At 44.0% G+C, this 137,653-nt stretch overlaps 5 protein-coding genes across 10 annotated transcripts; 3 read left to right on the forward strand and 2 right to left on the reverse strand.

Moving 5' to 3' along the window:
* Positions 1 to 16,554: 16,554 nt before the first annotated feature.
* On the reverse strand, positions 16,555 to 19,181 carry LOC108919140 (CD276 antigen homolog). Its single transcript, XM_018726928.2, has 4 exons — positions 19,128 to 19,181; positions 17,832 to 18,188; positions 17,445 to 17,735; positions 16,555 to 17,179 (listed from the first exon to the last, which is right to left on the reverse strand). Exons 1-4 carry the CDS (start codon positions 19,150 to 19,152, stop codon positions 17,076 to 17,078), a joined length of 777 nt encoding a protein of 258 aa, XP_018582444.1. The 5' UTR covers positions 19,153 to 19,181; the 3' UTR covers positions 16,555 to 17,075.
* A 4,316-nt stretch (positions 19,182 to 23,497) lies between these two features.
* On the forward strand, positions 23,498 to 31,335 carry rbm42 (RNA binding motif protein 42). The gene is made up of 11 exons (XM_018726923.2): positions 23,498 to 23,626; positions 24,414 to 24,486; positions 25,134 to 25,284; positions 25,506 to 25,575; positions 26,537 to 26,605; positions 26,966 to 27,138; positions 28,137 to 28,295; positions 28,499 to 28,639; positions 29,700 to 29,817; positions 30,112 to 30,306; positions 30,795 to 31,335. Exons 2-11 carry the CDS (start codon positions 24,431 to 24,433, stop codon positions 30,905 to 30,907), a joined length of 1,245 nt encoding a protein of 414 aa, XP_018582439.1. The 5' UTR covers positions 23,498 to 23,626; positions 24,414 to 24,430; the 3' UTR covers positions 30,908 to 31,335.
* Positions 31,336 to 32,117: 782 nt separating this feature from the next.
* On the forward strand, positions 32,118 to 72,412 carry arhgap33 (Rho GTPase activating protein 33). Of its 6 annotated transcripts, none has more exons than XM_018726912.2 (25): positions 32,118 to 32,331; positions 46,788 to 46,856; positions 49,890 to 49,924; positions 51,317 to 51,408; positions 52,038 to 52,122; positions 54,408 to 54,494; positions 54,704 to 54,841; positions 55,114 to 55,206; positions 55,298 to 55,420; positions 57,088 to 57,165; positions 57,284 to 57,362; positions 57,516 to 57,575; positions 59,291 to 59,440; positions 60,072 to 60,174; positions 60,840 to 60,984; positions 61,438 to 61,520; positions 61,654 to 61,761; positions 62,215 to 62,360; positions 64,675 to 64,831; positions 66,425 to 66,564; positions 66,864 to 66,938; positions 67,268 to 68,022; positions 68,555 to 68,735; positions 69,102 to 69,421; positions 69,599 to 72,412. In XM_018726912.2, exons 1-25 carry the CDS (start codon positions 32,313 to 32,315, stop codon positions 71,933 to 71,935), a joined length of 5,658 nt encoding a protein of 1,885 aa, XP_018582428.2. In that variant the 5' UTR covers positions 32,118 to 32,312; the 3' UTR covers positions 71,936 to 72,412. The 6 variants fall into 6 exon arrangements, with proteins under 6 accessions (XP_018582428.2, XP_018582427.2, XP_018582432.2 ...); XM_018726911.2 differs by having other exon boundaries at positions 32,119 to 32,331; positions 69,084 to 69,421; XM_018726913.2 differs by lacking the exon at positions 32,118 to 32,331 and adding an exon at positions 32,958 to 33,525 and having other exon boundaries at positions 69,084 to 69,421.
* A 2,366-nt stretch (positions 72,413 to 74,778) lies between these two features.
* Positions 74,779 to 79,940, reverse strand: upk1a (uroplakin 1a). Its single transcript, XM_018726929.2, has 7 exons — positions 79,686 to 79,940; positions 79,197 to 79,397; positions 78,376 to 78,450; positions 77,991 to 78,098; positions 75,806 to 75,982; positions 75,542 to 75,625; positions 74,779 to 75,311 (listed from the first exon to the last, which is right to left on the reverse strand). The coding sequence occupies exons 1-7, from the start codon at positions 79,749 to 79,751 to the stop codon at positions 75,267 to 75,269; spliced, it is 756 nt and encodes a 251-aa protein (XP_018582445.1). The 5' UTR covers positions 79,752 to 79,940; the 3' UTR covers positions 74,779 to 75,266.
* A 12,065-nt stretch (positions 79,941 to 92,005) lies between these two features.
* Positions 92,006 to 108,883, forward strand: ppox (protoporphyrinogen oxidase). The gene is made up of 13 exons (XM_018726922.2): positions 92,006 to 92,188; positions 94,319 to 94,427; positions 95,808 to 95,942; positions 96,144 to 96,259; positions 97,647 to 97,779; positions 97,904 to 98,048; positions 98,219 to 98,412; positions 99,798 to 99,858; positions 100,109 to 100,227; positions 100,801 to 100,914; positions 101,374 to 101,523; positions 104,263 to 104,305; positions 107,765 to 108,883. The coding sequence occupies exons 2-13, from the start codon at positions 94,341 to 94,343 to the stop codon at positions 107,896 to 107,898; spliced, it is 1,431 nt and encodes a 476-aa protein (XP_018582438.1). The 5' UTR covers positions 92,006 to 92,188; positions 94,319 to 94,340; the 3' UTR covers positions 107,899 to 108,883.
* The last annotated feature ends 28,770 nt before the right edge of the window (positions 108,884 to 137,653 follow it).

Below are 137,653 nucleotides of genomic sequence, written 5' to 3' on the forward strand. Positions count from 1 at the left end.
CTTTTCATCCTGGAGTAATTCAGAATAAATACCTTGATCAAGGGTGAGGTTCAAACTGGGAATATGTAGATTTCAAGACAACAACCCTAACAGCTGCACCATTTCCTGGCCATACAGGTATCTAAGCATGTGGTTTGCAGCTCAGTTTGGAATTATTTGTACTTTTCCAATATCTGAAATAGTAGGGAAGTTGTAAAATCTCACCCCAATCCACATATTGCAGTGAAGTCTATTTTTTTACTGAAAATATGAAATTTCAGTTGTTATTTCCCCTAGAAGTAGCTGAAACCCCTATCACTTGTCAATGGATCATCATATTGGTTTGCATAAGAGTATGATTAACCTGCAAGATAGTTCAGTCAGAACAGATTAAATCTTCTGTAAATAAAATTAAATATATTCCCAAGGCTGACTGTCAGGTATAAATTATTTTAAGTTTAATTACAATTACTAAATAACGTTTGATTGTAAAGTTTGTAACTATAATTTTATGCCTGTACTGTAGTTGTTAAGTTTCCTTGTCCATGAGGTATACTAAAGGAGTAAAAGAATAGCAGAATAGGAATTTTGGTTACCAGACCATTTAACCCAGGGACAGTGAAGATGTCATTATAGTTTGTGTAGAATAGCCTGCGTCTTTTAGAATATGCTATTGAGCTATCACGACACAAGGTGTTTTTACAGTTTACAAAATCCCATATTAAAAATTGATTTAAATTGGATTTTTATCAAGTGTATTTTGATTATTGCAAGGTTTTTTAACACCAAATGTATTCATGTACTATTTTCCTTGCATGGAAATATGGATGAAGCTAATGATGATAAACTATTCAATGGGTGCACGATTCCCCAGCCGCCAGCCATCCATAAGAACCTTTCCCTGTTTCAAAGAAAGTTCTGTTGGCCTTCCAAACAACACGACATCCAAGAGTTTCTGGAAGCATGGGAGGTATGTGCCCAGGCAAGGACCCCGAATCAGAAGCCCGCCAAGCTACTACATGGATAAGCTACATCTATTTTTTAGGAGGAGATAGTCTGTGTCGTGCAGTAGTTGCCTTTGTCTGAAAGGAACCTGTTAGTTCTAATTTTATCTAAACTTGCATCCAAAGCTTCCAGCTTAGACTTTATTGACCAGTGTATTTTACATTACTTATTCAAGTGAAATGAATCTCTCAGGGATGGACAGGCTCCTAGTGAAAGCAGCTCACTGAGACAGCATAGCATGCCACTATAAATATATATATATATACTGTACTACATATAAATGTGTGTGTGCATATGTATACAAATATGTGTGTGTGTATATGTATACACACACTGAAGTATTCAGACCCCTTCACTTTTTTCACATTATTTTATTTTGCAGCCTTGTGCTAAAATCGTTTAAATTAATTTTTTCCCCTCATCAATCTACTACATGCAATACACTATAATGACAAAGTGACAAATGGATTTTAGAAATTTTTGCAAATTTATTAAAAATAAAAAACCTGAAATATTACATTGACAAGTATTTAGCCCTTTTGGCTATGGTGCTTTAAATACAGCGTAGGTGCATCCCATTTTTACTGATCATCTTTGAGATATTTCTGCACCTTGTTTGGAGTCCAGCTGTGGTAAGTTCAATTGATGGGACAAGAGTTGGAAAGGCACACACCTGTCTATATAAGGTCTCACAGTTGACAATGTGTATCAAAATCCAAGCTGTGAGGGCAAAGAGATTGCCTACAGAGTTTAGTAACAGGACTGTGTTGAGGTACAGCTCTGGGGAAGGCTACAAAAAATTTCTGCAGTACTGAAAGTTCCCAAGAGCACAGTGGCCTCCATAATTCTTAAACAGAAGAAGTTAGGAAAAACCATGACTCTTTGTAGAGGAGGCTGCCTGGCCAAAACTGAGCAATAAGGGAGAAAGGCTTTGGTAAGAGAGGTGACCAAGAACCCAATGGTCACTCTGGCTGAGCTCCAGAGATCCTGTGTGGAGATGGGAGAAACTTCCAGAAGGACAACCATCACTGAAACACCACACAGATCTGGGCTTTATAGAAGACTGGCCAAATGGAAGCCTCTCCTCAGCAAAAAAAAAAAAAATGCAGAAAGGTACCTAAAGGACTCAGGGGACTGTGAGAAACAAGATTCGCTGGTCTGATAAGACCAAGATTGAACTGTTTGGCCTCAGTTATAAGCATCATGTCTGGAGGAAACCAGGCACCACTCATCTGTGCAATACCATCCCAACAGTGAAGCATGGTTGTGGCAGCATCATGCTGTGAGGTTGTTTTTCAGCAGCACAGACTGGGGGACCTTTCAGGGTTGAGAAAAAGCTAGAATGGGTCAAAGTATACAGATTTCCTTAAAGAAAACCTGCTCCAGAGTGCTCTGGATCTCAGACTGGATTGAAGGTTCACCTTCCGACAAGACAATGACCCTTAGCACAAACAAAGACAACATAGGAGTGGCTTAGGGGCAACTTTGTGAATGTCCTTAAGTGGCTTAGCCAGAACCCAAACGTGAACTCAATCAAACATCTCTGGGAACCGGAAAAAATCTGTCCACCGATGGTCCCCATCCAACCTCACAGAGCGTGAAAGGATCTGCAGAGAAGAATGGCAGAAAATCCCCGAAATCCAGGTGTGCAAAGCTTGTTGTGTCATACTCAAGTAGACTCGCGGCTGTAATTGCTGCTGAAGGTGCTTCAACTAAGTAAAGGATCTGAATGCTTATCTCAGTGTGATTTCAGTTTATTTTTAATAAACTTGCAAACATTTCTAAAATCCTGTTTTTGATTTGTCATTATGGGGTATTGAGTGTAGATCAAGCGGGGGAAAAAATGAATTGAAACAATTTCAGCATAAGGCTGCAACACTTTAAAAAGTGAAGGAGTGTGAATACTTCCACAGTAGATATATGTGAAGTGATAGACAGATGGGGTTATGTGAAAAATTAACATATATAAATCCCAAGAATATTTAGAATGATCAGCATAACATTAGCATATAAAAGTTCCCATAATCACTTATCTGTAATTATTTCTTTCCAAGAAGTCACATCTTTAAATTTTAATGTGTCCCACTACATATTAGTTTTTGCATGACCTCAGTTTGTCTTACTAAAGCAGTTATTTAACTTCATTCACCAAGCTTTTTTACCTATGCAAAATTTTCTTGTTTTTGCATGAAAGAGACACACAATGTAATAAAAGGAGCATTTCAAATGCAACTCTAATATCAATGAAACAGGAAATCAGGAAAAAGTTTAAATTGAATTAAAATAAATTAAAATAACGATCAGAATAAGTTAAGAGCAAAGTTAAGAACAGTTTCGGTCAAGCATGTTCCTCTGTTGGTGCTGTCTATACTACTTTTTAAACCTCAGTTGTTAAAGAACACCAACATGAATTGCATAATGATGCAATTTTTGTTTTTTTTTTGTCATTGGTTGATGTTTCGGGTGTAAATGCAGAAACAAGAAATATATTTTTTAAAATCTGTTTGACTGCAGCCTTTCAGCGTCACGGTTAGCCACCTCTGTGCTATGCAACATGGTACAGCTTAAACAACAGCTCATCTACTTGCTTAAAAATTATAATTTTATCTCCATTTTGCTTTCATACTAATGATTCGGAGACAGAATTGACTCACAGAATAAAAATGTTTAAAAAAATCAAATTTCATACTCATTACTGAAGAAATACCTGTTTATGCAGCCTTCACTGAATAAGTCGTTTTCTCACTCTTTCCCATGCCAAGGCACAATGCAGGAGAACAGAATTATGATCCATCTTAAATAGTGTCTCTGTGGGACACGATATGGTCACTGTGTCAACATGCGTGGCAGGCAGCCAGCAATGTCATGCCTATCTGCTTCAGACAGTGAAGTACCTGTGTGTGGCAACACTTTCTTAACCTTTTCCCTTAACTTTGACCTTGTGTGGAAAATATCAAAAGTTTTAGTCTGCTCCAGTCTGTAGTAAAAGAGACACTGAACTGCAACAAAAATTATGTGCAATTGAATAAAACACAGCCAATGGCTCATAGCATCACACCAAAATTTATTAACACACACACACACACACACACACACACAAAATCATTAGTCTAAATGCTCATTTGACACTTTTAATGATTTAATAATTACAACCTCAAACGTTACTGGAAGCTTTCCTGGAATGTTTCCAACATTTTACAGGTTCAAGTTAGAATAACAACAATAGTGCAAAATAATTAACATGGATTACAAAACTATAATATAAACTGTGAAAAATGTGGTTTGGGTAAAACATCTGCAAATATTTATTAATTCATTCATTTAGCACCTAATAATTTTGAGTGTCAACAGCACAACAGTGACAGTTCCTCCATTTGTCTGGATAAGTGACACATTGTTACCATATTAATTTTTTTTTGTTTCACCAACACCAAGTGAAAAAACTCAGATAAATAATGGAGTTAAACTTTTAAACCTCTGTCAAAGTTATTTTTAGAAAATCCTTGACCTATTATAAAACTAGGTGAAATTTCAAAATGCTATTTGAGCATGAGTTCAAAATAGTAAAAGGCAGAAAGTAATTTGAGACTGTGAAAATATTATTATATTACTTCCCTTACTAAAATTATTTTCAGACATTTCCTCATGTCCACCAAACCAAGTCAATAGGGATGTAGCTTATATAGATCCTGCTAAAAAGAAAACGTTTTAAATAACTGATGACAAGATTATGTACATATTTACAAATTAATGGGAAAACAGTGACTTTATCCCAGTCTTGGCATGTTAATCAGAAAATAAATAGTATGTTGAGCTTGTACTCATAAAATTGTCTTACACAAGCATTACTGTAGCATCACAGCACTTTCTGTCCATGGAAATAATGTAAAAAATAACCACCTGCTACATTAGTGAAGATATGGCATTTGTTTGTAAGTTTATAAGTTTATTCATAGGTTTTGGCATTTTTGGAAACTACCCAGAAAAAAAAGCCTGGCTAAAGAAACTGTCTCATAGGTTGTGCTCATGGTTTTTAAAAAAAAAAAAAAAAAAAAAAAAAAAAAAAAAAAAAAAAAAACTTTTCTTTTCATAGCCTTTTCAAACTAGAGTAGTTTCATTTAAAGAATAGTTTTATTTCTTCACAAAATAGATGTATGATTTCTTTTGCTTGCTGTACATTACATCAGCTCAAATGGAATAGAAAGGGATCATTTTTTTGTTGACCTGTCGACATCCAAATATTTCTGAAAAGAATAGCATCACAAATCATTGCTTGTTAAAGTGTAACTCTTTCCATTTTATAATTCTGAGCACTGCAGCAAACTTCAATAATTAATTTTTATGAGTGCATTTGAAGTCAATACCATTTAATATTCCTGCACTATTTACTCATAGCTCACCACCGTAATCCTTATGATACACAGCGCTCCTCCTTGTTTTGTATAACTTGTCTTTTCTTCAGAATCTAATCCTATTTGCTGACATCGCTAGGGTTAATACCACACATTTATATGTCAACATATGTATATTTACAAAAAAAATATATAATTTACTTTAACATGGCCATGCATCAGTGGGGCAAACCTACTTTATCTACACTGGATTTTTGTACCATGTTTTCAAATGCCTTGTGAGACTATTAATATAAATATTTGCTGGAAGCAAATTCAAAAAAATAATTTAACATAACTGTCAAAAACAGCATAAATGGCAAATGTGTTTCTCAGAACAAAAAAATGCATTGGCTATAACTGGCTACAACTGTAATTCTGCACACATCCGATGCTAATATAACTGCAAACACAAATTCTATTCCATACACATCAGCTCTTTTCAAAGTGAAAGATCTTGTTAGTGTTGTGAATTTGATAAAGCCCAATGTGCGGCTGTGTCATGCAGCTGTAACTAAAGTGCATCCTGAAAACGATTTCATTAATAAATACAAATTGTATCTGTTGTTCCTTTACTTTTTGTAAGGACCTTGTTCACCTTTGAACTATGAATTAGGGTTTGTGATTGCTGCAGAAATGTGTGGTGCAAGTGGTAAGGCTGCGTCTGCAAGGACACATTACAACCGCACCTGGTCTGCTGCTGCGTAAAGAGAAGATAGCAACACCGTGTGAAGGAAACCTTCCCGCGGGAAAGAAGGAACTAACCCCCACAGGAGGAACACACCAAGGAAGAAGTCATAAAAGACTAAAGTCATAAAGACTGAACTAACGGCCATTATTAACCTTACTCCGTGGTGTATAAGTATCTGTATTCTGCCTGCCCTCGGTGTGACTCTCCCAGGAGGCTCACCCGTGTGCACGTACTGCATTAAAGGCTTCTGTAACAGAGAAAAAGTTGATGTTCTTTCCTACCACAACATATTAACCTATAAAAATTAAAATAAACTGTAACACACACACACACACACACACACACACACACACACACACACACACACACGCTACGGGGTTGTAGCGAGCTAGAGCCTAACCCGGCAACACAGGGCGTAAGGCTGGAGGGGGAGGGGACACACCGAGGACAGGATGCCAAGGCACCCCAAGTGGGACTCAAACCCCAGACCCACCAGAAAGCAGGACCCGGCTAAACCCGCTGCACCCCCGTAAACTGTAACCATTCAGTTTCATTATATGGAAATGTCAATAAATATACACATACTGTATGTATGTATGCTCCTGAAAAACTTTGCAAATCATAAAAAACCAATTAAAATTTTTAAAAAGTTACAAAGCTTCACTGTTAATCCTTATTTTTCAAAGGAAACATTTCCTAAGTGCATCTGACTGGACCTTTATCACTGCTTGTCAACACTTTCAGAGTTATGGTTAAACCAGAATAAACACCAAAAACCATGTGAAATACCTGCAAGCAAGAGCCTACATTGCAAACTTTGAGAGAGGGGGGCACCGAGTCTGGGTTATGTGCAACTCTTGTCCTGATTGGCTCATAGATAGATGCCTATGTGGGCATTACCGTTTGTATGTATGTATTTATACTTTTAATTGTTACTTTTTTTGTGTTTAATTGTTTTTTTTTTAACTTAATATTTTCAGTTTTTGGGGGTGCAGTGGGTTGGACCGGGTCCTGCTCTCTGGTGGGTCTGGGGGTCGAGTCCCGCTTGGGGTGCCTTGTGGCGGACTGATGTCCCGTCCTGGGTGTGTCCCCTCCCCTTCCAGCCTTGCGCCCTGTGTTGCCAGGTAGGCCCCAGTTCCCCGCGACCCCGTATGGGACAGGCGGTTCTGAAAATGTGTGTGTGTGTGTGTGTGTGTGTGTGTGTGTGTGTGTGTATTTTCAGTTTTTTTCCTTAATCCTTAATGAACTTTCTGCAAAAATAAAACAGTAATACTTTTAGGGTGCTCCCTGTTGTTCTCAAAATCTGCTGTTTACATGTATTCATTCAGCTGATACTTTTCTACAAAGTTACTTACAATGTTACGGTTACAATTATTTACCCATTTTACAGCTGGGTAACTTTACTAGAGCAATTTTTAAGATAAGTAGCTTATTCAAGGGTACTATGGGCAGAGGTAGAGATCAAACCTGGGATGTTTGGATGCAAAAGCAGCAGTTCTAACCAGTATGTTACCGGTTGTCCCAAGTGTCTAGTGTCTGTTGTTCTACAGATGGACAAATTATAAGGCTAAATTTTCTTAGGCTCCAGTTCACCACGACCCCGCTTGGGATAAGCGGTTTCAGACAGCGTGTGTGTTTAATGTGAATGTTGAATTATCGGTATAGAGAATCATCTTAATTTAATACAGAATCCACATTACATCACATGGTCAAATCTTTCAAAAAAAAAAAAAAAAAAAAAAAAAAGAGAAACAGTTAAAGCTGCAGTGAAACAACTGTGCAGACTTTGTCACTGTTGGAACTGATCTTTTCCAGACTACTCCAGGATTTTTGGAGTCTTAGCAATGAGGCGCAAAGGATACTCAGTTTCCCCACTGGCCCTTACGTACACCCACACTTTCCCTTATCTGCTTGTACCATAAAATATACAATCCACATCAGTTTCCTTTTCCAGAAACTTCCACGGCAGACAAAGAAAAGACACCAAGTAAGTAACACTAAAACACATAAAAGCAAATAATATAGTGAATAACATAAAAAGTAAAGAAAAATTAAAACCTAATGATGTGATGAAGAGAAAACAATAAAACTATTAAAAAAGTAAGTCCAACACCACCACCAACTCTAATACCCCCTTCTGTTAAGGAATGAATTGAAAAAAATGAAATAATTCCTCTCATTTGGCTCCAGGATTAATCCTAGATTATTTAAATAACCTGACACTTTGTTTTGAAGTTCTGAATTTCCACCCATTGGAAATCTATTTTTCACAACGTGGGTGCAGTCAGGTATCATGTGTTACCAAAACAAGTGACATCCTGAATCAGCTAGAATCATCCTGGTCACCTCGTTTGCAACACCTTTCAGCATTTGTTCTTTTTTACCACAGTACCTTCACTGCAACTTTGATGGGTGGTTTCTGATCGTCCAAAAATATCTTTATATGCATTCCTTTAAATCTAGTTGCTAACAGGCACATTAAACAGGAATTGCCACAGTTTAAATGAGTGCCAAGTGAATATCTTGAAATTTACAATTTGCATTTAGAAATCCTATTCTAAATGTAACAGTTGTTGGACATGTATTACAGCCAAAGACCTGTAATATTTTGGTATGTGGGCATGTTTCTCTCTTTCTTCACATGTGAAGCTGGGAAGACTAATCGACATCCAACTGTTATTGTCCAGCAGAAACGGAAAATGACTGAAAAGTCACATGGCCACCAGACCAGAGAAACTGGTGACACCAGAAAAATTTTGGTCTTGGTGTTGTTATTGAGATAACTTGTATGTATGTGCATACGAGGGGTAACAGTTGTATAATGAGTGTTAAAGGCCTCAACTGTGTATTTTGCATTTACATTACATTTATTAATCCAAAGCGACTACCAAAAAACTCAACGTAGTCCATCAGCCCACACAGCACATTCACCAAGGTAACTTTTCTACTTGCAATAGGTCACTCATTCATACTGTGGAACATACAGTGGAACACCCACAGTCACTCACACACTATAAAAATCACAATTTCATGCTTCTGATTTCCACTGTTGTTCCAGTATCGCCATTCCTTTTATCACATTTTCTGCAGTTTCTCAATTTATAAAACTATAATTTTCCAGCATTTTCTTGCCTAAAAATGTAGAAAATAAGTCAACAAAAAATGTCATCTTCCCTTAATCAAGATGGTGATGATGGTTCCCAGCAGCATTAATAGAGAAAAGAGAGCTGCCAGTTTACTCCTGGATGCAGCCTGAGTCACACAGCTTCCTGAGGGGAAAAATCAAAAAACAAATTCCCCTGTCTAAAACTGTGTCTCAACGGCACTCAGACAACTCTTTTACACTGAGCTGTACTTGGACTTCAGTGCTCAAAATTATCCTAAATTATTACACCCCTGCCCCCGAAAGTATCATTCCAGCTTTTTAATACATATTGTTGTACATTTCAAGGACTTAAAATGACTTTCACTGGTCTTTAAGCTTTTTTGCATGGTATTCAGATTCTCCCGGTTATCTGTTACCACACTGCCTACCTGAAGATGGGAGGACAGTGAGAGAACGAGAGACCGTCTGGTTGAGAACTTCCAGCGTCATCTCAACTGTTAGGGTCTTTGTGTCATTCAGTGGCAGACTTAGCTCATTCTGCACCTCCAAGCATCCCCATCTGTCAGACTCCACACGGGTTTGGCTATGATTGGTGATGTCACTTTCCGTTTCATCTCTCCAAAGAAGCACTGGTTGAGGAAAGCCACGGGATGTGGTGACGTTGATATTCACACTACCACATCCAACGTAGATGGAGAGCTGAGGTTCTTCATAAGGAGCTGGAAAGAAGCACAGAGGGAGTAAGCGAGACAACTGGAACAGAGTAAAACTGTCTTTGCTAATGTTACCATTCTGATCACAGAAAGGGACATTACCTGCCACCAGGAGGAACACAAGCATCTTGGTGTTTCCATTCACACTAAACACCTCACATTTGTACCAGCCTTGGTCGCTCTTCTGTACACTCTTCAGGTGTAAAGAGCCATTTCCCTTCAGTAACTGGTCATGGAATAAGTGAGTGCGACCCCTGTAAGCAGCGCTCTGGGAATGTTCTTGGTCTTGACTGTCATGGTAACTGTGCACCACCACTGTACCGTTACACTGCCAGCTCACAACAACATCATGGAGATTCTCCCTGTCACTGCAGGGAAATGAACAGGGGAGGATAACGTCACTGCCGGGTGCTCCCACAACTTGCTGTTCCCATTCCTCCTTGGCAGAAACTCCAAGTACTGTCACAGAAATCAAGCACAAAAGGGAGGTTTAAAATGACACGCAGACAAGAACAGAAATGGTAATCTTAGTTTGTACAGAAGTAAGGAATATTTGCTTATTTGTTTTTCCCCACTAGTGATTCTCAGCTAAGTGAAGGGAGGAAATCCTTCTGCTGTTCAGTTCAACAAGTGGCACAACTGGAATTCATTCTAAGAAGGGAACAAGTTGAAAAAAAAGTGAACAACCTGCTTTATTGTACCTTACAGTATTTTTCATTGTACTGATGTAAAACTTTACTTATAGAATGATTACCTATTGTCACTCATGTGATTCATTCATTTCAGTGCCTATACATATGGACAATGGGTAGTATTCACATTTATTCATTTAGCTGACACTTTTCTCCAAAGTGATGATGACAACTCACAATGTTAAGGTTACAATTATTTACCTATTTATACAGCTGGGTAGTTTTACTGGAACAACTGAGAGTAAGTACCTTGCTCATGGATACTACAGCTGGAGGTGAGGCTTGACCCTATAACCTTTGGGTCCAAAGGCAGTTGTTCTAACCGCTACGCTACTATTTATAACTATATTCACCTAATGCTTTCTGCCAAAGCAACTTACAATTATTTACTGGAGGAATTTAGAGCAATTACCTTGCTCAAGGGTACTACTGTGCTGTGAAAAAGTATTTTCCCCCTTCATGATTTTTTTTTTTTTTTTTGCATATTTGTCACAGTTAAATGATTGAGATCATCTAACAAATTTTAATATTACACAAAGATAACCCAAGTAAATACAAAATGCAGTTTTTAAATGATGATTTCATTTATTAAGGGGAAAAAAGCTGTCCAAACCTACCTAGATCTATGTGAAAAAGTAATTTCCCCCCCTTGTTAAATCATGAATGAACTGATTAACCACATTTTTTGGAAAGCTGAGTTAAATTTCACTTGCCACACGCAGGCCTGATTACTGCCAGACCTGTTGAATCAAGAAATCACTTAAACAGAACCTGTCTGACAAAGTGAAGCATGCTAAAAGATCTCTAAAAGCAACACATCATGCTGCGATCTAAAGAAATTCAAGAACAGATGAGAAACAAAGTAACTGACATGTATCAGTCTGGAAAGAGTTACAAAGCCATTTCTAAGGCTTTGGGACTCCGGCGAACCACGGTGAGAGCCATTATCCATAAATGGAGAAAACTTGGAACAGTGGTGAACCTTCCCAGGAGTGGCCGGCCTACCAAAATTACTCCACGAGTGCAACGACAACTCATCCAGGAGCTCATAAAAGAACCCAGAACAACATCTAAAGAACTGCAGGCCTCACTTGCCTTAGTTAAGGTCAGTGTTCATGATTCAACAACAAGAAACAGACTGGGCAAAAATGGCATCCATGGGAGAGTTCCAAGGCGAAAGCCACTGCTGACCAAAAAAAACACAAGGGCTCGTCTCACATTTGCCAAAAAACATCTTGATTATCCCCAAGACTTTTGGGCAAATATTCTGTGGACTGATGAGACAAAAGTTGAACTTTTTGGAAGGTGTGCGTCCCGTTACATCTGCCATAAAACTAACACAGCATTTCATAAAAAGAACATTATACCAACAGTCAAACATGGTGGTGGTAGTGTGATGGTCTGGGGCTGCTTTGCTGCTGCAGGACCTGGATGACTTGCCATAATTGATGGAACCATGAATTCCCCGCTCTACCAGAAAACCCTGAAGGAGAATGTTCGGCCATCAGTTCGTGACCTCAAGCGCACTTGGGTTATGCAGCAGGAAAATGATCCAAAACACACCAGCAAGTCCACCTCTGAATGGCTCAGAAAAAACAAAATTAAGGTTTTGGAGTGGCCTGGTAAAAGGCCGGACTTAAATCCAATTGAGATGCTGTGGCATGACATTAAACAGGCCGTTCATGCTCAAACCCTCCAGTGTGGGCTCAATTAAAACAATTCTGCAAAGAGTGGGCCAAAATTCCTCCACAGCGATGTGAAAGACTCATTTCCAGTTATCGCAAATGCTTGATTGTAGTTGTTGCTGTCAAGGGTGGCACAACCAGTTATTAGGTTTGGGGGCAATTACTTTTTCACATAAGGCCAGGTAGGTTTGAACAACTTTTTTCCCTTAATAAATGAAATCGTCATTTAAAAACTGCATTTTGTATTTACTTGGGTTATCTTTGTGTAATATTAAAATTTGTTTGATCTCCATTTAACTGTGCCAAAGATGCAAAAAAATAAATCAGGGAGGGGGCAAATACTTTTTCACAGCACTGTATAGCTGGAGATGGGCTTCAAACCTGCTCTAACCACAATACTACTAACAGAGCATAGTATACCTATAAATAATTGCGATAAACCATATTTTTTACTTACCAAAAATTACAAAAATAAAATGCATAGTCCAATTTGTCATGGGGGGGTCACCTGAAAGAAAAAAATACAGAAAACAAGTATCTGTGATATACCTTCCTGAAAATATAGATGTACATACATGTATACGTGCCAGATGAATATCCATTGATAATTTATCTTGGGCCACTCTAAAACCACTTATGTTAGGAAGCTGCCCCCTTTATTATTATTATTAGTTCATTTAGGTAACTTTCTTCAAAGCAACTTACAATGTCTTGACTGCAGACAAAACTATTTATAATAATTCACCCATTTTAAAAGCTGGGCAATTTTGTGTGGAGTATAGCAGTCTTGTTATACCAAGTCATGCTTTGCCTGGCACATACACACATACAGAAGTGTTTTCCACATCGTAGATAGTCATCAGTCTGCATCCACGTCCTGTCCTGTGTATTTATTCATTGTCTTCATTGTATTAATTCATTGTACTCCTGTTCTGTGTTGCACCATGGTCTCCAGAGAAACGACATTTCATTCCACTGTATACAAGCTATATAGAGGAATGACAATAAAAGCAAGTTGAACTTGATTTGGAAGTGTGTGAATTAATCTGTACATTTATTGCAGGTCTGACACTGCTCTTGCCTTCAGAGTCAACTGACAGAAACGTATTGTGTGAAACTCCACCAGAGTGTGGGCACATCTTCAAAGAACATATCGTTGCTATGGCGCTCAGCACTCAATAGAATGTATGTAAACATTACGGCTGAGATGTTGCAGCTCTAATCAGCTGCTGTCCCGCTTTATTTCTGTTTCTTCCTATCCTGTGAATCACAGAGTATTTCAGCGCTAAGCACACAGATGTCTCCTCCTACGAACCTTTCCGAGCTGTGATTTTTCAATATCTGAACCAGTTTACCTCTACTTGCAAACAGCTGTTCTCATAAGAGCTCTGATGGCCCACGTGGTAGAGTGCTATCCTGAAACATAGGATATTGTCATTACTGTTACACTCCATATTCCCACTGCACAGCCATTTGCACAAGAAAACAAGATCTGCGTACAATTCTGGAAAGAACCTTTCCTTAACCTTAACTTAAGAAAGAAAGATGCACAAAATCTCATTTTCAACACACAAAATAAATATTTTTTCTCGAAACCCTCTGGTGTATCATTGCAATATACATTTACCACTACCAAGATTTACTTTTGGTGTATTATCAGCGCCGGGGATCGGATGGGGCGACACACACACACTGACAGCGGTCATTATGAACATTATTTTTTTGGAACAGCGGCACACAACTAGGTATCGGTGCGAACACAAGGAGGAAGCAAATAACGCTGGGTCCGAGGATCCCTCCGCAACCGGCTGCGTCTCAAGCCAGCGTCCCAGCCTGCTTAGCGCTCCTCATCTTTCTTAGCCTTGGCTTGCAAACACACGACACACACACACAGTCTTCTTATCCGGCGAGTTCCACAGCAATTGAACACTTAAAAAAAAAATAAAATAACAAAAAAAATTAACTCTAATTAAAAACTTAATTCTTCACATTTTTAGTTACAACTGTCAATTCAGCTATTTACAATAAACCTTTTCCCGCTCAAACTCGCGGGTCCTAGCAGCTTACAGCCATCTTCAGCAGTGAGACTGAGAACCCTCCATTAAAATGAATTGAACTCAACTAAGTTGAATTAACATCATGAATAAGTGATGAAGACGTAATTAAATAAACAGTCATTGTACATAATCGATACACTCACGCACTATCTATTATATTATGAAAGCTACCTACCCAACTACGTGCTCTCCAGCACCACCTGCCTGAAGTCTCATTCACGCCCGCCAAAAATATCATCACGTGCTTCCGCCGGTTATACCAATAGGGACCATAGACACCTGGAAACAAGATTAAAATACTGTTGGCATTTCATCGCAGTTGTGATGAATCGGTGTCTTTGCTGCAGTTTCTTGCAATGTCACTATGTCTCGTTCTTGTTCTGTATACGATGTATTTTTTTGTCATTGTTTATATTGTTAACAAAGTTAAAGAAAACACAAAACCAGATATCTCACTATTAGGACGCTGTTTATGACGTCACTTTACTCACTGCCAATGAGGTGTCTACTCTGTACGTCTCGCAACGTCATTTTAAAGCGTCCGTTTTGAATGGAGCACCAAAAACAGAGCTTAACATGTTAATCTGTGTATTTTGAAAGCAAACCCCATACTGGAAAGCCCGTCAGTAACTTTTAAAAAGTAAGGCGTCTGGACAATGATAACTGTAGCTAATAAGCAATGCTGATTATATCCTGATTTCTGGTGGTTGTGTGTGTGCGACCAGGCACCACCACCAGCAGTGTTGTACTACTTCGCCAGATGAATTCCGACATCATTTACAATTTTTTTTCTTTCACCGAACAACAGAACATGGTCTTTATGATTAACTTAATCCTAGCTCGGCCTGCTGTTAGCGTTTCTGTTCTATTACTTTACCGTTTTTGCGAGTTAACACGGGGTAGTAGTGGATGTTAACCAGAATTACTCACTATGTTTTCTAACCTCATCAAGCCATAAAAAATAAATGCCAGTAAGCTATGTATGCCATATTTCCTTATGATACTCATTCTTTTGTTTTTTGGTTGAACAATTACCTCTGAGCACATAAACAGACTTAAGAGTCTTGTCTTATGAGGCACAAAGGAACACAGTTTCCTCATTGCCTCTTATATACACTCACACTCTCCCTAATCAGTTTGTATCATGAAATACACAATCCATATCAGTCTCCTTTTGCAGAAACTTCCATGGCAGACAAAGAAAAGGGAAAACACCAAGTATGTAAAAATGGGGTACGTCAGCCATGACAGCCCCAAAACATCCAGGGGTTTAAGCAGTTCCGGGCGAATCTCATCCACCCCCGGTGCTTTGGCACTGTGTTTCCAACTACCTCAGTGACTTCCACCAGGGAGATGGACTCTCATACCCTGGAAGGCTCTGGCCCTGACTCCTGTAAGGGCGGCATATCTCTCGGGTTTAGGAGTTCCTCAAAGTGCTCCTTCCACCTCCTGACAATATCCTAATTTGAGGTCAGAGTTTCTCCACCTTTGCTGAGCACAGCTTGTGAGACAGCAGCACTACTTGCTGTGCTACCTTGCCACCACTTGTTAAAATAGTTACAGAAAAACACATCCTCTTTTAATGACATCTACATTTAACTGAAAAAGTGTTTGCAAATCTATTTCAAGACTCTAGACTCATGTCTATGTAATTGCCACGATACAATTAATAATCTAAATAACAAAAAAAGTTCCTCCTATGAAAACCTATTTAATAACCATTCATGTGGAGTTCTACATCAGAAGCACAGTGTAAACCTGAAGTTTGTATATTATCATACAGTCTGAGTCACTGTACACATCAACAACCCAGACACAAAAACACATAAACAATGATGACAATGACAACACTTTACTGGCACATGGTCTGTACTAGAACTGAAACAGTAACACTGACGTTAAATGTACAGTAAAAATGGAAATTTTTGCAGGATCACTTTTAGAAATAACTACAGTTTAACATACTGAATATTTATATGAAACAACTGAAACTGATTAAGTAGTCTTTAAATTGTGCTGTTAATTTAATTCCATAATCTCCTGATCTTTCTCTTCAAAATTGTATTTTGCAGTTAGTTGCTCATTTGCAGTAACAGTGACTGAACTCCAGAAATGTGTCCGTGTTCCACACTGTGTGAATGAGAAACAATCTTATTCACATCTAAAATACATAAAGTTACAAGTTTTAGCAGCAGAAGGATAAATTTTCTCCAAAGCAACATTGTAAGTCCCTTTGGAGAAAAGCATCAGCTAAATAAATAAATGTAAAGGTCGTATAAATTCCTTTTATATTTCTATTAGAAAAGAAGTAGAGGTGCGTCAATGAGAACTTCTACAGTGATTCCATAATCAGTTTCTTCTGCCCATTGCAGCGATGCACACTCCACCCATCTTGGTTTGTCCTGTGTTCAATTTAATATTAGCAGCATTGTATTGTTCACAGCATACGTCCTTTCTTGACATTTATGTATTTACAAAGTTCTCAGACACGTTTGTGTTGCAAAAGCTAACGAATACATTATGTGTTTGATTAATTCAGCTTCCTGATCCTTGGAGAACTGCCTCCTGTCAAGGTGTTATGGGAGCCTTCATCACTGGAAGGAAAATTGCTTAATTTAAAAACGCCTATGAATGCCACTGTTGTTCCAGTATCGCCATTCCTTTTATCACATTGTCTGCAGTTTCTCAATTTATAAAACTATAATTTTCCAGCATTTTCTTGCCTAAAAATGTAGAAAATAAGTCAACAAAAAATGTTATCTTCCCTTAATCAAGATGGTGATGATGGTTCCCAGCAGCATTAATAAAGAGAAGAGAGCTGCCAGTCTGCTCCTGAATGCAGTCTGAGTCACACAGCCTCCTGAGGGGAAAAATCAAAAAACAAATTCCCCTGTCTAAAACTGTGTCTCAATGGCACTCAGACAACTCTTTTACACTGAGCTGTACTTGGACTTCAGTGCTCAAAATTATCCTAAATTATTACACCCCTGCCCCCGAAAGTATCATTCCAGCTTTTTAATACATATTGTTGTACATTTCAAGGACTTAAAATGACTTTCACTGGTCTTTAAGCTTTTTTGCATGGTATTCAGATTCTCCCGGTTATCTGTTACCCCACTGCCTACCTGAAGATGGGAGGACAGTGAGAGAACGAGAGACCGTCTGGTTGAGAACTTCCAGCGTCATCTCAACTGTTAGGGTCTTTGTGTCATTCAGTGGCAGACTGAGCTCATTCTGCACCTCCAAGCATCCCCATCTGTCAGACTCCACACGGGTTTGGCTATGATTGGTGATGTCACTTTCCGTTTCATCTCTCCAAAGAAGCACTGGTTGAGGAAAGCCACGGGATGTGGTGACGTTGATATTCACACTACCACATCCAACGTAGATGGAGAGCTGAGGTTCTTCATAAGGAGCTGGAAAGAAGCACAGAGGGAGTAAGCGAGACAACTGGAACAGAGTAAAACTGTCTTTGCTAATGTTACCATTCTGATCACAGAAAGGGACATTACCTGCCACCAGGAGGAACACAAGCATCTTGGTGTTTCCATTCACACTAAACACCTCACATTTGTACCAGCCTTGGTCGCTCTTCTGTACACTCTTCAGGTGTAAAGAGCCATTTCCCTTCAGTAACTGGTCATGGAATAAGTGAGTGCGACCCCTGTAAGCAGCGCTCTGGGAATGTTCTTGGTCTTGACTGTCATGGTAACTGTGCACCACCACTGTACCGTTACACTGCCAGCTCACAACAACATCATGGAGATTCTCCCTGTCACTGCAGGGAAATGAACAGGGGAGGATAACGTCACTGCCGGGTGCTCCCACAACTTGCTGTTCCCATTCCTCCTTGGCAGAAACTCCAAGTACTGTCACAGAAATCAAGCACAAAAGGGAGGTTTAAAATGACAGGCAGACAAGAACAGAAATGGTAATCTTAGTTTGTACAGAAGTAAGGAATATTTGCTTATTTGAGTGTCACAGAGTGAGTGTGTTTCACTGATGCATGGATGAGTAACCCCTTGTAAGTAGTGTATCTAGCAATGTAGTCACCTTGGTGAATAAGGTGTGTGGGCTAGTAACACTACATAGTATCCATTGTAAGTTGCTTTGAACAAAAGTGTCTGCTAAGTGAATAAATGTAAATGTAAATGTATTTGCTTTTCCCACTTGTGATTCTCAGCTAAGTGAAGGGAGGAAGTCCTTCTGCTGTTCAGTTCAACAAGTGGCACAACTGGCATTCATTCTACCAAGGGAAAAAGTTGAACAAAAAAATTAAACAACCTGCTTTATTGTACCAGACAGTATGTTTCATTGTATTGATGTAAAACTTTACTTATGGAATAATTACCTATTGTCACCCATGTGATTCATTCATTTCAGTGTCTATACATATGGACAACGGGTAGTATTTTAAAAACAGCTACTATTTATAACTACATTCACCTGATGCTTTCTGCCAAAGCAACTTACAGTTATTTACTGGAGGAATTTAGGGCAAGTACCTTGCTCAAGGGTACTATATCTGGAGATGGACTTCAAACCTGCTCTAACCATGATACTACCAACAGAGCATAGTATACTTATAAATAATAAAATTCACCTTGGTGAATAAGATGTGTGGGCTAGTAACACTACGTAGTATCCATTGTAAGCCGCTTTGGAGAAAAGCATCTACTAAGTGAATAAATGTAAATGTGTTGCCGGGTAGGCTCCGGTTCCCCGTGACCCCATATGGGACAAGCGGTTCAGAAAATGTGTGTGTGTGTGTAAATAAATAACTGCGATAAACCATATTTTTCACTTACCAAAAATTACAAAAATAAAATGCATAGTCCAACTTAATCATGGAGGGGATCACCTGAAAGAAAAAAAAAGTAATCTGTGATATACCTTCCTGAAAATATTACATGTACATACAGATACACATGGCAGAAAATTTATCTTGGGCCACTAAAACCACTTATGCTATTAAGCTGCTCCGATAACTGATGTTGCAGCTCTATTCAGATGCTGTCCCACTGTATTTCTTTTTCTTCCTGTCCTGTGAATCACGGAGTATTTTAGCGCAAAGCACACAGATGTCTCTTCTTATGAACTTTTCTAAGCCCTGATGATTTTCAATATCGGAACCATTTTGCTCAGCACTGGTAAGAAAAGCCCTATAATTGAACTCAACTGATTTGAATTAATTTGAACAGTTCTGTGTATCTTGAATGTGTAATTAAATAATTAGTCATTTTACACAACTGATACGGTCACACACAGAGAGGCAGACAGACACATTATCTATTGTAACAACTTACCCAACACGTGCGCTGGAGTCACCTTCTACAGCAAATGTCAACACGTGGTTCCGTTCACAGGGACAATACCCCTAGTGACCAGAGGGGGCGCCACTCACTACCAGACTCGTGTTCACAATCTGTGATTAAGTTAAGTATAAAAGGACCAAAGAATGCAGGCATTTTTGTAGCGAACTGTAGTTACTGCTTTTGCAAGTCTTGTTCCATATGTGGTTATGGCCCACTCCCATCTGTTCTTGCCTTCCGTGCTCCAGTACTGGTCCAGTGTTCTGGTCATAAGGTCTTTTTGCCGTGTTCATTGTTTGGCTTCCAGTCTGTACCATACTGTTCACCCTGTGCACTTATTAATACACTTAATATGCTCCGCAAGGGGGGTCGTTATACTTTTCGTCCGTGTTCGACGTTAACTGTGTCGGACTCACGAACAACCAAAGCCAGCCAGGCCCAGGGCAAGTAAACAAAGTACATAAATACAAATAAATTACAAGATGCTCCAATTACTATGAATATTACATTAAAACCTTATAAAGTAACAGTAATGTACCGTCTTATAGCCTTCATATTACACTCGACAGTTTATGTAGTGTTTAAATTAAGAAAAATAGAAAAGATAGCTTTTGCTAACAAATTTGTACGTGTGTATATGATATTTGGGTAAGATAATGATTAAATTGATAATATACCTGTTTTTCTGTGCTTCTGTCAAAATGTAAGAATCCAAACACTACATATTCATAAAGCAAAGCAAAATCATTAGTTTATCAATACTGAGCTTAGACATCTGTCCATAGTTTTTGGTGTAATAACAGTTCCAGAAAAGGTGAGTGACAGTCTGTGGGTGCATGGAACAAAAAGATCTGTCCCATCCTTGAATTTCGTGACAAAATGCTTTCCAGGGTAGGATTTGCACACAGTCTGAAAAGAGATTTCCTTAACCTTGTTTGTTAAAATGTATCTGTAAGTCAGCAGTGAAACTTTCTCCTATGAGATGTTAAATTTTTTCCAATAAGTCATATAAGTTAACGTGGCAACTTAAATCTGAAACCAAGAACAAGCAGCTCTTATTATTTCTGACGGACTGTGAAAAACAGCTCTTGTTCCACAAGGAGTATCAACCGGATTTGCAATAGACACAACGGTAGGGTAAGAGACCTCTATGAGTAGAGTTACACAGCCATTAGGAATGTCCTCCATTACCCATGAAATAACCTCCTCCTCCAAAACATGTTTAGATTTGGCCAAAGAGCTGCCATATTTTGTTAAATATTTGCCAATTTCAAACTTTAATTGCTCCCAGTTGCACCTAAACATTCTTCCCACCTGAACTTTTGCCCAGTAATACTGTAAGTGATGACATCTTCAGCTTCAACTCTCTATCCTCATGATTAAGTAGAGAGCTGTTCAATTCCCAGCAAAAAGCACCCCTACTGTAAGTTATTACAGTTTGTGGTCAGTTAATGGTATTGTCAAAACATTAACTGTAATACTATTTTCATCTAATGCTTTAGAAGCAAGCCAGAAGTCTATTCAAGATTGTCTGGAGCTATGTCTGTTGCTTCAAGTGTATAACCTATCATTCAGAAATTTCCCCCTCCTTATATCGATAACATTGTTTGTGCATGAGAAGTTCTAAAGTAGACTTTAAGCAGGAGGCTTGACCTGGGGGCCATCTATCGTTAGCCTCATCCAAAACAACATTAAAGTCTCCCCCTATCAACAAGTAAGCATCTGGATAGCTAGTGTACAAGTCTAATTTCCAAAGGATGTCTGCCATCAAAGTTATACTATTATATTTGATAACTAAATAAATTAAATTACCATGAAGATCAGTCACAGTGCAGAACATTACCTTCAAAATAATTTTTTAGGCAAGAAACTTCTGCAGAGTGCTCTGATGCATGGGACACTCAGACATCCCAATGCCATTGTGATTTCCCAATATGACTATCACTAGCAATGGAGCATGTCTCTTGGGGGTGAAAAATTAATCAAGTTTACAGAATAAAGAATACAGAATGCCTATGTTACTTGGGTTGTTTTCCAGAGACCAGACATAGAGGGGAAAAGCTTTGACTAGCTTTTGTTTTAAAAGAAAGCAAAAAGATGTGTTGGGGGGTTAGCTGCAAGCACACAGGTGCATGAACATCAGTGTCGCCATACATAATCTTTCAAATGTGCGCATACATCTGTGATGGATAACACCTAGTTACCCCAAAGGAGTTTTCAGTAGTGTTTGAAGCTATACCTCGGGGTGTCACCACGCTGTTGAGAAGCCAACAAAATTCTGCAATTACCGTTACTGCAGAAATGGATCAATGCATCACTTCTGTGGGGCATCGCTAAAGACCAAGCTTCTCGCTCAGTTTTAAAAACAATCAGGGCTTTTTACCAAAGAGATATTATTACAGTCTTACGTGTGGTCTCATACTGGAATGGAACTGTTGACAACAGCCCTCAGAAGAAGGTGTGGTTATTAGTTGTTGTTTCTCGTATTGCCTGTAGATGACAGTTGTGTTATGGTAGGTACAAGAAGGATCTCTAAGGAGTATGGAGATAGATTTAGAGAGTACTGAAAACACATGTCGTAAAGCAGCGTGGATATTAAAGAGGCTACACGCCAGTCAACGAGAATCACTCTCAGCACGTTTATTGAGTAAACACAACAGAAGGTATGCATTTTACAGACACTTTTCTCCAAAGCAATTTATGACATTAATCTACTTACAGTTTTTGCCCATTCATACAGCTAGGAGATTTTACTGGAGCAATTTTAGGGTATGTTCACTACAGGTGGAGATGATGAGATTCGAACCCATGACCTTTGGGTCCAACTGCTGCAGCTTGGACCACTACCAGTAGAGCTGCCAACCCCTGCAGAAGAAAATAAGGGACACTTTTGGGTTCTTTATAGGAAAATAAGGGACACTCTGAATTTCTTTGTACCTAATGTATATGTGTAAAATTAAGTCTCTGCTTGACTGAATTAAATGCTAAAATGAATCTGAGATACATTTAATTTGCTTTTAGCTCAATGACATACATGTCAGTTGTAAAAAATAAATTAATTTTATTACATGCATCATTTCCAACAATTAAAATCTTTATTCAATACACACACACACACACACACACACACACACACACACTGACACTTGCTGAAGCCGCTTGCCCCAAGCGGGGTCAGGGTGAGCCGGAGCCTAACCCGGCAATGCAGGGCGTAAAGCTGGAGGGGGAGGGGACACACCCAGGACGGGACGCCAGTCTGTCACTATCACAGCAGGGCACCAAGCGGGACTCGCAATCCAGACCCACTAGAGAGCAGGACCCGGTCAAGCCCGCTGCGCTCCTCTGTTCAGTATAAATCCTAACTGTTATTCCAATAAAATTTAAAATAAAATAATAAAAATCAATAAGTCCAACTAATATAAGGACTGCATGACAGGACCTATACATAGTATACCCCAAGGCTTAACCATAAATAATTAAAAGAAACTTACCCGTTAACTCCGGCATCCGAAAACCACCTCGCCGGGTGTGACGGGTAAATGATGAATCTTAGTCAAATTGACAATACTAGCTACCAGGAATATAGCTTGGGCGGAACGCCAGAATACCGTGCTTCTGCGTTAGCATCTCACCGCAGTTGTGATGACTCGGGTTGTTTCCTGTTTCCTCCTTTTCTCTTAGCTGTAACGCCTGGCAATATCATTATGTCTCGTTGTTTGTTCTATACACGATGTAACTTTTTGTCATTGTTTATGTTGTTAATAAAGTTAGCGCTAAACCCTCAATTTTAGGGCGCAGTTTGTGACGTCACTTTGCTCGGTGCCAATGAGGTGTCTACTCTGTACGTCTCGGCAACGTCATTTTAAGGCGTCCGTTTTGAATGGAGCATGAAAGTTCACCAAAGATATGGAATATTAGAGCCTTAATATGTTAATCTGTGTATTTTGAACGCAAACCCCATTAATTGTGGAAGTTAAGTCAAGATTCTTTAGAAGGTAAGGTATTTGGACAATGAAGTGTAGCTAATATAACTAAGCAATGGCGATTTATGATTGGTGCTCGTGCTAGTAGTAGTCTCCTAGGTTCGCTAGATGCATGTGTACTAATATACTGATCATTTTTTTCCACCTAACAGAACATGTTCTTTAGCTTAATCCTAACTCGACCTCCTAACGTTTATGTTCTAGTTTATCACTTTTACCGTTCATTCATTGTATTGCGACAGTAGGGTGACGTTTTTACTTTAGTAACAATGAATTTACCTTACTGTTTTTTTTTTCCCCATTTTAGGTTACTACTTGTCCAGTTGTACAGGCACATGAAATTAATCTTAGCTTCTGATTAATGTCAAGATATACTAAAGTCTGTTTTTTAGACTTATTGTTAAAGGTGTGCATTTGGTATATAATCATGCACTAGAATTACTTATATATTGTGTTTTATAAGGTAATCGAGGCATAAAAAAGTAACTGACAATAATATAAGCCATGTATTCCATGTTTCTTTGTGATACTCATCCTTTTGTTTTGTCGGAACGATTACCTCTGAGTTCACGAACAGGCCTTCTCTGGACAGTCTCCATCTCACTTTTACAGCTTTATATACATGAGCATGAACTGGTGATAATTAGCTATATACAAGATATTTGAATTGGTTCATTTTTCAATGATTAAATTAAAAAAAAAAAATTATAATGTTCAGTGTGATATTATACACCAGCAAAGGACAAGTGCTCAGTTTTTAATGTACTTTAGATTAAAATTCACCCATTTTCACATTCAGGAAACAGCACGGGAGCAATGGCGGTGAAGTCGGGAGAGGAACGATTGAAGGAAATGGAGGCTGAGATGGCTTTGTGAGTTGGAATTATGCGGAATTTTCTTTTTCTTGCCTGGTACTATTTGTGCTCATCTTATTTTTGCTTGTGGTGTAAATATGGCATCAGCTGGATTTGCTCACACATATTCTGCTTTGGTAGCTCTACGTACATGACTATTCATTCCACTGTATACAAGCTATGTTTAGGAATGAAAATAAAAACAATCTGAACTTGAACTATACCCTTCATACCTCACTCCCACATTTCTTCACTATCGTTAACCAGATCCTTGTCAGGGTCACGATGGTCCAGAGCTTATTCCAGAATCACTGGGCACTAGGCTACAAGGGGTACACTGTGAACGGAACGCCAGATTATCACGGGGTAACCATACACATAAACATGCACATATTCAGTCATGTATTTACACATTACAGGTAATTTAATGACGTGTTCACCTGAAACAAATGTCTTTGGACTGTTGGAGGAAACCCTTTTGCTCACACAGGAGAACATGTCAACACCACACAGGCTGAGTTGGAGTCAAAGCTACACACAGACTGCCCAAATGCTGTGAGGCGACAGCACTACCCTTTGTACCACCTACCCTTAGTAACCTTATCTTGGAAATTTACTAGTACCGCCAGTGTGTGATCTTAGCGGTTCTCCTGTTTTCTCCTCAGGTTTGAGCAGGAAGTATTGGGTGGTCCGGTCTCTGGAGGAAGCCCAGCGGTGGTTGAAGCTGTGCCAGTGGCTCTGGCTGTCCAAGCTGTTCCTGCTGTGTCAGCTGTACCTGTAGTTCGCCCCATAATTGGCACCAACACATACCAGCAGGTACTCAGATGGCTGCCCACTGGGTGGAGTGTTAAGATTCCTTGCGATGTAGACAAACATGGGGTGGCCTTGCAACTTTATCGATAACCATGAGACTTATAGATTTTTACATCAGATTTTGAAAGTTACTCTCTTAGACTTAGTGTCTTCTCAGCTTTGTTTTCAATCCTCAGCCTCCATTTCATTCAATGCGATTCACTTAATTCCATTGACTACTTCAGGTCCAACAGAGCCTGGAGGCGAGGGCAGCTACCTTTGTAGGACCTGCATCCCCTGCTTTCGTGGGCCCAGGTAGGTGGGGGTTGTGCATTATTATTTTCTTTGGCTTATGCCTTTCTCCAAAGCATATTATAGTGTGAGGACTGAACAATAATAGTAATGCAGAGATATGAAATGAAGCGAGAGAAATGTACAGTAAAAAATATTGTGTGATGCAACAGAGCACAGGCTACATGTATCCAATGTGTTGTGAGAAGAGCTGGGTCTTTAGAAAACACTAAAACACCAGGAGTTTTCGAGAAGGTCTGATTCTGAGTGGAAGGGTTGGGGAAATGTAGAGAGCTATGTTTAGAGTCTTGAGCTTAGTCCAAGCAGCACTGTAGTGTGGTTGAAGCACAGGAGTGATGCGTACATAGGAGAAACATTACACAGTAGATGTGCAGTATTATTCTGAATGAATTAGAGAGGATAAGGAGCAGAAGCAAGAAGAGGTGCTGTCAGAGAGTGATGGTACTCCAGCCCCAGAAAGAACTAGAGCTTGAGCAAGAAGTTCTTGCTCAAGATTTTACAGAAGTTGTACTGGAAGAGCAGGCCACAGTCCAGTGAAAATCAGTGAGAATTATCCAGGAACATGCCAAGGTTCTTCACAGTATTGAGGATGAGAGGGTGACATTTTGTCCAGCAGTTTTTTAGAGGAAGAGCTTTGCGAGTTATATAAGGATGTACCCAACATCGCCCAGAGAATAGCCAACAGTAGGAAGAAGGTAACAGATTTTTAAAGGATGAGTTTGAGGTGATGGTCTTTCAACCAGTTAGAGATAATGGTTGATGACAGATAAGAACTCTGGTCTGAATTCTAGGAACTGACATGAAGATTTAGTTGTTATATGGTCACCTTTATGCATATGGTATGCATAATGTCGGATAATTTTGCAGCTCCTACTAACCCCTATTTTCTTGAGTCGCTCTAGCAAAGGTCAGTTGGCATTTGAAAAAGCACCGCAGCAGTGAATGACTGTCTGTCTCTTTCAAGCTGTGCCTCCAGTCAGGCCGCCGCCAGTGATGAGACCTGCATTTGTCCCACACATCCTGCAAAGAGCAGGTAACTAACAAACTGATGACCAGTTGTTTACCAGCACCATTGACTTTAGCTGATGTGGACATAAACCAGTGGATGCTGGGAACTGTATATGAGTCGTCTGTGCAAGCACACACAAGTCTATTGGAGATATGGGATTCTGTTGATAAAAGTACACTTTTTATTTGTCATGATAATCATCCCAGTCAGTTTAATATATGTATATTTCTCTTTTCCTTATTCAGCAGAAAGCGGGCTCATTAAACACTTTATTAGTCTGTTTTGTGCCTGCAGTGATTTTCTTTTTCACTCTGTGATCTCCAGTGCACAGTCTGGTGGATTTATTTTATGTTTATCACTTTCTGGATTGTGTGTGTCTTCAAGGTGGTCAGCGAATGCCCGTGATGCGGGGACCCCCTCCGCAGGGCATGATGGCCCCACCCTTACCCCGACCACCACCTCCTCCCCCAATGATGATGGCACCCCCCATGCCGGGCCCCCCCCAGCAACCCATGGGGCCTATAGGTCCAATGGGACCCATAGGCCCAATGCCACAGGTTTGTCCTCATTTAGACACAAGTGGAGTTTTTTGATCTGAGAGATGTTAATAGTCATTGCTCAGTTAACATCAGGGTTAGAGACCAAAGTACTGCAGGTAGCCGCACTTTTTGATTAAATGCCCCCTCCTGTGACTGGTACAGTTTGAGTTGAACGGTTGGGAAATGGAAGTATGCTATTTTACGATAAATGTGTTGAAATTGCACATTAAAATAAGCACCACAGTTGCAAAATTAATTTTGGGAAAAAAGAAACTAAAATATCTGTGACACACAGGACCTCCCAGATTATTAGCTACATCAGACCTTGGTCTCTTATTTACAGTATTTAACGGACTGATAGTGGATATGAGTCTGCAGTACAAACCAGAGTTGATGCAGTTGCTGCCAAAATGTCCATTTTATATTTTCTTGTGTGTGTCTTGTAATACCGGTTTTATGTTTTTAAATAAGTCCACCCTGTACTACTGCATGTCTAGTCACTCTGAACTAGGGTATGGTGGGCATTCCACAATATTTTAAAATAATTAGACACGATTTCCAACCTTTGTCCATGATGTCATACAATGCAGAATGTAGACAAACTGCAGCAGAAAATATAAATATACACGTGTATATTTATATAAATATACACGTGTATATTTATTTTAATTGGATTTCTATTCTCCCCTGGAAAAAAAAAACTGGCAAGACTTCTTTAAAGTTAGGTGCTGGTTTGGTCAAAATCATGAGTTTTAATGAAATTGTACTTATAAAACCAATTCCTAAAGTGAACATGGTCCACAAAATTACTAGGCACATTAAAGTGCAGTCTTTAACAGTGTCATTGTATTTAATATTTGAATGTCCCTGATCTGATCCTAATCCTTTTTATAATACCGTATCTTCTATTTATTTTTATGATTTCACCCATTTCTATCCACCTCCTCTCACTTCTTTTTTTGTTTCTGCTTTTGTCATCTTACTTTTTTCTTTTCACTTTGACTTTCTGCCTGCAGGTTGGAGGGATGAACCCTATGGTATCAGTTCCACCACGCCCAGTGGTTCAAACACAGCCCAAACTCACTCCCGCCATCATTCAGGCTGCCCCAACTGTCTACACAGCGCCCCCAGCACCCAAGAAAATTGACAACCGTGCCCAGAAACAAGCTCGTTTGGTAACTACTACTATGAATATTTTTTGCCTAAAATATTTACAGGGAAATAAGGGCAAAAAACTACCTTTTGTAGTTATATACAGTCTTTCAATTAATAGAAGTATATAAACGCCACTCAGGAAGCAGTTATTAGATGTCCGTCTAGCCAGCCACCCCTAAAAAAAAATTTATTTATTTTTTTTGTCCTTTCTTCACATCTTCAGGAGGAACTGGCCACCTCTGTCGCAGAGCAGCAAGCCATAGTAGGAGCAGCTGGTCTCCTGGATGCCAAGAAGGAGACTTCCACAACAGATGATGCCATCATTGGCCCCAGCATGCCCGAGCCTGAGCCGGCCCACCCTGAGGTACGGTGCCACTAAAGGCTGGGGTGGTATACCTACATAGGCTAGCAAAAATCATTCCTTCTTCGTTGTAGGTTTAGACACTGCACATGACACACTGGCCATTTCCTCAGTTGGACATGTTCCACTTATACATCCACTTTGAGTACTTCCTGAATTCTCAGTTGAAATCCAGTTCAGTCTGTGTGGAGTGTGCATGTTCGCCACATGTTCATGTGGGTTTTCTCCATTTGGTCTGGTTCCCTCTCAGTCCAAAGACACATATTTTGGGTAGATTGATGACTTAGTTGCCCATAGAGAAAGCGAGAAAGACTGTTCTGATGACTGAGTAACTGCAGGTAGTACAATGTGTATAGCATTCTAAGTCAAAGGGACTGCTGATAGTGTAGTGGTTAGAGCGACTGCCTTTGGACCCCAAGGTGGCAGGTTTGAACCTTGCCTCCGGCTGTAGTACCCTTGAGCAAGGTACCTACCCTGAATTGCTCCAGTAAAAATTACCCAGCTGTGTAAATGGGTAACCTTAACATTGTAAGTCGCTTTGGAGAAAAGCGTCAAATAAATGTAAATGTAAGTCACTTTGCACAAAGGTGTCAGCTAAATACCAGTTAATATATCATTAAACCTGTTTTTCCTCTTAATTTTTTAACCTTTATATTGCTTCAATTTTAGTGCTAGAAATATCTGAAATGTATTTGCATTTTTTATTTTTTAATTATGAAAAAATATTAATTCCTAGTTCCTGTCACTCATATTTGCCTTCCAAACAGCATGTTTTAAGGGGGTTTTCAAGTTTGTTTCAAGACTTATTGCAGCACTTCTTAATCTGGGGTCTATGGACCCTTTGGGGCTTTGTTGATGGGCTTCAGGGGTTCTTTGAGGCACAACATTGCTTTGAAAATAACACTGTCAAATGAAATACAAGTTAAAAATAAAACTGCAATATTTTGTCCTAATTTATTTCATTACATATTTCTGGGAGGGGCCCTTGGATTTCATCAGATTCTTAAAGGGACCTAAACACACTGTTAAAACTCTCTGCTTTACTGTTGTGCTCCTCGCTCAGCCAGTAGATGGTGCTGCTGAAGACAAGAAAAAGGGGAAGCAGGAGAAGGTGAAGAAATGCATCCGCACTGCAGCTGGCGTCTGCTGGGAGGACCAGAGCCTGCTGGAGTGGGATTCAGGTACCCACTCCTTGGGTGACCTTGGTGAACCAGTCATTTTGGACACACTGGCAGAAATCTTGTTACACAAGGAGAGCATGGTTTACCCCATCTTGTATATTGCTTTGGGGGACTTATTGTCATTTTAATTTACAGTGAATCACTTATTGTAGATGTGGAGCTGCATACTTCAAAGCACCTGCCCACTTGAGGAAAAAAGCACAGTGTAGAGACACAGACGATGTCAGAGGAACTCTCTTGTTCCACTTTCTGCTCTTTTGCCACCTTAAATCATGTTCTCCTCTTTGGTGGCAGATGATTTTCGGATCTTCTGCGGAGACTTGGGCAATGAGGTAAACGATGACATTCTGGCGCGAGCCTTCAGCCGGTACCCCTCCTTTCTTAAGGCCAAGGTGGTGCGGGATAAGCGCACTGGCAAGACAAAGGGTTACGGCTTTGTCAGCTTCAAGGACCCAAACGACTACGTGCGCGCAATGCGCGAAATGAATGGTGAGCACACTTTCTATACAGCTTATGGTTTATTGATGGCCGTTTACTCCATTAAACGACCAGACAGACATTGCATTGTCTTTGTCTGCTCTAATCTTCTTGTAAATGTCTACATTTTTAACTGGAACTTATTTATCTGGTAGTTTGTAAAACATTGCTTGTACCCGGGTCACACACAGCAGTATTCAAATTTCAAAAACACAATTCTGCAGTGACATGCAATATATTGTGTGTTTTGTTTAGTCTTTATCTAAGGTGCCATTGTGGTTAATATAAGGTTTTGTACCATCATTACATTATTTGCAGAGTAAAACTTCTAAAAACTGCTTTGTCTGGAAGCAGAATTTCATCCAAAGTGTGTTCCACTGGTGACTGTCAATTGTTTCAACCCAGATTGGTCAGTCTGTCCCCAGTTAGCCAGACAGAACTGCTGCACAAGTACATGTCATGAAGTGACTGACCATCCTTGTGCGTCGCTCTCTCTTTAGGCAAATATGTAGGAAGCCGGCCCATCAAGCTGAGGAAAAGCACATGGAAAGACAGGAACCTCGAAGTGGTACGCAAGAAACAGAAGGAGAAAAAGAAGCTTGGTCTTAGATAAACATTTTCACTGGTATAAGAGAGTCTCTCAGAATGCTCTGTGTGTGTGTGTGTGTGTGTGTGTGTGTGTGTGTGTGTGTGTGTGTGTGTGTGTTTTGCATGCCTGTTTTTGTGTGTCAGTGGCAGACACTGCACAGTGCTGGAGGGCTTTTCTTCTGTATTAGAGTGTAAGTGTCAAGAGAGATGGATGGCAGATAAATTCAGAAACTATTGACAGAGTAAATGTTGCCACATCTGGTTTAGTGAGTAATATGATAGATGTGTTCAGTTTAATTGAATGAGGCCCTGAGCACCAGCGTTACTTAAGTGACAGTTACTCTGCCATAAAGCTCCCCTGGCTTTGCATGAGAGAACTGATTATTTCTCATCTGAGCTAGCTTTTCAATATTTGAATTTCCTTCTTAGAAATTTGTAACAGGCAATATGTCAAGGCAAATAAAATATTTTTAAAATACTTTTCATTGTTGTGGAAAATGTTGTGACGTCTGAAAAATCACGTACAAACATCTTTTATCACTTTTTCACTTTGTAATCTAGTTATGGATCCCTTCCATTTGTAGATATGAAATTCCGGAAAAGGTCGATAGGGGGCGCGCTAAGAATATAAATTGATAACTGACAAAAGTATCGCACTGATGATTTCTGATACGCTGCTGTATCAACCACATGTCGATTCTTTTATTTTTTTTTTGTAAATTACACTCGAGGTAGGATCATATTTTACTTCATGTTAGTGACATCCATGAAAGCTGCCGTATGGGTAGTAGATGAAAGGCACTGAACTACAGTACAACTGCGCTCTTAGACTTATGCTTTACATAGTGGAGCGATTATTTTTAGCATTCCTTGTGAAGAGCAGTTAATGTGAAAAGCCTTTATTTTCAGCGTCAAGAGCACGGAAACCTTTTTCTGTCGAACACACACTGTGTGGTGTATCTCCAAGGAAGGAATATTTTAAGCCAAATGATTTTGAGTGGTTGAAAGACATAGGAGTTTGCAATTAAGATCCCTGAGTGTAACTAAAATATAATTTGAAAATGCATCTGGCTGTAGTACAGTATGAGTATCAGTTTTACAATAAACTGCTCAGAGTCGCTTTTCACTAGAATGAATAAAGGCGCTCAATGGGCCGCTGTGCACAAGTGGAGGGACTCATGAGGTCTTACCTAGATAGGTATGTGTGTGTGTTGTATTTCTATACTTTGGCCTGCAGGTATGGCTCTGTGTCTGAGAATTTAGACATCGGGGGTGTCCTCGCGCAGTTCCCTTTTTCTGAGCGACAGCGCGTCCACGCTCCGGGTAGAGGTACCGCTGGAGCTCTGTACAAGGAGAAGTGACCACGGAGCACTTCTGCACAGCACCTCGGCTCCATCCTCCTGCCCACACACAGCGCTGCGCGCCGGAACATGAATCGCAGCAACACGGGTGAGAGCGATCAACCGTCCGCCTGTCCGCGACACTCAAAGCTACTCGTCTCGAAATTACAGAGAGAGACGTGTCGTTCTGAGTCGTTTCCATGTGTGAGCCGCCGCCGCCGCCCCGCGCGTTTCATGCTTAGTTTTGGGAAACATGTCGTCCGAGCGCATCCGTTCTTCTGTGCTGCCTGCACTACTTCTGTGCGCGTTCACACAGCCTGTCGAATATCATGCGGAGGGTTTTAGGAAGGGATTACAACGTAACGTACATACGTTATATATCTTCAGGCGCTCGTAAGGTTTCCTTCTCCCCCAGCCACGCGCCCGGTGTGTATAGGTACTGCACCTTTTGTCCGGGAGCTGCGGGGGCTAGTGAACCGCACCATTCGCACCGAAACGGGGGTGAGCTGTAAAATGTCATTTTAAAAATGGTGCAATTGCGAAGGCGCTCTGTTGTAGAACATACATTTAAAATAACTTTGACACAGAGCGTTTCTTGCCATATCTTCGCTTGCACGCATATCTCTCTGCGTGATGAACGGATCCCGGTCCCCCCCCCCACCACCATGGGAGCCGTTTGGAGGCGGCCGCGTACATCGAACGCTCCGTTGATTGGGGCGAAAGGGAGGGGCTTCGCGCTCACATGGCCGCGTGCGGTCGCTGAGAGCCGCGGGCGGACTGCCTTGTACGTCGCTCCTATCGGGTTTGTTGGGGGTGAGTGCGGCTCTTTGTCGCCTGGTTTCTCCGCGGTTTAGCTGCGCTGCTGACGCTTAGCAGCGCTGGAGTTGTGAAAGGCTGAGAGCAGAACGTCAGGCAGAGGCTGTGGGGTTTCATCGCCTCCCCTCCCTCTCTCCCAGCCCCTACCCTCCTCTTCCTCATCTTCGTCGTCCTCCTCCTCCCTCCGTCCTCGCGGGGGCTCCTCTTGTTCCCACTGCTGTCGCGTGTCCGCCTCGACTCACCCACACACGTCGTGTCCGCACCTTCAGCAGCATGTAAGGCTGCGCCGCACAGCGCACGGGGTGTGTCTAGTGTGATTCCGATTCCGAGTGGTCGTACTGGTGGAAGGGGAGAGGAGAGGAGAGGAGAGGGGCGCCTTGTTCTGCGCGGAGAAGGGAGGACACTTCAAAGAGAGGGGCTTCGATCTGACCAGAGTCCCGTCTCCCCGACCCCGAATCCCACCCTGCAACCGCTCTTCGGCATGGTGGTGAGTTCTACATCATTTATTCTTTTAATCATCAAACTCGAAAGATAGAAAGCGGATGCCGGGCAAAAAAGCAGAATGTGGTGTGCGCGTACCGAATTAACTCTTTGTGGGCAGCAGACGCGCGGCGCGACTGAGTGCCGCGCGCCTCTAGTCGATGCTGCTGTTGCCATTGGTTACAGACAGCCTGCGCGAGGCAGCCGAAGACTGCCAGGATCATGCCCTCATCCTTTCTTTATTGGTTTTGTGTGCATCCGTTTTCAATTTTTTTTTTCTGCGAAGCACTGTGTGACTGTATACTGCATTGAAGTATACGCCGTATACTTCGGCTTCTTCCGAAGCTGTATACGCCGGCGCCCCTCCCTCTTGTGTGTGTTTGTAATATAAAGAATGGATGTAAGCAAGACTGATAAAATTAAGTTACAGTGGTTCCGTTGTCATGACGTATATGACAAACTATTCACTCGTTCTCAATCATGTGTGCCACGTATTTTTGTAACTACCTTGAAAGGCTTTCATTTTTCAGAATTCCCGTGTGTTGCATATCATATTCCCGTCCCACTTCAGCTCTGTTCGGGTCTCTCCATTGCTTGTAATACATTTCCTGCATTTAGCCTTCGTTATGTCCTGTCAAACAAGAGGAAGAGCTCTAGCTGCTATTATTTAAATGTAGTTTATTTGTCATGGTAGCTGCGTGGCGAGCGAGTGAGGAAGACAAGTGCCCGCCTTTCTGCTGTTATTTAATTAACTGAGTTTTAATGCCGGTTTTCATTTTCTCTCCTCTTATTTGCGGTGTAATAAAAACCGAGGCCTTTGTGTTCTCTTTAATCCGAAGCCATTGCAAATGCGTAGCGACGGCTGCGTTAGAATTAACTTTAGCCGCGACAGTCAATGAGTGAGGCAGTTTTCGTGCTGCACAGAGTGTAAATAAATACAGTGAGTGTTTACCTCATCAGCTGGACTCACTGCTTTATGTCACTAAGTATTTAAAAACGGCACTTTGAGTTTGCTGCCACTGTTCCCCGGCTTAAAATAGAGCACGGAAGGTGTTCGTTATGGAAAGTGTCGTGAGCGGTGTGACAGCATATCCGTGTGTGAAACAGACACGCTGAGGTAACTTGTGTAAGGAGTGTGTGCCTCGCTCAGTTCTGCTTAACGGTTTTATTTCGCCTTTACTTTGTGTTAGAGCACAGTTAACCCTAATGCTGACGTCAGTCGTCGTCAGACCTATGTTTTGCTGTAACACCAGACCAGGTGAATGTGTCCTGTCTGTTTTCTGTGGAAGAACAGTGTAGTCACACACAATCTCTGTCCAAATACACCTTTTTAATGTTTCTTATATAATTGTAGCGCTCTGGGTTCGGATGGGGCAAAGAAGGACGCACAGGACAGGTAGTGCTCATGACTAATGCTTATTGGAACGCCGAAACACAGGGAAACGCTCTCGGTCCGAAGACCCCGTTTCCTCAAGGACCTGCGGCGCCTCAAGCCAGACTTCCCAGCCTGCTTAGTGCCACCCGAACTTTCTTTTCAGCCTTGCTGATAGTCACTCACCTATATTCCCTATACATCCCCACTATGGTAAAACACAACTCCATTTTATTTCTAATTCAGCCATTTACAATAAACACATGGTATTGTGGGTCCTTACAATATATATTTAAATAATGGACCTTGAATGAGTCTAACAGTGATTCAGTACCTTTCGCGGAGCCACAGCCTTCTCTTCTTTCATTCAGGAGCCACTTTTTTACCGCCATTCCTGTTGTTGTTGGAGAATCTTCTAAAAACTTGCGTTTATTGTTATGTTTTGCGAACATTCAGTGTTTTCTGTTTTGTATGGCTAAAGTAATTAATGCTCTGCTTGTTCTACAGCCATACCAGCCAAGGATTTGGCCTCCACAGACATGTTGGTTTCTTACCGTATTTGCAGTATGTGGTGTTTGTCACGTTCCCACTGTTTTGAGCTATTTCAAGGGAGAGACAAAGTACCGCAGGTGAAGGCATGAAGAAGCGAACACACCAGCATCGTGTTTTTAGTTTTAGGGCACCCCAGCGCGGTAAATGGGTAGGAGGTGCAAGAACCTTACCGTCCCAAAGGTGTGACTGTGATAGCTGTCTTGTGGAAAGCAAACAGCCCGCTGTGACGAGCTGAAAACCACTTTTAACTGTGCGTTCTTGTTATTTCGCTTTGTAATTTCAGCCTGTATAACTTTCGCAATTGTTCTCTTCTCCAAAGGGGAACAAGCAGCTGACTGAGCCAATGACATCTCACATTCATTCTTATATTTCTTCTGTTATATCTTCTTGTTTTTCTTTGTTTCCCGTTTGTCTCTTATTCTGTCAAAACACCCGGGTTCAAATCACATCTTCTGCTGTGAGCAAGGTGCAGCTGTGAGAAAAAGTTTGTGAAGCCTTCAAAATGATCTGGACTTCTGCATGAATGGCTGTGCAATTTTGATCAACAGCTACAGAAAGCATTTCACTAAGGCTACTGCCAATAGAGTCCACTAGTTACTGGGGATCATACTTTTTCTATCGGTTAGAAACTGATTAAACCATTTGTTCAGTAAAGATATGGCAGTGTAAAATGTTTAGTATGTATAATCTTTATGTAAAACAATTTGGTATTGCTTAGATAAAAATCAATGTACATTTTAGGAGCCATTCATCCAGAATTCAACACATTTTCCACACTTCCTGACAACTAGACTTAGTGTGAATTGATACAGTAAAAATTATCCAGCTGTATGAATGGGAAAATTTGTTTGTAGCTTGGTATACAGAACTAATTGTTTTGGAGAAATGACTTAAATTAATAACCACATGAATATATAAGGCACACAGATTATATTCATTCATTTATTTTTTTCCTCATCTCTTGTCACTTTGTTTATACATTTTCCAATTAGTGTACACATCGTACTGTAGGTACAGTGTGTCCTGCTCCTTCTCCATAGCGTTCCTGTGTCCTGGCCTGTGGGTGGTCGAGGTGTTTCATTATTTGCCCAGCATCAGTGCCACCCACAGTTGTCTGTACATGATCCTGCTATGACTGTGCCCAAACAGGCTATAAGACACATAATAGACTTCCAGTTGTCACCTATCCCTTGTGCAGTGTGACACCTGCTATACAGAGCACAGCTGGCTCTCATTGAACCCTCCATGGCCGGAGTGTGTTGCAGTTTAATGATTTTACTCTGTAGTGTAGCAAGGATGCATTTGGTGTTTTGGGTCTACATGTTAACTGTTAAGATGCTGCAGAAGTCTCAGTTTGTGTGATTACTATAATACTTGTCTTTTTGGGAGAGTAGGTTTTATTTTTCATTTAGAATAATTTTGCAACCTTTCAAGTCCTCATCATTGGAGGCATGAAGAAAGAAATTGCAGTTTTCCCATTATTGCTTACAGTTTGGTGGTAAATGTTGGCAGTGCACTTTGTTCAGCTCTTATCCTGTGTGTTTGCCATTTACAGGCAGTGTCCATTCTTTCCTCTCAATTTGCTGAAATCAGGATTGACCCCAGGAGTGACTCCTGCTGCACTAAACCTTCACCACCTTTGCCACCACCAGAGTGGCACTAAGTAAGAGGATAGATGTGAAATGTCTCCCCCAGCCGTTTCTCCTCAAGCACAGAGCGCATCAGAATAAAGCAGCAAAGGGAAAGCATGCCATACGTGTCAGCATCGGCAGCGTTACATAACCTTGCTTCTTCTGCTCGCATTCAGTCTGCTGGATAAAGAAATCTCAAACCCCATGGCACAGGAGAGCAGCGGTGGACAGAGAAGCTCGCAGTTCACTCTGTGGCTCACTCCTCTGCTTCCTGTTTGCTCTTAGTCCGTGTCTGTGCGGCCTTTCTCTCTGTGATCCTGGGTTTGATAGCTGGTAGGCGCATGTCCCTCATCTTGTAGGTGGGGGGTATAGGTATTCTGTATGTTTTGAGAAGACACACCTATATGTACAGCATCTCTTTCTAGCTTCTGTTGTACACAGCTAATTTGTTTTTATGGTAACTCTCACCCGCAAATATAGAATGTGAAGTATATTTAGCGCATCTGAAAAGTTGAGGGTAAGTAGATGCCTTTTTTTCTTGTGGTTTTAGCAGAAGTGTACGTGCTACATGCCCAAGAATAACAAAGGCCTGTGCCACGCGTTTCCAACTGCACGTCCCCCGTCATGCGGTGGAAAACCTGCCCGTCAGCAGCTCATCTTTCTGTTTTTGGCTCATTTTTCCACATTTTCTCATTACTACATCTCTGTACCACGTTCACGTTGATCTTTCATTGCAGTGCTGGTGTGCAGAAGGAGAGAAACGTTGCAAATCAATTTCTGTGCTGCTACCTTTTGGAAGCTAATTAGGTCATGAATGTTCTCAAGTAGGCTGGAGTCAGTAGGCTGTTTGGCACTGCGCTACACTCTCCAAAAGACAGCCTGCTCTTCATATCTGCATAAATACAAGGAAGATGCGTGTAGGTGTCAAGATGTGTTTGCAGAGATGTCTTCACAGAGGGGTGAACTGCAGGAGGGTAAAGCTGGGTTACGTGTGGCTTCAGTGGTGCTTGCCTCCGTCGTCCCAAAATAGCTGCAGCCTCTATCATTGTGACCATGGTTAGTGCGCCTCTGATCTCAGTGTGGCTTTTATACTCTGTGAACACGAATGATTATTAGCGCATTATGAGCTCTGCCTTCTGTGGCCTTAGGGGTTATTTAAAAAAGTAGTGACGAATAGGAGGTGAAGTACGGTGTCTGTCAAAAGTTTGTAGTTTAGACACACGTACACATAGAGGGTTTTTTTCTTTATTTTTTGCTCTGGTCATTGCATATTTTAGATCCTTCAGAGTAGCCATCTGTTGTCTTGATGACAGCTTTTACACACTTATTAGTCTCTCAACCAGCTTTGTGAGCAACCACCTGAGATGGTTCTCCAACAGCCTTGGAGAAGTTCTCAGATCAGATGAGCACTTGTTGGCTGCTCCTCTTTCACTCTGGTCCACCTTATCCCAGATCATCACTGTTGGGTTTAGGTTGGGTGATGGTTTCAAAATGTTTTCCAAATGAAAACCACTTGTGGGGGGTGGGGGGGCATTACAGAAAAAAAATTTCCTTTTGAGAGAAATTCATGCATACAGTGTAATGTAAACCCCTTGTGTTCCTTAGTTTTACCACAAAATTGTTATTCAATGAGATGCAGTGTCTCATCTGAAACAATAGGTGTGTAATTACCAATTCGATATGTTGGTTCAGAGAAAATTATGCGTGTTGTAAGAAAACTGTAGGTAAGGTGCAAAAATAAGTGAATGCCAAGTTGCACTGGTTAAACCAAGTAGGTAAGATCATGTGTGTAAATCAGTTTCATAGTTCATTAGTTAATTTTAACATTTAAATTTGATGTTTATTGTACAAGATATTGTGTAAGTATTCTTGAATAGTGAAATATTCATTCTGCTTCACTATTTATATTTGTCTTCGGCTTAAATTCTTGAAATTGGTTTCTAAGCCTTTAGCTCAAAATGTCTTCAAGATTACCTGAATCAGGGGTGTCCAGAGTTTTGACTTGTACTATATTCTATGTACAAACGGGCAAATCATTGTACATATCTAAGCACTGAACGTGAATTTAGACTCAGTTAAATAAGTTATCGGTAATAATAAATGGTGAACTACTTCTTTGTGACGTTTGCTGTGCAGTGAAATGTTGGTAGGAAGGGGTCTCACCAGGGTTGGAGTGGTGGTGCTACTAGGGTGGTAGCTTAAACTGAGACCAAACTGAAGAGTGATAATGGGAGTTTATGCCCACCATGTCCTGTAAACAAGTAAACAGCAGCGGTGTTTCAGGTGACAAGCCAAAAACGACCAAAAGGAAGCGTGATTTGACTCTTCTGCTGTACTCTTCAATTTGTGTCCCATTGACTTTTCTGTGTACTGTCGTAATTGCGTTTGTATAAATCATTCACACTGAAAGTAATGGAGCAGATTACTGATGTTGCCTAAGAAATGTTTTGTATTCTAATTAAATGATTTGCAGTATTACTTCAAACTACAGGTGTCCATATGTCTTTTTACGTGGCCTTTCCCCTGAGTGGGCTCCATTGCTTTGTACCTCCTTATATGGAGCATAGTGTTTCCCAGGGAGGAGTCAGGTCCTAATCCTGCATTCTTCAAGGAATCTTGTCAAGCCATCTTCGTTACCCATTTGACCCTTTCCCAAGACACCTCCGGCCTCCTCCTCTAGCTGTGGTCCCTGTTGACCGGGATCCGGAAATGACATGCACTCCTTGTTAGAGGCTCACGTTGGAACCACAGCCTGCCATCATACCCTGTCACTGCACATCTCTTCAGCTCTGCCGGTCACACCTCTGCCGGGTGTCCTGGTACCCTGGTCCCATTGCTGGTCCAAGAGCAGCAATCAAACCCAGGATCCGCTCCGTGACTGCAGCCTAACTGCGGAAGCCCTTTGTTTCGGCAGCAGACATATCAAACAAGTGCCTTATCCAGAGCACCGCCTGGATTCTCCTTGAAGACGACACTCCCAATAAAGCCCTGGGGTCGCCAGCTCAGATCTCCATCTGCAGCGTTTCTCTTCCTGCTTCCTCCATCATCGCCAGTGCCCTGGGCCACCTGTCACGTGGGTGGCTGGGGAACGTGCTTTGGGTGTCAGCAAAGCCCACGGGAACCTTTGCTTTGCAACCACTTCCAGATGCGCCTGGGGCCAAGGGAACACTGTTCTACATGTTGACGGGAACAGGCAAAATGGGTGATATAATGAACAATGTTTCATTTTCCTTCCTTTTTAAAAAAAAATCTACAAATCCTGTCGAAGCACCATAGTGCATTTTGCTCATTTCAAGCATCATGTATAATAGGGTTCTCTTGGTTCTGCCTGACATCATGTCCCCTCTGTGTCCGGCATCCCCCCCACCCCCATCGCTGCCACCACATTTTAACTCGCGTGTTCCAGCTGGGATGAGGGAAGAGTGTTTAGTATGCTGCTGAAGACTCTGTCCCTTTCCCGCTGCTCCGGAGAAAAAGACAGAGCGCAGCGGTGGGAGCGGGGGGTGTGGGGAAAGGCTAACTGTAGGAGCACAGTTTCCTAGGGACTCTCCACTGGAATGCCAGTGATGGAACTGACCTTGCTCTTGCACGGCCCAGCCCACCGGGGTTCCTCCTCCTTCCCATGCCGAACCCAGAGCAAAAGGGGAGGTGGTGATTGGGGGGGGTCTATAGCAGCAGTTTTAAAGAGCACATAAACAAGTGTGAGGAGTGGGGTGCTCTGTGAACGGGTTTCTATTGTGGCTCGGCTTCAGTGGGGGTTGGGCGACGGGGGTCGGCTCTGCGTTGCGAGAAGGGCAGGACCCGCTTTGTTCCTCAGAAGCAGGAGCCAGGGATGTGTGTGTGTGACTACTTCATGTGTTCGTTGAACTTCAGTCAACACCGCCGATTTCCGCCACTTCCTGCCCTCTGCTCCGTTTTCAGTGATGTCACCTGTACACACTTGAGCCACACACTTGGTGTTGTTACTTGCACTGATTTACACATTTCTACAGGTTGGTGGATGTTAGCAGAGCAGGTCAGGGTAAGTACCTTGGTCAAGTGTACTGTGGCAGGAGGTGAGTTTCAAACCTGGGATCTCTGGGTGCAGCGGCAGCAGCTCCAAGCATGACACCACCTGCTGGCCGTTTACCAGACACTTCTGTAAGGAGCAGTGTACAATGATGACTGTGTGGTATTTCATTTTTGTCAAAGTGCTTTTTTTTTTTTTTTTTTTTTTTTTTTTTTTTAAACTCACCTGCCCATGTACACATCAGAGCAGTGTAATGCACACGTTCACTGAGACCGGCACGGCTGAACTTAGATTTGGACCAACCCCGATTTGAACCCAAGTCCAAGTGCGCAGCTCAGGCCTACGAGAAGGCAGCGCCACCTAATGCGCCGTCATGCCGGCCCACTTTGTGCAGCACATGTTGAGGTTGTGTTTAGCATTTTCTTTTAAGGTGGCAGGAGCCAGTTGGCTCTGTGCAAAGCTCTTGTTTTTTGCAGGATCTTTTTTGCTGCTTCCCCACAACTGCGTGACTCCCCTGCCACTCCCCTAGGACCCTGCAGCGATGATGCCCCCTTGGACACGGCTGTGATATATTTTTTTATATATATATATAATTTATTTTTTTCTCTGCATCTAGAACAACACCCACCCTGTCTCAGTTGCTTACTCCTCCGTCACATGCGACCACTTGTTGCCCTGCCACGCAGCCACACTGGCCCATTCACGACACGTTAGCGGGGTCGGCAACGAGCCGATAATAAGGCAGGATTTGTTATGGCATTTCTGCGCTCGCCGGTCCCCACGGCCCGTTTCGCACCCTCATTCACGTGGGGAGAAAGGGAGGCTGACACATCCATTGCACCGACTTTCTTTGTGAGGGAGGGAGGAAGCAGCGTGTGTGAAAGGGCGCTCTTTGAACCATTCTTCCCTACTGAGAAAGCGGGGAAGGCAGAAGGGGCCAGTAGCGTGGGGTATGCCCACTGGCCCCAGGTTCATTTCTAGGCGACAAGAGGAGCCAGGGCCCGCCTCACAGCTAGAGCAAACAAGTGTGTGTTTTACCTCTTCCCAAGCATCTGTGCCACATCGTGCCCTTTTATTGCTGGAATTGGAGTTGGAACTGATCTTTTCCAGTCAATCTACAATTCTTTGGTCTGTCAATAGTGAGGCGCAAGTAAAATACATGGTTTACTACGGTTCCGTAGAATCGTTCCAGATGCAAATTACTGCACGTGGTCACACTTATCAGAGACCCTTTTGTACTGCAGTGCCAAGGAGAAGGGAGAGCACTAAGGACAGAGGAAGCATATAGTGAATAATACAATAAAAGTGATTAAAGAATAATTAGAAGAAAATTGTACAGAAAGAGTGAATGGTTGTGAAATTGCAAGAAAGTTAAGTACAATGGGGCAGGTGGTTTCACCGTGGTTAGTGCTGCTGCCTTTGGTCGCCAAGATCACAGGTTTGAATCTTACCTCTAGCAAGGTACTTACCCTAAATTATTCCAGTAAAATTACCCAGCTGTATAAATGAGTAAATAATTGTAGGTAGTCAAACATTGTGTCTTTGGAGAAAGGCGCCAGTGGAATGAGTAAATGTTAACGTACACTCCAGCAGAACAAAGTCATTATGGAGGGGAAAACGCTGCTGTCCACAAGACAGGAGGGAGGTTCCCTCCAGAGCTGCCCTTGTTGAGTTTGTCGAGATGTGGGGGACACGGGGTGTCGTGGCCGAGCCGGGGAGCTCGAGCTCGCAGTGACCCCAGCAGACTGACGCAAGGCTCATTCTCAGCCTTTGGGGTGGGGGAGGGGTGCACTGCGAAACTAAGACAATAGGACACGGCCCTTCTGCCTGAGCGGTCCACAATCCTATTGTCGTCTTTCGGGGTCAGACCCCGGACACCTGCTGGGAGGGCGAGTGGTGTGGGTGGGGGGCGGCAATAATCATCATAAAAGCCACAGGATTTGGTTACAAGGGATTGACAATGGGATTTGTGGGAATGAGCGACAGAGTTCCTGGGTTTGGGGTGTAGAGTGGACATGGCTGTGAGTGTGTCAGTGGAGGAGGGGGGACTCTCACACCCCTGCTAAATGACAACAAACACATGGTTCTGTTTCCGGAAAGCATGTGAGGAAGGCAATGCGATGGAAGCTTCTGGATCCAGAGACCTTGTGTCTCTGATGGAGGCACCGGGCAAAGCAAGAAAAGGATTGTGGCATGGTGGGGGAGGAGAAGAGCCATGGTAGTGTGTGTGTGTGTGTGTGTGTGTGTGTGTGTGTGTGTGTGTGTGTGTGTGTGTGTGTGTGTGTGTGTGTGTGTGTGTGTGAGAGAGAGACCCACTTAATGCAGAACACCTACAGGAGAGTGGGAGTGGCGGCCCACACGCTGTCCCTCTTTCCTCGGGTACAAATTCTGTCCTGCAGGACATGTCCCGCAGTGCCAAGGTCATTGCACAAAGCTGCGTGGACTCAGCACAGTGTGACTGTGACCTGTGAGTTGGTGCTGTCGTGGCTGGAGCCATTGCCTCGCAGCCAAAGGACCAGGGTTTGAATCCCTGTGAGCATGGTCCTTACCACGAACTGCCGCAGTAAAAGTTACCCTGCTGTATAAACGTGTAAGCTATCTTAAGTGACTGTATAAAGGCTCTGGACCGAGACATTCCTTAAATGCACATTTTGATATGCGTTGATCCATGTTCCGCTCGGTGGAATTGTGGTGTGAACGACTTCATGGCTCACAGAGACATACGCTTTGCGCGAGCGCAGTCCTGCGATCCGCAGCAGCCGGTGTGGCCTCTAGTCTCGTGTGTCCTTGTCCTGGAGCATGTTGTGTCTGATACCGCCGTACAACGACAGACGCCGATTGTTAGGTATGCTCTCGCTGAAAGGATTTCCCTCCATTTTTGCACACATTATGTGAAATACAATTATTGGCAGCATCTTGGGACCAAGTGATTGCTCTCTCTTGCTGACTATGTGTATGTGAAGGCTGCCAGATGACAGCTGAGCTGCACAACTCTCCACAGCTCTCCCAGAGCACAGAAAGCTTCGTCCCTGATCTCCCCAAACACGAAAACATCTCGCCTCCCTGGGGCTCTCGCACGGTCTAGAGCCAAGGAACCCTGCAAACACAAGCTGTCTTGCTGTGTTGTCTCCTGAGGTGCATGGGTACACTTGCACGCAGTACTCTCACAAGCAGACTTACATACATACATGTGGGGTAGATCATGGTCAGGGTTCATGGCAATGCGATGGCTCAGCGGGTAGTGCTGATGCTTCCCAGTTCCTATTGCGGGTTCAAATGTGAGTTTGAATTAATGGAGTTAGCACGTGGGTTTGGTGAATCCAAATTCCTCGGTGTTGTTGGTATGGCTCCGGTGTGGTGGAATGACCTTCCACTCTCACTCGGAACTGCTGAATCTCTGTCCACATTTGAAAAGGGTCTTAAAACACACCTCTTCCAGACTTGCTTCGCTCATGTTCTCTTAAGTTTATATAAGGTGTAAATGTTCATGCTGTATAACTTTGAGATCATGCCTGTTAAACAATGGATAAACCTTCATGCAGCTACTCCACTAATGTACTGTAAATGTTTATATGTATCTCAAGAAAAAATTAATTACTAAGAAGATCAGGAGCCATCAATATTCTGAAAGTTTTATGCAGCTACTCGTGTGATGTTCATATGGTGGAAAGAACAAACTAAGAATCATGGGTCTGCATCTAAGTGTCTCTTTCTGCTAATGTAATGCACACGTTGTATTTTCTATGAGATGTACATCGTTTGGAGAAAAGTGTCTGCTAAATGAATACGTGTAAATGTACCCTGAAATAGTACGGTAAAAAAAAAAATACTCTGCAGAATCAGTAAGTAAATAATTATTAGTGCAGTTGCTCCCCTCAAGGCGCGAGCGTTTGGTTTGAGAATTCGAAGTTATGAATGCTTTCATCTGATATCGTTAATTCAGTTTACGTTTCAGTTCAGTTTATGGTCTGCGTTTTTTTTTTTTTTTCTTCTTTTTTCTCCCCCCCCCCTTCCTTCCTTTGCGTGTACAAGGACCAAATTTGGATTTTGTGCACTACACGTCATCAGAACCTCTACTGGGTCTCCTTTACAGTTATAAATTCTCAATTTGCCAGCTAGTTTTACCCTGTCAGAATTTTCCGAACGATGTTAACTTTTTTGATCAGCGTCCATTCATTTTCATTTTTTTTTATTTTTTTTTTTATTTATTTTATTTTAAACATTAAAGTGCTGCAAACACATGAGCATCGTATGTATTTGTTTTGTTTCTTAAGCATGTGGTTTGTAATAGCTGCGAAAGAGCTGAACGAGCTCAGGCCATGCACTGTTATAGACTAATTAATGAAAGGAAACTGCCTTATTATGTAATTAATATTTATTAGTCAACTACAGCTGGTAGTGTAGTGACAGAGCTGCTGAGTTTGGACCCAAAGTCACAGGTTCGAATCCCTCTCCAGCTGACGCAAGGTAGTTAACCCTAAATTACTCTAGTAAAATTGCCTAGCTGTATAAATGGGTCAGTAATTGTTGGGAGCTTAACATTGTTAAGTCCCTTTGGAAAAAGGTGTTAGCTACATGAATAAGTGTCAGTAGTTGTGCCCACTTTATTGGGATTTGGTGATATATTGGCATAAATGTTTCAGTTTTGGGTTTCAGGAATGCATAGAAAATTTTACCATAGATGCTAGTGGAAATTACTTCTTCAGTTTACTAGAATTCACTTTGCAAAGGGTTTTTCATGAACAAATTACCTTCATAAGGTAGGAAGATAGTATCCTAATATACAATCCTGCCATTGTAAGCCACCTTGGAAAAGGGTATCATAAATTTTAAAACAAAAATAGCAAATGTCGTGCACAGGCTCAGCTTCTCAAAGGCTTTCCACCTACTGAATGTGTAATTTTTAGCTCCTGGGAGTCCGTATTCAGGTGTGCTCACAAAACCGGCTGTTTTTTATTTTGGAAAAAAGCAAAAGGCTAAAGTGAAATGTTTCTTGTGTCCTGTTGTCCTCCGTTTCTGTTGTGCTGCTCATCAGATTAGCCTTTCGGCTAAAACACCCTGCTCCGTGCAAAAGTCTTTTTTTTTCACCTTTTTTAGGATGCAGCCAGGGCCAACAGGCCCTATTTTCTGTTCCTTAATCGAAGGCACTATTTAAAAAAATAAATAAATAAATAAATAAACAGAACTTCCTCTTTTGCTCTTGCAAAGTTTTCTGTGTTTTTTTTTTTTTGTCTGCACAAAAAACAAGGCACTATTTATAATTCGGTATGGAAAACTGGGAAAACAAGCATCAGTGAGGGATGGGATGAAGGCAAAAGCTGTGTTATGTCTGAAAATGCAGCTTTTCTCCTCCATTACTGGGGTTTTTTTTTTTTTTTTTTTTTTTTTTAACTCGTTTAAAGCGACACAGTTGCTTAAAGGCCGCTGGGTGTCAATTCGGACATCTTCGTGCCAGTTAATTTATTCCATGTCGCTTGAGCTGTCGGTACAAGTGAGCGTTCTCCTTGCCACGGACCTCCACGTGATGTTTCTCCGCCCGAGAGGCCTAGGCCCCAGGTCCGTGTGGGGGTTCTCCGTGCCGGGCGGATCTGTTGGATATGAGTGTGGAGGGGTCAAGGTGGGGTTGTTTTGCTGGTGTCTTGAGGAGCACCAACTAAGTCAGGGGGAGTATTAAAAACCCTTTGTTTTCCTTTTCCGGTTTCAAGTGTGGGGACCCAAGTGGGTTCGGAAATGCGCCGTATTTGTTCGAGCAATGAGCCTGACAGACATGTCTGGTAAGTGTCCTTGCCACACCCCTGTGTGTGTTTCTCATCTGTGTGTGTGTGTGTGTGTGTGTGTGTGTGTCCCCGTAAAGTGTTCATTCGTCTTGTGCATGTGCGCATGCACTGCGTTGGTGTGTTTTGTGGTGGCAGCACACCCCGTCCACCTGGTGCTATGGCCAGCTGCTCCCAGCCTGGAACTGCACAGCTGGCGTTTGGAGTTTCCTAGGAGCCACGTGCTTGGAATACCAGGCATTTCCAGCCGCTCCGTGAGTCGGCGGGGGGAGATCCAAAAATCCAAGCTATGTGGGTGGATTTCCACCGCACGGGTTGTTCATGAAAGGGCCCATGGTGTTTAAAAAGTGTCACTCCTGTTGTAAGAGTACTGTGTGGCATGTTGGAGCCTCCTTGTGCATTTTTCTTTTCTAAATGCAGTACAGGGTGTAAGATTGCAGTTAAATGGGGGTCCGCTGAGAGCACGCCACCCCAGAATGGTCACCCAACCAGTTCAAACCCAGGTTTCTCAAGACGTCCAAGGAGCGGCCCGTGCGGCTGCACGGCATTTATTTTGCAGAGGCGAAAACTGCGAGACTGTCCCACAACAAGGTGTAGTTTCACATGTGGGTGGTGCCATTGGGTCCAGTATAGATGGACTACAGATAATCTGTAGACTTCTTCTGAACGCCTCTAAGGTACTCGCATTGTGTGGAAGGCAGGCAAGCCACATGCAGCCCGTCCTCCTGGCCAGAGAACAGCTGAAATGCCAGAACAGCCCCTGGCAGTGACCCAGAGCTCAGATCAGGCATCGCCTTCTGAAATATTCAGTATGGGGTGTGTGTGTTTGAGCGCGAGTGTGAGTTGGGAGTTAGCGTTTTGTTACCTGTCCTGCAGGTGAACTGAGTATTGACACAGGCTCTGCTGAGAGAACAGTGGTGAACATGTGTGATGACAGAGGGAGCTGGACGGTGGAACGCAAGTGTACCCTCCTCAGGAAAGCCGTGGCGTGCCGGAGTGTGTGAAGGGACTGCCTGAAAGGAAAGAGATGTTCAGGAGGAAGACGCTAATGAAGGTATTCAAAGGAGGACGGGAAAGGAGGGACAAGGCAGCCAGGTGCTGACTTGCAGTTTTGGATAGCCAGTGATGATGGAAGGCTTCTGGCTCCTTCTGGCTTCTGCTGGGGATTAAAGTCCCTCTGTGGTGGGGGAGGAAATGACAAGCTGGGGGAGTTGACACTGGGGGATGTGGTGTGGTCCAGCAAGGGGGTCATTGTGCTCCGATCCACTTACGGGCACCCTTTGTGTCACCGCTCCACCTGAAACTCGAACCTGTGGCTGGACGGAGGTGTGCAGTTACCAGGCAGGCTTGGTCATTGTCCCCGATTGTTTACCTTAGGCTCGCCAGCGGTTTACAGCGGTAAGAGTTTAATCCCTGTGTTGCCTGTCTGTGCCACCGCCTCTTGCCACGTTGGATGCCACTTTATCGTTGGAAATCTGGCTTTGTAATTTGTTTGAGATGCAGTTTTGGTGGCCGGAAAGAACAAGCCAAAAGTCCAACGTGTGGTTTTAGTGAAGCCTCGCGATCCTCCCGCTTTCGCTCACATGACTAAGAGTCAGATCAATAGGGAGGAGCCACCAGGTGTTGAACTATCTAGGCATGCACCCCTTATTTCAGCAAATTTACTCTGACAAGCCAACCAGGTGTGGGTTGCTCTGATATCACAAAGTGTTCGGTATCAGATGCTCCATTTCAAGAGCGAAAACCGAGCGTACAGCTGTATTGGGAGCCATAAACATCTCCCACGCCTGAAACGCCTCCAGCTTCTTTGGAGGAAGGAGCCCGTGAAGTGAGCGATCAGCTGACTGCAGCCCCAGAGAAGCTCCATGTCAGCCATCGACGGCAGAAAGACGTGCTGTTGAGCCAAATCCGTCTGTTTCACAGCTTGTGCTTCTGTTCCCCACCGGTTGTGTAGAGGACCTAATAAAGTTACAAAAGGAGCGATGTTGATGTCGTACCGGAGGGAAACCCGAGCATAATCTGGAGTAGTTCTGTGGATCTCGAAACTCGTGCGGGCTACAACTCCACATTTCAGGCAGAACCCGCATCCGAACGTGGCAAAGAGTAATTGACATCATGTCTCGCCATGAGAGAGGGCTGCCATCTCCTCATTTGTCTGTGAAATACTGCCCCGACCAGGAGTGTGTGAGTCTCCTACAGTCTTGTCACTCTTCATACGTAAATGAGACATATCTGTGCGAGCGTGAGGCTACCAGACGGATGGCGTCCACCGAGACTCGCTGATCCTGCCGCCCTGCTCATATCTGCACGTTGTCCGAGAGCATTTGTGAGCCACCCGCCGATACCCGAGACCCCACGCGTGCCAAGCGGTGTCGTGTTTTCAGATCGTGGTCGATCCATTGGCTCCATGTCATCCTCTTTGTTCAGAAGTGGGTGTGGCTATTTGTTCACCAGCAGCGTTTTACTGAGAGAGCGAGGCACTCCCAAAAACATCTACTGGAGGATTGAAGCACAGGGGTGCAGGAGCAGGACAAATATTTGCACTGAGTTTAGGCTGCTGTGACATATCCGTGAGATCTGCTGAGACGGATGCAGAGCCATTATGGAAATATGTGGCAATGGGCGTCATATCAACATTGTTTTTGCTGATGCAAATATGAGGAGAGATGAGTACATGTGCTGGGTTCCGCAGCGGAATTTGCCTTTGCCGTGCGATAGCCAAACTATGGCGAAACCTGAAAGGAGCCAGACGGCAGCTAAACCCGTGATGGTATCAGTCGAAGGGTTGACGACTCCTCGGTTTCGCCATATACGCAGGGGACCTGTGCGCATGTTTGCGCCTGCCCAATGGGTCATGCTAGTAGAGAAACCTGGGTTTGAGCCGGTACAGTGGGCCAGTGAACCGGGGCAGGGTGTGCGCCATTGCTCACGGCGGCCCCTTACAACTGTGAACGCAGCGGCACTCGCGTGCATCTACATGTCTTTTGGTTCTCCTACACAAATGTGCTTTTTACCTGTCGACCATTTCCCAAGGTAACTTGCCCAGAGCCATGCAGCTGAGATTGCAGGTAAGTGTCGGCGTGAGAGGAGTGCCATCGGATGACGTGACGCGATTTGAGCAGAGCCTGATCAATCGCAATGCTGTGGAACAGGGCTCTCCATTGGCAGGATCTAAAGGAGACGGAAGTCCAGGATGGGTCCATTTCCTGCCTTCCTGCTATGGAGAGCCCTGACGCCGAGTGTGTACGCACGGTTGGTCTAAGTGTCCGTCCGCACCCTGCAGCTACGGAGCTCAGCAGACGCTCGGAATATTTACCTCCCCAATTGTTTTCAAAGGGAGAGGAACTTCTGTGGTTACGGCACAGTTCGTGCGAAAGGCACACACACCTCAAGTTAGTGGCGAACAAACGACATACACTGGCTCCTTGAGCTACGAAAGGACAAAGGTACAAGTATTTCTCAGGGTGTTTGGTCATTTTCAAGTCACTGTTTAGAGTGAATGCCAAATTGCAGCGTAAGCCCACATTCATTCAATTTGATACCTCTGTGTTTACCGCTCATGCCCGGTGTTCGTGAGTCTTAGTGATCAGTGTCAAGTTGGTGAACTTTGGTCATCCTCAAGCGATGAATCGGGCAAAACTCATGAATAGGAGTTTGCAGAGGCAACTTATTTGAAGTCAGTAATTTTAATGTTTTAATGTAGCTCAGAGTTAATTATAGCTATATCCAGTACTTTAAAAGATAACAGACTGCAAATAAAACTGGGGATGTCTGCATTATTAAACTTATTTCTTTCAGCTTATTCGTAAAAATTACACACAGCCTTCCGGTCCCATTTGTGTTCCAACGCTGAGGAGCCAGTGTACAGTTCATAGTTATTTATATCAAGTATAGAACAAGGATATTTTAAGCCAGCCTGCTGTATGCATGTCGAAGATGCCATATTGTACTTGATTTTGAACTTTGTTCTTGTCCAGTCCTAATAACTGCTTTCATTGTTTCCAATCAAACTTGTGATGTGTAAAGAGATGTTTGTCCCTACGTATTCACCTGTAGCAACATAAGTCCAGCTGCAATCTGAAGGATCTGGACGGTTCTGTTGTCCAGAGTCGTGACCAGATTTACGTGTCTAACCTGCTCTAACACTGTGTCTTGTTTTACTCTACCCTTTTATGGTAAAAGAGGAAAGGTGTACTTAATGGCTGATAGAGCAGAAGTTCTTGAGAACTGGATTCATGATCCACAACGTCAAAGCTGTAATAAACTTTTCCAGAAGCACAATGTGGACAAGTATGTACATCCCAGTTGCAGCTTATCTGTAGCCTTCTGGAGATGCACCAAGCCAATAGAAGTCAGTGTAGAATAGTTATGTAATTCTCCAGCTCTGGGTCTCATGTTTCTTGCAACTTTTCTTCCTTTTTTCTCCCCTCCCACCTTCGTCCACCCCCACCTCCCTGCAGGCTCAGAGCACCGATAACCTGGACACTTCTGGGGAGCCCGCAACCCGCTCAGTTGGCACCACTGCCAACTTGAAGGGGAAAATGAGCAAGAGGTGAGAGTGTGTTTGTGCGGAAGCCCAGGGGATAGTCAGAAATCTTGCCTCCTTTTTGGTTTCCTGTCAAGTGTAAGAATAGATGCAGTCTGCCGGATGCACTGTTAGAGTTGCGCACCAGAGATGCTGCTCTCTCCTGGGCTCCTACACATATGCTGGCCATGCCCTGCCCCGCCTCCGATTTAAAATCGTAGCTTGACCTCTCAAACATGGCCGAACGCGCTCCCTCAAACCTGCTCCCAAAGTGCCAGTTACAGAGGTCCAAGCTGAACAGTGCAGCCTCGTGTCAGGTTCCTCCACACGCTCCTCACTTTCAGTTAACCCAGAACACCACAGAGGAAGCAGGTTGCTTTCGTATCCCTCTGCGTAACGACTAGACCTGATCTGTTGCTGCACATGGCTTTTAGCAAAATTTGCTCGTGCCTTCAGGCCTTGTGACTGCTCGGACGTGTGTCTGCTAGTTTGTTTGTCGGCTTCATGCCTAGGGATGTCACTTTTTTCCCTGCAGCTCGTTGTCGCCACAGGGAAACAGCCATTCGGATGTCAAACAACCTGTTCAGGGGTGTGCAATAGAAGCCAACTGTCTCCATTTCCCAAGAGCCTTTTCTCACAAACGTGTTCTTCTCTAGGCTGTCTGTTGTGAAAGGCCACTTCCCCAAGCTAGCGGACTGTGCTCACTTCCACTACGAAAATGTGGATTTCGGATCCATTGAGGTATGTGTGTGTGTGCGTGTGTGAGAGAAATGTTGCTTTACAAAATCCACCCCCTCCGAGTACAAAATTGGCAAATGATTGTAGAGTTACGTTGGATTCGTGTGACCAAGTAGCATAGTGGTTAGAACACCTGTCTTTGGAGTCTAAGGTCTCTGATTGGAATCCCCCCTCCTGCGGTAGTACCCTTGAGTAAGGTGTTTACCCTAAACTTGTGCAAAAAAAAGACAGTTGTTTTGAAAAAAGCTTCAGCTAAGTGAATGAAACTAAAGTTTATAATTATTGACTCGGTGGACATATAGTTTATTTTAGCATATTATTATTGCCAACTTTTTTTTGCATTATTTATAGTTTGAAATCATATGAAAGGCAGTTACTGTTAGCACTAGTTTGCCATATGCCTTTAGATGTTTGCCCCCCCAGTGGTGTCAGGAGTGGGATGAAAGCCTCACCATTGTCTTCAGTGGTGACTTGTAACCTTGAGTGTTTAAAGGGAAGCAGGAGCACCGTGCTGACCACTTGGGCTCTGCGGGGTGGAGAGGAGAGTCATAATGTCTCCCAGGCTTGAACTGCTCCTGTGTTCGTGCCTGCCCTTCACTGACATGCACACAGACACACATACACACACAGAGATTCTCCTCCAGTGCTCTTTCTGTGACCAGTGGGCTGGAAGAGCTGCAACACTCAGACCGTGTGCAGACACACACGCACATCCATACACAGCATCGGGTATCACTATTGAGGCAGTACCAGGCGTTTGCATGATTACATCGGTTTCTTCAATTACTCCAGTAGCCCTTTAAAAATGTATAAATGCAGATTTGCACATTTTGCACATAGTCTACTTCATACATTCACATTCATTGCTGTAGGCCAACCACGACAGTAATTTTTGTGTGTGCTCTGTTAGTCATGATGATAGCCGAGGTGACACATGAGGCCTTCCGCTGCAGCATCTTTGTGGTGGCAACCGTTGCCATGCTAATTATTGCTCTATGTGCGGCTTCCTTGTCTCCCAGCAGCGCCCTGGTTGCTGATGAGCACTGCTACACCTGTGTTTGGACCACACTTCCTTCTTAATACCTGAAGGGTGTGCGTCCTGTGTGCAATAGCAGACTTGCTCATTACCATTTAAACCCGGGAGAAAAAGACCTTTTCCCCGCTGATGTGTTCTCTGGAGCAGAAAGGAGCAATGCACAACTGAACCTAATCTCGTGCTGGCTCACTCGCTCTCTGCCCCCCTCCGTGCCCCTTATATTATTCGTATCCTGCACCTTGGCCTGGACAAATGTCCTCAGCACTGTGTTTAAGCTGCAAAGCTTTCTTTTGAAAACATGAGATGTACGTCCCTTTGGAGAAAAGCATCTGCTAAATGTACATGTAAATCTGACATTTTTATCTAAGGTCACTTACAGCGTAGATACACTGCACCAAACTGCCTAGAGTCATTCACACATCTGTACAGCAGAGCGATGAAATACACGTATATGAACGCACACACGCGCACACGCACACACACAAAACAGCCAGTTTAGTCACCAGTCCCCCTGAAATGTCTACAGACTGTGAGAGGAAACCAGAGCGTTCGGAGGAAAGCTGAAGAGAACATGCAAACCCCACGCAGAGTGAGCCACGTTCAAGCCCGTGTCTAAATGCACAACCTAGGGGCCTGTGAGGCACCAGCACTGCCTACTGAGCCACAGTGCTATCCCCCCCATGCTTTTACATGTGTCGTAAAATGTTTACCCTGAATCCCGTCAGAGCTGCCCACCTCTCATAGACTCCATCTGGAGACCAAGTGACCTGACAGCCGTCAGCGGTGCCCTCCTGCTCCTGCACCACGCACTAGTGGTGATCAACAGCGTGCTGGAGTCAAAGCTGCCAGAGGTTGCCCCGACCGGGCCGTGGCGCGAGTGTTGTGTCCGCCAGAGCGCTTCCTCTCCAATGCTGCTGCGATTTGAGGAACCGGGGGGGCCCGCAGGGAGGAAGTCATTATTCGTCTCACAAAGGAGCGAAAGCGTAATTAACCTGTTTATCAGCACCTGCCAAATCTACCGTGAGACGCAGACTGCGTAGCCGGGCGAGTGTGTGGCGAGTGACGAAAAACGGAAGTACAAATGTTTGGCAGCTTGCAGCTGAAAAGGGCTTGAAAATGGTCTCGCTGGCTGTGTGGCCACTTCGGGGTGGATAATTTTTTTGTGTGTGTGTGTGTGTGTGTGTCAGTCCATGTCTGTTGCCCTCTTCCTTCCTCCCACACCCTCGCCTTTAACCCAGCGACATGTCTGCAGTTGCAGTTTGCCAACGAGCAGAACGATGCCGGCTGGAGCTGTGGCTCTGCCAAGGACCTGGTCTTCCTCGTGCAGGTGTCCTGCCAGGTGAGTGCTATTTTTAAGCACCCAGTCCAGCCCCATTCTAGGCAACAAATAAATATTCGTGACACTTTGTGAAAACGAGGCGCTAACGAGCCCCTTCCATTCCCCCCCCTTTGCTCGCCCCTTGTTTCCAATACTCCTCCCCTCATCTCTCTCTCTCTCTCGCTCTCTTTCTCTCCCTTTTTCTCTCCTGTGCTCCCGCTCGGATGTAGGGCAAGTCGTGGATGGTGCGCCGCTCCTACGAGGAGTTCCGGACGCTGGACGCTCACTTGCACCAGTGCATCTACGACCGGCGCTACTCTCAACTCTCGCCGCTGCCGGCGCTCAGCGAGATCGGCGCCCGGCTAGAGGTGGGCAGCTCTTCCCCCCCCGTGGCAGCCAGCTAATTAGGCAGCTGAACTCATTTACAGCAAGAGGGTTTTCTCCTCGCACTTGATGTCCGTCTGCTGCCCTATTTGCCGCCTGTCATCCTGGTTACGCAACGGCGTCGAGGAGAGTATTGGAGGCACAAGGACCCAGCGTGGGCTGCGAGCTGCTCCCGTCCATCGTCGTTGAAAAGAACGAGTGAGGATGGGAAGGCAGCGCCTCGCACCCTGACCCACTTTGTCTCCCTGAACCGCAGGTACTCTCTCCTCTGCTGACCGAGTACCTGAGCCGCCTCTCCATGATCGTGGACAACAAGCTCAACTGTGGGCCAGTGCTCACATGGATGGAGGTGAGGGGTTGGACCAAGAGGGCCGAACTCTTTGTTCAAACAGCTGTAGCGTCGCCGATCTCTGCAGTTAAGGGCTGAATTTCCCACACAGATTGACAATCACGGCAACAGGTTCCTGCTGAAAGAGGAGGCATCGCTGAACGTTCCTGCCATCGCTGCAGCTCACGTGATCAAGCGCTATACAGCCCAGGCCAGTGATGAGATCTCCATCGAGGTAGGAGGAGGCCGTTAAGACCCTCCATCCATCCGTCGTAATGAATAACTGCTTGTCCATGTCGGGGCTGTGGTGGTCTAGAGTCTATCCTGAAAACACAGGGCATGTACAGGGAACACCCTGGGTGGGACACCAGTACATGACACGGGCGTCATGCACACTGATTCGTGCATATATTCCCACGCAGGGCAGTGTAGACGCTTCCGTCCACCTGAAACACATCTGTGGATGCGGGGAGGAAACCCACGTGAACATGGAGAACATGCCAATCTCACACAGACTAAACTGCATTCAAACTGCTGTCCAGATCCAGAGCCCAGGAGCTACCCGCTGAGCCACCTTTCAAAGCTTAACTCCTTATAACCAATTTCCTTTACACCATGTGGCACAGATCAGTCCATTACCATATTTACCATATTTCTCCAAAGCATCTTCCAACTTGAAGCCACTTGCAGCTGTTCGCTTATTTATACAGCCAGGCAATTTTAATGGAACAATGTAGAGTAAGTACAGTGATCACAAGTACTACAGCAGTAGGCGAGATTCGATCCAATGACCTTCGGAGGTAAAGGCGGCGGCTCTGCTTACTATGTTATCAGCTGCCCCTTGTCTTACCGCACAAATTGGTTTAATCACTACCTTCACTGTATCTTCTTGTTTCCTATCTGACTCGATTCTGCAGGCTTCTACTCATGTAATATGTGCAGGAAAAGAGTGTGGTATTGAGCTGACTCTTTCGATACTTGCGTATCTGCATCTAAAGATGGGGGACAGCTGGTAGTGTAGTCTTTAGAGCCGCTGCCCTTGGACCCAAAGGTCGCAGGTTCGAATCTCACCTCCAGTTGTAGTACCCCAAGCAAGATACTTAGCCTAAATTGCTCCAGTAGAAATTACACAGCTATACATGTGGGTGAAAAATTGTAGGTTTCTTAACATTGTGAGGAGTTCTGGAGAAAAAACTTCACCTAAATGAATAAATGTCAGTGTAACGCAAACATGCATTTTTTTAAAAAAAAAAAAAATTGTTATAGTCAGTGTCAGCAGTTCTCAGATCAGTGCCATGCGGCTAATGGTTCGAAAAGCAATGTTTCACAAATGTTCTGCACACGTCGCCCTAGCTGCCTGTCATATTCAAGTCCGTGTCTATTCCTGTACCTCTCCTCCCCCAACGTTCCATATACCGTGCATCTTTCTGGGCCATAGCACTGGAGAATGGGGTGACCTGTTCGCTCTCGCTACCCCTCTTTCTCTCCTTCTCTCTCCCTCCATCTCCTCATCTGAGAACTGCGGGGGGACAGACGAAGGAGGACCGTCCTTCTCTTCCTTTTCTTCCTGACTTCCCTTCGTCCTTATGTGGGTCACTGAGGAGTTAGGAAACCAGAATCAGGCAGCATAGTGCCTGCAGTCAGAAAGGTTAATGTGCTCACGTGTGTGTACTGTGTCGCAAGTGCATTTTTCAGAGCACAGTTGAGGCCTGTTTCACGTAATGTGTTTTGCGTACCGGAAGCAGGAGGCGTTCAGAGCGATGGCGGCTCTCTAAAGCCTATAGTTCTGGACATGATGGGTTTTTGTACACCGGTGAGGGTTATGCTCTCTCGCTCTCTTGCCCTGCTTTGTGCTTGATAGTCTCCATGATGGTGATGGTCACACGTGTGTGTTCCCTGCAGGTAGGAGACATCCTCTCAGTGATCGATATGCCGCCCAAGGAAGACACCAGCTGGTGGAGAGGAAAGCACGGGTTCCAGGTGCGCTTCTTTGGAAGCACCGCCCACCAGGATGTGTGGTGCATGAGGCGGCGGTGGTGCTGCGGCGCCCTCACACGTCACATGTCTCATGTTCCTTGTCCTTTTCTCACACGTGCAGGTGGGCTTCTTCCCCAGCGAATGTGTGGAGCTCATCAACGAGAAGGTGTCCCACTCGGTCAGCGCTGCGTCGGCTAAAGGTGATGGACAGTGTGCTTTCCCTGGCGCCGCTGTGATTTATCGTCTCTTCTGGCATATAGGACACTCTCCTCCGTGAACACCAAGCAGCAACGGCATGATTGGCTTTTGCAGCTTCCGTAGAGAGTGTGTCCTTGTCTGTCCTTCATTTGCAGATGGAGACTCCAGCAGCACGAAGCCAGGAGCTGTGGCCACACCCCCCTCCCCTACGTCAGGTAAACACAGTAGTCCAAGAATCAAATCCTGCTTTTGTGTATGCACAGCACATGTCCATTTTCTTTCCTGCGTAAAAGACAAAAAAAAAAAAAAGCTCGCGCCACGTTTCCCCTTTCGTCTTATTTTCATCCAAGTGTCCGTTTCTCTCGTCTTTACTGTGTCATTTTCCCACGCAAACGAGAAGTCGAGGAGTGATTTGTGTGTGTGTGTGTGATAACGACCAGAGAAGGTCTTTGTCCAACGGAAGGGCTAAGCATGAACTGTACGTAAGGGCCATCGCAGGCCCTCGTGCACAAGTACTTTGGGAAAGTAGTTATTCTTCAGAGCAGGAGACAGGTGTGCAAAAATGGGGTGTAGATTTAACATTGTGCTATGAGAAGTATGTGGTTTATTGATGCTGTAAGACACAGAGTGTGTGTGTGTGTGTGTGTGTGTGTGTGTCGTGCTCTGTCTCTATATATACACACACACACAACATATACATACGTGTGTGTGTATGTAAATAGACACACACACAACCTTCTAGTTTCGTTTTATGCAACAAGTGACAGTTTGGCTTGGAAGTAGTTGCCCTTGTCTGGTGCATCTTTTTTTGCACATTTTAGGCAACATTCTTCACCAGTGTCCTTTTTGTGCTGCTTTTTCTCTTTCTCCCTCTCAGTTCTTCAGCCTTGGTTCCTAAGACTCGCCGGTAATACTTTTCAATGGATTTACATGCATTAATATCTTGTCATTAATGCCGTTCTGGTTGCACCCAAACTCCATGTTTCATGTCGCCCTTAATGAAACCGGGCGCCGAGGCTGCATTTATACAACTTGCGGAACGCGGCCCCTGTGGTTCGGGGAGGTTTCTGTGTAACACGTAATAACTCTGCTATGTGCAAGTGTTCAAATACGGCAGCAAAACAAACTTGTTGTATAAATGAAGACCTTTCATTATCTCTGGGTTATAAGGAGGGGCCTCTTTCTACAGTCAGTTCTATAATTTGTTCTGGTTTTTTCTTTTTTCCCTCACTCTAATTCTCTAACATGTCCAAAAGTATTTATTTTCATGATTAACTGTCTTGTTGCTACCAGAATACAATGAAGTTTGTCCATCCTTTGGATGCTCCGCAGTTATATTTACTTTTATATATTTTTGTTGAGACTTCTGTCCAAAGAAACTCGCCCTGTGAAGCTGATGGCAAATATTTGATCCGTTTCTAGAGCTGGGTGATTTCTGCTATGCGTTCAGGCTAAGTACCTTGATCAAGCGCGTTACAGTAGGAGGTGGCATTCAAACCTGGGTGCTGCGGTAGTTAGGGGTTGGCTCTAACTAGTCCTCCACCTGCAGCCAGACCCCCTTGGTTGTTCCAGCTGTACATGCTGTGATTCTCTCTCCCCGAGCGTGTACTATGTCATTATGTGTCAAATAAGCGGAATTGTTAATGTGATGCACGGTAAAGACCATAGGGGCTGTGTCAATGCGTGCTGTTGGTCAAGCCACTGCAAAGTGTCAGTCAAACATGTAAAAGTTCAAAGCAGCAAGTCTTGTGAGCACTTGGAGCAAACTTTGTTTCCTGTAGTGAAGGAAATGATGCAAGTATGAGCAGGGTGATGACAGCTTGGTGTCGACATGAGCCACGTACATGCAGCAAGGCAGCAGTAGTGGCCCCCCCAAGGCCTCGGCGTGCCCTTGTTTGTTAGTCTCCTACTCTCTGTCGCCCCCTGTCAGTGTCCAAGAAGCATGGCAAGCTGATGGGCTTCCTCCGCACCTTCATGAAGTCGCGACCCACCAAGCAGAAGCTGAAGCAGAGGGGCATCCTCAAGGAGCGGGTGTTCGGCTGCGACTTGGGAGAGCACCTGCTGAACTCTGGGAATGATGGTACGGAACCCTCGCGTCGTTCCGCCCCGGAAGGGCTCGCCCGCCTCTTCAGATCTCAGATTTACGCACGGCTCGTGTGAGCCCTGTGCAGAGAAATTAGATGCTCTTTTTCACAGGAGACACTTTATTCCAGTGCAATTTGCAGATTAATAACTTAGTCGCTTAAGGTGCATAAAATAAAACTGGAGTCATTAACACCGACTGCCTTGACGGGGGCAGTCAGCCGCACAAGGGAGGTCTTGCCTCGAAGTGGAAATGCGATGATCAGCGTAATTAATGCTTTTTAAAAAGGGTTGCGAATCATTGTGTAATACAAGAGTAAATCCAAGATACATTTATTTTTGAGCAACAAATGATTACATTTTGTTTGCATTTTTTTGGCCTAGGTAGGTTTTAAGGCTGAATCCTGGAGCTCAAAATAAACTTGGATTCAGCGTAAGCTCGGATTTAGCTCATTCTATTTTGGAGACTCTTGTGATGTGAAGTATAACACTATAAGAACTGTGGATAATTGGGAAACTCTAATTAGGCAAAACATCTAATTTAAATCCCACAGACTTCCCAAAGAGCTCTAATTTTATAGTCCAGGTCGTGGAGCTGATTCACTCTGTTACTCTGTTCCCGATCCCAGTTCCACAGGTCCTGAAGAGCTGTTCCGAGTTCATCGAGAAGTATGGCGTCGTGGACGGGATCTACAGGCATTCCGGTGTCTCCTCCAACATCCAGAAGCTCAGGTCAGACCACTGACAGTTACAGCACTGACATCTCTGTTGAGACACGGTCACTCTGGGTGTTCAGCCACATATGTGTTGACTTTTGAACTGAATAAAAAAAAAACTTAAAATTAGTTACAATTATTTCTCCGTTTAGATTAAACTTATTTTCATCGTTGGAGTGCATGTCTTGTCCACTCGCTGCTCCTTTTCCTTTTCCTGCCTTAGGTAGTGCAGTCTTCAGCAGTGTCACACTGAAGGTTGCTAGTTCACATCCCACTCCTGCTGTAGCACTCTTGATCAACTGAACTGGTGCAGTAAAAATGCTGAGCTGTATAAATGGGACAATCTTTGTCAGTCACTCTGAATGAAAGGGGCAGTTTTATAAATTGACAGCAGGTGAAGTAGTGTTTGGAGCTGCCACCTTGCAATTTAAAGGTCCAGATTTGAATCACTGCTCCTTGATCAAGGTTCTTACCCTGAAATGATGTAATGAAAATGACCCTGCTGTATAAATGGGTAAACCAGTGTAAGAAGCTCGGTGTACCTAAACCTCGCATGAAGTGGCTTTGACGAAGAGCATCGGGCAGATAAAATAATAAAAACAGGGATTACAGTGGATCAAAGAGGATGTGGCCAAGATGAAGAGAAGGACCTGTGTCACATGATTCTCCTCCTTCCATCAGGCACGAGTTTGACAGTGAGAATGTGCCTGACCTGACCAAGGACGTGTACATGCAGGACATCCACTGCGTGGGTTCTCTGTGCAAGCTCTACTTCCGAGAGCTGCCCAACCCGCTGCTCACCTACCAGCTGTACGACAAGTTTGCAGTGAGTGTTGTGCTCAAGCCCACCCACTGTCAAGCCCCTTCTCACTCTCAAGCCCCTTCCTGCAGTACACAGACAACAGTCTCTTTGTCATATGTTAACATCCTAGGAAGTAGGATTGTAGTAAAATAGTACATTACAATAAGTAGCATGTGGACATTAGGGGCAGCAGGTGGTGTTGTGATTTGAGCTGCACCCTCTGGATCCAAAGGATGCAGGTTTCAGTTCCACCTCCTGCAGTTTCCCAGCTGTTTGAATGGGTAAAGACCTGTAAGTAGTTTTACACTCTGTCCCTTTGGAGAATAGTCTTTTAATATAAAATAAATGTAGATTTAAATCATCAGGGTCCAGGAATTCTATTTTGTTGTCCTGGCTGGCCAGCAGAGGGCGCCAGCGATGCGCTTCCCTGCAGCGTGGCGTCTCTTTTCACGTAGCCTGTCTCCTGGTGTGCTGCAGGACTGCATGGGGACCATGACGGAGGATGAGCGCATGGTGAAAGTCCACGATGTCATTCAGCAGCTCCCCCCACCCCACTACAGGTAGACTTGCACACACAGACACATTGTCCTGCACCGGGGGTCGAGTAGGAGCACCTGCCGGAGTACATGGGTGGCTACTGTGTGAGAACGCAGTCCCTAGTCACAGGCGCTGAGTTTTCCTCTTCGCTGTCAGGACCCTGGAATACCTCATGAGGCACCTGTCCCAGCTGGCCACCCACAGCACCAGAACCAACATGCACATCAAGAACCTGGCCATCGTGTGGGCACCCAACCTGCTCCGGTACCCAGCGCCTCCCAGCTGTGTGTGTGTGTGTGTGTGTGTGTGTGTGTGTGTGTGTGTGTGTGTGGGGGGTCTCCTCCAGGTACCTTGTTTTCCTCACACAGTCCAAAGGTGAACTTGTGACTCTAAATTGCCCATAGTATGTGTGGATGAATGAGTGTGTGTGATTGCCTTGCCACAGACTAGTGTCCCATCCAGAGCGTACCCTGACTCGCAGCCTACAATTCAGAGATGGGCTGAGGACACAAGGCCGCTGATGATGGATGGGTGGATACTGGTGTACCATCTGAGTGACACACCTGCACAAGGATATGTAGTTGATTGTATCTGAATGGCACGACAACGGTTTTTGGCTGTAGGTCCTGATTGTTTTTGTGTGTGTGTGTGTGTGTGTGTGTGTGTGTGTGTGTGTGTGTGTGTGTGTGTGTGTGTGTGTGTGTGTGTGTTCGGCAGGTCCAAGGAAATTGAGGCGGTGGGCCTGAGCGGTTCCGATCCGTTCAAGGAGGTGCGAATCCAGTCGGTGGTGGTGGAGTTCCTCCTGAGCAACGTGGAGGTTCTCTTCAGCGACTCGTTCACCTCTGTGGGCCGCTTCAACGCAGGTACACCGGGCAGGTCCACCCCACACACGCACTGCCAGGCAACACACGTATTTGCCTGTCACACTTGCAGAAACGAACAAAAATAGAATCTGGACCAAATCACTTCCTCGGCTCTGTACAAGTAGCTCGGATTTAATAAAGATAATAATGAGCTCTGATTATGGTTGTGCGCCGCTTGTCCCGGGGAGCCGCTTCTCCTTGTTCCCCCGAGAGCTCAGAACGACACTTCAAGAGATTCGGTTGAGACTGTAAGTGGAGTCAGGTGGTTCAGCGACCCTCCACTGGTTTCATTTTTTAATAAATGTGTCGCAGCTTCAGGATTATCTTCACATCACGTGAGAATTAAATCTTGAGCTTTTACGGCTAAATCCTCTAACTCCAAATTTTTATATCCCATTGTACACCAATAAATATTTTCCAGTATATTTTATATGATGCTAATTTATGAAGTATACTTATTTTATTTATATCACATTGTACTTTAATTCAATATTTTGAGCTTCCTTCCATTAATTTTCTTATAGCAGCTCCCCGAGTGTCAGTCTTTTTTGTGAATATGTAAGTACCACGGTGTTTCATGGTGCTTTAATTGCTACGGGAGCTGCTCCCAGCTATGTCACGAGTACCGTTACGCTTGAGCGTGTCATAAACTGTGATGTACGTACAAATGTCCCTTTGCATTGGTGACAAGTTATACAAAGGAACAGCAGAGATGAGCATGGTGGTGTGCAGCACGGGGTACTGCCAAGTAGCGCTGGACCTTTTGTCTCTACTGTTAGAAATGATCGACATTCAGAACTGATTCTGTAATGTGGTTTCTGAGCGACTTCCTGACCGCTTCTTCCCGCACTAACATCACACTTGACTTGGAGCGAGAGACCGACGGCCCGAAGACACTAAGTATGACTGTGTGTTTCTGTAGCGACGGACCGGACCGTGCATAAGATCTTCCGGAAGTCGGTGAAAGAGCGACTGGTGAGCCTGCCGGAGGCACGCGGCAAGGTCCAGCGGGACCCGGGTTTCGGCAGCTTCGCGGTCCCAGAACCCCTATTTGAGCAGCCGCCTACGGAGCTGGACCATCGTCGCCACTCCATGTTCTGAACTACTGAGGATGAGGATTCACCTTTAAAATGCTGTTTGTTCAAAGCTGTCGGGTCAGGACCCGAGGCCACGGTCACGCCTGCTCACTTTTTATTATGTTGCTATTAATAATATGCCAGTAGATGGACTGAGGAAAACCTCCAGTTTAAATGGATTGTGCCTTAATTTTCCACATAACCAGCATGTGGAATAGCAAGGAGTGTGTGAGAAGGCAGATGATGTACACACCTCTTTGATATCAAGTATGGTAAAGATGACTCCGAAGCTCAATGCAAACTGTACAACCTGCTTGGCTCCTCCGGTGTATGAACAGGACCAGAAAAGTGTGAATAAAGTCAGTTCACGCTCAGCGTGCATCTAGTTTGAGTGTTTGTCTTTGGGCCCGTTGTGTTTTTGTGTTTTGTTCCCAGCGCCAGTCCTCCTTTGTTTTAAGAGTGCACAGTGTGACGAGCATCTGCTTTCCACTGAGGGGACGTGCATCTCCGAAGGCTTCGCTTTCGGTTGAACTTGTGAGGAGCCCAGTGTGGCACAGCGTCCGGTGTGTCTGTATGTTGCGTAATGCAGGTTCTAAGAAACCCCAAGCAGGTAAAATAAATAAATAAATAAATTAAATAAATAAATATTTAAAAAATCCAGTTGCTTTCTACACTATCCCTTGTCCAACGCTGCTTTAAAAATGTGATCGAAGCGCGTTTGCGCAGTGTGTGTCGCTTCAGGACTTGACCACATGGAGCCCTCCTCGTGCTGGTCTACCCTTGGGTTGTGAGGTCCCCAAAGAAGCTCTGCTTCGTGCCACTTGATTTCACTGCTTGTACGCTGTCCTCGTGCTGTGCGTGCGCCGCTGGCCTGCTCTGTGCATCGCTGCCATCGTTCTTTCCTACCCACTGCGCCTACAATGGACTTATGGTCACGTTTGGAGTCTCGTGGTGATGAGCCCAGGATGAGTCGACGCCACCGATGAACAACCTCGCACTTTGACCTCTCGCGCTGTGGCTACTGCTCTCGTCCGCCTGCCGTTGTGTGTCGATGTCAGTCGTTCAGTGCTGAGCGGAGGAAGCGGAAAGGTGGACTTCCCCGCACCTGCCATTGTCCTTGCTGCAAACACTGGTGTCGACGTGGCCTTCCCTCGCCAAGCCCCGTGCTGCCCTTATCCGCTTGCGCCCATCTCTCTGCTGCCGTGAACGTCCATCTCTGTCTCTCTTTGTCCCTACAGACCGGCACTCCCTGTCCAGGCCCAAGTCCTTTGTGTCTGCCAAGCTGCTCTCCCTCGAGGAGGCTCAGGCCAGGACACAGGCTCCCCAGCTCCTGAAGGGGGCGCCACTCTCATTTCAGGGCAGGTTCCACACTGTGCTGGATTTGCCTGCCAACAGGTAAGAGGAAAGTCCAGCTTTAAAAAAACCTTAAATTTGCCTTTAATCCCAGTAGCGTATTCTGGACGTTCAATACCATATCAATACTGTTTCAACACACACACACACACACACACACACACACACACACACACACACACACACACACACACACATTCTCGGAACCGCTTGTCCCATACGGGGTCGCAGGGAACCGGAGCCTACCCGGCAACACAGGGCGTAAGGCCGGAGGGGACGCACTCAGGACAGGACGCCAGTCTGCCGCAAGGCACCCCAAGCGGGACTCGAACCCCAGACCCACTGGAGAGCAGGACCTGGTCCAACCCACTGCGCCACCGTGCCCCCACTGTATCAATACCATATCACCAAATGGGCTCAATGAAGAGATTTTTCTTGATTTTTCTATCTTAGTTTTTTGTGTTTGTTTGTCATGAATAGGCTTTCATTTCTGGTTTTCTCATTGTCATTCACATTTCACGCACTTGGACCTTTTGTTGGTGGGACCCCCAAGTGGGCAGATGAGGAGTTGCATATCAGTCTGGTTGGGGTGTAGCAGATGGTCAGGTCTTGTAGATACAGTATCTGGGAGCAGTTCTATTGATGCATTTCTAGGCCATAACCAGGGTCTTAAATTTGATCCGGGCAGCAAAGAAACAAGTAGAGGAGATACCGTACATGGGAACGCTTCGGCAAGTCAAACGCAACTCGGGCAGCAGCGTTCCGTATCAGCTATAGAGTTTGATGGCGGTTGCGGGAAGGCCAGATAAGAAAGAGTTGTAGTAGTAGTCTAGGTGTGATGTCACCATGGCCTGGACAAGTAGTTGCGCAGAGTCGGTTGAGGTTAGGATGGATGCTGCAGATGTTATGTAGGATGTATCTGCAGGTCTGGGTTGTGACTTCGATGTGCTGAGAGAAAAATCTACTAGAGTTAATCATCACTGCCAGATGCTTAGCCAAGGAGGTAGGCGAAATGAGTGAGTTGTCCAGTTTGATAGAAAGTTTTTGACAGATTGATGAACCAGATGGCAGGTGAAGGATGCCGGTTTCGGAGAGGTTGAGTTGTAGGTGGCGATCGGACATCCAGGCAGAGATGTCCTAGAGGCAGGCGGCAATATGTGATGAGATGTCTATAGCCCTGGGGGGGGGGGGAGAGAGAGGAAGAGCAAATGTGTATTCTTTAATAATTAACTCCTTTTCAATAAGTCTCAAACCTAGTGGTTCTATTATACTGGTTTGATTATGCATATAATCCACATGCTGTCTTGTTTTATGGTACCATTCAGGGACTGACTCGTGGTTTGACAAATTGTGACATCATAATGTATCACGTTTTAAGTATTGTACATACTGTATATGTGTCTCTTTACCTAATATACATGAACACTCGTTAAAGCACCTAACCAAAGCACATCCCTGGTTCATGCAGATGTAATTTTTTACTGATGCACAGTTTGAGAGTGCTGTCCCATCCCCATTCCTTTTTTTTTTTTCCTAATACTGCTCCTCGGAGCCAAGGATCCACGAGTCAACCAACAGGTTGCTCTTGCAGCCCCTCTGTTTCTCCCCAGTTCTGCCTCAATTTTTTTCTTCCAGGGGGAAGAGGGCGATGAAGGGACGGAAGTCAGCGGGAGGAAGCTGGAAGACGTTCTTCGCCATCGGGAAGCCGGCTGGATCAGGCCGCAGAAAGCCCATGCGGATCAGCTCCCTTTTCCAGCCAGCCACCTCGCACGCTGGTACAGCCCTTTGCGCACAGTGTGCCGACGGAGTAATGTTCCATTTAAGCATTTAAATTTAGTTGAACCTAATTAGTTTGATTTAGCGTCTGCATGAATAGATGTGGTCGTAGAAAGGATGTCCCGTGCACGCTTTTGAAATGTTTCTTTTAAAGTTGGAAGAGGAGATGAGACTGCTGTGCTCCGTTTAAATGAATCTGGTGCAGTGGCTCAACAGCGTTTTTATACTCCATTCAGCACGTTTTGGCCTCCAGCTTCTATGTTCCTCCACCTTTATTGCTTTTGGTGGACTGTGACAGGTTGTCGAGTGGACAGCGTTACTCTGCGGTCAGCAAAGAGCGAGGAGTCTCTGTCGTCCCAGCACAGCGGAGCAGGTAGGCTGCACTGTCCCCTGCCAGGTAGTTTAGGAAAGTCTCCTCATAATGCTTAAAAGCGGATGGAGGTGGCACAATGGTAACATGCTGCCTTGCATTCAAACAATCTGGGTTCAGATCCTCCCTCCAGCTGTAGTAGCCTTGACCAGGGTATTCATATCTATGCTGCTACTGTTGATGATGATGATGATGATGATGATGATGAACAGTGAACAGTATTAGTCATAGTGTGACAAAATGTAATAGTGCTGTTTGTGATTGTTTGCCTGTCCGTGCTTTTCTTTGACTGTCACCTTTTCCCCCTGTCCGTGTCTCTTTGTGTCCTCTAGGGCAGACTAAGCTCCAGCGGCTGCGGAGGCCCCGATCCAGTAGCGACGGTCTCTCTCTGGCCGCAGCCGCCGAGCCCCAACTGCTGCCTCAGCGCCCTCCCTCCCGCCTACCCAGCAGTCGCTCCTATGACAGCCTTCTCCCCGAGGAATCCCGAGCCCCAGAAGAAGAAGAGCCCGATGAAGAGGGTGACGACGAGGAGGATGATGACGAGGAAGGTGTCTATATGCTGCCCGATTTCTCACAGGACCCCACCTCATCCTGGATGGCGGAGGACGTCATTGACTTCAGCCCCACCTTCCTGGAAGACGGCCCAATTGGGCTGGGCAGCGTAGCAGCTAGTGGCCGGGAGTCCCCACCTGCAGCCACGCCTCCTCCGTACCGTTGCATTAGTCACCAGGGTGCGGCGCACTCCCGCTCCCAGAGCCAGAGGTCGATCACTGAGGATCCGGACTCTGTTCTCAACCAATCGGAAGCAGCGGCTCGCAGGAGCCTCATTCTGGCCGCAGCAGTGCCCTCCACCCAGGTCTTCTGCCAGCACAAGTCCTCTGGCACCAGCCCATCGGCCCACTCGGGGGAAGCGAGCAGCAGCCCATCCCACGGGCAGCCTGGGGCCACATCCTCATCCTCCTCCTCTCACCTACCCCAGGAACGGCGCTCGTTCACCCGCAAGGTTGTGAACGCGCTTTCTCCTAAAGCACCAAAGTCACCGCCACTGGACATCTCCGACCCCATTGCCATCAGTGTTCCTGCCAAGGTCGGGTTTTGATGGCATCTGTGTCTGTGCAAACGTTTAGGAATAAGCTTTTTTTTTTTTTTTTTTCCTTTTTTTTTAATATTAAAAAAAGTATAATGTGTCATTATCTTCAGAAATGGAAGCTGCACCCAACGCTTACTTATTTTAAGTCATGGGTATCCAAAGTGCGGCCGGCAAGAACCTTTGTAAAATCATCCATACATAATATACCTTCCATAAATTCTACTGAATTGTATGATAATACAGTTACTGTTATACACAACTGAACACACATCATACCAGAAGCGGTTGGACACTGGTGCTCCAAGTCATTCTAAGTAGTCTAGTCTGGAGGTGTGGGCGACCGGCCGGCTCACCGTGGCTCCAGGAGGGTTATTTTCTCCGGTTTAACACCTGTCGGGAGTTTCTGTTTTCCTCTTCTCCGTTGCTAGCAGGCCGTTTCTTCAACCATCGTAAAGTACACTGTTGATAATTGGATTTCTTAAATGCATGGAACTCTAAGTATAAACTAGTTGTATTTGTGGTCGTCCAGGTCTTGGAGATGATCGGGGGCCGTGCAGGTGAGCTGCAGCCTGGTGCTCCGGGTGCTGGGCCGTCTCATCCACCTCAGATGATATCAATGCTGCTAAGATCATGTGACTTCCAGCTCACGGAGAGCTGCCAGCAGGAAATACGCAGCAAACTGGGCCCTGAGATCAAGGTCAAGGGCCAAAGTGAGTGCATGAAACACTGCTGAATAAACATGACTATGCAGATGCAAGAGTTTTTGGGAATTTAAAGGAATTGAATCTTAAAACAGCTAGTAGCGTAGCGGTTAGAGCTGGTGCCTTGGGACCCAAAGGTCACAGGTTTGAATCTCACCTCCAGCTGTAGTACCCTTGAGCAAGGTACTTACCCATTTGTACAGCAATCTAGAGTAAGTAATTGTCAGTAGATTAAAATTGTAGGTTTCTTTGGAGAAAAGCATCAAGTAAAGGGAGGAAAAAAAGATACTTGCACTTACAAGTTAAAATGAAAAGAGATATTGATGTGAAATTTGTTTTTCCTCTCTCTACCTCAAGGTGTGATTTTGCCCACAGGCCATGGTCTGCCTTCACAGCAGCCACCACCACCTCCACCCAAGAACCCAGCGCGTCTCATGGCCCTGGCCTTGGCCGAGAGTGCCAACAAGGCCCTGCGGGAAGGGGCCACGCCCCCCTACCGGCCCCCTCAGTCCCAGGAGTCCCGTGTCCACAGGTCTCTGTCTGCTGACGCTGACGAAGCACTCTCCTCACCCTTAGAGGCCAACCAGCTGTACTCCACAGTGCGCCCTCTGGCTGCCTGGATGCCTGAGGCAGAGAACACCACTACTGACCTGCAGGAGGTGGAGCAACAGCAGGAAAGGAGGAGTCAGGACCAGGTAGGTGTGGCCAGTAGCCTTGGAAACATCCTGTTAGATTGCTATTGTTTTCTGAAAATGTTCTTTTACTTGTAAAAATGCTGAGATTCAGATATGCCTGTTTTTCAAGGTGAGTAAAACCTTCAGATCTTTCTAAGCAGTCATATCACCGAGTGATGCTTTTTCTTTTTTCTGTAGGATACTGGCACGCTATCTTCCCAGACATCAGCTTCAGAGTCTGGGGCCTCTAATTCTGAGGTGTCAGCTGGTAGTTCTTCAGGGGAAATGGACCCATCTCCCGGCTCCATCTACAAAAACCAGCAGCAGCAGCAGCAGCCGCCAGCACCACCCAAAGAGCAGCCGAAGAAAACCGGCCCGCTTCCAGAGGAGCAACCTCTTAGCACCGAAGCACAGTCTCAGAGGAAGCCCCCCACCTACTCACGCCAGTTCTCTGCCCCCCCTAGCCAGAATAAGGCCCCTGCCCAGCCTCAGCTCCTGCATTCTAAGTCTGAGTGCTCACCGCTGGCCCAAGTGCGTGCCTTCCAGCCCCCCCGGCCCAAGGTGCCCCCTAAACCACTGGAGCTGGCCCCCTTCCGAGTGCCCCTCTCCCGGGCTGATAATTATATGCGTCGTTCTCTTGACGCTGCTCGAATCCGTCGCATCATCACCCATTCTCAAGGCCCACCTGTTGCTCCGCTGTCCAGAGCCTACTCAGAACGCTTGAGCAGCACATCGGACATGTCCCGGTACCACATGTCTCGACCACCTAGCCACCCAGCCCCTGCTTCCGTCTCGGCCCAGCCTCCGCAACCCTCTCATTTTCGACCTGCCCCAGCCTCTGAGGACCAGAGCAAGATGGAAAATTTCTACTATGAAATTGGTGGACCTGAGCACCCACCAGCCCCCCCCAGCTATGCCCGCCACTGCTACCAGAATATGAGGCTCGACGCGGAGGGCAATTACCGACCTGCCAGTGTGGACGTAAGCCAGCAGCCACTTTCTAGAGTCCTCTATCAGCAGCATGGCCTGCATCCCAGGCACGTGGCTATGATGGGTCGAGCTCCCCAGCTGTGGTCCTCTGAAACTACCCGTGCCTGGTCAGCAGCTCACCCGTTTTCTTACTCCTTCTCCCACCACCATCACCACCAGGACAGTTCCCCACTCCACCAGTCGCTCCGCCAGATGTCCTCTTCGGTGCGGCTGCCCTCGGGCTCTGCTGCTGGTGTTCCCCTTTCAGTCCACCAGCGCAGCCTGCACAGGTCACAGCGCTCCCCCTCTGCAGACCTCACCACCTCCCAGCTCCACCCCTACTTTGAGAACGGGAAGGTGTGTTACAGGCACGTGGATGCCCCTCGGGCAGAGGATCAGCGGCCCCTCGTCCAGCTGCAGCCCCAGCTCTCTGCAACTCGGTGCTCTCCTCCTCCAGCAGCCCTGTGGCAGCCACCCAAACAACAGGACAATCCAGAGCCCATCTACGTCAACTTCCCCTTCTGCAGCCCTCCAGCAGCCGGCAGTGCCAAGAGCTGGATCACCACAGACCTTGATGGAGACACCCAGCAGTCCTCTGACCCCCTGGCTCTGCCTCCAGAACCTCCCCCTGAGGACAAGTGCGAGTCTTCACATGCTGACTCTGAGCCAGAGAATCCCAAAGGGCCCTTGTCAGGCGATTACGACAGTCAAGCTCAGAGAGACGGGGCCCAGGACAGCCCGAGTCCCGAAGCGACGCCAGCAGAAGGGCACTTTCGGAGCCGCTCGGACCCCCAGAGCACCACTACAGAACCGAACCAGAACCTGACAGGGAAGGAGATTGCGTCACTGTTAATCGAGAAGCTGGCAGAGGACGAGGCGGAGGGTCCCTGTGCCATCACCTCCTCGTCAGCCTCGTCGTCCCCCCCACCGGAGAACCCCCCAAACCCTTACCCCAGTCAGCAGCAGCCTACGTACAACGTCTATACACCAGGCCCTTCCCGCAGTCATTTTGAGGGCGAAATGGCAGGCTCCCAGTGCCCAGACCCCCTGCGAAGGTCCGCCTCCTCAGGCGGGCATTACCGTCAAGCCTTCGATGTCATGCCGTCAGGTGACCAAGTGCTCAAGTTCTACCGCATGCAGGATTTTACCCCAGTCCCCCAAGGAAATAACCCCAACCCCTACCCGGCCCGACATCATTACCAGGACCCGCTGTACCCCAGCTGTGCTCCGCAGGAGCCTCACCACCATTACACCAGCCAGACGCCTACAGATGTTCCCCACTCCTCCACTGCTGGCATGTTCTCGCACCTGACACTTGGAGCACCAAGAATGTACAGTGCCCAGGCAATGGGGTACCAGGCAGTCCCACACCCGCACGGTCCGTACCCACTCCAGCCAGTGCCCATGCTGGCCCCATACCCCGGTGCACCACGCCGAGACCTGGTTTTGGACCCTTCGCTCCGACAACCTGGGCTTCGAAATCAGAGAGGTCTTGCCCGGCAGGGAAGCCTTCCTGGGCCCAATTGGACTGTCCATTCCGAGGGGCAAACACGCAGCTACTGCTGAGCAGGCAGCACGAGGGCACAACGGTGAGCAGATGAGCTTCCATCACGTTGTTAGCCAGACTGCGTGAGGACTGAAGCTGTGGAAAATGTGCACGAGGGAAGAGAGAGACTAAGGCAGGCCTTTTGACCTTAGTCTGAGACCGTGGAATCCGTACCTTACTGTGTTTGGTCTCCTCAAGGAGAACAATGAAAGGATGACTGTGTTGGTGATGATGAACTGAAGGGTGAACCGAAAAGTAGCTTAGATTTGGACACATTCCTGGAGAGAGGTGCGTGCAGAGCTCTGAGAGGTCAATAGCTGCTATACTTTTTTTTTTAAACAGAGTACCACGGTAATATTCTGTACAATATTATTTTCTGTACTTGACATTGGCTTTCGATTCCTTGAGTTGATTTCATTCTTGTACATATTAGCGAAGGATGAACAAGATTGTACTGCAAGAAAAGCAGCTTTTAATATATATTTTTTGCTTTTGAAACTAAATAGCTGCTTGACAGTTCATGGACTGGGAAGCATGTCTTTTTTTTTTTTTTTTTTTTTTCCCTCGAATTCCAAAGTGTGCAAAAATTTTTTTTTCTATTATTTTGGCATTTTTGTATTTATTTCATGTTTTCCTTTTTAAAGGGTCATCTGATTCTTATTTTTATCTGTAGACAGTGTTATCGTGCGTGTGCTCGCGTTTGAGGTTCGTCTGCCTGAAGGTAAGCAAATAATAAGCACATTGGACAGAAAAATCAGGATCGAACAAGTGGAAAACACTGCCTTGCATTAAAGCGAACGTGTGAGATGGTAGTAAAGGTTGGCGCTACCATGTGGAGTGCTGATCACGAGTACGTGATGCTCTTTCTCTGTCTCCTGCATTTTGCCCTTGAAGGATCTTGTCTTGTTTCTTATTAGTAATCATGTGAACATGCTTTGGCCAAAGCAGTGTGTGTTGTAAATATTGCTCTGGACCATTTTCTTGTCTTACTTCCCCAAACCACCACCATTTGATCGATGTCAGTTGAGAACCTTGTTCCAAAGAGTACAGCAGCAGTACATTGCCCCCCCCCAACCAATACATACACGCACAGAGCACCAGCTTACTTGGGACATCATCGACGTGTTGCTGTGACACAGAGTTCAGAGCACAAGAGGAGCACAGCACCCACCTGTGTGCAGCAACTTCCCCGCGTGCACGCACGCACGCACACACTCTCACACATGCATGAGCAGGAGTCAGAAGAGCAAAGCACTACAGGCTTTGAGGAGCTGCACATGACTTACATGAAGGTTTATCAAACTGAAGCTGATGCGTTTGCATGCAGGAGAAGGTTTGCAGGCAGGCAGCAGAGCTCCCCCCGAACGAACTGTCGCACCCGATTGTGTTGCGCTGCTCTATTCTTTAATACAGTTTCCCTCACTCCCTCGTGCGGTACATTTCTCAAGCAGCTGTATTATTGCATCATTCGTTTGGTGCAGCCTACCTGTGCTGTTTATTTTGTTTCTATGCACACTGCGGTAGTTTTTTTTTTTTTTTTTTTTTTTTTTTTTTTTTTTTTTTCCCTCTTCTCTTCCTTCCACCCTCTTTCCTTTTTTCCCGCAGGGGCTGCACTACTGTGCTGTACTTTAATATCTGTGCCTTTCTAGTGGACAACGCTAAATAGAGATGAGCAAGGTGTAGAGTCGCAGACATCTTTGAGCACCGGGAACACACTGCTGGTGCGAACACGTGTCTGTCTCCCTTTCCTCTGTAGTGGCTCTCCGCGTTCTACTGCCGCTCTACTGTAATGGTACTGTAACTAAGTGCGATCCAGCAGTCTTGCTTCCCAGAATTGCTCTTAGATAGGGGAACTTTGCACAGTGTCATTTTACAGGATGTTACTCCCGACTAATGTTAGATGTTGTTTAATTAAACATACGGTTCTGAAGGAAATGCTTGAGTGTATGAGTATTGTGTGTGTGTGTGTGTGTGTGTGTGTGTGTGTGTGTGTCTTTATGCATTTACTCCTTTCTTTTACACCATATCTATGCAGTGAATAAATACATTGAGAAGTTCCTTAAAATAACACTTTCCTAAAAAAAAAAAATGTCTATACTACCTAAGTGTGCATTAAGGTTTGTGTGTAACATGAGTTCAGACCAATATTCTCCCTTTTCAGCCTTATAGCACTTTTGCAGAAGGCAGTTCATCTTTTTGTAATACTTGTGATTTAAAAGCTGACAGTTGCATCGAAGATGAAACAGTCTGTTCTTTGTTATTCTAATATTTTTGTAATGTGGCACAAAAGAAAAAAAAAAAAAAAAGATCCATTAATGGCACGACTATTATCATTGTGACTGTTGTGCGATTGTGCAGAAAACGCCGAAAGCCGAAATGCACAAAAACATTGCAGAAGTGTTTGTATGAGCTGGAGTTCATGATATTAACAACAAATAAAAGTCTTTGATTGGGCTGCCATTTGCACTTCTACTCACTGTGCCAAAGTATACGCGATACATAATATACATACTGTACATATTCACTGTCGGCATTACGGTAACTTATTTTAATAAGCTATTGAATGAGAAGTGACACTGTGAAGCTAAACTTGAAATTAAAGGCATTTTTGCCAAATACTTAGTGTGACATAACAGAAGTTCATGAAAAAGATTAGTGTCTCACTACTGCATGCGTTTCAATTGCCGTTCAGAGGCTTTTAATATGGGATGTATACTAGATGTAGTGGCCATAATCAGCAGAGTTTTAAATTTCAAAAAAAAAAAAAAAAAACCCCAAAAAACAGGTTAGAACAACTTGAAATTATGCATTTGTGCAAGTCATAGTTGAGAAATTTGAATATATTTCAAATTTTGAATGGCCATAGTATGTTCAACTCATAAAAATAAAGCAACAGGCATAAAGTGAATATTCAAATAATTTTCAATTCCATATATGTCCAAAATGCATTGCAGATGCAAAATATCACTGATCTGCATTAAAAGACATTATTAATGAGAATGTTTAATATGAGTATATATTTTGTAGTCATGACATTTACGTCTCTGATTCTGTTTCGATATCCAAGCTAACATTTTGTAGGATTTATTTAAATCTCTCAACACCACCCATATATAGACAATATAATATTAAGACCGGTTTTAAATGTTTATCTAAAGCTTTACTTAATGTCAATATGGAGACGCTGGAAAAAATAATATATAATACTTTTCTTAAAATGTCCCTTTGATTTATTCTAGAGCTGTTTCTTCTTTCTTCTCCATATACGGTTCCAAACACTGAGGCTTTCTTGTTAATCCCAGGGTTACATACAACTGCGCACAGCTGTTGAGGGTGTTACAGACAAGGTCTTCAGAGCTTCGTGTAGTACACCATGGCAAGCAGCATGAGAAAGAACTAAGAAAAAGCAATGGGTAGGTTATACCTCTACTGATTTAAAGGACAGTCTTTTCTTCAGCTTTTCCAGCAACATGTTCATACTTTACATCACTAGCTTGAGTTGTAAGGCATTTCGCAAAGGCTCCACTGAGACTAACATGAACACCTTCGAGTTACAATTGGGATGCTTCAATGTAAGTAGTAAGTGCACCTTAAACAAGTGAGAAAGGAAACGTAGCACAACTTACCACGAACATGAGGACAGAAAAGCCATACCAGCTGATCGCCCAGGTGTAGCGACTGAACACAGACTCGATATAACTGAAGCAGCCCTGGAGCGGAAACCCAGTGACACCATATCAGCATAGAGGCAGCTGGCATTAGTGCTTGCTGTCATACACAAGGTACCGCAAGTGTTTGATTTCGGGAGAAGGTTTCAGCGAGTCCTGAGCCGCAGCAATACACTTGTCGGTTCTGGAGCATTCCTGAAGTGTCCCCCGACCCGCACTCACCTGAGTGAACATGGAGTCTGCATAGCCTATTTTGCAGTTTTTCGGATCTACCACATCAAAGGTGCTCAGCCTGTTGCAGCAGTTGAGTGGCCAGGGGTATGTGTTGCCATACTTCTGCCTGAAGGTCGAGGTGTAGGCCACCCAGTCCATTGGGCCGTCGGCACCACAGCAGCCCACCTGGGGTGGAAGGGCAAAGGGATGGTGCACAGATTGAGCAAACAATTGAGACACCACCCATCACACACAGTCGCAGGGCACGGTGCTGAAGGAGAAGTTACTCATTCAAGTTCCTGGAAAGATACTCACCGTATAAAAAGAATAATGAATATAAAAGCAAAATAACTTTGGATATAGGCTTTTACTAATATTGGTACTGTGGGGGTTTTGGCTCTTGCTCTAAAATAGAAATATGTGGATCATTAGAAATGCAACAACTAACATTCCTTTAATTGTTCTCATTAGTATATCATTTATAAAGAGGGTTTAATCCACACGCAATATCAAGCTGAAAGGAATTCCAGTTGCAGGCGAAGCTAAGGATACCCATTTCTGAATTTCAATATGCACCTTTTCTGCACATAATGGGGTTAATTTGTTCCTTGAAATCTCCCCATTAGGCAAATTCCTGTTGCAAAATGGGAACAATGACTATTATTTCTTCTGGGGAAAAAAAAATTAGCTCCCAAACAAAAACATTTTTTTTAATATTAATTAGAACATGAGAATAAGAGTTATTTTTATGCGTGACATTGATAAGACCATGATATTTTATAATATTTGCAACAAAGAAATGTATATTTCTAGCTTGTATTTGTCATACTTTCATCCATTTCTTTATTATCAATGACTGCTTTTCTAATGCAGGATCACAGTGGTTCGGAGCCCAGCCTGGAAACCCAGAATCGAAAGTACACCCTGGATGGAGACATTCTGATCATTTGGCTCATGTATATTTATGATATAAAGAAATAAAGTTTACAAGATCATTCTGCAAAGCAAACATACACTAAGCTCTAAGAGGTGCTTTGTAGTGTTATTAACAAATATTTGACACCAGATTATTTTTATCTGACTGCAAGATTAAGGCTTTATTATATGGTAGTGTAAGGGTATTCATGTTATTAAAATTGTGTATATGATTTAAAAAACTGAGTTAGTGATTACTTGTTTGTAGTTTATTTCTACAAGGAAGTATTGAGGTAGGACCCAGGTTCAAATCTCACTTCCCACTGTAGTACCCTTGATGAAAGTGCTTACCCTAAACTGATATATGATACAGAAATTAATAAACAACTTTACGTATCTTAACGTTGTAATGTGCTTTGGAGAAAAGCATCACCAAAATAAATTATTATTAATAATAAAACAATCTGTTTTTCAGTTGTGAGTTATTGATTGAGACTGTCAATGTTATATAGAGGAATAAGGAAGTACATACAGCGTTTGATTTTATTAAGGGCAAAGACCGGTCCAATGCCTATGTGAAATGACAGAAGCCAAGTCCACCACCATTTGAACCCTACTGGTACACATTGTTTTCAGGGTAATGTAGAGGTCAATACATTAGATTTAGCCACAAAACAGATTTTCACAAAGACGGACAAAAATAATGTCTATCTCTTGTCCAAAAAGGTTTCATACAAGAGTTTGGTCAAAAATGCCACTCCAGAGAATAATACCCCTTTTGTAGGAAAAAAAGGAACATATTTTCATAGCTGTTTTTTGCAGTTCTCCGTTGCGTGGGATCCCGTTATATGAGGGCTGAGTGTATTTAACAGCAAACCACGACACAGCTGCTAGTGGCGTCATTGTTCAGAACTTGTTTTACCAGTCGCATTAGCCAAAGTCCCCATCCTTCTGGCGAGACAATGACACACTGAATCACATTTAGAGGATGAAAAGAAGACCTTCCCAGTGAGCTATCCACGCCAGAGCTACCCATCCCAGACCTTTCCCAGGGCTGAGGTCCCCAAACCGGTTTGCTTGCAGCTTGCTTGTTTGTGCTGATGTTGATACACAGAATCAGGCTTGTTGTTTCTGGGAAGGACACCGGACAGGTGGTACACCCTTTCCTAGAATGCGGTTGTACCTCCTACATGCGAACATCTCGGTGACATGTGAACCCTTTGACTGTAAGCTGCCATGCAAGGGACATTGGTTTACTATTAAAGGTCACACAGCTTACCTCCAACATCAGTCTGTTCCACGTATTTGTGACCTGCATCCCGGCATCACTGCCATCTGCATAGTATGTCAGCATTTGTTTCTTCATCAGGCTACTGTTGCCAACCAGCTAAAGGGATAAATAATGACAGATCACATTCTGGGAACCTCTCAGATGGCTGTTGTTTTACATCTGCATGCAACACTCAGGGTTAGCAACTGGATTCTGTACCCTTTGCTCAAGCTGGGTGACCTTTGGGGGTCAATATGCCATTAATGTTACTTATCCATCTCAACAGTACTAAAAGTTCCTCAATTTATATTTTATTACTGTTTTTGTTTATGACTCGCGTATTTCTGCAGTGCTCTCCAATAAAAAACGAAACAACAATTTCCAGTTTACTCACATAGTCCCTGTTAGTGGCGGCGGTGATGGCCGAGGCACATTCAAATATATAGACGATCAGCATCGAGACCAGGTACTGCAAGACATCATCATAACACTCACATTTTTTTTTATAAAAAAAGCCCTAGTACAGCTCTATTGATTTCCCATGTGCTCAGATCAAGTTGAAAGTGCTGCATGAGCAGAAACTGCACACCAGCACCTGTCAATGGTGTGTGTTGTTTATGGTAAAAATGAGCAGTGTGCACACTGTCCTACCCTGTATCAAGTTACAGAACTTCACTCTGTTTGATACACATTGCTGCTTGGAAGAGTGTGAACTCCTTGTGTCCTTTAGTTTTACCACAAAATGGTTAATGAGAATCGGTCTTTCTCATCTGATATAATATTATAATATAGGTGTGTGATTATCAGTTCTACATGTTGTTTTAGAGGAACTCATGTGTGGTAGAAAAGGGAAGTAGTTGCACTGGTTACACCAGGTAGGTAAGTAGAATCAGGGATGTAAATCAAAGTCATTCATTAATTTTATAAGTTTATCTTAAGATTTAACATTTAGATTTTAATATGTTATCCAGTAATCAAAATGAACAATCCCGAGAGGGTTCACATACTTTGAAGAAGCACTGCGTTTCTGATGATGTCACTGTCGGAATAATATTTTGGGGAAAGAGCCCACGTGGATAGAAGAAGGCTCTCTCTCTCACACACACACACACACACACACACACACTCGTCGTGGAGAAGCGGAAGCGCTCGAGTTTGTTTGTGTGTTTGTTTGTTTGTTTGTGTGAAACGCCGCTGTGTTTCCCGAACTCTCACCACGAGCATCATGCGGCGACTCTTCCGCGCCGCGGCGAAAGCGCCGAAAAGGGCGACGCAGAAGAAGGCGAAGCCCGTGAAGATGGCGATCCAGGAGGCGGCGAAGATGTCATCTTTCCCGGTGACAGCGGTCAGGGGGTAGAGTCCGTAACTGTCCACCGTGACCCACACTGCCACGGCGAACAGGGCCAGACCCAGAATCTGCGGAAGGAAGAGGATCATGAGCTCTGGGGCTCGTGCCACTGACTGACGCGTGGCACCGCTGGTGCGAATTAATAAGAGCCCCCAAGCGGACCAGGGAAAAGAACTTGTGAAAAATCACGATCGCATTATTCTTGTCCTGTCCTCCACATGTCGTCTCCTCCAAGGCAGAGGAGGCAGAACTAAGGGAGACGCATTTGGAAAGAAGGATGCGATTCCAGAGAGTAAAAGAGAGTAAAAGCGCTCCGGGAACGCGCACGAGGCAGGTGATGAAGCAGCGCGTCTTACTGCAGTGAACACGTTGCCGATGATGAGAAGGATCATGAGCAAAGTGATGCCTTTGCCACCTGCCATGGCCGCTGCTGTCCGCACTCCGAGCGCCTGTCCGCCGGCAAAGAAAAGGCGCAAATAAGAATCGCTGAGCTGCGCGTCTCGGGCCAACGAGAGCAGTGCGGGAGCGGGAGAAGGGAGCGCGCAGGTGTGGCGCCTCGGCTCTCCCACCTGACAGCGTCGAGGCCAAACGTGCTCTGCTTACAGTTAGTACAGCGGTGTAAAAACTGGAAAGTGCTGCCCAGGTGATTGTGGGCAAGTCTCTACAAGTTAGTCCAACTCCGAGTCATAACTGCATTTGCTTGTAAAAAATCAGTTCTGGGAGATAGTTAACAACAACCCGCTGAAATGGGATCAAATACACACTGAAGTTGAACTGGATCATAAATACAGTTTCTGTCCTCTTCATACATGTAGAGTATCCTTTTGACCAATGTTCTCCAACACAAACACCTTTGTCGAATTTATGTCATGGACTAGGGGCTGGTCATTTAGGGTTACAACAAATTGTTGTAGTGTAAAATAGATAGATAGATAGATAGATAGATAGATAGATAGATAGATAGATAGATAGATAGCAACACTAAAATGCCCTGCAGTGAGAGTGCTGGGTGTTTTCGAAGATCTTGTTCCACCTGTTGTTCTCTCCACATGTTCCAGCTTGCAGCTTCTAATTGAAGTACCTGAATAACTTGAATGAATACACTCAGAGATAAAGGTACCCTGCTCCTCCACATCTGCCCGCTTGGTGGTCCCGCACATGGAAGGTAAAGCACGAAGGTTCTCGCTTCTGGCTCCTCACCTCTTCCAGATTCACTTCCCCCATGATCTCTTAAGTTCATGTAAGGTGTAAATGTTCATGCACTATAACTTTGAGATCATGCCTGTTAAACAATAGATAAACCTTCACACAGCTACTCCTCTAATGTACTGTAAATGTTTCTATATATTTTTTAAAAATATATTACTAGGAAGGTGATTAGGAATAGGGGGTGCGGTGGCGCAGTGGGTTGGACCAGGTCCTGCTCTCCAGTGGGTCTGGGGTTCGGGTCCTGCTTGGGGTACCTTGTGATGGACTGGCGTCCCATCCTGGGTGTGTCCCCTCCCCTTCTGGCCTTACGCCCTGTGTTGCCGGGTAGGCTCCGGTTCCCCGTGACCCCGTATGGGACAAGTGGTTCAGAAAGTGTGTGTGTGTGTGTGTGTGATTAGGAATAGGGGGTGCGGTGGCGCAGTGGGTTGGACCAGGTCCTGCTCTCTAGTGGGTCTGGGGTTCGGGTCCCGCTTGGGGTACCTTGTGATGGACTGGCGTCCTGTCCTGGGTGTGTCCCCTCCCCTTCTGGCCTTACGCCCTGTGTTGCCGGGTAGGCTCCGGTTCCCCGTGACCCTGTATGGGACAAGTGGTTCAGAAAGTGTGTGTGATTAGGGATCGTGGATATTCTGATAAAGTTTTATGCAGCTACTTGTGTGATGGTCATTGGTTCACATGGTGGAAAGAAACAAACTAACTGCACTTAAGAATCACACGTCTGCATCTGCAAAGGCTTCAACTAAAAAAATAAACTAATACTCATTCATTGTAATCAACAAGGTTTTCATACTTTTCCACGCATGGGATGTTACTGATGACCCCTCTTTGAAGGTGGCACTTATACCACAAGTATCCTATGTTAACTCCAGCATCTTTAGCGCTTTATATTATTCAATTCAATTTATTTTTATAGAGCACTCTTCTCATGCAGTGACACAGACCGCTTTAACATAGGCATAAGGCAAGAAAAACAAATACATCAGATAAAGAAACAAAGAAGACAGCTGACTACAGATTATCAGAATATAATGCTTTTATAGAGCTATAAGTATGACAGTTGGTCATCATCTTCAGTCAGCATGGGATTTGTCTGTGACCGCCAGCCGGCCTCCTCAAGTCTTGTGAAGGGAGGCAATGCTCAACAAGAAGAAAGAACAGAGTTAGTAATTTGTAACTTAAACAAGTGAATTTAATATGTATTGGTATAAAGGTGGTAAAAACAAACACAGGCAAGTGGAATTACATTTCAAGGTGGAATGCCTGAGTGAACATGTAAGTCTTCAGTCTGGATTTGAAGACAGAAACAGACGGGGCATTTCTGACAGTAACTGGTAGACTATTCCACAGTTTAGGTGCTCTATAACTAAAGGTGTGACCTCCTACTGAGGTCTTATTGATCACAGGTACTTTAAGGTAACCTGCATCGAATGAATGAAGAGACCATCCTGGGATATAAGAATCAATAATTTCACAATGGTAAACTGCAGCAATGCCATGTACTGCCTTATAGGTCAAAAGTAGAATTTTATACACACACTTTCTGAACCGCTTGTCTCATACAGGGTTGCGAGGAACCAGAGCCTAACCTGGCAGTTCAGGGCATAAGGCTGGAGGGGGAGGGGACACACCCAGGACAGGACACCAGTCTGTTGCAAGGCACCCCAAGTGGGACTTGAACCCTAGACCCACCGGAGAGCAGGAGCTGCGCCACCCCACCACCGCTTCTAGAAATTTATAATCAACTCTAAATGCGACCGGGAGCCAATATAACAATTTAAGTACTGGTATTATATGGTCAAACTTCCTAGATCTAGTGACAATTCTCACAGCAATATTTTGTACCAACTGTAGCCTAGATATAGTTTGGTATGGGCAACCCAATAATAAAGCATTGCAATAGTCCAGTCTGCTTGAAACAAAAGCATGAACCAATTTCTCAGCATCCCATCTACATAGGAATTGCTGTAATTTAGATATGTTTCTTAACTGAAGGAAGCATGACTTAGTCAAAGTATTTACTTGAGATACATATGACAGCTTTCCATCCAATAGGACACCCAAATTCTTGACACAATCTTACATTCATCTGGTTTAAAAGCACTTCAGTGACTAACTTGCAAAATGTCTATTCAGATTTTTGATGACTAAAACTAGTGTGAGGGGGGTGCAGTGGCGCAGTGGGTTGGACCACAGTCCTGCTCTCCGGTGGGTCTGGGGTTCGAGTCCCGCTTGGGGTGCCTTGCGGCGGACTGGCGTCCCGTCCTGGGTGTGTCCCCTCCCCCTCCGGCCTTACGCCCTGTGTTGCTGGGTAGGCTCCGTGACCCCGTAAGGGACAAGCGGTTCTGAAAATGTGTGTGTGTGTGTGTAAAACTAGTGTGAGAACTCTTTTCTCTACATAATATAAATTATTAAAAGCCCTGAATAAAAAGTTTAAAACTGTAATAACTTAGGCTCATGAAACACATAACAGGGGTCCTTAAGGAATGCAGCCCAGCCTGTCAACATGACTTTCAATTGTCTCACACATGCACTGACAACCCACAGTACATACTATACACATTATATATATATATATATATATATATGTATGTATGTATGTCTTCCTCAAGCTTAGGTCCTCTACCAGAGGCTTTGTAGTTTGAGGGTTCTCCACAGTATCTTAGCTGTTCCTAGGACTGCACTCTTCTGAACAAGGGCTTCAGATGTTGCTCCCGGAATCTGCTGGAGCCACTCTCCCAATTTGGGGGTCACAACCCCAGTGCTCCTAGTACCACTGGGACCACACTGGACTTCATTTTCCACATCTGTTTCAATTCTTCCTTTAGCCCTTTGTGCTCCTTGATCTTTTCATGCTCCTTATTTCTCATGCTCCTTTTTCTTTCAGTACCTGGATGGCCTAGAGGCAGTATCACCAACTTTGATACAGGAGCTGGGAGTTTGAGTCCCAGGCAGGGTGACCGTCCTCTAAGAGTAGCTAGGCTTAGACTCCTAATGCTGTGCACAAGCTTACCTAGAAAGATGAGTGGAAGAACTATAACTGAAGCTGTAACAGCTCAGATGTTGCCTTGATTAACATGGTCTGTGCTGGGGAACCAGCACAACCTGATGACAGGTGAACTACTGGAATAGGGACTGGGTATATATGCACATTTAATAAAGACATCATTAACTGTGTGTGAGATTAGAACTGAAGTGTGACAAGCCCAAGGTGTGGCACTGGTGCCACCTGCTGGGAAACAGTTCTTTCTCCTTTTGGTGTTTCTTCAGTTGCACTCATGGCGACATGATTAGGATGGGTTAAAGTTAAAAGAGGTTATTAATACAGAAATTCTGTTCACTGCGCGCTCGTGGTTTAATGCACAACCTTGAAGGGTTTCACTCGGGGTCCTTTTCGTGGGTTTGTTCAGTGTAGGGTTGCAGAGGGGTTAGAGACTGCGATGCAGGACTGCAGTCATGGATGCTTTTTAACAGTAGTAGCCCGGAATCGGGCCTAAAAGGATATATGAATCATATGAGATCACGATAGACATGATATCATGAATACCATTAACAGTATAATATCCGTAATTAACTGCTTAATTATCAATAAATTATTACCGTTATCTGTTACGTTTTCACTTAAGGATCATTTTTGGCATTATATAGACGGGGGTAAAGGTTTAATTTTAATCAAACTTCAGAAATATCATTCTTTGCTGAATAACATGAGGAAATGTGTGATCATTTAATTTATTGATAATATAGCGCCAGAGCCTGAATTTCTTCATTACCTAGTTGCGCTTCTACTACCTTATCTTCAAGAGTGAAAAAGGGCATTAAGATATTTATTGAAAACCACGTTATCGAACAAACCCGAACGTACACGAGCGCTCGGCTGTGCGTTCTAGGGCTGTAGGACTGCATTGTGGGTAATGTAGTAATTCTGAGCAGTAGGCTGACCCTTATTCTGCGCTAAAACTACAGTTTCTATGGAAAATGGGAGGAAGAGACATGAAGGCAAAATCTTTATACCACATAAAATTATTCCTGTGTCAGCACTGATTAAAAAACATCTAAATATATGGTTCCTTTGGTTCATATGGTGGAATGTGACAAATTAGCTGTGCTTTAGAACCACGTGTCTGCATCAAAGTCTCTTTTCAGTTGATTTAATGTACTGTTTTTCTCTGAGATGTATGTAGCTTTGAAGGGAAATACAATGTACATTATGTGTTTGGCATATATTTACTCAGGAGGGAATTGTTTCCTTCACTACAGGAATTGAAATGCCACATATTTACACTTATCCATTTAGCTGATGCTGTTCTCCAAAGCCACTGACAATACATGCAGTATTTCACATATTACAAACAGTGCAGTTCAACACACATACACACACACACACACACACACACACACAGACACACACACTACAAGCAATTAATGTCCAGTTCACCTGAACTACATGTCTTTGGGTTGTGGGAGGAAACCAGAGCACCCAGAGGAAGCACACAAGAACACAGGGGGAACAGTTCCACATTGGCTGAATTCAAACCTGCGTCTGGACCCAAAACCTGGGTGCTTTAAGGCACCAAAGTTGCCCACTGTGCCACACAAATGTACAAATATGTTTTGTATTTATGCCTTTCTCCCTGCCAGTTAAGAGCTTGTTTCAAACATCTACCTACCTCATACTGAAGGTTTAGCATGTTGGTTCCTGGCAGAATATATTCCAATTACAAAAAAATAACAATGCTATTGCAATACGTTTATTTTATTTTTATTGTTATTCACATTGGACTGTACTGCTTTGTGGAATAGAGTCTTCTTTGGGGAGAAATTAACTAAGGAAGTAAGACAACACAAGAGAAGAACTACTGTACTAGGAAGTACTGTACTAGGTGTGTATAATATGTCAAAATGCTAAAATAAAGAATTTGTTCACCTTCGGGTTGCTGCTATGATGTCCATACATATTTACAGCATGGTTAAGAGTTTGTGCTTTGATTCAAGGTAAATTGCCAGTAAAGACTGCTGATTAAAAAGCTCCACTGTCCAATCAAAGAGCCCAATAAATGTAAGCATTAAAAGGTTAAAAACCTTGTGTCCCTGTCTTCAGCCACCCTAAAAATATACTCATTTTGCAAAACCATCGAGAACACCCTAGACAAACATTCTGTTGACTCAGGAACATACAGTGGTTCGTAGGTCATGTTCACTTACAGTACTGTATAAATACAGGGTTCAAATGAGAATTGCAGAAGTGCTTCTACTCACAGATCATGCTATGTAAGTAGACACAGTGCTCTGTGAATTGTTGCTATTTGCTTACTTAAACACTACAAGTGTTTTAAACTCATCATTTTACTTTCGTGTTTGGAGTATACTCTCCTGATGGCAACTGCCAAAACCCTCGACACCACTGACAACAATGAGGTAAGAACATATATCCTTAACTTACTATTATATTACTTTATGGACTCATTTCATTCTACAGTATACTGTGAAAAAGTGTCTTCTTACAGCAAAATAAAAGAAATCTTTTCTGGTATATTATGAATACCAGGGGAATTTTAAAAAATAATTATTTATGATTTAATAATAATGCTCTCTTAATATTAGTATTCTATTATTCTTTCCCAGAATCCTGTTTCTACGTACCATTTTCAGCTTTGCTGTCACTGTCTTACAGCAGTGTCATATCACTTCTATGTTTTCTTGCCTTTGAAAAGTTCTACAAAATTTTAAAAATCGGTTAGCAAGATTTGTTTCTTTGTTACTTTATTACATTATGTACTATTTTCCATTAATCCCTTCTACATCAGAATGAGTTCTTTTTTAAAAAAAAAAAAAACCTTTCAATGGACTTTGTCCCATTATTGTTTCCCTGAAGGGCTATACTGTGGCGTGGAGGAAGCTCAGTGAGAACCTCCTGAAACAGGTCCGGGCCCTTTGGGGAACATCGGCACATGTGACTGAGCTCAAGGCCAAGTTGAATGCTGCCCTGGAGCTGTGTAACCACTTCACACTGGATGTGGCCGTCACTGGGGGCACGCGGGAGACCAACTTATGGCTGGCCAAGGTGCTCTGTGGGCTGGAGCAGGAACAGTCAGAAGGGTCCCTGAAGGGGGCGGAGGGGTCAAAACATAGGGAGAAAGAGGGAAAAGGGGATGCAACAAAGGTGCAGCAGTTAAAACATAAGGAGAAGCAAGTGGGAGAGGATAAGAAAGAGGAGAAGCAAGATAGTGGTAAAACAATGAGAGAGAATGAGAAATCAAGGGCAACAACAGCAGGTAACAAGACCGGAGACAGAGAGAATGTAAAGGAGGGAGAAAGTCAGGAACAAGGAGAAACAGTAGACTTTGGGAGATCCCAGGGGGAAGATGAAAACAGCAAGGGGGACAATGGCAGAGTAATGGGGGAGTTAGACTCCTCCATCACATTCTTGCACTCTCACATCTCAAACGTCCGTTTCTCGGTGCTGCAGGATGTTTTTATCCCCTCCCCCCAGTCACAGGTGGGTAGTGAGCACCAGTTGACCCCTAGCCTAGACCACTATGATGCACTGGTAGTGCTGACATCGGAGCAGAACCAGGAGGAACACCTGAAACTGGCCATAGAGTTCCAAGAGAGGAATAAGCTGCTGCTGCTGGTTCGAGCAGAGCCTGGGTGGGACCTGCTCCAGGAAAGGTCTACCGGGGCCTGTAAGACGTGTGCCTGGGAGCGAGTGCAGAATCTCTGGATGGAGCTGAAGCAACGCAGAGCAGCTGCTGGGCTAGATGATCTGGGCAGGACACTGGGCAGCCCTGATCAGTTGCGCTTTTGCCTGGATGATTCAGGATTTGGGTGCAAGTTACTAGGCTTGCAGGAGGTCTGCAGACTGTTGACAGCAACTCTGCCTGAGCTTAAGAGGAAGGTGTTCTGTGAGTTCATGATGGATTTCTCCAAAGAACTTAAAGCACCCAAGCTGTTCAGAGTGCATAAGACGTAAGTATGCATTTTGGTCTTTACATCGTGCCTCCTGACTAGTCAAGCAAATAGATCCAAGAATGCAAAAGATCTGAGAAGATAACTACTTGTTCTGGCATATCCATAACATGCAAGACTTCCTTGATAACTATATTCTTCTCAGAAGCTATTCTGAGTCAATCCAGATACTCTTCATTGTTTTATTCCTGATGGAAAAACACTTAAGAAATCAATTACTGTGAAATTAAAAAAGTAGACTGTTTAACATGTCTATATTCACATGTACTTTCTCTGTGCCCATAACTACAGCAATACTTTTTTAAAATCCCATAACCCTTTTTAGGACTGTGTACTCTGAAGCACTGAAAAAGAAGAAGCTGTGCCAAAAGGATTTAGATCAGACCTTAGAACTGTGCCAGTGCAGAGAGCTCACTGATCAGCCTGCTAAGCTCCTCTCCATCCTGAATGTCCAAGAGAACTTCCAAGTGGACATAGGCGTTTTAGGGAAGACCGCCTGTGGTATCTCCAGTCTGGTAAACTCCCTCCGAGGGCTCAACAACCAGGATGAAGGAACTGCGCCCACAGAGTCTTCCACCACCACTAAGCTGACCATGGCATACCCCTGTCCTGCACTCCCAAACACTAGGTTGTGGGACTTCCCAGGGATGCCCCTGGCTTCATACCCACCCAGAAGGGAACCCAAAGCCTCACTCCCACCATATTTTCATCCTCCATGTGATATTTACATACTGGTGCTACCTCACAGTTTTGGTTCTGAGAGCATCCAATTTCTGAAGCACATTTCAAGCCTGAGGAGACCCTGCCTCGTGGTCCTCAGTAAAGCAGACCAGTTAAATGAAGAAACCACAGCAATTGTGAGGGAGAAGAGCCTGGAGGTGCTGCACCGCGCAGGACTTGATCCGCATCTGTTCCTCGTTTCCACATTTCATCCTGACAGATGGGACTTCCCAAAGCTGAAGGAGACACTGCATGACTCCATGCCCACTTACCGGAGAGAGGCCTTTGCCAGATATATGGCAGAACAGTTGGAGGAGAGGTGGATCAAAAATGTTGACAAATGCATTATTTTGTAACATGTCATGTGTCTACACAATACGACCATGTCACGCAATCATATGCAAATAACTTTACCAGTCTAGCCTATGTAGGAAACATACATGTTGTTTTTCAGGTATGTTGTGTTTGCTCATTTGGTTTCGACTTCCTTACTGTGTTAAAATAAATATTCCTGGAACCCGATTTTCCTGTTCCTTTGTGAGAGACAATTCATCACAGTTGCGTGTATTAAGGAAAGGACCCATAACGAAAATTAAATACAGAAATATAGCATTCAAATTTAAGACATTTCCTAGCAAATACACAACCTGGCCAACTGAAATTGTTTATGAAAAACAGGAATGGTGAAATAAAAAATACAATAACAGCAGAAACTGATGTACTAAAGATACAAAAATATTCATTATGAAATCAACTGTAAGAAAGCTATTTTATTAAATTTTTATTACGTCCATGGTCTCTAATGCCCAGAAATAGATCTGATAAGCAAGAGCTCATATGCAGTGGAGATGGTAACGGTCATGTACAACCACAGTACATTTCGCAATGTGTAAAAAATGGAACATACTGTATGTGATGGGTTCAGTTTCACAGTGCTGAGGAGAGAGGCGAGGGAGTGGGCTGACATGAGAACAGATCAAGCCCAGTCATGTGACTGGTCATAGAGCACTGCCGGGGGAAAAAGCAGGTATGATTGGAAAAGGCACAGCAGACACAAGACAACAGGAATGTATGGTGCGTGTTCAGATCTAGAGCCACCTTCTAGGACACACGTGGGACAGGGCCAGCTGCTGCATCCACTTTCTTTTAACCTGGGCTGAGCAGCCTTTGTTATATTGCATCAGCTGTCCTCCACATGTTACCAAAACTGGCCACAGATACAGTTATGAGGAAACATTTTGTGAATCCTTTTGAATTACAATGCATTCAGAAAGTATGTGACCCTTTCACTTTTTCATTTTTTTTTTCTTGCAGCCTTATGCTAAATTCATTTCAATTAATTTTTTCCTCATAAATCTCTACTCAATACCCCATGTTGGCAATGCAAAAGCAGGATTTTAGAAATTTTTGCAAATGTATTAAAAATAAAAACTGAAATATCACATTTATGTAAACATTCAGTCTGCTAATTTCGCAAATGTCCTTGAGTGGCCCAGCCAGAACCCGGACTTCATCTCTGGAGAGACCTGAAAATAGCTGTCCACCGACAGTCTCCATCCAACCTGACAGAGCTGGAGAGGATCTGCAGAGAAGAACCGCAGAAACACCCCAAATCCAGGTGCACAAAGCTTGTCACATCATACCCAACAGGACTTAAGGCTGTAATCGTTGCCAAAGGAGCTTCAGCTAAATACCAAGTAAAGGGTCTGAACACTTATGCCAATGTGATATTTCAGTTATTTTCAGTTTTTTATTTTTTATAAATTTGCAATAATTTCTAAAAACCTGGTTTTTCTTTGTTATTAAGGGGTACTGACTGTAGATTGAGGGGAAATGAATTTAAATCATTTGAGCATAATTCTAAAGGAAAAAAACATGGGGTAGAAAGTGAAGGGGTCTGCATGCTTTCTGAATGCACTGTAGCTACCTGGATTTCCAAACTGTGATCTGATCTCCATCTAAATCACACACACTGGCTGAAGCTGCTTGTCTCGAGCGGGGGTGTGGCGAGCCGGAGCCTAGCCTGGCAGCATAGGGAGGGGACAAACCCAGGACAGAATGCCAGCCTGCTGCAAGGCACCCCAAGCAGGACTTGAACCCCAGACCTGTCAGAGAGCAAAACCCAGCTAAGCCTGCTGTGCCACTATGCCCCCCTCCATCTAAATCACTCACACATACACATAGGCTGAAGCCACTTGTCCCAAGCAGGGTTGCGGCAAACCAGAGCCTAACCCGGCAACACAGGCCATAAGGCTGGAGGGGGAGGGGTCACACCCAGGACAGGACACCAGTCCATCACAAGGCACCCCAAGTGGGACTCGAACCCCAGACCCACCAGAGAGCAGGACCTAGCCAAACCCACAACACCATTGCTCTCCTGCACCCCCCTCCATCTAAATCATAATAATAAATAAAGCCAGTCTTATTTAACACACATCACGCACTTTATACTGCCATATGTTAATGGAACAAATGGTTGAAACAATCAAGGTGATCAGTGGGAAAACTATGTTGTGATCCCTTATATTTACTAGGTAGGGGAAGCTCCTTTATTGGCAATAATGTAAACCTCTGTAGCTGCTGATCAGGCCTGCACAGCACATAGGAGATATTCTGGCCCATTCATCTACACATTGTCTCAGTGTTTGAAGTGCCTGTTTCAGACCATGCTGCAGCATTTTAGTGGGATTAAGGTCAGTATTCTCACTTGAACATCCTAAAATATGGAACAACTTCTGTTTGAGCCATTCTTGTTGTAGATTCACTGCCATATGACATCTTGGATAAACATATGTGCTAAATACTAGTTGATAATAGAACTTTACAGATCTTCAGAGAAAAGTGTGAGCTCAATAAATACACACACACATTTTCAGAACCGCTTGTCCCATACGGGGTTGCGGGGAACCAGAGCCTACCCAGCAACACAGGGCGTAAGGCCAGAGGGGGAGGGGACACACCCGGGACGGGACGGGACGCCAGTCCGCCACAAGGCACCCCAAGCAGGACTCGAACCCGAGACCCACTGGAGAGCAGGACTCAGTCCAACCCACTGTGCCACCGCACCACTGCGCCCCCTGCTCAATAAATAAAATCTGTAAATTATGAAGTCAGGGGAAAGTTGTTAGATAAGCAGAACTGTGAAACAAATGGGCAAAAGGCTTCGGAAAAATCTTTTTGGGTGGAAGCAGTACGAAAAGAGATAAACAGCATAACAAGACCTTAGCCACACAACACCGCTGAGTGTTACGAAAGGATGAAAGTTTTGCACACGCATGCGCATTAGGCATTTAGGCAACGGTCCTGTGTACCATGGTACGGTTTCTCTATTTTCATATAGTTATAATTCATTCTCCGTTGTCTTTTCCTCTAACTACGTAATAAGGACAACTGGTAAATGACCTGTTGTCAAACTAAAAATGTTGCTAAAGTAAAATGTGAGGGTCACGAAATCTTCAGTATTAATATATATTATTCTTGCAGAACTCAGACTGTGACTGTGCAAATGCCAGTGCAAATCAGATCTGCTGCCAAGAGAGAGCGGTTTGATTGAAAAGAAAACAATGCCATATCTCACAAAGCCTGGTAAATCCGCAACTGTTTGTTTCAACAGCGATGCACTTACTTAGACGTACATTATACATATTTTTACAGTGCAAAAACAGTTACGCAGCGCTCGCGGCTGCCACAACAAACATGGCCGCCGCGCCAATACAGGGATCAACAGCTACACGCCTACCAAACGACCAGCTTCGAACGTAGAAATTCTGCTTCGCAAAGTATGTGGGTGGAGCTTCCTGATCGCTTCCGCATGATTGGTTTTGGACTTTGCCATTCAAATTACAGTACATCTCGATATCTTGAAGACCTGAAGTGTTTCTTTTTTTCATGTTATGACAGCTCGCATCGTGCAAGTGTGCACGCGCTTAAATGAGGTCGAGTCTCTCGGGCTCGGCAAAACAAGAAGGTAATGGGACGTCTTTATTGTCCTCCTTTGAGGATTCCGGACTATTTTCGTATGCACGTTGGAGAGCTTTTCAGTTCCACAGAGTAAATTTTCACGTTAACAAGTGGTTACGTAGTTGTATCTGTCAGTCAGTGCTGTTGGTCGCAGATACGGGGAAAACGTGTTTTTTTACCTTTTTTTTCCCACTACGCAGTGTCAGGACTCCTGCTGAGGGCTCTTCCCTCACATCCGCTCAGTGCGCAAGTGCGAAAGCGCACGTGCGATGTAGCGGGGAAACAGAGAGGCGCCTCCCGGATATGACCGCTTTACCTCGTTCTGCTCACTGGGAAGGGTCACGGAACTCGTCAGAATAACTTTCACTTACCTGATTTGCAGTGGAGGCATTTTACTGCAGTTTATTTTTGTATATTGTATATTGTATATTGTATATTTTGTACTTTATATTTTTGTATATTTTTTATCCTTTATTCACATATTCTATCTATCTTCTCATCTGTCTTGTCACTGTCAGTCTGTCTGTGCTGTGGAAGTTTCTGTCACCAAGACAAATTCCTTGTATGTGTGAACATACTTGGCAATAAAGCTCGTTATGATTCTGATTCTGATTCTAGATAGCGAAAATGTAAAATATACTTTGGCGCAGTTTTTTAAACCCTTGGGCTAAAAAAAGACAGCTTTTATTTTTGCTGTTTGGTATTTTTTTGTGTATTTTGGTTTGGTGTAGTTGCCATTACTGAAAGCAAAAAAGACAAGATGCCCAAAGAGTGTTGTAACGTGTTGCAGAGGGACATCTCAGGGCTGCTGTGACCCCTGCTCCTGCACACACACTGGACACTTGGTCATGTGATGTGATGGTCGCTGCTTATCTCAGTCATTGCATGACGTCTACGTTGGCTGCATCGAGATGGGATTGTAAGGAAGGCAGTACTCTTTTGGTGGAAGTCCTGGGATCTGCTCATTTTAGAGAGAAGAACAAGTACTTTAGATTGTAGTGGCCTCCTGCAGGGTTAAGGAAGCACAAGGAAAATGGTGCTCTTAGGCGAACTTTCTGCTTCCTCATATTCCTGGTTTGGATTCAGTGTTCCGTGGCCTACCTAGTGACTGGCATACATAGTCTCACGCCAAAAGTATGTCATGCCTTTCAAAGGCTACCCTTTGACAGTTGGACAAAGGGTTTGGTCATGAAAGAAGATGAGAAGTTTGTCTTATCAGAAGCCACCACCCTGCTCTTCTCCACCCTCAAGTTCCCACTGTGACGTTATCTTTGAAGCCAGTCCCTTGGGACCCTGTGTCAGTCTCGCTGCTGGAAGACAGCAGTTTGTCCTTCGTTTCACGTCTTGAAATGCACGTCAAAGTTCACACCTGTCTTTGATGTTCTTTTTTTCCTTTGGCCTTAATTTTGATTTTCCTGCAGTTCCGTGGCTCTCTTGGTTGTAGGAAGGGTAGTCTAAAGTTTACTAAGAGCACTGACTGAAATCATTGTTATTTTTAATTTACCAATTCAGACCTTTTCATATGTTTTGCTCATGTCTTGCTGTAGCCCACTTGGCATAACAAATAATAGAATTATTTTTATGCATAGCTCAAGGTTTTATCTTAAGATAAGCTCCATACAGAGAGAACTGAATTCAAACCCACAGCCCAGGAGCTTTGAGGCTCCAGCACTACCTGTATTGCAGCTGTTTCTTTGTGGAGTTTGCATGTTCTCCCCTGTCCTTGTGTGGATTTCCTTTGTTTTCCTTGAACAGTCCAAAGATATGCTTTGAGGGGCACAGAAGCTGCCATGTGAAGTCCTGTCCAGGGACCACCATGCCTCTTGATGACTATGACCCTACTTTAGATGAACAGTTGTTGGATGGAAGGACTTCATATAAAATTTTTATTTGTTCAATCCATTTGTACAGATGTGGGTTTTACTGGAGCTCTTCAAGGAAAATTCATTGCTTAGTGATGTGTAGTGGTGTAGGCTTGTCACCATGTACATCTGTGTGTGGTGCATTTTGTCACTTGATGACATGTTAAATTTTTTTTGCATTATTTAAATGGAAAGACTTTGTCTTAATGGGTCTCACATTTTCTGACTTTGCTGCTTCATTGTCAACCTATTTACCTGCTCTAATTTGGGTGCAGGACTTGGTGTGTGTATCGCTGAATGCAGAAGACTGTGGTCATCCTGGGAGGGGGCATCGGTGGTCTTTCCACCTGCTTCCACCTTAGGAAAAGCCCCCAGGTTTCCAAGGTGAGGAATTGAATGTCATAGTCGCGCCTTAAAACATCTGACTCAACATTAGAAATCTATTAATACACACACACACACACACACACACACACACACACACACACACACACACACAGTCTGAACCGCTTGTCCCATACGGGTTGTGGGGAGCCAGAGCCTAACCTGGCAACACAGGGCGTAAGGCTGGAGGGGCACAGCCAGGACGGGACGCCAGTCCATCACAAGGCACCCCAAGCGGGACTGGAACCCCAGACCCACCGTAGAGCAGGACCTGGTTCAACCCGCTGCGCCACCACGCCCCCCCGCAATAAAAATAGGCAGTTTATAATATTATTGTTATTATTATTTATTCCTTTTAGAGTTTAATGAAATGCTGCATAACTAATAATATTTCAGAATACATTCAAAATGTGGCTGTGCATTGATTTGTGAAATCAGTTTAGAAGATTCATCATGACCATATACAGTGCGTGTCTGCATACTGAATGATAGGCTGCATGCAGCTGCAGCTACACACAGCTGGGGAGATGGGCTTAGCAGAATCTCAAAGGAAGGAGAGTGCGACGCCTCTGTTCTTGTGCATAATCCTTACCCATAATGTTTGTCAAACTGGGCAACTGTTGACTTGTGTTAGGTGTACTGTATCTACTTTAAAACACTCTCATTCCTTGGCAGTGCCATAACTTTCAACAACCGCAGGAAAACTCCCGATTCCTGTGTCTCACACTGTCGTAGGGCACTGTTTTCATTTAATTCAGTTTATTTTCATACAGTGCTTTCCTCAAAGATATAGTACAGAATAGGAGCAGTCATAATTAACATTTATGACAAGTCAGCTGGCAGCTGAGGTGAGGAAAACAAAAAGCTCCCATTGTGAAGAAGGGGGAAAAAATGTAACGGTGTGTAACACTGAATAGTCTTGGTGTGAAGTGCCATGCTTTGATATAATGTGTCCTGTTGTTTAAGGAGCAGGTCAGTGGGGACAGTATCCTAGTTAAGAGCACATTTAATAAATCATTAACCAGTCTTTTGTTTTGCTTTTGGACTGGCTGCATTTTATGCTTTAAATGCCATGACAAAACCTGCCAATTTTCTATTATGGGACAGCAGTTAGCACAGCAGTTAAGGATATGGAATTCCTCCAGTAAAAAGTTGATTCAGATTCAGATACTGTAAGTCTCTGGACAAAAGAATCAGTCAATAACAATTACTAATGAACATTACAAGGTAGTGAAAGTAGTCACTAATAATCTGTAGTGTATTTGCTTTAAGACACACAGACGTGTTTGGTTCCCATTTCGTTTCCCCCATTCATTACAAAGGATTTTATTTATGTATTATCCAAACAGTAAAGACAGATGTTTCTCTTTCCCTGTCTAGGTAGTGTTGTTGGAAGCATCAGATCGTTTTGGTGGATGGCTGAGCTCCACCCGCAGGGAAGATGGCACTGTATTTGAGCATGGGCCAAGGGGAGTGCGGCCTGTGGGAGCAGCAGGCTGGAACACACTTAACATGGTACCGATGTGACAGTATCCTAAGGACATAACAGTAACCCTTGTGTGTGTGTTGTAGTGTATTCCCATCTTCAGTATCACAAAAGATTTATGCAGTGTGTACTGTACATGACTAGTAGCATTAGAAAGCGGCAGCCATGATGATCTAATGTTTCAAGCTGTTTGACTTATGACTCAGTTTTCTTTGGAACCCTCCTTTCAGGTGGCCGAGTTGGGCTTGGAGAGCGAGGTCCTCCCTGTTCCTTATGACCACGTGGCCTCCAAGAATCGCTTCCTTTTCTTTAAGGGGAAGCTGCACAAAATGCCCTCTGGCTTAGGGTAAGGAGGTCCAAACAAAGTACATCACATCTGCAGTATTCATGTAGCAGTTTTTCCAAAGGGACATTAAGTTATTATTAACCAGTGTTTAGCTGACACTTGTGTCCGTTGTGACTTGTAGTACTAGATGCGTTGCAGTAAACTACTTAGTCATTCACCAATCTACACGGCAGAGCAATGTAACACAAACGTTTCCTTAGTCACACACCACGGCCAGTTTAATTCACTTGAAATGTGTTTGGTGGACTGCGGGAGGAAACCCATGCACGCGCTATGCAAATTGAGCGGGATTCGAACCCATGTCCAAACCAATACCAAGATCTACTGTGCCACCCTCAGATCTCCACTCTAAAAGGGCTCATATTTTTGTGCTTCTTCTGTTTGCATATAGTACAAAGGCTGTTTGTGAGAAGTACAAGAATCTATAGGGAGAAAGCAGTATTTTTACGGTGCAGCATTTAAAATGTCTGATTTCACATTGAGCAGTAATATTTGGATGCAGAAGGAAGGTTGTGTGTGTACAGTGATTGACATCATAACCTGTCACATGATGCAACAACTGCTTGTATTTTAATGTACATGCTGAAGAAGGCATACAACCAAAATAAGTCTCTACGAGGTGCAAGTAAAAGTTTAATACACTTGAGAGTGCTGTCTGTTTTTATTCTTAAAAAACATATTTTGATGGGATTTTAACAGTACTGTGGAGTCAGAAGCAATTATTGGGTTACTAGAGTCGGTAAAAATGTACCGACTTTGAATAAATGTACCATATATGTTGGCGTATAAATCGATCCAGCGTATAAGTCAACCCCCAAAAATTAGAGGTATAATATAAGTTTAGGCCTATGTTCGCTGGAAAAGTCGACCCCCAAAATAACGTGCAACTTTTGGGCAGTCCTGTGGAGTCAGAGTTGGAAGAAATTATTGGGTTACTGGAGTCGGAGTCAAAGGTTTTGTGTACTGACTCTACAGCCCTGGATTTTAGAACCCAACTTTACATTTACTCATTTATTCAACATTTTCCTCCGAAGCAACTTATTGTTATGCTATTTATTATTATTTACCCATTTTTACAGCTTGGTAATTTTATTGGTGCAATTTAGGGTAAGAATCTTACTCAAGGGAACTACTGCTGGAGGTGGGATTCAATCCTGTGACTTAGGAGCCAAAGGCAGCAGCTCTAACCACTACACTACCAGCTGCCACCTTAATCATTTACATTGTCATTTGAGCAGAACATGTCATTTTGATGTTAGTGCTTCAAAAGGAAGGAAGGTCTCTCCTCATGGATCCTTGATGTTGATGTTGAAGTTCTGGAGGAGGCTGCTTTGCTGAACTGACACTTTTCATGCCTCCTTCCTTTCTCACTTCCTTGCCATGGTAGTGGTGTTTTTCGGACCGTCCCCCCATTTTCCCGTCCGCTGCTGCAGAGCGTTCTCAAGGAGATCATGGTGAAAAGGGGGAAGGCTGAGGACGAGACAGTGCATGCGTTTGTGGAGAGGAGGCTGGGAGCCGAGGTGAGTGGGACACGTGGAGCTGTTGGCCTGCGGAGACCCCGGGTCTGCTGGCTGACCTCTATGAAGATAGAGAAAGGTGTGGCCATCCCATGTGGCTAACTTCGTTCTCCCTCTCATCCTGTAGCTGGCTGACATTGCCATAGATTGCCTGTGCCGGGGTGTGTTTGCCGGCGACTGTCGGCAACTGAGCATGCGGTCGTGCTTCCCCCCGCTCTTCAATGCAGAGAGGGCCAGGGGCTCCATCGTCTTGGGAATGGTGTTGGGGACAGGTGAGAAACAAGCTGCACACATGCTGCACATACATACACTTGCATGCTTGACTTTAATTTGCAGCAGTTGTGACAAGTCCCTTTGTTTCTTTGATTAAAAAGCAAAGCTGTGCCTTGTGAGAGCGCCCTTCTCAGGAGAACAATTCTTACCTGTTGCTGTGTTCCCCAAGGGAGCCGCCTTCACGTGCCCCCATCAGACCTGGCCAAGAGGTCAAACAAGGAGTCCTGGACGCAGTGGTCTCTAAAGAGGGGCATGCAGACGCTGCCTGAAGCTCTACAAGATGCACTGATGTGCGAGAAGCATGTTGAAGTTCACAAGAATGTTCCAGTCAAGGGGCTCACTAGAGCTGGCAGTGGCTGGGAGGTATGCTGCATTTAGGAGGCTGTATCCGGGCCAAAAATGCATCTGTTCATATTAAAGCCGTCGCGACGTGTTAAAGCCACAACTAAATATAAGGTGGCTGTGACTCAAAGCAGGATATCCAGTTGTTCGGACCTCGATTCACAGTGCAGCAATGAAAATTAAGTCCGCTTTCCTAAAGTATTGTGTATTTCTGGTCATCTTTAGTTAGTTACAAAGGTTTTGACAAGCAGGTACCTGGACTGTTTCTCTGTTGTTTTTTTCAAATAGGGACAGCTGGTACTGTAATGGTTAGAGCTACTGCCTTCCAATGCAAAGGTTGTAAGTTTGCTCCCCACCTCTGACTATAGTACACTTGAACAAGGTACTTATCCTAAATTGCTCCAGTAAAATTAGCCAGGTGTATAAATGGGTAAATGGTTGTAGCCTTGACACTGGAAGTGGCTTTGGAGAAAAGCATCAGCTAAATGAGTAAATGTAAATCGAGGTTGTAGATGCTTTCTTACAATCACCAGTAGAGGGCAGCTGAGGACACACAACTATGGATACATAGACCAGACCTATCAGTTCAGATGGACCTGCAATAGCTTTGCAGGACTACTGAGTGTGTACAGTTCAGCTTTTTACTACAAGATATGATCCAAAACGTGAGTGTTGTGAGCCAATGAGACATAATTAAATGACTGAAAAGCCTGCAAATCTCTTCAGCTTTTTATCCTGGGAGCCTTAGATTAGTCTGTCAACCTTAAAAACTACTGAAGAAGAAGCAGAGGAAAGTGGTGCATAAATGCAAGTTTTGTCCATTAACACAATGAGACACTAATAGCAAAGCATAAGTCAATGAGAAGAGTCAAGCACATAGCTGTATTTATCTTACCATTCACACCTAACATTACTGTATTTGGTAGCTTCCCATTCATGTTTAGTTGCTTATTATTAAAAATTAGTAAATGAGTTACACAGCAGAATTTGGAGGCAACAGATTGTTTTGATTGATGTTGAAAACACATAAAACACTGCACCAAGATTTGTACCAGTGCAGTATTTGCAACAGTTTTTCAATAAATACTTATATTTCTCTTCTTTAGATTTTGATTTTTGAAATAAAATTAATCTTTTTGTGATTCAAGTGACATCTTTGTGGAGTTAGTCTCATATTAACATATGGAGTGAAATATTTGCAGAACAACGTGTAATAGTATGCCATATAGTCAGAAATGCCAGTATTTGATCAGTATGAGAAATTCTGCAGTACATAAATTCACAAATAGCATGTATACATGTGTATTATGCATATTATAAGCCTTCACTTTCAAAACCCACCGCAGCTCCGGTTTTATTCAGTGAATCCACAGTTTTTTTTTTCCATATATAACCTTGTGTTGCAGATTAAACTGGAGGATGGTGCTGTGAAAGCAGACCATATTATTTCAGCAATCCCTGCTCAAGGTAAAAACAAAAATTACCAAAAACACCCAGAATATCATATTACTTTTCATGAAGTTGCTGTTTCCTTTGAGCAGTTTTAATTAATTCACACGTTTTTATGTCTGGCTGTCACAAGCGTGGCAGCACCTGATCCATTCAGTGTCAGTCTTTTTCAGCCTAATTCTTGGAATGGTACAGCTGTAATAATTGCATCCATCTGCTGGTCTGCTTTACTTTTGTCCCTGGCTGTCGCCTGCGCACCCGAGCGCAGCCCTGGCCTCGGTGCTGCCCCCTGCTGCCAAGTCCCTTTCACAACATCTGCGGGAGATTGCTACGGTGTCCGTCGCACTGGTCAACCTGGAGTACGAGGGCTCCATTCTGCCTGTCACGGTGAGAACACCCCCATCTTCTGTCCACATGAGGGACTGGGAGACAGGAGAGAACTGACCACAGTGATTGTGGTCAGACAGTGATCATCTGTCTGTGCGCAGACAGATAGTGATATAAATAAAGCAGTGTGAAGAGTGTGAACTGTGAATCAGGATCATGCTCAGTCTGTGTGGGGAATTTGCATGTTCTCCGTGTATATTCATGGGTTTCCTCTGGGAGCTCTGGTTTTCTTCTATTTTCCAAGGACATGTCTCAGGAGAATCGTGATTAAATTGCTTGTAGCATGTCTGTGTGTGTGTGTGTGTGTGTGTGTGTGTGTGTGTGTGTGTGTGTGTGTGTGTGTGTGTGTGTATGAGAGAGGGATTCAAGATGTATCCTGTTTCATACCCTACGCTTCAAAGGTGGGCTCTAGTCCACAATGACCCTGAATGAGACAAGTGGTTATTGATAACAGATGGATGAATGAATCATTGAATTGTTTTCGGAGATGGATTCAGTATAGTAATTGTTTGTTTATGAGGGTGAATTTATAACTGTTTGAGAGTGTGTACTTGTGTGTCCGTGGTCCTTCAGGGTTTCGGCCACCTGGTGCCCTCCTCAGAAGACAAAGCCCTCCTAGGTGTTGTGTACGACTCAGTACCCTTCCCGCAGCACAGCCGCCCTGGAGCGCCTTCGACCAGACTCACTGTAAGGCTACCTTTACCGAACTGCTGCTCTGTTCCTGCATAAAGATACACACTCAGACAAACATTTACACTCTGGTACTCCAGTTCACGTAGGAAAAACAGTGTGTAACGAAGGGTTTAATTTCTTATGGTGTCAATGTGAATGACTTTTAAGATTTGAAAAGCAAATTTTGCTTAAATGGCAAAGCAGTTTGCACTTGATCATAGCATTGAGGTGTTTGAGTATATATTCTGAAAGCGAAAGCGTGTCGTGTGGCTTTCTGATATTACCGTGGGAACATAAGTAATGCGCAAGGCTTAATTTCACGATTCTTCACAGTGATCATATGCTGACTGAAACCATACTGGACAAGCTGCACCGTTCTTCAACCCCTTGGACTTTGGTTTAAGAACTGAAACTCCGGGCAAATTAATGGGTGTAAAGGACCCCCCAGCACAGCATTCCTCTCCTCTGCTGCAGGTGATGATGGGAGGAGCGTGGTTCCAGGAGGAGTTTGGGAAGCCAGAGGGGCTGGCAGAGCAGGAGCTCCTGGGCAGGGCAACCCGAGCGGTTCGCGCACACCTGGGGGTGACAGCGGAACCTCAGTGGAGCTACGTGACTGTGCTTAAGGTGAAACTCTGCCCTTTTCACTGCGTAACACTGAAAGTTTAGAACACGCAACTTTCCTTCAAAGCACTGTAGCAGTTCAGACTGACACTGTGTCTGTCGCCGAGCTCTGGGGAGGAACAGTTATTTACTGGTTAATGTACAGTATGAGTCAAATGTTTGAATACACTTGCTGGAATCTAGTCTTTTTTTTTGGCATTTTGGCATTTGGTTAACAAGTTGAATCAGGAAATGAGCCCATGTCTTCTGCAGCAGTTCACTCACATGTAGGACATTTGTGGGCTGTTCTACTTTCACTCTTCTCTCTAAATCATGCAATGCAGGTCCTGCCCAGGTGTACTCAAACTTTTGACCAGTGCTGGAAACTTTTATGAATGAAGGAATGAAACTTTATTAATCACAGAGAGAAATTTTGGCTGCAGCAGTATACAATATACAAAGTACATATACACACAAACATGCATGCAGACATACATTGAGGACACAGAGATAAAGTAGTACATAAATTATTCTTTGCAGGAAATTCTTTTCATTAACTGTAAAGACCAGTGGTGTACTTGTGTCATAGTGTAAAAAAAAAAAAAAAAGGAAAAAGTGTGGTTGCTGCAGCAGGCGGCCACTTCGAGTGTCAATGACATCAGTGCTACTAAGAATAAGCTTAGAAATGCATGATTTTGGCCCTTCCAACGGACTCGGTATAAGATCTCGTTCTCAGAACAGGCCGCTTGTATCTCAAATAACACTTTTGAGGAATTCTCTCTGCCATTTCTTTCCATTGATATAGCAGGAAAATACCTTCAGAGTTCTAAAGCATGTGAAAAGCCAGCCTTTAGAAATGGGAGATGACTACTACAGATGGACTGTTTGTAGCTGCATAGCCCCAAGGTGATTTCTGTAAACACAGCATTTCCCTCAAGAGTACTATGTAGATTGGAACCTACGCCTCTCCTTTCTGTTTGCAAACCTGTCTCTGCCGCTAGGTGCCCTCAGCGCTCCCACTAGTGCCCTCCTTCAAGTGCCGTGTATTCTGCTCAGATTCTCGTTCTCGGTCACAACTTGCGCCGATCCCTGCAGCACAGACGCGAGGAAATGGTCCAGGCCTGGCGAAGAGCATCTCGACAGATGGATGGGTTCAACTTTGTTTGTGTGTTTATCTGCCCGCTTGTTGTTTATTGTTGCTGAGATTTGCTCAACGGCACAGAGAGGACTGAGGATGGAGAGCTCCCACCTGGGGCAGAGGAGGGGGGGTCGGCCCAATGTTTGCTCCAGGGGTGGGGTAGGTTCTCGTGCCAGCCTGTGGCGCTACACCGCTCCATTTCCTGCAAAAAGGCATCGGTATTCAGCAAAGCAGCAGTGCTTGGCAGCGCTGACAGATGAATAATTCCTAACAGGAATTCCCCCTTGGAATGAGTCACTTTCTTGTTGTGTACCCAAAGATGGCGTTGTCATTTACTTTAGCCAGTATTAATAAATCCGTCCCATTGGTTTTCGGATTTGGTGTAAGGGATCGGGTGCGTGCTGCCCTCTTCCACGTGTGACGACAGAACTGAACGAGAGCCTCCGCGAGAAGTCTGACGCTTGTGCTGTGAGATTCCTTAATATGATTAAAATGGCGGGTGGATTAAGAGGAGCTTGAAAAGGCTGTTGCAGGGAGGCAGCCGTTGTGCGGCGCTTTGACATTGCAGTCCTGAGAATTAGTGCAGCTGACAGCCTGCACCGCGTGTCAGAGCCCTGTGCTCTGGCTGAGCGACTCGTTGGATAGAGGTTCCTCTGAGCCGCCAGAAAACAGGGAAGCCTTGCTCTCTTTCCGAGTGCGTGAACGTCGAAGCAGATGGATCAGAACACTTGGGTTTTGCTTTTCATGTACATGACGTGATTGTTGCCGCAAATGTCGGCTGACAAATTGGACTGTGAGAAAACATGAATTAAGAAGCGGAGGGCATGTTTGGTTTTTGGCACACCCATAAATACCCCTGTAAGAAATGGGGAAATGGTAAGAATAGTAATTTTGCTGAAGGGAAATTGATCCTGTTGCAGAGCCTTTTAAAAGAGTAGAAAAATATGAATTTGTTTTTTGATTAAGTGGTTGTGAGAAATCTCGTTACTTCACCAAAATCATTCACTTTGCCAGACTGCAGCCGGAATCATCATAAAGGCCTCACAGCTGAAACGGGACGTATTTTTACCCCCTTTCGTTCTCTAAAACGTATTTGAAATGTAAGTGCATTGTACACAGTATTCACAAATCAGGTTTAATAGTGGTTATCGCTCTGCTTAAAATGACTTCCATAATCAGTCATAATACAACATGTAATTTTATAAGATTAAACATTTAAAGCTTTCACATTTTATTCATAAATGGCATTTCACTCTCTTATGAAATTCAATTCATAATTGATAGACTCAAAATTTGAAACTGGAAAAATAATAAGTGCTCACCCATAACTGCCAACGAAACATTAGTACCACGTGTACTTGATCCCCAGGAAATATTAAGTAAACTGAGCTCAGGACAGCACTTACACATGTAACTATTTATTGTAGAATGAAATCGCATTTGTGTTTAAATGTCACTTTTCAGTCTCGTATCACAGTAAGTACAGCTACAGCTGTGACTGTTCTGGGACTGTCCGCAACAGAATCGCAATTTCCAGCGGTGTTCTTGCACATCTACTGATAATCATGCCCTCCTCAGAGAGAAAGAGCTGTCTGTCACTGTGTTCTGTTTGCTCTTGTTCAAAGGACTGCATCCCCCAGTACCATCTTGGACACTGGAAACGTCTTGGTAAGACACAATTTCAGCATTTCCTTTTAGATACTTATTTAGTGCATGTGTGTATGAGGTTGTCTGGGGCTACATGCCCCTGGTAGGGTCTCCCATGGCAGACAGGTCCTGGATGACAGACGAGACAAAGCGCGGTTCAAAAACCCCTTATGACGAAAAAATCAAGGCGTCCGTTTACCCCGCCCGGTATGGGGTCACCGGGGCCCCACCCTGGAGCCAGGCCTGGGGGGGGGGCTCGCATGCGAGCGCCTGGTGGCCAGGTCTATGCCCACGGGGCCTGGCCGGGCTCAGCCCGAAGCCACAACGTGGAGCCGCTCTTCGGTGGGCTCACCACCTGCCGGAGAAACCATAAGGGGCCGGTGCGTTGTGATTTGGGCGGTGGTCGGGGCCGAGTGCCCGGCCGACCCAAACCTCGGGCGCCAACTCTGGTTTTTGGGACTTGGAATGTCACCTCACTGGCGGGGAAGGAGCCTGAGCTGGTGCGGGAAGTTGAGAGATACCGTCTAGATATAGTCGGGCTCACTTCCACTCACAGCTTGGGTTCTGGAACCACTCTACTCGATCGAGGGTGGACTCTCCACTATTCTGGCGTTGCCCAAGGTGAGAGGCGGCGGGCTGGTGTGGGCTTATTAATAGCCCCCCAGTTCAGCCGCCATGTGTTGGAGTCTACCCCGGCGAATGAGAGGGTCATCTCCCTACGCCTTCGGGTCAGGGAACGGTCTCTCACTGTCGTTTGTGCTTATGCGCCTAGCGGCAGTGTAGAGTACCCGGCCTTTTTAGAGTCCCTGGGGGGCGTGCTGGAAAGCGCTCCCACTGGGGACTCTGTCGTTCTACTGGGGGACTTTAACGCCCACGTGGGCAGCGACAGTGATACCTGGAGGGGCGTGATTGGGAGGAACGGCCTCCCTGATCTGAACCCGAGCGGTGAGTTGTTATTGGATTTCTGTGCTAGTCGCGGTTTATCCATAACGAACACCATGTTCATGCATAAGGGTGTCCACCAGTGCACTTGGCACCAGGACACCCTAGGTCGGAGGTCGATGATCGACTTTGTAGTCGTTTCTTCTGACCTTCGGCCATATGTCTTGGACACTCGGGTGAAGAGAGGGGCTGAGCTGTCAACTGATCACCACCTGGTGGTGAGTTGGATTCGATGGCGGGGGAAAAAGCTGGACAGACCTGGCAGTCCCAAACGCATAGTGAGGGTCTGTTGGGAACGTTTGGCGGAGGCCCCTGTCAGAGAGGTCTTCAACTCCCACCTCCGACAGAGTTTCAGCCAGGTCCCGAGGGAGGTGGGGGACATTGAGTCTGAATGGACTATGTTCCGCTCCTCCATTGTCGGTGCGGCTGTTCGGAGCTGCGGCCATAAGGTCTCCGGTGCCTGTCGCGGCGGCAATCCCCGAACACGGTGGTGGACACCGGAAGTAAGGGATGCCGTCAAGCTGAAGAAGGAGTTCTATCGGGCCTGGCTGGCTCATGGGACTCCTGAAGCAGCTGACAGGTACCGACGGGCCAAACGGAGCGCGGCTCTGGCAGTCGCCGCGGCAAAAACTCGGGCTTGGGAGGAGTTCGGTGAGGCCATGGAGGAAGACTTTCGGTCGGCCTCAAAGAGATTCTGGCAAACCGTCCGGCGACTCAGAGGGGGGAAGCGGTGTTCCACGAACACTGTTTACAGTGGAAGTGGTGCGCTGCTGACCTCAGCTGAGGATGTTCTCGGGCGGTGGAAGGAGTACTTTGAGGATCTCCTCAATCCCTCCGACACGCCTTCCGTAGAGGAAGCTGAGGCTGGGGACTCGGAGGGGGACTCGTCCATTACCCTGGCTGAAGTTGCTGAGGTAGTCAAAAAACTCCTCGGTGGCAAGGCTCCGGGGGTGGATGAGATCCGCCCCGAGTTTCTCAAGTCTCTGGATGTTGTGGGGCTGTCTTGGCTGACACGCCTCTGCAGCATCGCGTGGAGTTCGGGAACGGTGCCTCTGGACTGGCAGACCGGGGTGGTGGTCCCTCTTTTTAAGAAGGGGGACCGGAGATTGTGTTCCAACTACAGGGGGATCACACTCCTTAGCCTCCCTGGGAAAGTCTATGCCAGGGTACTGGAAAGGAGAATCCGACCGATAGTCGAACCTCGGATTCAGGAGGAGCAATGCGGTTTTCGCCCTGGCCGTGGAACACTGGACCAGCTCTATACCCTCACTAGGGTGTTGGAGGGTTCGTGGGAGTTTGCCCAACCAGTCCATATGTGTTTTGTGGACCTGGAGAAGGCATTCGACCGTGTCCCTCGTGGCATCCTGTGGGGGGTGCTTCGGGATTATGGGGTTCGGGGCTCGTTGCTACGGGCTGTTCGTTCCCTGTATGACCGGAGCAGGAGCTTGGTTCGCATTGCCGGCAGTAAGTCAGACCTGTTCCCGGTGCATGTTGGACTCCGCCAGGGCTGCCCTTTGTCACCGATTCTGTTCATTATTTTTATGGACAGAATTTCTAGGCGCAGTCAGGGAACGGAGGGTGTCTGTTTTGGTGGCCGCGAGATCTCGTCTCTGCTTTTTGCGGATGATGTGGTCCTGTTGGCTTCATCAAGTCAAGACTTGCAGCGTGCACTGGGGAGGTTTGCAGCCGAGTGCGAAGCGGCGGGGATGAGAATCAGCACCTCCAAATCCGAGGCCATGGTTCTCAGTCGGAAAAAGGTGGATTGCTCCCTCCGGGTTAGGGGGGAGTTGCTCCCTCAAGTGGAGGAGTTTAAGTATCTTGGGGTCTTGTTCACGAGTGAGGGAAAAATGGAGCGGCAGGTCGACAGACGGATCGGTGCGGCGTCTGCAGTAATGCGGTCATTGTACCGGTCTGTTGTGGTGAAGAGGGAGCTGAGTCGTAAGGCGAAGCTCTCAATTTACCGGTCGATCTACGTTCCTACCCTCACCTATGGTCATGAACTCTGGATCATGACCGAAAGAATGAGATCGCGGATACAAGCGGCAGAAATGAGTTTCCTCCGCAGAGTGGCTGGGCGCACCCTTAGGGATAGGGTGAGGAGCTCAGTCACCCGGGAGGAGCTCGGAGTAGAGCCGCTGCTCCTCCGCATCGAGAGGAGCCAGTTGAGGTGGCTCGGGCATCTGTTCCGGATGCCTCCTGGACGCCTCCCTGGGGAGGTGCTCCGGGCTTGTCCCACTGGGAGGAGGCCTCGGGGCAGACCCAGGACACGTTGGAGAGACTATGTCTCCCGGCTGGCCTGGGAACGCCTTGGGGTTCCCCCAGAGGAACTGGAGGAGGTGTGCGGGGAGAGGGAGGTCTGGAGTACTCTGCTCGGACTGCTGCCCCCGCGACCCGGCCCCGGATAAAAGCGGAGGAAGATGGATGGATGGATGGATGGTGTATGAGGTTTACAGTTTATTGCCTTGTAACGTATTGCACTCTTTGTGTCACATCCTTGTCATTAATTCGTACGAACTGTATATCCACGGTCTCTTCCAGAGAGCATTGAAAGCAGCATCAAGCAACACAGCTTGCCTCTCACCCTGGCTGGGGCCTCCTACTATGGCGTCTCGGTCAATGATGTGATTCTCAGTGGACGCAGGGCAGCAGAGAGCCTCGTGGGAAAGGTCTAGGCTGCCAGTACAGCACTCCAACCTCTGCACAGCAGAACTGACTGATTTACTGAATGTCCCTCACCAAGTGATCCTGTGACAAGCTTGCCATGACTCCTCTTACAAGTGTTGCATTTAAAAGAAATACCAAAGTACCTACTTTGACCTGATTGCAATAGCTGCTGTTTGGTCAAGTTGTTATGGCTTAAGATACTCTGTCTAACTTCTGGCAGTTCCTGGTGCTCTTTGAACTAGACAGTTATTAGTATTATTGTAGGTGCATTGTTGTGTTTCCATAGGAAAAAGCAAAAACTCATGTCTTCTGTCATTATCTCAACATGCAAATAGATGGTATGTGACAATATCATGCAATTTTGTGTATGTAATTAGGGTAACTAATCATTTTTTTATATAAAAAAAGAACATTTAAAGAAAGCTTCTTATTGTTTGCATGTCACCCTGCCTAATTTAGAATGCTAATTTTTATATTTAGTGTTCTTGGTTAATTATTTTGAATGTGTCACTACAATGTCTGCTTAGGAGAAAAACATGGTCATTTGTCATTTTTACATTTGAAAAGCTGTAGATAGTTTATTTTCTGCATTCCAGTCCTTGTCCTCTGGGAGAGGTGTCCTCTAGATGCCATTACTGTGGTACAGCAGTTTTCCCCCTCCATTCATGCTAGCAGATGACAACCTTTTTCTCTTGGGGCAGCATCATGATCGCTTTGTTAGAAACACGGCAAGCTACACTAAATGGTCACACATGTAAAAGTAACTAGTGGGATATAATAAAAGGTAGCGGTACAGTTTTTTTTATGGTAAATGATATGACATTTGGAGTAAAGACCAACATAACAAATCTAACAGGTATTAACAGATTTTCAAATCGAATCGGAAGCATTGAGTTAAATGTTCTTTTTCTGAATGGGAATTTTAAAAAAAAAAATTCTGTATAACAAAGTAATTTTTGTGGTATAAGGGTTTGTTTTATTAAAACAACATAATAGGCTCTCAGCTGAAAGTTGTGTTTTCTCTTGTGTGTCATTCAGAGTCTGCTTGTATCACTTCACCATATGTATGTATTATATATACATGAACACACTAAATATCATCACTCTTTTGCACCTTACCTGTAATTTATCATTTTTATGTCAGACTTCTGAAAACATGTATAAAGTTACTGGACAAATGAAGTAAATTCAGGTGCAGAGGAACATACAGTAGGTGCTCTGGCCAGACCAGGGAAAACCTGCTTCTTGGTTAGGAAAATGTGAACTGCTTACTGCTTATCAAGATGTGAGGAAGCTGGAAAATGCAAAAAACATGGTTTTCCTCCTTTTTAATATCTCTTGCTCATGTAATGTCAATTCCCTACACTGATACTATCAGCTGATGCGACTTCAGGGCAATGCCTTTTGTGTCATTGGCAGCAACTGTTCTCCTCTTGGGGCTGTGGTGACGCAGCAGGTTTAGCCTGTGCCTGCTCTCTGGTGGGTCTGGGGTTTGAGTCCTGCTTGGAGTGCCTTGTGACGGACTGGCTTCCTGTCCTGGGTGTGTCGCCTCTGGCCTTACACCCTGTGTTACTTGGTTGGGCTCTGGTTCACCATGACCCTGCTTGGGATGAGCGGTTTCAGACTGTGTGTGTTCTCATTTTGTGTCTTTTGGACGTTGCTTTTTTTGATCCAGATGACTTCCTTGCGTATCTTCAAAGTAATGAAATTACGTGCTGCTCTGTAAGGATAACTGTAAATGGTTGTCCTGTATGGGTTGGTGTGGAACTGTGTTCTTCCCGTTGCCTGCGTGACTCATCCTTTTCTGTTGCTGTCTAGTTATTAATGTGAACGGAGGAGCATATGGTCAACTCGGCATCTCTGCAAGGATCTGGCATATGGTACTACGGTACTATGTGAGGCAGCATAAAAGAAAGACTGCTGTTTTTCCACAGTCCATTGATGTGTTTGACAGGGTCTTTTGAAATTCCAGCAGCACTCTTGGCTGCTTCCTCGCCTGGACCCCTGACATGTTGGGCTTAATTAAAGCCTTTGGCAACTTAGCTACTGAGAGGAAGGCAGTGGCAAGTTCAGCTTTACCTAATGCTTCCTTGTGGAAGTGCAAGGACTGCATGTAATACTCTTTCTCGGCAGCCTGGCGTTTCTTGTCTTGTGCCGCATCTGTGAACACAGATAATGTCTAATGGCAGATCTCTCCATCATGACAGCTGCCTCTGAGTTTGTTGGACTGCTATGGCCTCTGCTTTTTGGTGTAAAATCACTTTTTTTTTTCTCAGTTTTTTACAAAGTGGCATTTGTTTGCTTTATAGAAACATCCCTCCACAAATTAGAATCACAATTAGAATCACCTGGCTGCCCTCCTGCAACTTGAACCTGCAAAGCTAAGAGAGGGAGCGTCTGGAGGAGCATGCTGGGTAGTGACAGTACAGGAGTGGGGCTGTCAGCCTCAGCTTCTCAGCGAATATATTTGTATAAATTTTCCCTTTCTTTTGCTTTTCTTGCTCCACTACTTGGCGACATGGATCGTGGCACGGGATTAAAATTAAATTGGTAGGTCATCGCTTGGGTTTTAAAATCAAGTAGAGGAAACCACCAGCGGCTTTCCTTCTCTGCGAGTGCAGGCAGGCTTGGAGCTCCTGGCAGCAGGCAGAGGACAGCATGAGGAAACAGGACGGTCCTGTGCTGGCTGTGGGATGTCCTCCTGAAGTCCCCCCCAGCCTCATCTCTGCATAAATTAAGACAACGTTGAGGCATCAGTGCTGCTGGACCCTTCTGTTTGACAGCATCCCGACACCCCTCAGATGCTGCTTTTTTAACTCTTTTAAAAATCATTGCTCTTTTTACATAGCAGGTTAATGGCATTCGTTCAGAATCGCTAATATTTATAACTATTTGTATTACTTATCCTTGGATTCCCTGTGTGCCTAGCTAGGAAGAATACGGAAAGCCAAGTGGATTTTCATTTCTCCAGGCTCTCCTTTAAAAGGTGCTTTTTGTTTACTCGTTTTGACCCACAGTAAAGCTCACGTGTTCATTATTTATGAGGCTCCGTTCCTGCTTTACATCCCTGCTGACACTGATGTTTATCACTGCTGTGCGGTGCCAGATGTGACATGCAAAATTGTACCTTCATGCTTACCTGCCAATACTCAAAGTAAATAATTCTTATTTGACATTTACTAAAGCCTACAATATTCTTAATTTTCAAAGGAAGAATTTGGCATACCTCTGCACTTTACATTTATTCACGTAGCTGATGCTTTTCTGTAAAGTAACTTAGTGTTAAACTACCTGCAATTACTTACGCATTTGTACAGCTGGGTAACTTTTTTTTACTGCAGCAATTTTAAGGTAAGTACCTTGCACAGGGGTACTGCAGCCAGACGTGACATGCAAACCTGTGACCTTTGGGTGCAAAGACAGCAGCGCTAACCACTACACTACCAGCTGTCCCTGTTATGGATATGATTTAAAAATGTGACAAGTTTTTATTTAGTGGCAAAATATTTTGGAACACATTATTTGATGTAAAAATACTGAATGCAGAGAAGGGCGTGTTATGCTTTACGAGACAGGACTATGGGATTTAGATACTGGCTGTTGAAATACTGTGGGAAAAAAAAGCTAGAACTGGCTGTTTGTCACACTTATGACCCCATAAAATTGAAGTTCAGCCTCATTCATTTTGAATTTTCCAACATCAAAGCAAAAGCAAGAGAAGACGGAACACGCTCCTAATTGGCGGCGCGGTGTGTCGCTTCCACAGCCGTAGCGCTCGGATTTGTATTCTACAGCTGCACCTTCACTTTCCTTCACGCTGTTTACAAGCGAATGCGATTGGCTTACGCTTGTTCTCGTGCGCTCTTTATCCTTCATTAAATCACTCTGAGTACAAAAACTGATGTTCTCCCTGCAGCAAGAAAAGCAGAAATATTTTGTGTGTGTCACTTCTCAGCACTGGTATGGTGATGCCAAGCCAGGTGCGAGCTGCTGTTAACAGCCCTACCTGGGACTTGTTTATCCCTTGTAGAACTGACTTATTATACTATTTCAAGGCTTGGACCAGTGTATTGTTATGCTGGTGCTCTCCATTGCACTGGGCCTCCCAGACAGTGGGACCAGGAGAGAGGGGTGTGTTGCAGACAGAATGATGCCAAGCGCCAGGATGGCTGTGTCTGCTTTGTTCCGCTGTCATTTGGAAACCAGCCCTCAAAACACCTGTCACAGTTTAATGGCATCTCCGGGACCTGTCACCTCTAGAAACGCTGGACCTTCCAATGCTGCTGACCACAGCAGAGGGAATTTTACTATTCCAACATCTTGTGTGAACAAGAGAAAGAAGACAAAAAAAGGTCTCTTGATACCTCATTAGTTACAGATGAAGAGAAATGGGTTGATGGGTTGGAGGTGGGGGGGGGGGCTGAAAAAAGTGAAGTCAATTTGTTTCAGCTGCGATCGGAGGTGAAAAGGAAGGTGATGTTTACCAGTTACAACGGATCGTGTTGTGAGCCCTTCGCTCATACAAATAACTGAGGGGAGCACGTGGACCATATGTCCATCTAGGCAGATATAGTGTCCCTCCATACAGCGCATATGTGGATCCAGTCAGGGATTGAGAGCTGTGTAACATCTCCACAGCACATTTCCTCAGCATTTGCCTACAATCATGTCTCAGCTTCATTCTTTATAAGCATGTTAACAGGATTTATTGGGCTTGTTTTCCATTTTATTACTTGTCTGGCCAATTGAGAACATTAAAACGGCAGTTAAATTGGCGTGCTACGTGCCTTTTTAATAAACAAGGTTTGCCGGAGTTAATTAATCAGTAAATGGCATTGTTTCTAAGAGGCTGATACTGCTATATAAATCCAGTCATTTGCACGTACCCCCATGTCGCTGAAATATTAACGTGCCTTTATAGTCCTCAACGCACTGCATAGCGTCTCTGTAGTGAAAACGTGTCTTTGGCCCTGCACTCGCACCCCCACTCCCACAGCGCCACCGCCACCACCCTTCATATCTGGGGAGATAAATTTTTAAGGCGTTACTAATGTTCCTTAATCTCCACTCTTTCTCTTATTTCTGCTCTTATGTATCTTCCGAAATTAATGACTGGCTGATTGAGATGGTGATTGATTGGAAGATGGGATTGAATATTCAGGAAGGGCTCCTCTGGAATTGACAGAGCAGATGAGCCCATGTTAATTAGGTGCCCTGACATGTCTTCAATGCTTCCTCGAATGGGATAAAAATAGGCTACAATTGGAGGGAGTTTTCCAGTGCCAGTCTTTTGGCGATGCACATTAGGTGCAGTCCTTTCTGCAATATGGAGAAAAGGCACAGAGTGCAGACCGCTCCCCTCGGGACAGGAAGACATCAAGCGTCCCCATTCCAGGTAAGATTGTCCAGTGGATGCCCCTTCATGATGTGTGCCCCCTGCTCATGTCTGACACCTCCAAAACATACACTTTCTCTGAAAGTGACTTCTAATGTCCACACTACATTTTTACATTTTCTGTTTTTGCTGAGCTGTTACTTGGGGGGGGGGAGTGCGGTGGTACAGTGGGTTTGGCTGAGGCCTGCTCTCCGGCGGATCTAGGGCTCGAGTCCTGCTTGGGGTACCTTGCGACAGATTGGTGTCCCATCTTGGGTGTGTCCCCTCCCCGTCCAGCCATCCACCCTGCACTGCTGGGCTAGGCTGTGGCTCGCTGTGACCCCGCTGCAACAAGTGGTTTCAGACAGAATGTGTGTGTGTGAGTTATTTCTCACATATCTATTCTTTTCATGTTTTCATTTCTCAGTTTTTGTCATTTTTTATGCCCTCTCCTGACCTTTCCTTATTATTTATTGAGAAGCCTTCTCGTCTTCTTATGCCTTCCACCCCTCCTGGGGCATAGGTCGCCAGCAATGGTTCTCCAGGTGTCCCTAGGAGCTGAGGTGTCTTGAAGTTTCCTTGTTGGCATTTCTGTAGCTGGCAAGGATTTTACAGTGTGAAGTAGCTAGCTTCATGCACAACCATCCTCCTTTCTCAGCTGGGCCGTCCATGGTGGAGTTATTTATTCAGAAGCACAAGCACAGTTTTGAGGTCAGAAGGCATGCAATTCAACTCTTGCAGATCTACTTCAGTCAGCTGGATGTTGCTTCAATGTGTGGGAGACGAGCAAATGAATGTTTGGTGGGTAAGACTTGTCCGCACCTCTCAGAGCCGACAGGGTGCTCCTGTCAACATTTCTGACGTCACACTTGACACAAGGTTCACTTTACATTTATTCGTTTATAAAGTATACCATTTCAGCCATGCACCCTGTTCACCTGCCATCCCTCATCTGTGCCCATGTGTATGTGTACCCCCGGTGTTGATCCACTTGTCACTTATTTCCAACCACACTGTGGCCATGTGGGAAATCCTGACATGAACTGGGCACCGCTCACACAGCTGGTCGTCAGAAAGATCCTACACCTCGCAGCTGGCCTGTCTTCCTGTCACAATCTCTCGATCAAACTGGACAACTGACTCATCTTGCCTACCTCCTTGGCTAAGAATCTGGGAGTTATGATTGACTCAAATCTATCTTTCTCTCAGCACACTGAAGCCACAACCTGGACCTGCAGATACATCCTGCATAATATCTGTAGGATCCATCCTTATCTCACAACAGACTTTGCAACTACTTGTCTAGGTCATGGTGACATCCTGCTTGGACTACTGCAACTCTCTCTTGTCTGGCCTTCGCACTACTGTCATCAAACCTCTACAGCTGATACAGAACACTGCTGCCCGAGTTGTGTTTGACTTGCCAAAGTGTTTGCATGTATCTCCTCTACTTGATTCTCTACATTGGCTTCCTATAGCTGCCCAAATCAAATTTAAGACCCTGATTATGGCCTAGAAATGCATCAATAGAACTGCTCCCAGATATCTACAAGATCTGATCAACCGCTACACCCCAACCAGACTGCTAGGCTCTTCCACATCTGCCTGCTTGGTGGTCCCACACATGAAAAGTAAAGCACGGAGGATCTCCGTTCTGCCTCTGTTGTGGTAGAACGACCTCCTCCTCTCACTCAGAATTGCTGAATCTTTGTCCACATTTAAAAAGGATCTTAAAACTCATCTCATCCAGACTCATGTCACCCATGATCTCTGAAGTTCATGTAAGGTCTAAATGTTCATGTACCATAACTTTAATATCATGCCTGTTAAACCTTTACACAGCTACTTCTGTAATATGCGTAAATGTTTGTGTATCTCAAAAAAAAGGTGAAGATACTGGTTGTTAAAAAAAAAAAAAACTCATTATTGTAGGAATTGTCAATATTCTGAGTTTTATGCAGCTACTTGTGATGTAGATTGGTTCATATGGTGGAAAGAAAGTAACTTTACTTAAGAATCACACGTCTGCATCTATGTCTCTCTTTCTGTTAATGTAATGCACAAATTGTATTCTCTGAGATGTACATCGCTTTGGAGAAAAACATCTGCTAAATGAATAAATGTAAATGTGTTTCAAAAATGACAATTTGATCATAGCTTTGAGAAGCCTTGCCTGGCATGCTTCGTTGTTTCACAGTAAGACCCCCAGATCTGCGTGTTCATGGTTTGCGTGATCTTCTTCAAGTTCACGTGGGATTCCCGCTGATCCTGTAGCTGCAGACCTGCCATTCTGGACATCACCAGATTAATTTATGCAGTGCTCAGTGTGCGAATGTTTGCATGTCTGTGTGTTGCTCCATCCAGAGACCGGCTTTGGAATCACCATGAGCAAAATCTGTGGTTAGTGAAAATACCATTAGTTCCACCATATCATTTCCACGTTTTAAAATAAGCTTTTTGACAATTCAATTCAATTTATTTTTATGGAGCGTTCTTCTCACGCAGTGACACAGAGCACTTTAACAAAGGCATAAGGCAAGAAACAACCAGTATCTTCATTTTTTAACTTTTTTTTCTTTGAAGCCAGTAAAGGGTTGTTTTTATGTATGTCATTGGCGAAAGACTTTGTGATTTTACTGTGGCAATGTATTCCATGTAAATATTTTTTAGTAATTTTCTGTTTCCCTCAAACCGAAGGAAATGCAATTGGTTTTAAATTTGTTTAGATTTTAATTGTGTGTAATATTAAATAACACACACACACACACACACACACACACACACACACACACACTTTCTGAACCCCTCGTCCCAGATGGGGTCGCGGGGAACCGGAGCATAACCCAGCACTAGGGAATAAGGCTGGAGGGGGAGGGGACACACCCAGGACAGGATGCCAGTCCATCACAAGGTACCCCAGGCAGTACTCAGACCCCAGACCCACCAGAGAACAGGAAGCAGTCAAACCCGCTGTGCCACTGTGTCCCAATATTAAAAGCCTTTATTCCAATAAAGTTCAACAAAAAATCTTGATTTTTGAACTGTTTATGTTTTTGTTGCTCAAATTTCTTGCAATGTATTAACAGGGGGGGGTGCGGTGGCGCAGTGGGTTGGACCGCAGTCCTACTCTCCGGTGGGTCTGGGGTTCGAGTCCCGCTTGGGGTGCCTTGTGACGGACTGGCGTCCCGTCCTGGGTGCGTCCCCTTCCCCCGCCAGCCTTACGCCCTGTGTTGCCGGGTAGGCTCCGGTTCCCCGTGACCCCGTAAGGGACGAGCGGTTCTGAAAATGTGTGTGTGTGTGTGTGTGTGTGTATTAACAGGCTGAACAGAATTCTTTTGAAAAGTCATATCCATGTTAGTGTCTGTTGAAATCTCACATTCTTCAGATTCTCGGGTCAGGACTGAATATTTCCTAAGCCATTTGGGGCAATCTGAGGTGATAGTCATGCAGATAAATTTTAGGACATTTTATAAGGGTATAAGACTATTTAAAAGAATTTCTTCTAAACATTCATAGCTTGCCGCATAAGATAATAACTTACGTCTTAAGAACCAAGACGGGTTTTACTCAAATTGTCTCTGCGATCTTAAAGAAGAAATGTGTCCTGGTCTTTTTAGTTTCCCAGAGTTCAGAAGAGAGAGTATTAAGAAGGGTTTTAAAAGTCTTGTCTGAGAGAGAAAATAGAAAACTTCTTACCGAAGTAGCTGTTATCTTTCAAATGCAATGCAGAGACAAGAAGCATATGAAAAAGCCCAAGTCCAGTATTATGAAGTTCCATCATATCTGTATCTCAGTCATCTTTCTTTATGAAAGTCGCTGACTTCACTTTTCTTCAACTTTCTACTGGAAATGGTTTTTAATTTTCACATACTTCACCTTTCAGGTGGACATTTTAGTGTTGCTCTCAATGGTCTGCAACCGTCATGTTACTGACAAGAGTGTGGAAAGGAGAGTGGGTGTAATCTGTAATTTGTACTTTGGTTTTGTGGATAACATTACTTCTAGAAGCTCTCAAAGCCACTTTGAAACCGCAGCCTGTTTCATGTCGTAGTTTCTCTCTGTAAAGTTGGCAAAACTGAAGGTTTTTCCCAGGGTAAAAACAATGTGTTCATTCAAAAATTCATTAGCCTGGCCTAAAGTAAACTTGTGTGTGATATTAAGACTGGTCTTAGGAATAAGAAATAGAAATAGAAATATTTGTTCCATTTTGTGGTCTGCAACAGGCGAAAGAAAGAAACAAAACAGGTTCTAACTGAAGTGCGATGTTCAATTATTTGGACATATAGACAAAAAGTTGCTATTCTGAGGGCCAAGATGGGGCCCACTGTGCTAAACTGTACCACAGGCCAGTAGCCTAGGAGCTGCCAGCCACACACACATACTTTACAACTGAAAAAAGTCAATAATGTTACTGGTTGCTTTGCTAATGCTGTAAATCCAACGTTAATCCTGGCATATATCTGTAACTTCTGAAAAATGTGTCAGAGGTGGAATTCTATAGCTTTTGAGGCTCGTTTATCACATCAATGGTGAGTTATGCAGACTTTTAATGCATATTTCTAGTATGAGCATCAGGGGTCCAGTTCCACAAGCTGAGTAGACTTTCTGTCAACTTGAGCTTGTACAGTAATTGCTTTACTCAAGTAATTATTTGGACCGTCACTCAGCTGGCCTGGAGATTCAGCTGTCTGTCAAGCATTTGTTAAAATTAGCACTGCAGTTCAAGGACTCAAAGTGGTGAAACCTTTAAATACAATGACTTCGGTTACCCAAGATTATTTCTCAATGTTTCCGTTGTTTAACGCTGAACGTATACCTTTTATTACTTCCCAGTCTATATTATTCTTATCCCTCAGTCTCACAACTTGGCAGACACTCTTCTTCAAAGGAAAAACAAAAGTGCATTTTACCAACAGATGGACAGATATACATGCAGACTGGATCATATTGTAATATGGATGGATAGATGGATGGACAATGATAACATTTTTAAAATGGGAAACATTAACACTAACGTTAAATGAGTCATAGTTTGTACAACTGATAGCAAATACTTGTGACAGATCACGTCCTGCAAATGCATGGAGCAGATAGGAGATACAAAGACAAGTGAGCCTCAGAAAGATGTCTTTTGAGACCGTTCTTGAACGCTTAGAGGGATATAGCAGTTCTAAGTGAGAGAGGGAGCTCATTCCACCACTTGATGGTTTTGTAGGCTGTAACCAGAGTTTGAATTTGATCCAGGCAACTATAGGAAGGTAATGCAGAGGGACGAGGAGGGGGGATACCTGGGAACGCTTCTGCAGGTCAAACACAACTCAGCAGCAGTGTTCTGCACCAGCTGTAGAGGTTTGATGGCAGAGGCTGGGTAACCAGCCAGGAGAACAGTACAATAGACCCTTGCAGGATGTCAACATGGCCTGGACCAGAAGTCACATAGTCTGATTTGACATAAGGGCAGATCCTGCAGATGTTATGCAGAACAAATCCACAGGACTGTGTTATGACTTTGATATGTTGAGGGAAGCAGAGACACAAATCCATTGTTGTTTCCAGACTCTTAACAAATGAAGCAGGTGAAACTATTATTATTATTATTATTATTATTGTCATCAGTTTCCACATTTAAATGCCCAAGACAGTAATATAATGTAACAAAAAGCTGTGAAGAGTTCAAAAATAGATTGAGAAGGGGGGCCGCGGTCCTAGTTGTCTTAGCATTCGGAACTTGTCCTTGCCTGTGATTGCAACAGCAAGATCTAACATTTGGGGATGATAAGAATAAATAGCAGCTCTTTACGCATCGTAATTGTCATCACAATCACTGGGTTCTGACGCTTGCTCTTAACCACTGCCAGTTCTGCATCCGCTCCCCCGAGTGCTGGAGATGTGTGTAGCATTAAATCGGCAAAGTGAGAGCGATTATGTCTGGATTGCTGTGCTCCAGGGGAAGGGGAGGCAGCCAGAACACAAATTAGTGTGAGGGAAAAGCAATGTGTTATTTATTATATATTTTCTCATATTTTGATCAAAACTCAAGGTAATGTTATCAGAGATATGATCGGAGAACATTACATGCAGGCAAGTGTTATTTTTGTCAGCCCATATATTTGCTTTTTATTTGCAGCATGTTTTAATTACAACTGGCAGGAAGAGGATGCGTGGATTTACACTTTGGGGAAATTGCTCTGAGGTCCTAGTTATGTCTGAAGAAAATGTTGGAAGACAGTGTTTGTGGCCCATCAGAGGGTGGATGTTGAGACCAGTCACCCTGTCTGTCCAAGGAGTGGCTGGAACCCCAGAAGAAGTGAGGTGAAATAGTCAGATTCAAATTTTATTTATTAATTGTCTCTAAAAGTAACTATTGTATTCAGTCTTCTGCTGAAAAAGGGTAACAGTTTTTGGACTTTTAGTATCATTTCAGATGCCTATGCTTCACATGACCTGTGGCTAATGAATGGGGTACCAGTGGTCTGAGAGACTGGTGGGGTACCTGTGCAAATGGGTAGGTGGGATGGTATACTTGTGTATTCCAAGAACATACCATGTTTCTTTTCACTGTTGCACACATGTTTCTGCTTTGTATTGATCTAAATTACTCAGCCTGGGGGTACGCGAGACCTGGAATCCTCCTAAAACCACGAACCTGCCAGATGCCAGATTTTGGAATGCAAGCAAAATGAAACTCATGCATGTCTTCGTTTTTACTTTACAGTGAAGATTTAAATCTTGATAAGCAATGTGTATTGAGCCAAAGTTTTAACTGAATATTGAAATGAGTATATGTGTCTGTACCCCTTGGAAATTAATTAATTTCACCTTTTGGTTGTTTTGGAGCTACCACATGACACACTGTAACTGATTTTGGGGAATGGCAGGCACCCAAAATGTGACCCTTTCAGACACTATTCCACTGTGGGACTCCTGCTGCTCATCAGCAGTACTGGTTTTGGAGTTTGCTTTCATTAAGTGAAGTACTTGTAGTATTTGTAGTATTCTTCTCTCAGTCCTGAGGGTCAACTGGCTCCCTCATATATGGTGAGGAGTGAATGTGGTCCTCCCCTAGATTTTAAAGAGCAGCTTGTATTTCTGACTCTGTAATTCTGGACTCAGATCATCCAGTAACTTGGTCAGGACAGTGAATGAGCTGAATGATAATGACACTGAAAGCAGGGTATTTACAGAGAGCCAAATAACAGCTCTCTAGATAGAGCGGTGAATGGCCTTTTCCCAAGGAAATGGGATGGGCATTCTACTACCAGTTGCTTGAGAGCCTGAGCAGAGCTGTAGCTGGTGCTCGGTGCAGTGGAGCAGCTGTGATAGAGTGGGCAGTTTCTTCAGGACCCCTGAGTGAGAGAGCAGATTCAGACTGACAGGGACTGCAGCTTGGACACCTGGGGATCAATCAGCAGACGGAGGAGCTGATGAAAACTGGGTTTGGTTTAGGTATCTGGAGAAGAAATGGAGTGCATCAGAATGTGTCACATTTTGGATTCTGGCTTGCTCAGTGTTGGATGGACACTGGATTTAAGCACTGGATTTAAAATTTTTGATCATCACAATGGAAACTTGAAGAAGGTATCAACTTGCACTTGTTTGCATGCAGGAGAAAGGGTTTGGGGGCTTTTGGTTAGTGTAACAATGTAAATTTTTACATATGTAAAATATTGGATTGTTAATTGAATGTCAGCTGAACGTTATTATATGAAAGTGTGTACAAGATGCTACCTTAGTGAATGGCACAGTGAAGAGAGAGTTAGAAACGAGAATATGTCAAAGTAAATGGGTAACTGCAGTTGCGAAAATGTCATGACACCACGGCGCAGGAAGAATATATGGCTGAACCTTATAAAAGAAAAAGACTTTCTTGAGCTTGGCTGTGTGCACCAACTGCTGTTGTTGTCAATTCTGAATATTTCTGAGTTCCTGTGGAAATTGTGGAAACTGTTAGGAAACCAATAATAATATGTGGCAGCAGTCAGTACATAATTCTGCTGATGATAGGGTGGTAGGGATGATTTTACTGATGACACTTTGTGTTTTAACTTGACTGTTTTAAGACTTAAGCATACAACAGAGGATGATACAGCGTGCTGTCAGGCTAGGTGTGATGACTTTACAGTCCATGTTTGGTTTTTTCCAGCTTGAAGCAGTTATAACATTCCCCACGGCTCAAAGGAACTGGCAGGTCCAATATACTCAAGCCCTGTATGGTCAGTTCTGCGTGTGGGCAGGAACCGCACTCCCTCTGTTCGTGTGACGTACTGAAGGTTCTTCTGATTCATAAACCCCCAGCTGATGGGGAGATAACACAGTGCACCGCCGTGTTCATGCCACTCGTCCTGTGTCTTTTACATTCACAAATGCAATGAAGTAGCTGTGTTTTATGGTAAAAATGTGACAAGTAAAAGCACAGTTAAAAGCCAGTGAACTGATTTAAATCCTTACAAGGGGCCCTGTTGTTGTAGCTCTGACCAGGGTACTTGAGCTCAAACTGCCAGCTGTGTCACTGATTTTTAACTATTAACTAGTCTTGCGAATAGTTAATAATACAGGGGGATTGCCATGGTTTTCATATGTTTTGATCACTGCTGCCATGGCTTTATCAGGATGTGTTCCCTTCCTATCTGGTGAACAGACATACGAATGTGTTCATGCCATAAGTATAATGTAAGGTTTTTGTTTATTACTTAGCTGTTTTGGTGTTATAATTCTTGAAAATGTGTTGTAATTGTCTATGATCTACTATTCTCTGGTTACTGTTTCAGTGCTAGTATTCCAACTCTTAGGTTTTCTGGTAATACATTTGTCATTCTTTTTGAGCCCACTGGAAGTAAGTCAACCCTGGGGCAGAAACAAGGAATTATTAAATATCAATATGTACATTTATCTGATGCTTTTCTCCAAAGCAACTTACAATGTTAAGGTTATAATGATTTTTACAAACATACAGTTATTTACCCATTTATACAGCTGGGTGATTTTTCTGCTGGAGCAATTTAGGGTAGGTACCTTACTCAAGCGTACTACAGCTGGAGGTGGGGAGCAAACCTGCAGCCTTATGATTCAGAGGCAGTAGCGCTGACCACTACACAATTGATATATATATGTGTAAGGGGGGTGCAGTGGGTTTGGCCAAGGCCTCCTCTCCGGTGGGTCTGGGGTTCGAGTCCTGCTAGGGGTGCCCTGTGACGGCCTGGCATCCCGTCCTGGGTGTGTCCCCTCCCCCTCCAGCCTTGCACTTTGTGTTAGGCTCTGGTTTGCCACAACCCTGCTTGGCACAAGTGGTTTCAGACAAGGTGTGTGTCTGTGTATATGTGTATATAAATATATATATATATATATATATATATATATATATATATATATATATATATATATATATATATATATATGCTTTATATAGAGCTGGATCTTAAAGTCTCATTTAAGGAAAGATGGCATGCTCCACACAGAGGCAGAGTGAATGACACACACAGGCTAAGAGCTGGCCTGTAGAAGTGTGGTCTGTTGCAAGTTATCTAGTGTTTTATGTTCATTTTCACCTCCGCTGCCTGGAGCCAAAAGCATTCTCCAACTCTGGAGCCACATTGTCTTGTTACTCCACACAGAAATCTTTGTCTGAGGATTTCCCAGCTTTGCTCTCTATTGTTCTGATTTTCTGATGGGAGGCAATACTAAAGCCTGTGAAGGTATTAACAAAATCCTTCAAATCTGCAGCTGGAAGTAGCTCCATTTAAAGTGCAGGAGAAAGCTGTGGCCACTTTGGAAAAAGGATGATTTTAAAACAGTGTAGCATTTGTTCACTGGGCAGATGCAAGGATACCTTTCTACATAGTTCTGGTAGGAGAAAAGGATATGAATGTATATGAGTTTGATTGAATTCTGGCAGAGAAAGCAAAGGAAATGCATCGTAAAGCATTAACCTAAAAGAACGAATAAGGAATGTATGTTAAGGAGGGTTGAGAGGTGAATAATGCTGAAGCACAGAGCAAGAGCTCTTTTACCTTTCCTACAAAGAGGAAAAATAGGAGAAATGGTTTGCCGCTGGTGAGGTGAACCTGACAAACCTGAAGTAGCTCACTTTTTTCTTGACATCCTCATATTTTTATGCATGATGGCCTGTACTCTTAAATTGCACTGCAGAGTTATTTGTTTGGGGATGATGGTAGTCAAGTGTAGCACAGAGAGTGGAAGGGAAGGAAAGATGAAAAATGGTATCCAAAGGAAAGGGAAATGCGGTCTGCCTAATAATGCAGCCTTAGATTTCTACACAAACCATGTTTGCCTGGTTGTCAACACAGCACATCATGACCAGGGTAGTTGTGGATTACACCTGAAAGGGGAACTTTGATTGCTCCCTGCACTGAGCAAAGAGGAATGCCTGAGAAGGAGCAGTGAGACCTGAACTGTATGGGTGCACAAAATAGATGGCCCATTACCCTAAAGAGGTGGAAATAACATTAATTATACAATCCTTCTCAGTGGGTCACTCTTCATGTTGTTTCTAATCAAGATATGAGCAGGATCAATAACAGTTCAGTATAAGCATGTGTGTGCGAATACTCATAAGTGTAATGCTGTTGGAGTGGTCCCTCCGCAGCTGTAATGGGGCACTGTCACAATGATTATAAACAAGCCACATTCAAAAAGGAGTGTGACGCCAGCCCTCCCAAATACTCAAATAGATCCAGCAGAGCAAGCTGGGGATTTCATCATTCCTTGTTTTGGGAAATGGAGAGCCGCAATTTACTCCCACTGCCTATACGGCAAGAGACTGAAAACCTCATCCTGTAGAAACAGCTGCTGAACCAACAGGCTAGAATGGTTGGTCAGGGGAAGAAGAAAGGGAGGATGAGACATGGGTAAAAGAAGGTGAGTGAGAGGGAGAGACAGAAATAGGTAGACAAAGCAAATGAGGTACAAAATGTGACAGAATAACAAAAGTCCAATACTGGAAGATCTTACCTAGGAGGAATGCAATATGGATGTGTTATATTATACTATGATGAAAGTATGATATACACTGATATTCCCTGGAGGCCAGCACAAACCATCTTGAGAAGTGGAGGGGAAACTGGAGAGAGATTATAAACACTCAAATGAAATGGGCTTGTACAGTATTTTTGTCTGCACTGTTTTGTGAACCGAACATATCAAGGTGAAAATAATATTTGGAGAGAAAAAACGTTGATTAAGATGATTTCTGACATACATTTTTCTGTTAAATCAATAGACTTCAATTCTTCTGGAGCATAATTAACCCAGTTAGCCAGCAGCCTTCTTGCAAGCTTTTTTCTGCCATTTTTATAACGATGTGTTTACGATTTTCAGTCACTGTAAATGTGTTGTCTGTATATGTGCTGCGGTAACGTTTACATTTACATTTACATGTATTCATTTAGCAGACGCTTCCTCCAACGTGACATACATCTCATAGAAAACACAATGTGTTCATTACATTAGCAGAAAGAGAGACATAGTTGCAGACGTGTGATTCTTAAATGCAGTTAGTTTGTTTCTTTCCACCATATGAACCAATGTTCATCACATGAGTAGCTGCATAAAGCTATCAGAATATCCACGATTCTGGACCACCTACCTAGTACTTTTTTTGTAAATACATTGAAACATGAACATTACATTACAGAAGTAGCTGTGTAAAGGTTTATTTATCTTCCAATGATTAGTTTCTTCCGCTTTCATGCTTAAAATCCAAAGGGATAAAGCTGCATTTACTTTTCTTTGCATTCACAAATGTTACTCAATGAGGTTTATACTGGGACTGTTTGTGGAATGGGGGGTGCGGTGGCACAGTGGGTTTGGCTGGTGCATGCTGTGTGGTGGGTTTGGGGCTTGAGTCCTGCTTGGGGTGCCCTGCGACAGACTGGCATCCCATCCTGGGTGTGTCCCCTCCCCCCTCAACCTTGCACCCTGAGTTGCCAAGTTAGGCTCCAGCTTGCTACAACCCCACTCAGGATAAGCGGCTGTAGGCATTGTGTGTGTATGTGTTTGTGGAATAGAAATTGTTACACGAGCTGGGCAGATGCACAAGACAGCAAGGGTTTCAACGAAAGCTCAGCTTTTATTACTGAGAAGGAAAACAGATACAGAGGACTTTAAGCATCTAAAAACCCCAACAACACAGTGGACTAGAAACACAAACCCTGTTTAACAAGGATCCATCCTCCCTACATATGCCATTCACTCATCCATTGTCTCCACAAAGACTACTTCATATGCCAATTCTTTCCACTTAACAAGAAGCATCTGGTCATGTAAAAGAAGTGGACTGATGTGGGTACTGAAGGGCAGTCCTGCCCCAACCTAGGGTTTCACCTCCTGTAAGCTCACAACACAGAAAAATGTACTCTGTTATATTTCTGTCACCTTTAATTTTTCACATTTAATATTTTATTCTCTTCATTAAACCAGTCAAGTCAGTGTCATGCTGAACCATGACCAGGAGTGACATTTACAGAAAACTATTAGAACTGCATCTTCAAAGTTTTTTATTGACCAGTCAGAGTTACACTTGTGTTTCATTCTGCTTTGACCGACATTCGAGTTCATCCATACAAGGAAGTAAGTTGAAGAAGACATGTGAGTGTAAGTCTGTCTAATTCGTTAAGAATATGTATTTTTTGTATTGTGAGAATTGAAGACATCCCAAGTCTGACAGAAATCTGTGTTCTCCCCTCACTCTAGTAAGCGATCCATAACCACCCAGAAATGCCCCTCACTCCCAAGTTTATCTGTTGACGACAATTCTGAAAAAACACTAGCAAATAATTTAACTGCATAACGGAAGTTCCTTTCTTTCAACCTTTGAATTTGAAGGCAGAAGTTCTATGCACTATGCCAGCAGGTGGTCTTCAAGTGTGGAGGCAATTTCAGCAGCTGTTAAGTGTGTCTGAGAAGTGGCCAAAAAAGTAGCATCAGCTGCCCTTTAACAGAATGATTGGAGAGAGAGCAGAGCTATTAACAGGTTTATTATTGCTGTTATTAGCAAGTTCAGCTGATGTTTTTTTTTTCAAATATATGCACATTTTAGCAGCAATGCACAGTTTTAGAAGATTGTTCACAAAAAATTCGACATATACTCAGTTGATCCCCGCTTTGTGTATTGCTTATCCAGTGGAGAACAGATCAATTTGTTATGAAGCAAAACCAGAGTTGATGAGACAGAAAACTTCCTTGGATTTTCTGACCACGTTCTTGAAGCAAGCCAAATAAAGTAATAAGTGTAATGGAGTTTTGTGTAGTTTTCTGAGATGTATGTCACTTTGGAGAAAAGTGTCTGCTGAATTAATAAATGTAAATACAGACAACCGACGACTTATGCAAATAAACCATTCTTCAACTCCTTACATAAGTCAAAAGTCAGATTCCCGCTCCTCCTTCACCATTCAACATGGGCTAGCTTTCCCTAGCCTAGGCATTTGTTGCAAACATGGGTATAAAAAAATTGCACAATATAATTCTCTAGTAAATGTCAGACATATTAGATGTTTGTCATATTGTTATTGTTTTTTCATTCTAGCTGTTCCTTTCACATGCTCCTTTATACGTGCAGCATCTTTCACTATCGTACTCACAGTCAACACGGCTAAACCTGGTTCCAGTCCTATAGACCATAATCTTTGTCCTCCTTCATATTTCCTCATTATTTTCAGTTTCACCTCCAAATCAATTGCTGTATGCTTGTGAGATGGTTCTCATTTTTCTTCAAGTGCACATTTACCACCAGGCATTGTAAATTAATGTAAAGGGTAGAAAATATGCAAAAAAAGCACTACACTAAGGAGAGGAGATATGTTCATGGCTCAAAACATGCAGGAACTGGGAAGATGCAGCTTCCTGCCTTGTCTGGCTACGCCAACTTGCGCTTAACGTGTTTCAGATGTTTTGCGTAAAATGAACGCACCATCTGTAAATAATGTGTATACTGGGAATTTTTTAAGGAAATCCAGATTTACATAAGTCAAGTTTACGTAAGTGGAAGGGTGTCTTTACAAGTAAAACACAATACATTTCTGAAAAATACTGTCTAGAAGCAACTCCATTAATGCCCTAATTAAATGTTTTCTAATCACACAGTGTTTTATATTGTGCTGAAATCATGGGTCGATAGATATTGCAGCAGCAGTGAGGAGAGCTGTGGCTCTCCCATAATGCAGTGCTGTTCCCGTGTGTGTGTATGTGTGTGTACATAGTTAAACGGACAACCATTTTGGGGAATTATGAGGAAATTGTTGGCTGCTGTGTTCTTTCTGTTCTGCAGTATATTTTCGGTATGTGGATGGATTGAGTGCTACTGTTTTAACTCTGCCACAGTGAGTGCCAACAGCACAGTTAAGGTGGGTTGTAATATCATATAGCTATTTTACAGTATATTTTGTTGAAATTGGTTTTTGGTTTACAAATAGCCTCATTATTCTTTTAAAAAAAATTGATATTGGCTCTCATTATCCAAAAATTCGACATAAACAACATTTTCTGGAACAGATTCGTTTTGTAAATCAAGAAATATCTAAACATGACAACAAAGCCGTGTAGTAAATATGCATTATGTTTCCAGCACAACAGTTAAAGTACATTCATACTGATGCATCAGACTATTACAGGGAAGCATCAAAGTACCAACATATGAAGAGGAAAATAACAGGGAAGTACTGGCAAAACCCATAAAATTTTGCCCATTCAATCCAAAATCACTTGAATTGAGGATTTGCTCTGTTATATAATGTCTCACATCATTAAATTATAATTATTATTCCATCCATCCATTTCCCTTAGCCACTTGTCCTCTTCAGGGTCATGGGGGTCCAAAGATTAACCCAGAATCACTGGGTATAAGGCAGAGGGGGGTACACCCTTCGCAGGAATCCAGTCTATCACAGGGTAGCTATAAATATAAAGAAATTGTTATTAATATTGAATAATAATAATGTTAATTATTATAATTCAGAGTAACTCTATGGTAGGGACACTATTTCAGTGTTTCTCTCAGCTCTTGATCTAAAGAACATCTCATTTTGTTTATGTGTTCTATTTATGTTACTCAGAAATTTAGATCTATGAGGAAGGCATCTCGCAAAAACGTTTCCATACTGTATCAAAACGAAATAGTTTGTTTCAAGCTAGTTTGAGTGTACTCCCCATCTTTGTTCTAACTTGTGTGACATTTTTGGGATTCAAGCTCATTATTTATCATTTCTGACATTGAGTTGAGTGTGCCTTTTGATAATTCCAATACAGATTATATAAATAAGGACTTTTAAAAAAACAAGGACTCAAAAAGACAGTTACAATGCCCGTTGCTGATAGAGTATAGTGTTAAATGGACCCGTCACTTTAGAATGCATATTTTCTGCTGAGATGAGTGGCCAAATAAGAGCCCTTATAAAGAATAAGTGCTAACACTCACCCAGCTAAGCCATTACGATTACCCATCAGGCACTTGTTAATCATCCCATTTTCCTCCTACTGTTATTAAAACATGCAATAATATGGATCTGGAGAATAAACAGTTAGATCTTAATTACAGCTCCTGTGTTTTCCAACTATAAAATACTGCATGGGTGTGCAGGAAGCTTCACATAATGGAAGAAATTCCACAATTCTTCTGCTTGTTCAGTAAAAAAGTATTTGCCACTTCTTAATTTCTGCAAAAGGCTGGTGGTGTCGTGGTTGGAGTGTCTGCCTTTGGCTCCGAAGGTTGCTGGTACGATCACCACTTCACTTTCCAGCTGTAGTGCCCTTGAGCAAGGTGCTTGTCCTGTAATTGCTCCAGTACCTTTGCCTGGCTGTGTGCCTGGGTACCAAGTTGTGGTCCTGTGCATCCTATCCAGGGTGTGCCCCCACCTTCAGCCTTGCGTTCAATGTCTCCAAGATCGACTCTGTCTCACTGCAACCCTGCTTGGGACAAGGAGTTATTGGAGTTGGGTGGTTAACAACTGCAAAGTTTGATTCAGTGTTTTTAAGTCTACAACCAAATTACATAAATGGCACCTGGGTGAGCAACATTTGCATTTATTAATTTAGCAGATGCTTTTCTCCAAAGCAGCTTCCAATGAGCATGATGTAGTTTATGAGCCCACCTTTTCACGCAAGGTGACTTACAATGCCAGATATACTATGTACCCGTGAGTCACTCATCTAGGCACCAGTGAATCACACATACAACAGGCAATTTAGCATCAGCAATTTGCTTCAAAGTATGTCCTTTTTTCAATTTATTTATGTAATGGACAAAGTTATCCAACATGCCTGCTCTCTGGTGGGTCTGGGGTTCGAGTTCTGCTTGGGGTGCCTTGCGGCGGACTGGCATCAGATCCTAGGTGTGTCCCCTCCCCCTCCAGCTTTGCATCCTCTGTTGCTGGGTTAGACCCCTGCTCAGGACAAGTAGTTTCGGTCAGTGTGTGTGTGTGTGTGTGTGAGAGTTATCCAACAGCAGTGGCATGGTGGTACAATGGGTAGCGCTGCCACCTCACTCACAGTGCCTGGGCTGTTTGAGTGCAGGTTTGACTGTAGCTCAGTCTCTGGAGTTCGCATGTTCTCTTTGTGTCTGTGTAACACTCCAACAGGTGCTCTGGTTTCTTACTACATCGTGTTCAAAGACATGCGTTTCAGCTGAATTGAGTCCTCTAAATTGCCTGTAATGTGTACATGTGTGTATGTGCCTACCTTGCAATAAGCGGTTAATAAAAGTGACTGAGTGTGAATGAGTTCAATTCAATTCAATTTATTTTTATAGAGCGCTCTTCTCACGCAGTGACACAGAGCGCTTAAAGTTATCCAATACCAACTTGCACTGCATGGAAAAGTAATTGCCCCTTTACACTTATAACTGTTTGTGCCACCTTTAGCTCCAATGACTACAACCAAACACTTCCTATAGTTCAATATCAGTCCTTTACACCACTATGGAGGAATTTTAACCCACTCTTCCTTGCAGAACTGCTTGAATTCAGAAACACTGTTAAGTGTTTAAGCATGAACTGCTTGTTTCTCATCACAACATCTGCACTGAATTTATGTCTGGACTCTAACTAGGCCATCCCAAAACTCCTTTTCAGCTATGCTAATGTGGACTTACTCCTATGCTTTGGATTATTGCCTTGCTGCATGACTCAAACATGCTTCATCTTCAGCTTACAGACTGATGATTGGACTTTCTCCTTAAGAATTTTCTGATACAGAGCAGAAATTGGCCAGCTGCAATAATATAGAATACTATAGTAATATACAATAATGAAGATAGACTTTGTGACCCTGCAAAAACCAGAATCATGTGGAATCAGACAGAAGCACAGCCACCGTAGTCTTTCCGAGTTTACACTTATTCTATTGACAGTCCTCTTTAGCCCTGGTTCCTTCTCTGACTGAATAATTTTTACACTCCTGTTTCCTATTTTCCTCTTCTCCTCATCTCCCCACCCGTTGTTCCATCACCACCATCCTCTCTGTCTGCCCTTTGCTGGAGCAATTCCTCTGTGTCTTCATCAGCACACACTCTGCCAGAGCTGACAAGATTTTCTCCCCCCATTCATTAACCTTTACCATCTAAAAGTGCCTTTTATTCTTTGTGTAGTTGCACTGCAGCTTTGCTGAATTGTTAATGCATGAATTATCACGGCAGGATCTGTGAGAAACAGGCTGGCCCTGGCAGGGATGGGACTCGTGGGCCCTGGTGAGGAGGCAGAGTCAGAGCAGCTGCACCACTGGAGGCTGGGAGAGAGGGAGGGAGGCTGTGGTAAATACCTGGGAAACTGTCAAGACTCTGTGGATCACTTTGTCCTCTGTGGTACCTTTGTGCAGGAAGCCACAGTCTTGACAGCATGCGTCAGAAACACTTAGGCTACCCCCGGGACTTTGAATCTCAGTTGAGTACGTGGCACAGACCAAAGCTGCTGAAGCTGGAAGCTTCTTGTTCAACATGGCAGAGAAAGGGCAGCAATGACTTCACTCAATCTCTACATTTGCAGTTATTCTTTTAGCAGATGCTTTTCTTTAAAGCAACATACAATAGTTACCACACAAGTAGTATTCAGCTTACACCTGCGTCCAAGGTGACTTCTTAGACTAGATACACTACACTAAACTCCCAGTAATCATTCACCCATGGGACATGCTAAGTACCATACTATGCCCTACATTTAAACCTCAGATGTTTTAGGAATGCACACGAAAGCAAACACCGAAAAAAATTAAGGTTTTACTGATGAAGGCTATCTCCATGGTCACTGTAAAGTTTTCAGCTTGGCATCAGCCCCCATCTCTGCCTTGTTATCACTGTGTTACCCAGTAAACTCCACACGTCATCATTCCAAAGAACCCTTTAGGCATATGTGGTCTAAGTCTCATTTAACCATTTTAAGCATTCACAAGCTGTTTGATTCATTTGTTGGGATGATTCTGTTGGACTGTACCTCCTCAAGCAGCTACATTATTTTCACAAAGTTCTCTCAGTTCTTGAAAACCACATGCTACATGTAATTACATGCTACATGCTACTTCATCGTTGACGTGTATAAAGAGTTGTTTGAGCTGAGCTAAATCAGCTGGACTTGAAGGTGTCTTGGCAGCATGCTCCTCCAGCCCTGATGGAGGTTTGTCCTGCTCATCCAGCTGCTGTTGATTGTGCACTTTCAAAGTGCAGCCTAAATGTCAGGTATATGTCAGTCGATGTGGCAGGTTAATTGACTGGCTGTGTGAGGAGGGTAGCAGGCCCCCAAGGTGGGGGCAAACACGGAATGTCCATTCACGACACCAGTCGCTTTCTGGCCTCCCCAGGAGTACATGATTTAATAAGTGCATGTTTTGCAAGTGCTCCTAAAGAGCCCCTTACACAGAGACTGTGGGAGTACCCATAGAGTAGAAGACACACTTCTGCAGAGCAGTCATGTCTGTCAAGTCTTCCAAAGAACCTATACACCCAAAGTGGAGAATAATAGTTCTTCAGTTATTTTCATGCTTTAAGACCTAAGACTAGTAAAGTACAGCAACAAGCACATGAAACTTTGTGCTTATTTTTCAACAGCCTACTCTTGCTTTAAAAATATACCATGTGGATTATTGTTACATATAAAGGTAGGTGTATTTCCTGCTGAGGAATATTGCTTGTCACTTCTCCGCCTGTGTCTCCGTATTGGTGTATTTCAGATGGGCGTCACTCCCCATCAGTGTTCACCCCTTTAATCGTGGTCAGCTTGTGGACATCTCCATGCCACCCTCTGCAGCTAGCCACAGGATCGATCCTTTGTCCTTTCTCTTTCACCACAGCAAATACGTCAATTTGATGCTACTCAAAGAGTCCTCCAGCTGCCTTCATGAACCATGTGTTCCCCATTTTTTATCTTCCCTTAGCCACAGTCAGAAGCTTCCCTTTTCTGTCACTTTGATCAGCTCCTTTAGTATCTTCTTCAGCTTTGCTCCTGTCACTCTGATGTGCCTCAGAAGACTCTGGCTAGATGTACTTATAAAACTTCAGCATCCTACCTCTACCAAATAGATGATTACCTCCTCCTTCCCTTCATTCAACCACAATTTTGGACGATTTGTGCCTGTTCTTCTCATGGACCTCCTCAAAGCTTTCCTCCCAGGGAATGGCCAGCTCAATCATTATGACCGATCTGACCGTTGCAGACCGCACCATAAACTCTGGCTTTAGAGGGGTTGTCATAATTTCATTGGGAATGCGGAGCTGCCGACTGATGCCTGCTCTCACAAGCCAGGTGTTTCCAGGAGCAGAAATCATTCCGTTCTCCTTCTGTACAATGTCCCGTGCTACCTTTGCTTGCTTAACAAAGTGAATCAGCCATTTTTGTGGGAGAGAGTGACCTTTTTTTGCCTCCAGTCTGCTTGCCTGTAGAACCTCTGCCATCATCCACAGGATTTGATCATACAGCTACCTGTGCTAAACAGAATGTGCTGGAGGTTTGCAATCATGGCACTGTTGAAGGGGTACATCTGTTCAGAACCATACCATCAGCACAGGCTGTTGAGGCTGGGGGAGGGGGGTGCTACAGGTAGCACTGATGAGGAAGCTTTGTCTGCCCTCTGCATCTTCTACTTGTCAGGCTAGGTTACGACTCTTTTGATCAAACTCTCCTATGTTGTCCAATGACATTGTTGCTGTTGCCTAACTGGCTTGGTTTTATACTGTACCTGTAGCTGGTAAAGAAAATTTAAAACTGAAAAAAATTAAAAGCTTTTGCTATAGAGTACTGGGGGGTGCGGTGGCACAGCAGGTTGGACCGGGTCCTGCTCTTCGTTGGGTCTGGGGTTCAAGTCCCACTTGGGGTGCCTTGTGACGGACTAGCGTCCTGTCCTGGGTGTGTCCCCTCCCCCTCCAGCCTTATGCCCTGTGTTGCCGGGTTAGGCTCCGGCTCCCCGTGACCCCTTATAGGACAAGTGGTTCAGACAATGTGTGTGTGTGTAGAGCTACCCATATTCATTTAGCTGACACTCTTCTCCAAAGCAATTTACACTGTAACCTACTAACACTTATTTATCCATTTATACAGCTGGGTAATTTTACTGGAGCAATTCATTGCTCAAGAGTAGAGTACTACAGCTGGAGGGGGATTTGAACCTATAACATTCTGATGCTCTAACCACTGCACTACCAGCTGCTTTCATAAAACCAAGGCAGTTTCAGAAACAGTGATAACATATGATAGAGCTCATCAGGTAAGCCCACTGGCAGAGGAGAGGAAAACAAGAACTCCCAGGCACAACGAAGAGAGAAAAATTAACCCCTAGGGGGTTCAAGTGGCAGCCCACCCCTTCTCAGCATTCTAATATGGCTACAGAAGATCTGTGTCGATATAGCAAAAAGATCAGAACAAGCAACACAGAACTCGAGTCTATATGAAATGCAGATTAGGACAGAGACCCCTCTCTTAGAGAGCACAGTCACTCTGAGACATCAGATGAATCCACAGCACTGTGCTACTTTCACTATATTATGGAAACATTTTGTAAACAATGTAAAAACAAAATTAAAACAAAATTTTGCAGGCAGACACAGTTGCCTTCAAGATGAGCATTACTATGATATTCAATGCATTATTTTCGTGATATCCATGAATTATTTCCAGAAAGATTTTTTAACACTTTTTAATACATTTTATTAGTTTAGGTTTAGTTTTTTTCAATTATTACCCTTCAGTTCTGGTAATGAAAACATGAGCAAGAACCAGTTTCATAAGTATTCCGATGTAATTCCATGTAATTTTCCAAGTCCCACTGGCAGCAGAAACAACTGATCAAACAACCTCACTCTCCAGTGATCCTCCTCGACGTGTAGTGACAATGAAGGTTGCAAACGAGTAGGGAGAAGTCAAAAACTAGAAAAAAAATAACTTTAATAGTCTCCACAACAATTTGGAGACACACTGAACTGCAGTGATGTTTCCACTGGGCTCACAAGCAAATCCAAGATACAGTCTAACACATTCTGATTATAGCCTTTTTCTTTTGGTCATAGTTTTAAATTTTAATTATTTAATTTGTTTGGATGCTAAAAAAATTTTGGGCTGTGAAGGACCCATACTAGATTAGTATGAGACAATATTAAAATTGTGTGAAGTAAATACAATTTTAAATACAGTTTATTGTTTTATTACAGAGATTATGCTTATGCTACATACTGTATGCCGTTTAAGGATAATTGGGATATTTTTGATACAGAACTGGATCATACAAATAAAATGAAAATGAAATAATTTGTTTAACCCAATGTAAATATGCAAGAAGGGATCTAATCATCTAATGGTGACATGCTTTAGAAATAGTGTTCACACAGGTAGGAGGGCTCACACAGTTCACATAACCCAGCACGTTTTGTCATTTTCTGATGCAGCACAAATTTTATTTTAATCCGGTATTATTTATTTTTGTGTACAACTAATTTCTATTTTATGCTAAAAGTGCCTCCATTGGATATACACTTTAAGAGTTTAAGGATATCTCAAACAGGAAAGCATTTAGCTGCATATCCAGGTGTTTATTCAATAGTGTGCCAGATGTTATCACACTTGAGTTTTGTGTCACTGAGTTGCAGTTTCAGACAATGTATGTGTGTGTGTGTGTGTGTGTGTGTGTGTGTGTGTGTGTGTGTGTGTGTGTGTGTGTGTGTGTGTGTGTGTGTGTGTGTGTGTGTGTGTGTGTGTGTGTTGCCATCGCTTGTAGGCTGTGAGCAATGCCACTATTCCCCCTGCAGTTCTCTTTCCTCTGGATTCCAAGTTCAGATACATAGGAATAAACCTAGAAGGCCACCTGGGAAAAATTTTCATGTTTACAAGGCTGCTTCATATTCTGTTAATTTTACATTCTTTTCATTTTTAATAGACCCTTGTGAAAGACAAAATACACTTATATCAGATGCACTTAACTATTTCCCATATTAATGGAAATTTCAGCCAATTTACTGAAAACCAGGGTTCATTTAATACCGATTTATTACTATCTACAGTGCTGTTGTTTGTTTTGTTTTAACAGAAATGTTTAAATATTGCATATTTGCTTTCTTAAGTTCTTTGTTGAGTAACTGGCTTTGATACTGAAATATTTTTCTCACTTTTGCAAAATTTTGTGCACTCTGCCTTGGTCAAGAATCTCTTGGAAAATTGATTTATTCTCAATGGGGCTATTCTGGTAAAATAAAACTTCATTTAAAAAAAAAAAACTTTTTAAACACACACACACACACACACATATTTTCAGAACCGCTTGTCCCATACGGGGTCACGGGGAACCGGAGCCTACCCGGTAACACAGGGCGTAAGGCCGGAGGGGGAGGGGACACACCCAGGACGGGACGCCAGTCCGTCGCAAGGCACCCCAAGCAGGACTCAAACCCCAGACCCACTGGAGAGCAGGACCGTGGTCCAACCCACTGCGCCACCCCACCCCCACTTTTTAAACAAATATGTGGAAATATTCCAATCCCAGCATGCACACAATAACAGCTGATATAACCTAATTCCCTTATACATTTTCAAGGATGAGACAGAAATTCACAGCACAAGTCTTAGCATTGGAAATCATAATATTGTAGGGCCATTGTAATATCTAGTAAAGCAGTATATGTTCTTATGCAGTAGATGGCCTTTACACACACACACACACACACACACACACATTTTCAGAACCACTTGTCCCATACAGGGTTGCGGGGAACTGGAGCCTACCCGGTAACACAGGGCGTAAGGCCAGAGGGGGAGGGGACACACCCAGGACAGGGACGCCAGTCCGTTGCAAGGCACCCCAAGTGGGACTCGAACCCCAGACCCATCGGAGAGCAGGACCTGGTCCAACCCGCTGCGCCACCACGCCCCCTTAGATGGCCTTTACATACTATTTAATGTATAGTGCTTCAGGTATCTTCCCTTGGGTGCAAGGCTTCCCTTGGGAGCCTCCTGTGGGTGGTTTTGTGACAGTGGAATGACATCAATGTGGAAGACTTGGGTCACTCTGGCCAGGTTGAACATCAGAACACCTGGGATTGCTCCAGGGACAGTCTGGAAAAAAAAGTCTAGGTAGGCAGGTGGCTTTGATAGAGCGTCTTCACTTTTTTATTACACAGTATTTTATTACTTACTCCCTTATTCATCCAAATATTAAAGGTTACTTTTATTACTTAATTCTATAGCACACATTTCTTTCCTTTTTTGGAATCCGTTATTATATTTCTTTAAGTGCCTTTGTGTCACACTGCACTACTATGCAAGGTTGTAGCAACTTCAGAGCAAAGCACCGTGGCAACTGGTAAATTTCCACAGCTGGATATTTGAGACTAAAAGGCCTTGACAAGCTTTTGTTCTGAGAACATACTGAGAAGAAACATGTCTCAGGGTATATTAAAATACACATCAGAGAGAAGCAGTGGAGAGCATATGGCATCACATCACATTGTAAGTGTTTGATGAACAACAACTAGAGAAATTTGATGAAGAAACAGTAATAAAACATGTTTGTAAGCTTTACTGAGCCTCACCATTGAGCCTCCAAAGAACCAGGAATTGTTCTTGAAAAACAATCTGAACAGATCAGGTCCAATAGCATGGTGACCTGGTAGGTGAAGTAATGGAACACCAAAAAATGTTTCACATGACAGCAAAACTAGTTCTGCTGCAATTTTTACACTGCCTGCCCTGGGAAGTCTTTCAGAACAATTGCTTGATCACCATAGCAATCTAACATTCTTATTCATTGTTTATTAACCAGGGTCTTGCCTTTCCCCAAGTTTTACCTGTCTATTCCACTGTGACAGGAGGTGATTGCATCATTCTTGGTGTGACAAAGTGGGTCTGTCCTGATTAAGTGTCAGGAGGAAGAATCATTCATTCATTCCACTGTCAAGCAAACTTAGTGGGTGG

The sequence above is a fragment of the Scleropages formosus genome, chromosome 18 (genome assembly GCF_900964775.1).
Source record: "Scleropages formosus chromosome 18, fSclFor1.1, whole genome shotgun sequence".
NCBI classification, from domain to species: Eukaryota; Metazoa; Chordata; class Actinopteri; order Osteoglossiformes; family Osteoglossidae; genus Scleropages; species Scleropages formosus.

Coding starts and splice junctions, on each gene's coding strand:
- LOC108919140 (XM_018726928.2), bottom strand. CDS start 19,152: ATGCATTTTATTTTTGTAATTTTTG. Junction 18,189..19,127: donor TTTTATTTTTGTAATTTTTG/GTAAGTGAAAAA, acceptor TTTCTGTGACAG/TACTTGGAGTTTCTGCCAAG. Junction 17,180..17,444: donor CACTGTCCTCCCATCTTCAG/GTAGGCAGTGGG, acceptor TTTTCCCCTCAG/GAGGCTGTGTGACTCAGACT.
- rbm42 (XM_018726923.2), top strand. CDS start 24,431: ATGGCGGTGAAGTCGGGAGAGGAACGATTGAAGGAAATGGAGGCTGAG. Junction 24,487..25,133: donor ATGGAGGCTGAGATGGCTTT/GTGAGTTGGAAT, acceptor TTTTCTCCTCAG/GTTTGAGCAGGAAGTATTGG. Junction 30,307..30,794: donor CGCAATGCGCGAAATGAATG/GTGAGCACACTT, acceptor CTCTCTCTTTAG/GCAAATATGTAGGAAGCCGG.
- arhgap33 (XM_018726911.2), top strand. Junction 54,495..54,703: donor TCGTGCAGGTGTCCTGCCAG/GTGAGTGCTATT, acceptor GCTCGGATGTAG/GGCAAGTCGTGGATGGTGCG. Junction 68,023..68,554: donor CCATCAGTGTTCCTGCCAAG/GTCGGGTTTTGA, acceptor GTGGTCGTCCAG/GTCTTGGAGATGATCGGGGG.
- upk1a (XM_018726929.2), bottom strand. CDS start 79,751: ATGGCAGGTGGCAAAGGCATCACTTTGCTCATGATCCTTCTCATCATC. Junction 78,099..78,375: donor CCGCCACTAACAGGGACTAT/GTGAGTAAACTG, acceptor TTATCCCTTTAG/CTGGTTGGCAACAGTAGCCT. Junction 75,312..75,541: donor TTTCTGTCCTCATGTTCGTG/GTAAGTTGTGCT, acceptor GCTTTTTCTTAG/TTCTTTCTCATGCTGCTTGC.
- ppox (XM_018726922.2), top strand. CDS start 94,341: ATGCAGAAGACTGTGGTCATCCTGGGAGGGGGCATCGGTGGTCTTTCC. Junction 100,915..101,373: donor CGCCTTCGACCAGACTCACT/GTAAGGCTACCT, acceptor CCTCTGCTGCAG/GTGATGATGGGAGGAGCGTG. Junction 101,524..104,262: donor GCTACGTGACTGTGCTTAAG/GTGAAACTCTGC, acceptor TCTTGTTCAAAG/GACTGCATCCCCCAGTACCA.